General features: G+C 42.6%; 2 protein-coding genes across 4 annotated transcripts; both read right to left on the bottom strand.

Annotated features, from left to right (window-relative positions):
• Positions 1-8,176: 8,176 nt before the first annotated feature.
• zgc:194930 (uncharacterized protein LOC557813 homolog) lies at positions 8,177-36,698 on the bottom strand. Its single transcript, XM_031749346.2, has 3 exons — positions 36,402-36,698; positions 16,212-16,264; positions 8,177-10,061 (listed from the first exon to the last, which is right to left on the bottom strand). Exons 2-3 carry the CDS (start codon positions 16,241-16,243, stop codon positions 9,344-9,346), a joined length of 750 nt encoding a protein of 249 aa, XP_031605206.1. The 5' UTR covers positions 16,244-16,264; positions 36,402-36,698; the 3' UTR covers positions 8,177-9,343.
• A 5,442-nt stretch (positions 36,699-42,140) lies between these two features.
• LOC116327705 (NACHT and WD repeat domain-containing protein 2) lies at positions 42,141-104,418 on the bottom strand. Of its 3 annotated transcripts, XM_039601684.1 has the most exons (9): positions 104,134-104,418; positions 102,928-103,105; positions 101,367-101,538; positions 89,829-89,917; positions 75,725-75,841; positions 60,342-60,545; positions 58,513-58,663; positions 56,054-56,643; positions 42,141-49,686 (listed from the first exon to the last, which is right to left on the bottom strand). In XM_039601684.1, the coding sequence occupies exons 3-9, from the start codon at positions 101,515-101,517 to the stop codon at positions 45,790-45,792; spliced, it is 5,199 nt and encodes a 1,732-aa protein (XP_039457618.1). In that variant the 5' UTR covers positions 101,518-101,538; positions 102,928-103,105; positions 104,134-104,418; the 3' UTR covers positions 42,141-45,789. The 3 variants fall into 3 exon arrangements, with proteins under 3 accessions (XP_039457618.1, XP_039457613.1, XP_039457607.1); XM_039601679.1 differs by lacking the exon at positions 104,134-104,418 and having other exon boundaries at positions 102,928-103,280; XM_039601673.1 differs by lacking the exons at positions 102,928-103,105; positions 104,134-104,418 and adding an exon at positions 102,538-102,691.
• Positions 104,419-144,179: the final 39,761 nt, after the last annotated feature.

The raw sequence follows: 144,179 nt of genomic DNA on the forward strand, positions 1-144,179 counted from the left end.
AGATACAAATCTGTTAATTCAGGTTATAACTTCACCCCGAACAACAGCCGGGATGTGATTAAACGAGGCTTCTGGGTGACACGTTGTTGCCGCTGGATTGACGACTGACTTTCTGGCTGTTGACAGCAACCGCAGATGTTTACATTGTGGTGGTGGGAAGGAACGATACGAGACTACACTAGAGTCATGGCTCAAAGCTAACCCGCCCTTGATAAACGCAAAGAACAAAGATGCCTTCAGCGTGTTAAACCTGTCAGGAAGGTTGTGCATGACGGTGCAAAATGCGAGTAAGCGGCACAAGAGCACAAATATGGACTCCTGTTGCATGTGTGTTTACTTTGCTCTTAGAGGCCAGGTTCGGTCTCTGCGAGGTTTTCACTCCAACAAAACAAACAACAAAAAAAGAAATCTCCTAATTAGGTATTTAAATAAAGAGAGTAAAGGTACTCTGATGTGTCTCTTCTGCATGATTTCATGAGCAGTAAATTTATCTCAGGCGCTGAATTATTCAGGCCTCCAGGCGACAGGGCTCCCATGCTGATGCCAGGCTAAGTGCCCTACATCTTATCTTTGTCGCTGGCTATCAGCCAAGAGGACGGAGCTCAGGGGGGAGAAACTTTTTTTATTTTCTTTCCTTTTTTAAAAAATTGGGGGGGGAAACAAAGGGGACTAAAGGAAGGAAGTCACGTTGATGTTTAAAAGTGTTTGAACTGCATCAGGGCTTTAACTTTAAAAGGATGATTTGACTGTCTTCATCAGTGTGCGCTTAGATGGCAGAAATGACCATTTGAAGCTTCAGAGCTATTTAAATGCTCAGAAAGTGGAAATAAACATGAATGCAATAATATATCGTTCCAGTATCTGTATCATCAAATGTATCAGCGAGATGACAGCTGCTGATGTGAAGATCAAATCTTCAAAATATAGTTGGAAAAGCTGAAAGACGGTTTAGTTGTTTGGGTTTGTTATTATAAATACTCACCAGCCACTTTATTTAGATAACCAGCAGATATCTAATCAGCCAATGGCATGGCACATGGCAACAACTCATTTAGGCTTGTAGACATGATCAAGACAACCTGCTGAAGTTCAAGCCGAGAATCTCAACGAGGACTAAAGGTGATTTATGTCGGTCGCTGTTGGCAGACAGGCTGGTCTGCTGGGTTTTCCCCACAAACCATCTCAAAGGTTTTTTAAGAGAATGGTCTGAAAAAGAGAAAGTATCCAGTGAGCGGCAGGTGTGTGGGTGAAAATGTCTTCTTCATGTTAGAGTTTAGAGGAGGGAGAGTGGCTGATAGGAAGGCAACAGTAACTCAAATAACCACCCATTACATCCAAAGTATGCAGAAGAGCATCTTTGAATGGTGTACAGCAGCAGAAGACCACATTTAGTGCAACTCCTGTCTGCTAAGAACAGGAAACCGAAGCTACATTTAACACATAATCACCAAAATTCGACAACAGAACATTAGAAAAATGTTGCCTTAATTTCTGTTGTGACATTCGGATGGGAGGGCCAGAATCTGAAAGCATGGCTCCATCCTGCTGCTTGTGAACAGTTCAGGCTGCTGGTGGTGTGATGGTGTGGGGGATGTTTTCTTGGCACGCTTTGAGTGCCAACTGAGCATCATTCAAACACCACGGCCTACCTGGGTGTTGTTGATGACTTTTAATTTCCAACAATTTCTACAAGTAAAGCAGCTGCTTTTTAAGAAATAAAAACCTAAATCTGGAAAACCTTACATGGGATCTCTTTATGAAAACCTCCAGGTTGGTTTTCTAATGAAAGAGTTCATATTTAACTTTGGTGAAACATTAGCAGGTTTCCCAGGATGGGGGGAGGTGGAGTATTTTTGGGCTGTTTTCTCAGACGTTTAAAAGGTTAAAGATTACATTCAGTGTTGACACTAATTTAGCAGGTTTATAGTTTGTTCACTGGGTTTCCAAGAGCGTGGGAGGATAAATCAACAGACTCACAGCTGGATGACCGACGAAATCCCACCTTAACAAAAGCGAGACCAGGAAAGAGAAAATCCCTCTTTGTGCTGTTTAGTGCGGCTCCAGAAACACTCATTGTGCTTGTAGCTGCTGATAAGTAAAGCACATCTAACTTTTGTTCAAACTCTTATCTTAATTCATGTTCATACAAGCCTAAAGACATAAAGAATAAAACTCTCAAACCGTGAAACAAACATGTACGATGCTTTTATTTTGTCCTGTGCATTTTCCTTTAAGCTAAAGCTAAAGACAACAATAGCAACAGTTTTTTCTCTTTATTGTGAGGTGGATATTTTCTCTTTAAGTATAAATTTTCCTCTGAGATGAGGAAGTGTGTTTGTGTGCTGCAATAAAGGCTGACATCATTAACGCCAACAGAGCCTTGAGAAAAACAAACACGCTAACTGAGCACGCACACCTCAGGGACTCTACAGCCGGCTGCCTAATGGACCTGATAAAAACAACGCGGAGGAATCCGACACGCGAGTGCTCTTTATTTGTCCGCACTTGCTGTGTGGATGTACAGCACAAATTAACTCGTTGTGAAGCTACTTTTGAGCCATTATCTCGAGTTGCTCTGATGACAGGGAAGAGACGGTGATGCGAGCTTGGCTTACAGCGTGCAGGAGACTAGGTGATGTTCATTCATAGAAATTAACAACAATTATTTGTGGTTCTGGAGGAGAAGTTCAATAACAGGCTCCACGAAAAGACCTTTTTTCTTTCTGCTCCTGCTAAATGGGAGAAAAGACCTTCATCGGGATGAATGTTTGACTAAAGGAAAACCATTAAATGCACCTGCCTCTGCTTTACAGGCAGATGGGAAATGTTGTTCACAAAGTGTAAATGCACATGTGCAAAACAGGAGATATAAAAAAATGCATGTCTTGGCCCTGAGAGGTCAAACACGCCAGCAACTAGAAAAAACACTGCAGAAGCACACAAATCACAACTGAAGGAATTAAGAAAGGACAATAACAGTAAACTAATAGCAAACTTGTTTTTACTGTTATCTACAGCAGGAATCGTGTGACATGTTGTGTTTTCTAAGGTTTTTTTTCCAACTTAGGTAATGTTTTGCTCACTTTTGTGGCTTTTTTCTATTTGCTGACATTTAATTAAGTTGCAGTGCATTTGACCTCTCAGGGCCGCTGTGCTGTTTTGTTGAAAATAATCGTTTTAACTCCTAATAACAGACCAGACAGTATTGGAAAGGATCCTATGTAGTAACTATGTGGTTGACTTTCTATTTTGTGGACGTGGACGACTGGAGAAACATGAAGCCACTCCTGTTATACTTCTCTGAAGTCCAGTACGTGGGCTGCATGCATAGTTTGTGTGTTGTCGGTGTAAATTCGCCACCTTGACCTTTTGAAGCTGAACACGATGAGCAAAAAGGTGGATCTGACTGAAACTGAGGACACTGCACAGTCGCTGGCTAACAACTTGAAAATGAACCTTCGTTAGCAACGAGTGTACATCCCAGAAGGTTGATTCTGTTCATCTGGACGTAGCATTTTCAGTCAGAGAAACGTTTCGTCAGTGATCCAAGTGATGAACAGAATCAACCTTTTGGGATTTACTTACCTGGATGACTGAGCATGCATCAAGACAAATGAGTGTACACAAATTCATCCTCCTTTTTTGACTCGAGCAGGGCCAACTGACAGCATTTTATTCAGTTTTGAAACTGCTGATTGAGTCCATGAAATCCTCCGAGCAAGAGATGAACCAGGAAGTCATTTGTAGTCATTCACTGGCCATCCTTTACATACAGTCTGTAGCCCAGATATCCAGATAACCGGCTGCAGCTGTCTCGATCAGGACTTCCTGCTCCGCCCTCTGCTCGTAACTGTGGATACGCTTATTTAAAGCCTGTTAAACTGTGATGGGTCAGTAGCACTCGGACACAAACCGAAACCAGAAAGCTTCCTGAACCAAAGATCAACAGATTGTACGAGGAAATATATGCATACGCATACATATATGTCTGCATACAAATGTTGCTTTATTTTTAGTTTTTAATTTCTGCAAGAGAGCTTGATAAAAAAAAAAAGATTTAGAAGTCTAATAATTGCTAAAGACTGGAGAATTTTTTAAAAAGCTGATTTTAGTAGTTTTGAGGTGGTCACTACATTTAAAAAAGTAAAAGCATGGATGTGTAACCAAACAAGCAGTGCGTTAGAAGTTAATTTGGTCCATCGCTGATCCAAAGGATGATATAAGTACATATGAGTGACATATTCCTCTGTTATTAAGGAAATGAGTCAGAATTATGCCTCTCATAAAGTGCTGTTTATGTTTGCTTGTTTTTATCCTGATTATCTTTTGTATTTTTTGCTTATGCGAGTTCAATTTCAGTTGAACTTGGAAGTTTTGGGATATTATAAAATTGAAAAAGTTCATAGGATCCTAGGAGCTCTCACTAAAAACTGTTTCAATGAGAGAAGTGATCAGGTTGAAATTCACAAACTGCGCTCTTGACTTGTAGCTGGAGGTGATGTTAAACTTACTGAAAGGAGCATTTATTGTGAAGAGCTTGCTGGTCAACATAAATCTAAAGCCGTTCTCCTCCTCTGCTCAGATGTCATGTGATTTTTGTTTGCTTTCAAACACCTCAAAGGCTTCCACCCTCCTCTGCTCGTCGATGCCTCTTCTCAGCTGACAGCAGCTCACATGTTCCCTTTCTGCACAAACAATAACACGTAGCTTGTGCTGATGTTACGCTCGCCGATAAAAGTTGCTCACACCGACACGTGTCTCTTTTCAAACTTCGTGCTCTGCTGTTTGTGTGCAGGTAAAGCCTCAGCTGTTATTTATCTGCCTGTGCAGAGTGTATAATCTACCTTTCTGTGTATCCTTGAACCGAGTGAAAGGATCAAAGTGAGGCGGTGACGCACTAGGCGAGCTCAGCTCTGATGGAAAGATGAGTCACTGGTTTGATTAAGCAGATCCTGTTGTCATCACGCTGCACGGAAACATTTTTTGTCTTTAATGTCTTTGTTCGTAACGTTGACAAGCAGGGTGTACGTTCAGAAGTTCATAAAGAAAACTGCTCTTTTTGATTTCTTAAAAAAACAACAACAACAACAACACAAAAAACAGCCCGCCAACGAGCTTTTGTGCTCATTTGTGCTTTCGCTTGTGATTTCACCTGGTAGCTGAACCGCCGCCCACTGCAATGCACAAATTATGTTGTCCGTGGGGGGAAAAAGTAAAAATAAAAACATAACAGGCTGTACTGTTTGCTCGCTCCGAGGCATTTTTGGATCAAAGCTTTGGCTGAACTGTGAATGCATTCGCACACAGGCCTCAGTGTGGATTGGAGTCTGGTAGTCTATCCCGCTGTGGTGCAGCACGCCGTATGTGACATGAAACCGCCTCTGGTCTCGTGTGGTTTTTCTGCAACGTCTCAAACTCAGCGGTGAGTGGGACGTGCGAAGGGATTTTAGTGAAAAGTCAAAGAGGGAGAGATACAGTCTGAAAGACCCAGGAGATCGTGGTGAGCGGGTAAAAAACTAGCGACGTGCTAACATCAACTTCACCTGCTCGACAAAGGCGTATCTTAATAAACCAATGAATTTAAAAGTTGAACATCTCATGTAAAACCTATGAACAAGCCAAAAATCCAAAGGTTTAAATAAAGAGCCCACTATAGCACGAAGAGGAGCACAGAGGGATGAAGATGGAAAGGCGGCGGCTGAGAGGAGTAGATAAATCACCAAACAAAGGGCTATTTTGGGGGGCTCTGTTCCACCTCTTGTGCTCACACAGACACCGAGAGCCTCTCCGGCCACGAAGAGCCGAACTCAGTCAGCCAGTCGATCAGGATTATTGGCTGCCGTGGAAGTTTCTGAGGTGTGTACGTGAGCTGTGTGCGGTTCAACCAAACACCCACAGGTGTTCATTAGCCGAGGCCCCGAGGCCCTGGACGCTGCCCGCTGAGGCTCTAACTGCTGCGATGGCGAGGTTTAAACACCCGAGTCCCACGGTGATCACACTTATTATGAAGAAGGGAGCGAAGCAGCATTCATAAACAAACGCTTAGATGTTGTGGAGAATGACGAACGCCGAAAAGTGACTTTAAAAATGTGTTCGGTATGCCATCTGCTCGTCACTTAAATGAACTGGTATGCGTTTATTGGATATTTTAATTGTGTAACTGAATTGGTGCGGAGGAAGATCACAAGTAGTGACTGGAGCAGGTTTTTTCCATGCCCTTAGGTTGGCAAAAAACTGCCTCCTTAGGGAAACGACCACTTTCCCTTTGGCAACCAAGCGGTTATCTGACAAGTCTGCGGACATAAGGAGAGCTTCTGTGAGGATGATTTTATGTCTTATTTTGTGAGCATTAGGTGATGGAGAATATTTTGAAAGAACTGAGCAGTTTTTAACTTCATAGTTAGAAACCTGCTGGGTTACTTACAGGAATTACACTAAAACTCTACAGCCACTGGACTATTCTTTTACAACTTATGAATATTAGACCCTAAAAATGGAAAAACCAGTTCCTTCCAGTACAGTCAGGATCTGGAATTAAATAACTGTAGCTTATTTTTAGTCCTCTTTTCAGTCCGAATCATCACGGGGACAATAAGCTAGTGCTCATCACACATTTGCATAGATTTCTATGTAAAAGTTAGATCATGCTTCAGTCACACTAGACTAAAAATAGGACGGCAACTTCCTTGTGACTAGGACAGAAATGGTGGTTTCCCCGTGAGTGCATTTAATTTACAACAACAACAAAAAGTTTCAAGGGGTCAGTGTGCATCAGTCCTCTTTGCAACTGCTTTCGATTGCTAGACAATGACGCCGATCGGGAGGTGGGAGGCGACCTGTGTCCGAACAGTCGTGGTCCTGTCTGCAGGATGATGAGCACAACTTATATTCCTATATAAATGCACGGTTGACGAGTGCCTATGTCAGACTGACTCGGTTTTATTGCTGTCTCAGCATCATCTCCATACACCGAAATTGTTTTGAAGATGGTAGCCAACTGCAAGAGGATGCAAACCTGTTCACAGTCTTCAAAGGAAGTGTTGTTGATGGTTGTTCATGCAACACTCACAACTCGGAACCTGTGGACACCTTGATGCTGTGAACCACATACACAGCAGAGACATCCTGGACAGGGAGGAACGCTGGGTTGAGCGCGGAGTCAAGGAGGCCATTTACGTGAAAAGGGAAAGACCATCTCTGAATCGAGGAGGGGGCCTAAGGGTACATCTGTCACCATCTTACAATGCTGTGATTGCAGCTGTTCCCCAACTCTCTGTGAATGGTACTCATGGTCTTTGATCAGTGGTTGTTGATCAATGCTCATGAGATTTGTGCTCAAGGAACTGACCTCCCAGCCCATTGTTCCTTCAGTGGGCTGGTTTCAGTCATTATGCAAATGTACTGTTTATAAGATTGGGGAAACCTGCAGTCAGCTGAGACTGAGGAAGTCATTTAGATGAGTGACGAAACGTTTCTCCCACTGAAAACGCTGCGTCCAGATGAACAGGATCAACTTTTGGAGAACACAGCAGAGTCATTTTCAGACATTCATTCACTCAAAGTCCAAAAGTCTGCTTGCTGTTAATCTCAGTAGCGTTTGGCTCTTTCTCTGCCCAGAGATGTGCAGATGCGGGTCAAAGAGGGGCAGCCACTACAGATGAGGCCTCCACAGGAAAGCAGAGGCTTACTTTGACATGCAGGAATCTACTGTAGCGGAAAATGTATTCTTTATTAAACTGGCAGCACGCTGAGTGCGAGCGGGGGTTTAATTCAGGCACATTAAAGTAGCAGTTATTTGTTTGGATTCTTTAAAATGTATTGTCTGCAACAGGAAATTGTGAAACTTTAAATACTGTGAATATCCATTTTACATTGTTGTTAAGGTAGCGATTACAAGAAGTACTGAACTTGTTTAGTTTATAATTATTCTATAAACGTTCAATCAACACGCAGATCTCTCCAGGTCCAAAAACTCAGTGAGAGAAGGATAAAATCTTATGACTGTTATCTTTCAGCTAGCTGTCAAGTGTAGCATTAAATCCACAAGATACACAAATTAGACACAATTTTTCAAGTACTTTTATTTTAATTTACAATACAAACAAATAGAAATCATTTGGCAGCCAAAACATGACTGAAATGGGGGTAAATAGGGAAAAGAAAATTAAAACACAACTGATCAGAACAGCTTATTTATTACTTGTGATTAATCAACATTACTTGAGTGTGCTTCCAAAACCAAAGTACTGATAAAGATAGCTATAAGACCTTCGAGAGCTGGATTTGGCTTACATTTTTACGAGATTCAGTGAATAAAGACAGAAGCGTGTACTCGGTTAGGGAACTAATGTGAACACTGAGCAGCCATGGGGGAGGTTGGCGTTGATATCAATTGTTCACACTAACGTAAAGGTATCCTTCAATGCTTAAAAAACACTCTGTACTGCTGCCCAGCCTCGGTTAGGTCATCACTGAGCTGAGCTAACGTCACAGGCCGGACGAGAAGCGCAAAGCCTTAAAGTGGAATAAAAATTAAAAGTAAAAAGCTAAGAGGGTGAAGCGATGACCCCTCTGAGGTTCACTCAGCAGCAGTTTGACCTTAGCTGATCTTACATTCACATTCACTAGAATAAATGGTCTTATTTATGAAATGTTTTCACACAGTCATAACGTGCATAATAGCGATGATCAGCGAGTGAATGAGCCTTGATTAAAACACAGCTCCTCATCCTTCATTTACGGAATATTCAGTAGCTCAAATTTAGCAAGCAGTAAGATTTTATAAATAACAGCAGAACAAAATATAAGGAACAAAACCATGGGTGAGAAACTAAAGTGATGACCTCTCCTTATCCACGGGCTCGGTTCCTGTACAGGCTATGGCAGGGACTGTGTTTGCAAAGGAAACACTAAGCTCCAAACATGATAAAAGCAACATGTGGTGTGTTTGTGTGTGTGTGTGTGTGTGTGTGTGTGGACGAGGCAAAGCATGGAGCGAGCACATGCAGGCTTATCGGGACTGTGCGGAGTGTTGGGTGCACCGCAGGTCGTACTCAGCGTGCACTCTGACGTCTCTTTGGTTGTGGCTTCATGCAAAACTTGCAGCTTTGGAAATGTAGCCTCCTTCACAAGGCACACATTATCTTCTGTCAGTATAACCACAACTTAAAAAAAATATCCAAGGGTTCAAAAATATATCTTTGTTGTAAACAGAGTTTCCATTCATTCCCGTGTTCTTAGATATGAGCATTATTCTCCAGAAGCGTGGCAACGTCTCATCGTGGTTTTGATGCTCATTTGAGTCCTCAGAGTTTTTCATGTGATGGGTGAGCGCATTCGCCCTTCACTCATAGTCCTCTCCTGCCGTGGCGGCCTCCAAAGCAGCGAGAGCCTCTGCCACCATTGAGTCCGTGACGCTCTGCACCTCCTGCTCCTCGTCCTCGCTCTTCGACACAGAGATCCCGCTCTCCATCGTGGAGACGTCGGGAGTCTTTGTCAGCGTGAGGTCGTCCCTCGTGCCCCCTGAGGACAAGCTGGTGTTGCTGGTTTGGATGTCCACTGACGAGACGCTGCCCTCGTCCCCCGTGTCACACAGGTACTCCGGGGTCCCTCCCACACCCTCGTCTATCTCGTCTGCTGAAAGCTCTGTGCTGCTGAGCCGGTGCTCGGAGCTGGTCCACCCGTTACTCGTCGCTTGGCTCCTCGGGATCTCGTAATTCTCTACGCTGGGGTACACGGGCACCTGGCTCGGACCTTTTTCCTGCGTCATCCATTGCTGCCCCACCCCTTGTGGCTGGATGATGTACAGGCCTCCCTCTGTCGGTGGTATACTCCCCTGACGGTGCAGTCTTTGGTTGACATGGTTGTTGTCAACTTCTAGTTTTAGCGTGCTCTCATTGGACTTGCTGTAGGCCAGGTTATGAAAGCCATGCTTCTGCTTGGCCTCACCATATAGGTCCCTGTTTGGGGCCCCGCCCGGGCGGCGATGGGGCTGGTAGAGCGAGCTGCCTGTGGAGTCGCTCTTCCTCACGTCTGCTGGAGCTGAGGGGTCGTAGACGTAGCTGTGAGAGAGCAAGAACAGAAAAGTCACTGCTAGAGTTAAAATGATCATAGACTGCTCAAAAACATAAAGCTAAAACTTGATCATGAGGGTAAAGAACATGCTCAGTTAAAGTTCAGGGGTATCACTGAAACCACTTCACCTGTAAATCACTTTGCAGAGGAAACAAGACAACCCCCAAAAGGGAATGGCACATCTGTACGTATGACTGCAGGGAGGTTCGCTTTGTCTTAACGCTATGGAGGCTATCAGGCGAGGAGAGCTGGACATGACCGCAGAAGGGCATCAAACCCATCAGCAGGACCAGTGTCTGCTCCTTTGTGTAAACAGGAACAGGAGGAACACTGACAGAGCCTTTCTGACCAAACAGACTCCATGAGGGAGGCAAGAAGTCCCCTTTAATAGGACGTATGCTCAGATTAGCACGATACAGCTCAACTGGCATCCCCCAACTCAGTCATGCTGGGTTATGCTGCAGGCAGCATCACGTTCGCCATGGCATCTCCAGACTCTTTCACGTCTGTGCTCGATGTGAACCTGCCATCGTCTGTGAAGAGCACAGCAACCACACCTACCTGCTGTTCAAAGCCAATCAGTCAGTCGGAAGAAAGTTGGCCTTACAGGAGTGGTGAGGGCAGCAAAATGGCTTGTTTTGGACATGTCGGGGAATTAATAACACAACTTGAACCAGGCTAAACAGTACAGTATCTCACTCTGACATGCAGTGCTGTATAAGTATTAAATATAAATTTGTACTTAGGAACAGTACTTGCATGCGTGTACTTCAGTGAGTTACACTTTGCCGCTGGGTTTTAAATTGCTAATGTGACAAAGTTAGTGTTTTAAGGAGGTCACTCTGGGCTACAGACACATGTGAGAGACATCTCTTTTGTAAACCTTCAGTGACTAAATGTAGTGAAAACGCACCCTACTGTATTTAAAATGCAAGCTCACATTCAGTGTCATTTTAACTACTTAAGCACAGATAACTTCTGACTGCTACAAACTGAAGATGAATTTCGAACTTCTAGAAGAGCGCCTCCTCGGTTTTAGTCTGTGGATCACCATGGCGACAGACGAAGAGGTCTTTCCGTCAGTCTGACGGGGCTCCTCGGGTCAGATGCGCCAACGACCACATACTGTACACTGACAACGACAAGGGTACTTTATTGTGCAGCGGCCGCACATTTCTAAATGCAATGTGATGTCCGGGTTGTGCGTGCTCTCGATGTTTACAGAGGCTGCCTGGAGCCTCGGCGGCGGTAAGTTCTGCACTGCTCATGTAAATGTCAGATATATTATGCAGAGCGTTGTAGGAAGGAAATGTGCACAGGCCTGACTGCACTCTTCTTTTGGGTCTAAAATGTGAAATACCCCCATTTACTTCCAGATGTTGGTTTATGAGAGGTGAACAGTGGAAGACACACAGATGTTTAGTCCTTCTGTTTGACTCTAAGCTTAAAGCTAACCTTAGCATAAAAAGAAGTGTTTCTTATACAATTAGCTTCCATTAAAATAACACATCAGGCTGAAAAGTAAAATGAAGACACAATTTTAGGGGAAATAATGTTTGCTTTCTAAAGGTTAGCTGAGAGGGAGGATGCTACTTTAAGGTCTGTCTGTTCAGTACGAAGGTGAGGTCGCGAGGCAATTAGCCTAGCTTAGCTTAAAAAGCAAAAGCTAAGTTAAACAGTCAATTGGACCAACTTCAGAGAGCACAGTAAACAAATTCCCCACAAATCAAAGCTGTCGCTTTAAATTAAGTATAAAGTAAATTAAATTTAACTACAATCAAATGGTTTTTTTGCTAATGCTAGATTTTACAAGATGCTAACTGTTAGCTAACTTCTTATACTTCTTATATCCTCACCTTCTTCTATTATTATGAATTTTATTCAAAGTACATACCAATAAAGTCAATTATTTTATAAAAAGGTGCTCAACTGGCTCTTTGGGATGAGTGATACTGAGTAAAACAGTGGCATTGTGACCGGAAATCAATTTAACGAGCTTCTGTTTTCAATCAGAAGAAGAAAAGCCGTGAAAAGTAACACTGATGCATTACATCGCCCTCATGTGTTGCTGCCTCATTTGGTGTTTCTGCTGAACCTCTGCTCTCACCTGCTTTGTTATCCCTGCTGTGAAATGACTTTCACTGTGTACATCGCAGCGATACGCACGGCCAGAGATTCGTTGATGTCGTCCCAATTCCTCAAAGGATACTAGAGGTCGGCAAAGGTCTGAGACTAATTAAAGCTCATTTACGCTCGGCACAGTAAGTATCCCCTCGCGGAAACAATGACAATCTGATACCTCCACTTTGAAGGATGTTCTTACAAGGACACGAGATGAAGTAGTACAAGCAGTACAAGTACAAGACGGCTTGTTCTCACACGCTCACGCACACACCTCGACAGGTATTACAAGTGTTGGCGAGGGCGGGGGGTTTGCGGTGGGGATGGTGTAACAGTCTGTCAGACATCGCCTGCTGCGAGCAGCTCGTGTTTTTCACGCCCATATTTTCTTCATTTCATGTGTTTTTTCCTCCACCCTGCCAGCCTCCATCTTTCACCTCTCCAGGAGCTCCTGTTCCAAAACAACCTCCTCCTCCTCGCGTCTCCTTCAGCGTCACTGTTGTGTAGCTGCAGCTCACTAATCTTCTACAGCTTCGCACTTGACTTCTCCTTCATTTCAGCATCTGCCCTCAAGCTTTTCTCACCTCCCGCCTGCTTCGTCTTAAGTTGTCATGTTCACTTGTCTCTGTTTTTTTTTTATCTAACCCTCCTTTGGCTTCACTTTTCACTGTTCAGTATTCAACATGAGCTTGAGAAGTCCTTAGAATTAAGAAGATAACTTTCAAACGTGCAGATCGATTAAATTGCAGCTTTCTGTCTTCCCTCCCAGTACGCAGACACACAAACACAAAGCCACCTGCCTACGCGGTTACAGTCACACACACGTGCGCTCACCCACTGACTTAAGCACCGCTCTCTCACCCTGCATCCTTTCCTTCTGTCTCTCCTCGCAGTGGAAAGCTGAGAAAATGAATGTTTTCCATTTCTTTCGCTCCTGGGCAGCACCGCTGCAGCTTCCTGGCTGCCAAGGTGAAATTTGAGGTGTACTTTCAGAAAAGTGAGAGATGCACAGGGCGTTTTACTACAGAAAAAAATATAATTCATAAAGCTGGACAAAAAGAGTTGCTGGGGGGGACGACAGGACGCCTGAGAGCAAAACTAAATAAATGACACATTGCTCCAACTTTCTGGTTTTGGTCTTTTGCTGGAGTGGACGGACCAAAAAAAATAAGAGGCAAAATATTTTTTGCATACATGTTGCTCAAGTTGATTCTTCAGGGCGCTCGCTTTAGAGCTGATGGCGATCATTCACAGGCAGTTCAGTGATTAGACACATGTGCACAACCACAATACTACCTCCCCTCTTGTGCTACGGAGATTAAAGCTGATTGCATCTGTTCTGAAATACAATAGGTGCAGAGGTGCCTATAGATTTTATGCCAGTGAAACCATTAGAGCTGTGATGAACATCCTAATCTTTTCAATGTGAGGCACTTTGTCCTCTTAAGTGGATGAGAACTTCCACCTTGCAGTGTGAAGTTCAAAGGAAATACTCCAGCGAAGGGTTTGCAAAGCATGCACGCCCAAGATACCCCAATCAAAGATTTCTCCATTAATGCCGACTCCATCTACTACAATAAGTCAGACTTGTTTGTGATTGTTCCTCTTAAATTTGATGCATCACTCCTGATCTACTGCTGATCCAGTAATCTAAAGGCCCACCCATGCCAGCCCCCCTCCCCAATCCTGTTAATCCCAGAAATGTGACACTCCAGACAATTACAGAGGAATGCGTGCTTGTCACAAGCACTCACATATGTATCTTTTGACATGGGAAAGAAAAAAAAACAGCTGTGTAGTGGGATTATGACTCTGGTATGTGAATAGCTGTGTGCCCTTTCATTAATCTGCAATCAAGGCCTTGTTTCTCTGCCCTATTCTGTCTCCTCGATCACCTCAAAAAGCACGGTGATGTCAAGCCCTGACAACAATGCCGTGTAGGCTTTAATGACTAGGCAGCCCTGCAAAAAATTAATTAAAAAATACAGTAACATGGAGGTGAAGGCTATCGGCATATCGACTCACAGTTTGTACTAAGTATCCACATGGGGCTCGCAAAGCAGACGTATTATAAATGGACCTCTCACTATCTGCATGAAACAGACAAGAAATCATTAAGTGGCCAAGAAGACATTAGAAGTGGCAGTGACATTGGGAAATCAACAGTGAGAGGTTGTTATTGAGGAGAGGTATATGGAGACCCATTAGAGTGAGTAAAAAATTCTGTTAACATAAAAAGTTTACCATATTTTTCAGACCATGAGGCGCATTAAGCAAAAGAAAACAGTCAGATAAGTCAAACTTTACTCAACTCATTCTTCTTGCTTCCTCCACTTCCGTACCATTGATTCATTAATGGTGAATTCTGTTGTAGCTGCTCTATTCCCATGTTGTTTAAGTATATTAATGACTAACCTCGTATTGTGGATTATCTCAGTCGTTCTCCTGACTGAACTTTGGTCCATTTACAGCATCCTGCCATGCGATTGCATTTGTCCCTAACTATCGGGAACCCTCAAGTTAACTTCTATTGAGTGGAAAAAAGTTAGCGGCCATCGTTCATCCTCCAGCTTCACTGTGTTTATGTAATGCTAACATAGCTGTGTCGCTAGCGATCACGTAGCACATCATTATATACCAGCTAGTCCAACTTCAGTAACCCTACATACGTCACTGCTGTTTAGTTTTCTGTCTTCATTTATGTTTGAAGTGATAGCAGAGCTGTACGTTTTAATTTTTTCAGAAATCTCTCATTCAGAACATGGTATATCATGTTTAGGTGGAAACTAGCGAGCTAACTTTCTGCTAACTTATAAATCCATTAAATTTAATAAATTCTGTTTTCATGGATGCCTGGATGTTAAACTTAATTGTTACACCTGGCAAAGCAGCAGCGCTGATCATTTTATTAAAGATGAAAGAATTTAGACAGTTTTTAACTCTCAGTGATGCCGCAGTGTTTGTTTGACTTTGGGACGTGAAGCGGACGGAGTTTTGGACCCAGATTACTTCACAAGGCTCCTGACTACGGTAGCCGTAATGCTCCAACAATCCATCAAGCGGTGTGGCTTTGTAGCTTACCAAAGTCGTACTAAAACATTATTTGACAGATTTTCGAGTGCCGTGTACCACATAAAATCAGTTCAAGGTCATAAGCACAACCAGAATTCATACATAAGGCGCACTGTTGATTTTTGAGAAAATTAAAGGATTTTAGGTGCCCCTTATAGTGCGAAAAATATGGTATATCATATATGTGGGGGTTATTTTCTTAGCTGTTCTGCAAGAAAAGATCCCGTTCAGCTAGTAGTTGCACCAAGACAGAGTGAGAAAAAAAGTGGAAGACAATTATCTAAGTGAGCATTTTATATAGCTATAAATACAGCTAAAAATCACAGCGCAGGCATGATTAACTTGTATATAATAAGTAAATTTTTAAGTGATACTGCAGTTGTGAAACCTGACTTTATAACGCCTGATGAAAACCTTGAACATTTCCAAGAATCAATCCTTTTAATAAACAGAAACAATCAGCTGTAAGATGAAATGCACCCACTGGAAAACCCTGTGCCAACACCAAACTCTAAAATAACATTTTGGCCTATTCCAAAATCAAAACTCCTCTTTTTACTTTAGTCAAATCATCCTTTTGGGAAGTAAACAAATTCCTACTTGTTTGAAAGTCTTTTAGCTTTGTAGCTCCATGACACTACTAAAACCCTTTAGCAAACTCAAGGTGACCCAACAGGTAAATATAGAAGTGGTGTAACATCTTTATATAGTTTTCTTGTAATTCTTTACACACAGCCCTTCCTGGTAGAGCAACCCTTCCTCTTTCTCCTCCCTCCTCCTTTTCTCCGTAACAAGAGGTCTTGAGGGAGTTCTTCCTGATTACTGTGGGGTTTTACTGAGCATCAGTGTTGTGACAATATACAAAAAGGACGATGATTGCATAAGATGGAGAAGTGGCGCACAAAGAAAAGAACAGAAACACAACAAGAGGAAACACTTCTCACCTTTGAATCATCCGGCAGCACTGGCACCCCATTTGGCCAGCTGTGTCGTGGAGCTGCAGAGAGACATGAACAAAGTTATCAAAGTTTAATCACACAAACACCCTTCAACTAAACTGAGCACGCAAACTCTCAGGTGTCAAAACATGCACATATCGTTTTCACCGCAAGGAAAGGTTGCAGTTTACTGTACCGCGCACACACACACACACACACACACACACACAGATTCTCAGATTGCTGTGGATCGGACCGTTCGCCACCTCTAAAATACTGATGGGTTTAGGAGCCAGAGCTTTTTCAGGCTCTCCTGAAGACTTCACCCCATCACTCAAGTTTTGCTGCTCTGCCCTTGCTTTTGGACGCTGTTAGAACATCGGCATGAAAACTCTGTCTGCCTGAAGTGTCGATAGAGATGTTATTGCCATTCATCACTGCTGTGTGAGTGTGTTGAGAGTGTGTATCTATGTGCAGGATGAGAGTGACCTTTTCTCTCCTGGTGGTATGTTTCTTCGGGCTTTGGCATTTCATTGCCTGGGTAAATAATTAATCACCGAGTCTTGAACGGGCTTGTCTGAACGCGAAGGAGAGAGGCAGAGATCGAGGGAGGTAGAGGACACCCTGTCTCTTTGGCGAGGAAAAGGAAAGGCTGCGTGGCCACCTGAGAAAACAACTTCTCTTCCTAACCTTACCTCTCTGACCTTGCTGCGCTTTATTTTTGGTTCTAGCTGACTCCTTCGATCAGAATAAGCTCCACGAGTGTAATGTGGTGACAGAAATTACAGGGTGACACTGGCGCAGAGACACATTGTCAACAAGGAATTAATTATAGGGGATAATGTCTTTGTCATTGCTGAAGAGAAAATTGTACACCATATCATGATGTTAGGGAAGGAGTAGCATAAAAACACTGCTGGACTTCATTTAAACGATCTGTCTGGTGTTATAAATAGCACGCGACAGGCTGGAGACCTGTCCGGGGTCTACCCCGCCTCCCTATGATAGCTGGGAAAGGCTCCAGAACCATCCCGGAACCCTGAATTGGATAAGGGGAAGAGAATGGATGGATGGATGTTCATGTTCAGGTTGGAAACCTCTGAGTAATTTTTGTAAACAGAGAAAAAAAAGATAAATAGTTTAACACGTACAGCAGATGCGGTTAATATAATTGGACTTAGATGGAGGTAAACTTAAATGAGTTGGTGGGACTCACAGCTAAATAAGTTAGAAACAGGCCTCATTGAAGAAACCACTTTTACTGCTGTAATGGCAGCAATTCAAGGTTCCTGTTCTCAGCATTACTATGTGATAACGGCAATAAGGTGAGGTGGTTATTGACATCACGATTACTTAACATGATTACTCATCAACTCCAGAGATATCATTATTCATTATGTATTCAAGCTAAAACAATGCCAAAACATTCTGCTATTCTTAGAGGAAACTTCCCTGAACGGGAAACCATAAAAAAATTTGGCATGAGGTCACCTGGCTAGGAGTTAGGCCCAGATTGGTAATTGTTTCTGACCTCAAAGTCTATCGTTCAAGGGCAAATGGTGCCCTGCCACGAGCTGCAGACTCCTTTAAGGCTCTTCAAGAGACCCTAAGCCATAACTGTATTGAAATGTTTTCGCATTCGACGACTGAGTGGAAGTAGTTATGGCGACCAAAGGTTATTTGCAAACAAAGGTTTGCAAATAACTGCTTAATAATGAACGCAGAGACACCGCCAACACTTTGCAATCAGTCTGAGTCGGTCTGTGCCGATGAGCACAACTCATCTGCAACGCGTCTCTTTACAACAGGAGACTCGACTTAGCTGGTTGCCAACTGGTTATATCCTGGTTGCGGTTCCAGATGCTGACATCATTATGCTGTTCATTATAGCATCACAGATACCTTTGTGTAACTTTTACTTTCTCTATAAAGATTTTGCTGATCTAAGGCTCTTTTTCTATCATCTTTGCTCAGGTAAATCTAAAGTATGCGTGGGTGTTTGGGCTTTTAGTGATGGAGGAAAATGGGTGGTGCTGGATTTATAACCCAAGACAAAACCAGAGCATCGCTGTGAAATTAAATGCAGCCCAGTAGTTTTAGTTTTACCTCAGTTATCTTGTTTTTATACATTAAAAGAAAGCTGAAAATAAAATCTGACTATTCACTCAGCACTAGTAGAAGACCAACCTACAACAAGCGTCACACTGGGACCAATTTATTGTTGTGCTGCGGTCATTTTATGATTTGTTGACCACTAGAAACCAGCGCAACTTATGGAACACATGAACGTGCCACCGCTCGGGCAATCTGTACCCATTACTCCTGAGTATTTTTAAGCTGCAGTAAGACCAGGCTTGTATGATGTAAAAGGTCTCAGGTGCTGTGGGACTCGATACATCTTTGTTCGTAGTCCTAAAGGAAATGAGCCAAGACCTCAGGTGGACTCTGTGAAAAATGCTTGTGGGACCGGTAAATTTGCTTCTCGTGTTGGATCGATTGAAGAAAAGCAAACAAGGGTGTGCTGATTTATATAATGGTGCAAGCTGCCGTACAAGCAAGGCTATCACTCCATCACGGCTGGGTCACTCCTTTTTTTCATTCCCCCACCCCGTTTTTTAAGCATGCAAGCCGGCATTATTTGTGGAAAAGCAACAAAGCATGACTTAGCTCTCCCAAGACGTCTAATTATCCTCCTACAGGTCTGCTGCTGTGTGCAAAGACATATAAAGAATCCAGAGCCAGAGGTGGGTGTACACACTGAGCATGCGGGGGAAAAAAAAAACAACAAAAACCTCAGCATGCACACAGAATCAATCTCGGTAGCACGCTCTCGTCTCAGAGTGGCCTCTGTCCTCTTCTCTCACGATTTGAGGTGGGCTTGACTTTAACATGGCTGAAGCCATCTCCTCAGCAGCAATTCATCTACATTTTCATGGGCACCTCTGACACATTCGCAGCTACTTATGAGAAAGCCAAGGGGGTGCAAAACGCTGAGTGCAATTCAGAGCGGCAGAGAGGCCCAGCGGTTCGACAGGCTGTGCTTTAAATAGAGGACCCTGTTTCACACACTGTTGCTCTGGCGAGCACCCGCCCTGCCGAAGTGTCCCTTATCTTCCGGAAGGGGAGTGAGAGAAGAGGTAATTTCCCAGTGGGCTTCAGGAACTATCACATTAATGGAGAGCCGAAGTCACTAGGAGCCGACTTTTACAATTACCAGTCACATTCAGGCAGGTCAATAATCATCTGACAAGCTCCTGCTCTCAACCCTCCGATCGCTCAGGCTGCTGGATGTGCCTCCTCCTCCTCCTGTTTTCTTGTTGTGCCGTGGCATTTCTTTCCTTGTGCATTATGTATATTGCACATCTCAGAGACTTGTGTCTGCTGATTTCTGCTCTCTATGCCCTCGAGGGTGTTTTAATGTGCTGCAGTCTTGCAGGCTGCTGGGACTCTTTGGGGAGCATCCTCAAACTCGGGGCCTCCTCTGCCAAATACTGTATCTGTGCAATAAGTAGTCCTAAACCCTTTGGCATAATTGCCTCTGTCTGAATTGTTAGAAATTCATTATGTCTATGAATAACTTTAGCACATTCTTGGCACCTCGTTTTCACTCCAGATTAAAAACAACAAAAAAAACACAACAATGTGGGCGCGCATGGATTATAAAGTGTTGTGACAGTGAACTAATTAAGTTAATTACTAACTTCAAGTTGACTCACTCTGTGTTTTTCTCTATTCAAAAAAATAAAAGTCAAATGTGGTAAAATGAAAGTTTCAAACATATTTCAGTAAAAAGATCTTTTTTTAAAATTTAGCGAACAAGAAGTGTTACTGTCCCATGGCTCTGTGCCGTTTTGGAGTCTTGTTTGACATTACCGAGTCTTTGATTACTGTTTTACTTCATGGTTATTCTAGTGACGAAGGTGTGCTGTGGTTTAAACATTCACCTAGTAAGTAAAAAAAGTAAAACTAAATGCCAGATTCAATCCTGGGAGGAGACACTGATCCCTTCGGGGTTGTGTAAGGAGGGACCTGCTATGGTGACCCCACAGGTGGTTCAGTGACTAAAATGTAAAGTGTTTTTATATATATTTATATCATATATTTTATATATTCTTTATATACATGTGGTATATATTTTTCCATTAGATGTAAACAAATTTGCAATGATTTTATTGTTCTATCGACACATGGCGATAAAACAGAACACCTACTTCTGTACAAAATGACACATTTACACACAGGCTAAGCTTTAAGTTTTTATATTTACTCTTTGCTTCTTCTTAGACAGTCAAACAGCACTGAGCCTACAGCTGAAATCATAAAACTGTCATTTAACAATAAATTTCATTAAATACTAGATAGACAGTAATACTAGAACAGGTGAACGACTGTGTTAACTTTACATGCTGATGTTGGTATGACCCCCCGTATGCTAAACTTGCTTTACAATACCGGGCCTGGAGCTTTTTTTGGTTCCTGGTTGGAGTTTTTGCCTTTTGCTGTTTAATCACGTTGGTTAATAATGGCGTCTTGTTACATTGTGTTTTTATTGTGTATTCTGGCCCGCCTCTGTACAAACAGAAGGATAATTCAAGCAGATAATCACATTTGAGAAACTGAAATATGTATTTTTTTTCTTTACCTTTATCAGTCAGGATGTTTATGGTTTTGTTCCATGACTGTCCAAAAGAGAAACGTCACATATTATCTATTATATCTGACATTTCCCTACAACAGTGTTTATACACAGAGGGCTAATGGCTTATCACTAGACAAAATCTACTTATACCAAATATTTGAATATGAACAAGGTAAAGTCTCCAAACAGAGCATTACACTGCTAATACTGCTGATACTTACCTGCATGCTAAACTTTCTGTACAATTGCATAACTTAATTTTGCTTTTCTGATCTGCTGCTCAAAAGATCATAATTTCCATTAAGTGCAATATTAAACTCACTACAAAGTAACAATGTGCGCGTAGACCAAAGACAAGACGGCACAAGATCTCAAAAATATTTAGCCCTGCAGTCAATCTCATGACTTTCCCTCTCATGTGTCAAATCATGGGAATTGAAAAAGGTTAGGAAAACCTGAGAGCGTGATGCATGCCACACTATTTTTATGAGTATTATGTATGAACTTGTCGCCACGGTGAGTCCAAACATTTTTTTATACTCCTATAGTTTGGTAACCTATAATCAAATATCCCACAATTACTCTGGTTTTGAGATGAGTTTTATGAGAAGCCACACAAAACAAAAACATCCGAATCATTTAAAACAATACTCAAATTAAGGTTTCAGCTTGGTACAGTAGGTTACGTAAACGACTGAGGAAAGATGTTTAAATAAAAGTTCAAATAAACAGTAGAAATTATGGATATTTCTATTTATTCTCTCCAGAGGAAACATACACCTGAGGGCCAGGTGCCTGTATATTTTGCTGTGTTTTGGTTTACATCCAGGGAGGACACACCGTCAGGCGGGATGACCAATGGCTGGCTGCCTGGGTCGGAAAAAGCTGTTTTGCATCGGAATGGAGTTGGGTTGCAAATTTGCAAGGCAAAAACTGGTTCTAGGTTGTGTGAGTGCGGACAATGTGATTGTAGTGTTACCTGCCTCGGGCTACTCCTTCTGCTGCTGGTCAGCACAAACGGCTCGCAGTCAGAGGGGAACTAGTCCTGCCGGCCAGAGATGACACAAATGCTCCTTAAAGCGGCAAAGGGCCAATGAGTAACTCACCGGTTACGTCACAGCTCTAATAACTAAGAGACATTAGCATTAAAGTCCAAGACAACTCCCAAAACCTCGGCTTAAAGAAAACGACTAGACAAACACGATTAACAGGGCAGGCTCTTGTATGTTCAGGCTCCTCGGTGTCTAGTTGCCATGCTGTGTTTGCAGAGTAAATAGGCACTGATACGCAGGGAGAAGGGAACAAGTGCAGTGCACATCCGTGAGTTCCCATCACTATTATGTGTTATAAGATCAACCTTTGGTAAAGTAAATCGATTGTTTTTAACAAGAGACCAGAGCCCAACCCGTACCACATGACATGGGAGGGAGTCTCAAATATGGCTTCACTCATTAACTGAACAGACGTGGTGCACGTGATGGGCAGTCGTTTCGACTGTTTTTCTTTTTTATGCAAAGATCTTGTGTATGTAAAAGTTGTCACTCACAAAAGGATCGCCCGTCTCTTCTTCTCAACATTTAAGAAACTTTACGGCATCACTGAAGCCACACTTTGGCTTCAGGGTCAGCTGAGGGCACTGGATTCACTTGAGAAGTGTGGGAACGACCAGCAACGAACACCAGGTCATTAAAGACAGGAACAGAGGTCAGACTGATGACCCAGCAACTCAAAGATATGGCCTCTTACTACACAAGCAACCGCTACCACAGTCACCTGTTCACACGTCGTGTGACATGCAAAATGTCTTTAAAAATGTTGAGCTAGAAATGAAAAGTTGTGTTTCATTAGGTGATGATGCCCTCCCATAAACAACACAAAGGATTGCAAATGCAAAAAGAAGCAAGAGGTTGACTGATTTTACGATATAGTTCAGGAGGAGCTATAATCATGATCTCAGTCTTTTTGGCGTTTAAAAAAAGGTCAGTGCTAAAGAGCCAATCACTAACCTGAGTTAAACAGTGGAAAACACAGCAGGTTATTTAGCAGCTAGAGAGCTCAACAGTTGCTGTTTTAGACTATTTAATGTTAGAATAAGCTGGCAACATGTTGATTTCAATATTCACATCAATATGACCATGCTGTTTTAAAGCTCCTTGACGAGCTAGAGTATATAAATATATCTGTGTGGTTATTTACAGAAGAGATTCCTGAAGTGTCAATCTACTACATTTATTTTACAACTGTAGTTTCTAGAAAATTCTTCAAATATTTCATTTTATTCTCTGAAATAAAACTGTGGTTTGCGCTGTGACACCTTCATAGCAAGAAGGTTCCGGGTTTGAATACCTGGCTGGGGCCTCTCTGTGTGTAATTTGCATGTTCTTCATGCCTTTGTGGCTGCCTCCAGGCACTCTGGGCTTAGTCTCATAGTCCAAAGACATGCATGTTAGGTTAACTAAAATGTTAAAATGTGACTGGTGGTCAGCTGGCTCCAAAAGCAAGTCAATCCCCACAGACTCGCAGGTTAAAATGCCCAACTCTGTAGCAGAAAACATGTTTATGGCCTAGTAGAAAAGTTAGTTTTCCTCTGTATAGCTCGTTACACCCTTTATTAATATTCATACAACTCATTTGTTTAAATTTAAATATTAAGGCTCATAACTGATTAAGGGCGTGGATGCTTTGGCTCAATACGTGCAGCCACCGGTTGTTGTAGCCTTGAGTCATCCAAGTATGTGAGATGGGCCTCTAAATCTTGCTTTTTTTGTGCTTTTGCACCAATTTTCATGAATTTATGTGAAGAATAATCTGACTTGGTGTGCACTAAGAGTCCTTATGCTTTTTTAATAGTGAATGTTAGCTAACACTACTAAGCACGTGTCTTTGATTGTACAATCTTGACAAATGTTGTCACTGCTGGCTTCAAAAGAACCCCCGATGCTTAAAATGCAAGAGCCGAAGTTTCCAAGCAAGAGTTCAAAAAGTAATAGGGTGGCTCTGCTCGTCTTTTCTATACATGTCCAAAACACACGAGCAGCATGAGAAGTACAAGTGATGGAGCTGAGGTACAAGCCCATCGATAATGAGCCTTTAAACCCTCCACCAGGCTTTACAGTAAGTAACAGACTCATTTCAGAACATACAAATGACCAATCACGTTCCCCGGGAGACTTTCCAAACTCATAATGAGATTGACGATTCAATCTGTGCATCAAATGACTATCATTCATTCAGATATTTGCCATTGTTGGCTGGCAATAATAGTCCTTTATCTGCTCTCTGTGCCATTCAATAGATTATATATTGCTCCTGTTTTTTATGATAGGGAAGATCGTCCGACAATTACTGAAGGGGAGAGATATTTCAGCTCAGGCAGCTTGGCTGGGCTCCCATTTTTCTCGCTTTCTGGGTTTTCTTCAGGGGAAATTGAAACATTTCATCTTGGAGAAACAGGTGCAATAAAGGTGAGATTGCTGTAGAGTGTCCTCTAAATGTGGAATGGATTGAAATCCAGGGGATACCTGAAGAACTGGCAGGCAGAGCCATTTGTGAAGGGTTGCTGGAGGTGGAAAAATCTTATCTGGAAAGATGAGGCTTGAAATAATTCTCCCTACAGAAAGAGTCGGGTTAAAGGTTATTTGACCTGTTCAGAGTTTTGTTTGGAAGCAGGAGGTATTGTCTGTGGGTGGAGGAGTTATTTTTATAATAACACGAGATGAGTGGTTGATACAACAACTGAAAAGGTGACTCGTACTCTCTGTATATAGGTCAGCAATACAGAAGGAGAAAAATAATATGTATGAGGTCCTCTTTTAACCAGGTAATTTAATTACTCAGGGAAAAACAGCTAATACAATTTTAAACCAGTCAAGTCAGGAGTTAGGGATGAACTATAAATGTCTGTTTTCATTTCAGCATTTATAAAAGAATTAAATAATTACAACTCAAAAGGTTCATGGGGCAGAAACACTAATATTAAAAAGTTTACAAACAGCTGAGCAATAACATGAATGTTGATTTCACCTATCTGATAACCCATTGCTCTTGAGTCATACAGGCCTAAAGACCGTCTGATGACCGTTAGGCAGCCACTGGTCATGAAAGAAAGCTGCTTTCTGACCAGTTAGTGAGCGGTTGCTGGCAGTCCTTAGCTGAAACTGGTTGCATAGAGATCAGAGTGCTGCACTGAAAAACCCCTTGTGATTGCTTTGGTAGCATTTTGCCTGCAGTTTGCATTGAAGATGCCAACTTGTCTGCAAACACTGACCAACTGCTCATCAAGCAGGAAGGAGAAACCTGTAAAAGTGCAACACAAGCCGTAAACAGAGACCGTTTGCCTTCAAGAAAAAATGTTCGCCTTTTGAAACATGTTTGTTTCGAGTGTGTTCTCCATTTCCAGTTTGCACAAAACACATTTTTAGTGACCAGAGGTTGCCAAATGGTAACCAATTGACCGCCAGTTGATCGCTAAGGAGTAATTTTGTGCCTAAACCAATAAAATAGATGTGCATAATTACTTTTTGTAAAACAGCTCCAGTCTGAAACGACATCTCACTCATATGGTTGTTCAGGTTGGAGCACTTGTTGCGTTCTCCTTAATAAGCCTTTGTATTTTACAAACAAATAAAATGTCAATTAGTGACTAACAGAAGTATTAATAGGCGGTTATTTTAAGATTTGGATCAAGCCAGGTTAGCTGTTCCTGCTGCGTCTGGTTGTGCTGAGCTAAGATTGTGAGTGGCATCAGTGTATTTCTCAGAATCACCAGAAGCTATTTCTTTAACAAATTAGGATATTTTTAGAAACAGCTACCAGATCGAATCATTGTTTACGTCCTTTTAGTTTGAATTGCACTATGCTGTATAAGAGGCTCAATAAAAATTTCATTTGAATGCTATTTCCACGTGAAATCTGTTTAATTCTATAAGACACAAATACCATCAGTTTGTGTTGCTGTCTTGTAGGGCTGAAATCCATCCACAAATCATTTCTGTCTCAATGCGAGTTTCAGTTGCTGCTCCAAATATTACACATACCAACACTATAGCCCTAAATACTGGTAGACAAGGGTTGGATAGCAGAACAGGGAGCTGGAATAACAATAGGGGTTGGCTAATAGGCAAAGTAAACACCCTGTTTGCTTCTCTGCTGACAGTCTTTGAACAAAAATTGAGAGGTACTGCCTGAGGTGCACATATAAATATTTCTAAGGAAGGTTTCTAATGAACTCTCCAACAAAGAGGCCGAGTCTTGTACAGACAACATGCTGCTGTTGCTGTGTGAGTCCAGTCATCTGATAGATCTCTGAAAAGTTTGCCTTATGTAACCTATGTGTCACATTATAAAGTCATAATTTAATCTTGACACCTGCTCCGGGCTGGTTACAGTGTTTGTGTGCGTTTCGGCTCAGTGAGAAGGGCGATCGTGTTCATGCTGGTGACACTGGTAAGGTGTGGTGATGGGAAAAGTGGGCCAACTGGTCTGACATTCAGTTCTGTTGTTTCAGTTTTCTGTTGTTTATCCTTTTTTTTCAGTCTTCAATGGATGTTGTCATTGTCACATTTCCATCACTACGATCCATGTCTTGTATCTTAAAAGGTAGACGAGCTTTTCTCCTTTACTTTCACACATGTAATAAAATAAAACGATTATGTTATTATATAGTGGGTATATATATATATATATATATATATATATATATATATATATATATATATATATGAATATCTTTCTATTTGTACATGAAAAATTTCGGAAACATTCATCTAAACTCAGAAGACAACTGTGATGCTTTAATTCAGGGGTGTCATACATGGCAGCTTTTCCTATTGATTAGACCTCCTTCATGGCCAATTATACTACAAAGTAATTAAGTATAGATAAACAATAAAATGACTGAAAAAGTTCCTGTTTCTTCCCTATAAAAACAGTTTTTACACTGGTTCTCTTTAAATTTTCACCAAATCTGTTTTTAGGTTCTGTGATAGCTCACTTGGTTGAGCAGGTGGCCCATGTGCTGAAAAGCTGCAGGGCATCTGCATGTCATTCCCCTGTGCCCCGTCCTTGGTTTCCTGCCTAATAAAGGCTAAAAAAGCTGTTTTATTGGATTTGACTGATGATTTTTTATTTCATGGATCCCGAGGACCTTAAACACGGCATGTACAGTTACAGGTTTTTCAAAATAAAAGGCTGATATGAATCAAGACAGCAGCCCAGGTGTGAGTTGGCCTAAGGGGCATGGGGCATATATTCTTAGGTTTTACTCTCAAATATCAACAAACATATTGAAACAGAAATGTTTTCTCTTCTACACATATACAGGGTAACATTTATTAGGTTTTCATCTGACAAATCGCAACAGCTCGTTTCACATCAGCCAATTAAATCTGAGTATATGCGTCATTGTTCAGGTTGTTTAGCAGAGGAGGTTAACATTTTTCTAACCTTTACAACAGAGGTCTAAGTGTAAAATCCTCATTTATCATGGAAAAGTTAACTGACAGGTCACCTGGAATTCATGGATTTGGGTTTTTCTTTCTTTTATTTAGGCTTTCGCAGGTGCTCTTTTTTGCTTCACTACAGAAGTATTACAGTTTCTCAGTCAGTTTCTCACTGGCAGATCGTGAGTAAACAGACTGAGGTTATTGAATGCAGCAAATACATTTTCTGTTCAAAGTAGAAAAACCTAGAGGGCAACAACCAAAACTGGGAGCCAGAGCTGAGAATTTCTTCTTGTTTTATATATCTCCTTGAAAGCACAGGTGATTTCTACCTAGATTTCTTGACTAACCCATACAAAGATGTCGCATTCAAGAGCGTCTGTGGCCTTAGGAGCCAAAGTTGCTTGAGCTGATGTCATCAGATGGTGCCCAACTTTCACTGGGTGTTTTGACCCTTTACTGTGACACCCTCCAGTTGGCGACTCAGCAGTGGTGGCCAAATCACTGCCAACCACCCCCAGGCTTCCAGCACTCCTCCTTCCTTTTATGCCAAACCAACAAGAGGCTCTTTAAGCTGCTTCTCCACTCGTGCACATGGCTTTATTTTGCTTTTTTCCTGAAACTCCGAGTACAGTGAGCACCGCACTGTGGATGGTGCGGCCTGGGAAACCTGTACGGAAACAGCCATGGTTGCCACCTTTTCTCTACACAAACCGGGAGGAGGTCTTGAGAGTTTAGGCTCTGCCTTTCATAGGCTTCACAGCCTTCTTCCCATAAAGCCATTAGTCGCACAAGGGTGAGCTTCTTAGACAGCTCTGTCCAGACGACTATGTCAGACTTGTCTGGATGATCATGTTCCATCTTACCAAGTTAATGATAAGCTAATAAAATTACAGCTCACTCTGTTGATATAAGTCAATGTAGCACCTATATGACAGTAATCATTCAAATAAGATGTTTAATTACACTTTGGATCTCGTGTTTACGTGGAAACAACAATGATATATCGGTCACTGTTCCCTCAACTGACAGACATGCCCTGTAATAAACAGAAGCAGCAATATTAAAAGTTTTGTAATTATAAGGTCTAAATGTTCTCGATGGTCCAAAACAATCTTGGTTGTGCACCTGGTTGTGAGACTTAGTCCTATTAGGATTTTGAGTCAATCCAAGGAAAACTGAAACAAATATTAATAATAATAATTAATGGACGTTTATTAGGCTAAATTAAGGAGACAACTGTCTATGTTTGCGGCTCCTTAACTCTGAAATTTTACAGCTTTTCTCTCTTTTTTGTTTTGATGTCAATGCGCCGTGTGACAATGTCACAGTAGGCTAATCTGTGACAGCCGTCACTAAATCTAGTCACAAATCTCTAAGTTGCACTGTTTTTCTTGTGCTGGTATTCGGTTCTCAGTTTGGTGATTTTGATGTTTGAGTGTTTTAAACTCTGAAAATATATACTGCGTCAGCTTGTATGCATGAGTGCTGCTCTATTCATTCAGTGAGTGAGTGAGTGTGACACAGAGCAGCTGAAACCCACCAAAAATGATCCTGCCTGTAGACACTGAATGAATATCTGAGTATTCATATATTTGGGTATAGCTCTAAAGGAAAGGTGTGACAGTGTGGCTGTTTTAATCAGTACGCACGGGCACAGGTAGAGAAGCTCTGTGGACATGCTGATTCAGTGTGGACAGTGTGTCAAAACCAAAACACCAGCAGCCATTTGCTGCAACCGCTCGCCCCGAACACAAAAAGCAAGAGATCTCAGAGGGATCGAGACAGGAGGAGTGCGGTGCTGTCATAAGACCGGACTGCTCATGACAACTGTGACTGCAGTGTCACCCTCGCTTTGGCAGTTTGAGCAGGTGTGGGACAGTGAGATAAAAATGGCCATTTTATCACCTGAACTTTCAAGCTTCAGTCTTTAGGGAAGTCGCATAGAGGAGAAGAAGTCTGTGACATGAGATCATTTCCTTGCAGTGAAGCAGAATAATTTGTTAACTCAAATAGATGAATTTAAAATTTATACACAATATGGGTGCACCTGTTCAGCTGCTCATTAACATAATTATCTTATCAGCAAATCACATGGCAGCAACTCAGTGCATTTAGACAGGTAGACATGGCCGAGACGACCTCATGAAATTCAAACTGAGCATCAGAATGATGAAGAAAGGTTTGAGCTGACCTGAAGGCAACAATAACAAATAACCACTCGTTACATATAAAGACATGCAGAAGAGCATCTCTAAAGGAGGAGCAGCAGAAGACCACACCTAGTGCCACTCCTGTCAGCTAAGAATAGGAAACTAAGACTACAATTCTCTGAGGCTCAAAGCATGAAACAAACCTGTCCTGTATCAACAGTTCAGGCTGCTGCTGGTGTAATGGTGTGAGGGACAGTTTGTTTGCACACTTTGGACCCCTTATTGCCAACTGAGCATCGCACAGTGTATCACAGTGTACCCAACTTCTGATGGCTGCTTCCAGCAGGATAACACTTCATGTAAAAAAACTCAGATCATCTCAAACTGGTTTCTTCAACAAGACGATGAGATCACTGTGCTCAAAAGGCTGCGATGTCTTTGAAATGAACATTAAATAAAAAAATAATATCTATGATATATAATGAACTAGTTATAATGGCACTAAAGCTGTCATCCTGTCAGATACCTGTATTACATTTTATACACATTACAGATGTTTTAATGTGTTTTTAAATATTGATTGTAAATAAGGTTAGCACGTTGTTAAAGCAGGCCATAGAAAAGGCATCATACGTTTTGTTTAAAGAAAAATCTGTGAGATTTTTCTTTAAACCAAATTAAACCGGATCAAGAACCGATTCCATTTTGCTGAGCTGCGAACTGGCTTTTATCACACACATATGCGTGCACTCCTTAAAACAAACATATTCCCAAAGCAATACTGAAAACAAAGCAATTATTGACTGGATTTCCTCGTAATCACCAGCGACCGTTGTCACCCTCTGCATTTCCCCGCTGAAAGGAAACCGTAGCCTTCGATAAGGTGGTCAATTTAGGCCTCTTATCTGCTCGGAGGCTTTTAAAATCAAGCTGAAATGTCAATACGCTATTTTAAAGTCGGTGTAGTGACCCATGGCTTTATCCTGCTTTTCATAACTTGCTATATAACGAAGATGAGATAACCTTGCACACCTGATAATGCTTCCCACAGAACTTTTGAGCGTTTCATCAGTATTTTCTGCAGCTCGCACAAAGACAGGAGAAACTCTTGAACGTGTGTCACGAGACAGACAGAGAGTCTCTCCTTCAAAGTGACACTCTGGATTTTGTGTGTTTGACAAGTGAGCTCGGCTAGCTGACGCTGAGGTGGCTGATTTGAATGAGCCAGGTGTGATTAGGTGAGTGTATCCATGGTGAGTTGTCAGGGCAACCCATTTACGTGAAGTCATTCCTCATTAGCGGACAATCTCGGGCATTCTTTTCACTTTAAACTCCACGTACGGCCTGCTGTGTAAACAAGTGCGTGCACGATTACACAACGTGTTAGCGGTGTGTCATTGCAAAATATGAAAATATCTCCTCTAATTTTAGCTGCGAGTGCATGCGTGTGTGTTTGCGCATGTGTAATATGATGTGCTGTGTACAAACATCCTTTTTGTGATGGCCTTGGGCGGCAGTCTGATGAAAACAAGTCCTGTCTCCTCTCTAATACCCAGCAGCCCACACTTATCAATAGCTCTCCCTTTGCCTCGCTCTCTCATACTGCGCACAGACCTGCTGCTGTTTTTCCTCCCGTGGATCCTCCTGACCCAGGAGCCCTCCACAGCGCTTTAGCAAGTAAACAAGCCCACGAAGAGCCTGAGAAGAGTGCAGTTTTAAATAACGCACAGCCAGCCAGGCAGAACTGAATATAAAGAGGTTCAGCCAATAAAAAAGTGGACCGAGGCCTGCAGCTAATATGAAGTGTTTTCATTTTCCCCACGGTGATGTCTTCAGATGTTCTTCTTTTATCTGTAAACCACTACAAAACTCAAAGAGATTCAATTTACCATAAAGTCAAGTTTTCACACTTTTTATTTGCTCGGTTAAACCACAGTAATCATTTGCCTGCTGCCGAGACCGCTGCAGATAAATTTTTTAATCTGTTTTCATTAACTGTTTCCCTGTCTCCTGATCTCATTCCATGAATTTACAACCTCTCAACTTCAAGAGGGTTTTTACACCTATAGGCCATTTGCTTGGGTCCAAATCAGTTGATCAGCTTCAAGTGAACTAAAAGGCGTCACTGCAAACCACGTGAGAACATTCTGTCAGCTTACTGGCCAGATGTGTACGAGGTCAGAGCAGGAAGAGTTTATACTGGATTAAGGTGCTGTGTTCTGAACTATTGAACAATATGGAGGATGTACTACAGACATTCTCTGCTACATCCCAGAATGCAAAGCATACCTGGCTGCAGGAAGGTGTTAAGCTCAAACTTGTGTACACCTAGTAGTTGGTTTCCATCACGTTCACCCATAAAGAAACTCTTCTGGGGTTCGTTTGGACCCAGACTGCAACCACCTCCTCCAAAGACTCTCAGCTGTCACTCTCTACACCCGAGTGCGACTACAGTGTTCACATCTGCAACCACACCACAGTGCACAACAGGAACACTTGAAGTGTTCATTTTCCTTTTGACTGATTTTTAAGTTCTTTTGTGTAGAAAAGCGAGAATTTCCTGGTGCCCAAGGTGACCCACTGTGGGTCAAACAAAACAAGTTAATGATTAAAAAGCAGAGACTGGCACATGTGGGACTTGTGGAGCTCCTGCTGCTGCTCCGCTCCGGTCCTGTGCCGATGTTTTTGCCGTCTCCGTGCCTCGCAATCCCTGTTTGGCTCTTTCATTTGTGTTATCATCATTTGCTTTCCGCATGCACGTTATATCTCATATACTTGTGAGCTCATGCATGCACCCCTTTTAACCACTGATACGGACTTGGACATATTTAAAGGGACCAAACTGTTGATTAATTATTCAGTATAATGAAGTATAATGAATCGTGGTCTTTGCAGCAGCCCAAAGTATCATCTTGAAATTAATGAATCAAAGCAAAACAGATGATTTTTCTAATAAATTTAAATGAATGTAAAATGCACACAGGTCCATGTTTTCTTGATGATTGCTGCCCTTGAACATAAGTCAAATATCTTGATAAAAATAACCCTCTTCTATAAAGAAAATAAAGGCGAGATGCACATCCAGTGACAGGGCGTTCAAAGGAAAGTCAGATTTACACAATAAATGTTAATGATAAACCAAAAACAAACAGACCACAAAGTACACAAACACTGCACTGCCTGCTATGGAACAAAGTTTTGCTGTATAGCTACACTGACAATTAAGTCTTATCTCCTGAAGGCCAGATTTACATCAATGGTTTATTCATCAGAGGGCCACTATCATTACAGTAAAGGCTTCAGATGATCAGCTAGCAGGTAATAATAGATCGGCACGCTTTTATTCTGACTGTATGGTGGCAGAGCATGACAAACTGGTCTTACATAATCCTGATACTCCCAAAATGTTCTTTCACTCAACCTCAATCTTTCCATCAGGCTGTAGATTAATAAATGCTATCTAGCATCATGTAAACTTTAATGATCCGGATGATGGAGTCTCTAAGGGCGTTTTCACACCTACAGTTAATTTACTGTGGTCCGAATCCGAAAAGGAAAAACTCCAAATGAACAAAAACACATCACTACAAATCTCGTGAGGATAGGTAGTTAGCTCATTGGTCAGAAGTGCAAAAAAAGTAAAAACAGGAAGAAGGCGATGTGGCCTGGTGGATAACATGGAGATTTTACATTAATTTTACGGCTGTTATGCTAGACCATACTGATCCTCCATGTACATTTATGTTTATATAGGTCTGACATCATTAGCTATTTCCTGAGAGTTAAAAACAGATCAAAATCTTTCATCTTCAATAAAGAGTCAGTGTGGCTGCTTTCTCAGCTGTTACATTAAAGTTGAACATTGTGACACCATTGAAAAAGCAGATTTATGAGCTTTAATGGAAGTTAGCAGGGAGTTAGCTTGCTAGCTTCCATCTCACTGAGATATTTCTAAAACACGAAAACATACAGCTCCACTATCACTTCAGACATGAATAAAGACAGAAAACTGAACAGCAACAATCTTTGGAGGGTTACTAAAGTTAGGCTAGCTGACATATGATTGTGTGCTACTTGGTGGCTAGCTACAGAGCTATTGTTAGGATAATATAAACACATTCGCAGAATAAAGATGGAGGATGAATATTAATTTTTTCCCCTCAGTAAAAGTCACTTTGAAGATCCCTGACAGGCAGACATAAATTAAATCATATGGCAGGAAAAAGACGCCAAAAACGGAGCCAACTTCAATCAAAAGAACGGTCGAGATGATCCATCCACAACATGAAGTTAGTCATCAATATGCTACTGTGTGGTCTGGAAGACTCACTATGAAAAATTCCAGATCCCAAGCTTCATATATCCACTCAAAATCTTAGTTAGGCTCAGAGTGATTCTTTTCTAAAGGGTTCAAATATCTGGTGTCTGTCAAATCGTGAGCTGGGCTGTAGTTACATCGTGGGGTTTTAAAACATGACCTTAAAGATGTGCTGCGCATGAACAGATAAAGTTAAAAAAAAAGTCCAAGAACAACCACAGATTATTTTTAGGGGCTTATTTATATTAAATAAAACGCGATAAAAACCTCAATTAACGCAGTAGGAGTCTGGACACAGAAGCAGTGTTGACACCTGCTTCTTAAACTTGTACACCTCAGTGCACAGCTTAGTGTGACTCCCATGTTCACACGTGCACATATAAACCACACAGAGGGGGAAGAAAGTACCTGAATTTGATTTAAACAGACTAAACTTCACAGGTGTGAAAACACCCAAAGAAAGGGAAAAGTTTCACTGAACCTACACAGACTAAATTCCACTACTGCCACCATTAAAAACCTGCTTAGGTCAATCAGAAGATGACTAACACCATTCTAAGAAACCAAAATCAATGTTTTTTTTAAATGTACTGATTTCACAATCGGTGGATGTCGGGCATGCAGGTCGTCTATGACTCAGCAGCCCTACCTTCATTGCCCCGTACTGTATGTCAGTCTTTATACACGGAAGGCTTTTCGTGTTGGTTTAAGCCTTTTCCCCTTCTTATTCTGGTCATTTTAGTGCTACACCTCTTTGTTCTGTTATCTTATTGGCCTTTTAGTGATTTCGCTGCTAGTACACTTCAACACATCCAAGTAAAAGAGACACATTACCTGTGCCAGCTATTTTCTACACTGTAATGTAAACAGCAACAGTGAGTTGTTCTCATGTTTGTGTCCTGATCCTGCAGCACAAAGCAAACTAGACCTGGGGCAAATGGTATTTGCATGCACTTTAAATGTCTGGGTTTGTGTAATAAGCTGCCAGTGGGTGGAGTCAGCCACTAACGGCAAGCAAATGGGCTAATACAAACCACAGTTGAGTGTAAATCACCGGCCGAGGCGCGGTGACTCGCTCCTGCCTCACTCCACCAGGCTCCATGCTAATTTTTAGGGACATCATTTTACTCAACAAAGAAAATACTTTGAAATGTTTAAGGAGCTTTTAGAGGTGGAGCTCACACACCTGAACATTTCGCACCTTGTTTTAATGATCGGCTTTTCTTTATTAACGCATCAGTGGAATAATTTGCACAGACCTGCAAACTGAAGGAATCTTGAAAGTGACTTAAAGAGTCAGTCTTTAAAAAAAGATAAAAATCACCAGATGGGGGGGCGACTTGTCTGGTTCTGAGAAAGATTTATGGTTGTCTAGGGGGAAGAAAAATCCTTCGCTTTCCATTATTTGTGACTTTTATGATGGGTTTATGGTCTCAGTTGTGAGGTTTAGGTCATATTGAATCATTTATGGTCACTTTTAAAGTCAGAGAATGCTCATCGGAAAGCTACTTGTCAGTCACACGCCGTTAACCAATGAGCGTGCAGTGTTCCTGAGTTTCACATTCAGCCCCATCGTCGCCAAGATGGCGACAACTGGAGGCTTTCTGAAGTGACTTCTCTAACCACTGGGTGATGTCACAGAGGGCCCCATGCATCATTTATACTCTCTATAATAATCTAAACGCCATCACTGACATATAACAGCTGTACACGAGGGCACGGATCCACATACAAAGTCTCCACTGACCCTGGGTTCACTGAGCCTGCGTGTTAGATGTGCAAACACAGCCCAAGGCCATGTACACGAGTGTGGGGGGGTGGGTCACCAAATCGAGACCACTCCTCCTGCAACCTCCTCCTGCTCCTCTACCTGTATGCTCCAACTCAACAAACCTCAATAACAACAGCTTTCCACACTCTCATTCACTTCACCTGAACATGACCAAAGAGCTCAGGGTGTTATGGAAATTTTTAGCCTGGCTCACATCCACCGAAGCATGCTTTAAATTTGAATTACAAACACTGTAGTTAAACTTCTTACACCCACATGCCAGGAAAAGACAGACAGGGAGAACGATAAGAAGAACAAGAATAATAACTAACTATTTTTATTATTATAATTATAATTATTATAAATTATTTCAAACAGCAGGCTTCTTGTGAGGTTTTTCATAAATGATGAGGGCTACATTGGGAAAATATCTTATAAAAAATTATATAAGATACATATATTTATTTTAGTTGTTTTAGCGCAGTAGGTTAAAGAGTCATACGTGCAGCAGGTGCACTCACACCTCCACTGTCACTGTAAAAACTGCTTCAAGTTGTGGCTAAGCTAATCAAAATACTCTAAACTATGTGTGTGTGTGTTTTAAACTTTAAAGTTAGTTTTACTGTGGCACAGCACGACTGTAACACACTTACATGTTATTCTATCTGTGCCTGTGTTCTGCCTGCTGTGCTTTCTGATGTGGACACTTGCGCCATATGGCTGACATCACAGCACCGGTCCACCTGTTGACGGTGAATAACCGTCAAACAGCACTTTAATAACGTCTCAGCAACACTTTTCAAACTCAGCCTTTTCAAACTCACTGTAAGCAGCACACGAAGATTAGCAATAAAACAAACACTGTTTCAACCTACCTGTCTTGGTGAGCGAAGGTGTGGCACTTTGCCCCAGGTAATCAAAAATGCACGGATGTCATTTATCTAGCTTCTCTTCCGGTCCTTTTTTTTTAATGTCACTGAGTGAAAGTTGAAAACTCAGGTGAGAAAATAAAGAGTCCGGACGACATGGTGAGCCACAGCTGCTTTCCTTAGTTTGGTTTGTTGTGTTGAGTCGCTGAAGAGTTCCCCCCTCGGTGACTCCTCAGTCCCATGTCTCCGGTGAGGGCAGGAGCGAGCTGATGGGGAGTTACTCAGGGAAACTAGTGGAACCAAAACTTCCTGTTACACCCTTCAGAATAAAAGCCTCAAAGCAACGTTCACTTTTAGCTTCCTTCTTCTTTGCTAATTTGATTTTAATTTTATTTAATTTATTATAATAAAAAGACATAAAAGAGCTGCAACTATATGCATATATAATGTTGAGGTATTGTATCCCACCTCACTGTTTTATATTGGGCTTCTTATAGTGTCTTTTTTTTTTTTTTTTTTTTTTTTTTTTTTTTTACCTTTTATTCAGCTTTATTTTTAAAGGTAATTCGGCTCCTTATATTTTGTAGTTTTTACCTTAGAGAGGTGCGTATTGTATTTTATTTTATTGAGGTGTTAAATCTTGTAAAACCTAATTTCTTATTGGTCATTTTAGAGCACTTGTCATAATCGATGGATTGCAAGAAAATGACAAGAGATTTCCTAACATTTCGATTAAAAAAAATGTCTTGTTATATTTTTCTTTATATATATCTATAAATTGGCATAGTGATTTCTTTCAGTTTCTTTTTTTTAGCACTAATTTCCCTCCCTACCTTTGCATTTTTTAAACACTCTGACGTCCGTTTTTAAACATGCCCATAAAAGCGGTATTTGACCCCTGAAACTGTGTACCAAGAGAAAAACTTTTTAAATTAGAACACGTAAATAAAACAATTTTAGCAATGATATAATCACTATATACATGTATAGTGTTTTCTGGATTGTGAATCTGTTATCAAATAACATATTTTCAAAATTGGAAACGTCTTCTATTTTCCTTCTTCTTAATCTTCTCTTTTTTATCATTCTCATAAGTCTTATTCTTCTAGTTTTGACAGTTTATTAATTTACCTTTAAATAAAGACTCATAAAAGAACAAAAAAATTGTTTTAAGACATCACAATCATGAACATATTGTAGTGATAAAGATATGTACGTGTGTTTTCTTAAAAAGCACAGCATCACTATAATTCAGATTAGTGCCAAATAAAAGTCACCTCTGCTGAGATCATAACAGACATGTGGATATCTGGCACAGTGGCTTAAATTTGCATGAAGCTTTAATGAAGTGGGTCTAATCTGTGGGTGGATTTACGTTTAATGTGACTTCCTGTCTTGACCACCTAACCCACGTCCAGCTTGACAAGCCACCACCTGACCACAGTTGATCATATGACTTGGAAGTGATTAGAGTTGAGACTCCCTCTCCCCTTAAAGCAGCCTGGCATCCATCCAGAAAAGAAAGAAAAAGGAAGAAGTGCACTTCCTGGATGAGTTTGGCTTAAAACTAACTCTCACATCACTTTTTATTGTGCAAATAAATGAAATCTTAACTTTTTTAGAGGAAATTACAGGAAAATAACAACAAGAATGTGTTTAATGTGTTGGTCTGGACCCTTATGCGACACTCTTTAGAGGATAGGAAGTTATTAAATATTCATTTATTAGCAGGATGGACAAGCAACTTTTTACGGGACATAATAGACAAATTACTTCCCTGATAATGACACGCAGCTATAAAACCGGTTTGAGTGTTTACAGAAGTAAGTTCATCCTTGAAGGGATCAAAGGAAAAACTATTTTTTAAAAACTTCCATGGAGCTGTGTTACAAAAGACAGTAATGTAATAACAGGAACAAAGGGACTTTGGGGTGTTCTCCTTTAACTGTGAAACAAGACTTAAGTGGCAGCAGTCTAGTGTGTGTGTGTGTGTTTATGCATGTATGTGCTTTTGGAAAAGAAAAACTTAAACTACAGTGGAGGCGTTTTTCCACTCTGGCAGCTTTTGACAGGATGACATCTAACATTCCGGTAAAGAGACAAAACATGACAACAATGTGACGCACTGGATGCAAAGTAGTCCCCTCCTAGACATTTTCAAAGATACAGCCTGTGGTGCCGCATAAATACTTTCCGTCTGTTTTCACTCCACTGCTTCCTTCTTGTTTTTCTATGTTTAACTTTCATTCTTGAGCAGAATGAAGGTTTCATGCAGACGAAGGATGGACGGACCCTTAAAGTCGCTGAAGAAATACACGACAAGTCGATAGTTTAAAGAGTTTGGGGACATGAGTTCATTCATTATGTTGTTTGGATCAGATGTATCTGCTAAATATGAAGCTGAACCGTAAAGAACTTCTTGTCATGTTTACACTTTTTTAATTTCTCTAAAAAGTTTGTTATTTGTGTTGTTATTTTGTTACGGTTTCCCATATGATTCAATGAAGCAGACACAGGATATGTACTTTTTTATGACACAGGTTTCTGGGGGTTTCCTGAGATTACTCAATTGACACTTTGTTAGATAAACTTATTCAACTGCTTATTAATGCAAATGTCTAATCAGCCAAACACGTAGCAATAAGTCAGTGCTTTTAGGCATCTACACATGGTCAAGATGACGTGCTGAAGTTAAAACCGAGCATCAGAAGCGGTGATTTAAGTTCCTTTATCAGTGCTAGTGTTCCAAAAACTGCTCATCTTCTGGTATTTTCCCACCCAACCATCTCTGTTTATAGAGAATGGTCTGAGAAAGAGGAAATATCCAGTGAGGGGCAGTTCTCTGGGAAAAAATACCTCGTTGATGTCAGAGGTCAGAGCAGAACGACCAGACCGATTTGAGCTGGTAGGAATGAATCAGTAACTCGAATAACCACTCATATGCCGAAGGTATGCAGAAGAGCATCTGTGAATGCACAACATGTTGAACTTTGAAGCTGATTGGCTACAAAAAGCAGAAGACCACACGCTGCTGCTGTTAGCTAGGGAGAGAAAACTCGAAGCTACAGTTTGCACAGGCTCAGCAAAATTGGACAACAGAAGTTTAGAAAAATGTCGCCTGATTTGTTGAGTCTCAATTTCTGCTGCAACATCCAGGTAGAGTAAAGATTTGGCAACATGAAAGCATGGATCCATTCTGACTTGTATTAAAGGTTCAGGCTGCTGGTGGTGTAAGGGTGTAGCCATGTTGTAATGGCTACTACCAGCAGGATAGCAAGTCACAAAAGTCAAACTGGTTTCTTAAACAGGACAATGAGTTCTCTGTACTTAAGTAACCTTCACAGTCACCAGATCCAACAGAGCATGTTTGTGCTGGGCTCACTGTTTGCAGATGGGAAGACTGGCATTACAGATGTGTGACGCTATCATGTCAACGTGGACCAAAATCTCTGAACGTTTCCAGCATCTTGTTGAATCAATGCCACAAAGAATGAAGGTAGTCCTGAAGGAAAAAAGGTCCCAACCCTCTACTACCAAGGTACACCTAACAGATGTATTTCTCTCAACTTTTAAGTCATTTTAAGCAAAATAAATAACAACTACAAAATACTTTAAGGAGTCCTTTTACGTAACATTTAAATTCTTATTAACTGTAGCAGCTAAGAAAATAGCTCATGCTACGTTTTTAAAACTGTTCCACCACCTTTAGTATCTGCGTAAAAAGCTACCAAGCGTGATCCGATGTTTTTCTCCCTTGCTGTTTCCGAGGTCGAGGATTCAGCTTTGGGCTTTCTAAAGGCAATATTCATGGTTTCAGAAACCCCGACTTTGTGGTCTTGACCTTTTCTCCTGCCAAAACAACAACACTTATTAAAGCTTAGTCACTTCTGCAGTTTCAGAAAGCTTTGATCCCAAGTCAAACACTGTTGAATATCCTCATTGTAGGGCTTGAGGTGTGACGTGTCAGTCTGCAGAAATGTACATGGACTTTGACTTGAACTGAGTCACGGCCAGACCAGCGTTTGCCTCCTAAATTTTGTCTCTGATTCAATCGATATGAAGCAAGAAAACTGAAGAAAAATAAGAACAATTAGTAAATGAAGATCGCTGTCCACCCCATATAATGTCTGACTTTCTCTTCTGTGATCAGATCAACTCTCCCCTAAATGCTGCAGCACACGGCGGACACTCTAATCTCTTTAACCTGTCGCAAGCAAACAGCTCCTCGAACATCTCCCATTTCAAGCTGTTCACCTGGAATGGAAACAGAGGTGCAGACTGCGCCTTCCTCACACGTCTCTGCTCCCAGCGTGCTTCGGAGGAACTAGGTCAGGGCTTGTTGGTAGTTGTAACTGAGGTTTGGCGCTTCTGCAACCTTGCTGATGAGAGGAGAGAATACGAGATAACGAGAGATGAGACGAGCGGTCGTGCTCCATTGATGGGATTCATCGTAACTCTCCTCGCAGATACAATATTTGCCCGCCGGTGGCACAAAATTGATGCGATCTCCCTGTGCAAACACCCTGTATTTGGCGAAAAGCTTTTAGTTGGTCAAACACAGGCGGCTAAAGCATCTTACAACCATAGGATTCAGGGTTTTTTTCTCTCTTTTCTTTTGTTTTTAAGGCTCATACTGTGCAGAGTTTGCTTAAATTTCAGGTGCCCGTGGGGTTAAAGTGTTTAGTTGTGGCTGGTTTATCTGGTGTGCCACAGTGTACTTGTAGGGAGGGGGAGGGAGGAAGATATGGGTGAGTCACAGGCTTTCCCATCACAGGAAATACAGGTCACACTTGAAAAAACTACAAGGATGACAAAAAGGAGGGCTCAATGCTGCTGACAGTGAAGTGGCTATTTATAGGGCTGGGTAAATAAAAGGTAATGACATACTGTACCTACTGTAGGACACACATGCACGCACACACATCGGCGCACCATGTGACCTGCAGAGACCTCCCACTGAACAAACAAAGTGGTGTAATTATAAGCCCGTGTGGCTCTCCAGATGAAATGTGCTAGCGATAGTCAAGCCCTTGTTGTCCTAATGACTGGAAGCAGCCCCAACAGCCAACAGACATGAGCTCACCGTCGTTACAATGGGAGGCGTGGCCAAGCCTGTGACTGCTGTGGACCTGATGTTGCTGTGGAGACAGGACACACACACACACAGTCACACACACGGATCTGCTTAGAGTTAGACCACGGGGAAATTAAAATGGTAGCCCAAAGCAACAGGATTTTATTGGCTAATCACGGCTTGATCCTGGATGTGTTTACGGTGCAGGTTTGTGTGTCTCGGCGAGCATGTGCATGTGCAGGGCAGTGTACAGGTGCGCCGCGCACGCATCGCCTAATTACAATGACAACGTCAGCCGGCGTTGGAGAGATATTCACCACGCTTGTCTGGCATTGGGCATCTTGTGCAGAAGAGCAATTACTGGCCTATCAAATCATTTTACAGCTCGGTTCTGTGTGTGTGTGTGTTTAAGGCTGTCAGCTCTGTCAATGTTTTCTGGCTCTCCGGGGACAAAAAAAACAAACCTTCATGAATTTCCTGTTTCACAGCATGCTCTGCAACTTCATTTACAGCTACCGGTACTTCAGGAATGAGCTGAGCAGAGCTTCTCTTGACACACAAGAAGAACACTTTCATTTCTAAAAGAAGACACTCGATGACAATGTGGTCCAGCAACCTCTAGTTGCAGAACGAAAACAAAAGAAAAGGCCAGAGGCGGTGGCAGCGTGGAGGCAAAAAGTGAACCATTTTATTACATTAAAATGTTTCATACAAACAATGCATACACACTAGGTTCATATTGCTTCAGACATAAGTTTCTTTTTCTCTTTGAATTTCCAGTTAAACAACTCTGTAACAAAATGTAAGTACAACATTTATGAAAATATAAATCTCTAAACAGGTAAGTCAGTCCTGACGATACAAAGAATACCATAGAAACATTCATTACCAGTATGTCAACTATGAGTTGCAAACATGTAAGTTATTAAAAGTCATTCAAGTTACTTAACATACAATAATACCATTTTACTGGCTTCCATATGGACACATTCAAATATACTCTTAAACTGGCATTCCGATATATTTTATAAGAGGACTCTTTTTTTTAAACTTCTTTAGCAAAGATAGCAAGTTTTTCTCTATCATAAACATAATCACAGTCAAACACTGAAACGATTTGGTAACAATATAATTACAGTACAAGCCTCAGAAACAACTGTCGACAAAAGTAAATCACAAACTATAATCGGGACTTTGGCAAATTACTTGAAAGAACATCTTTTTTTAAACTCTTGAGTCGGAGGGAAATAAAGTGTTTTAAAGCTTGGTGCTGCTACTTAGTTTGAAATTATCCAAGGGCCTTTATCTTAACTCTTCAAAACTGGTAAACATAGAATAAGATGGAATAGCCCTTTAAAAAGTATATGTCAAAGTGAAAGTGTGTGTTTGTTGTTTCCGTCATGCCTCAGTAAAGTTTGGACTCACCACAGCTCAAAACTGCTTGAGATAAATTCAATTACAGTCATGCTTTGAAAAAAGAAAAGCCACCCATGGCACCTGCAAGGTACGAGCTCAAAGATGTTCCAATATTCCTTCAGACTGTCAGCTGATCTCAACAGTTTAACATGTCATAATGTTATCAGGGTCAGATTTATCAAGCAAGGGTCAAAAAGATCAGAGAGAGACACAAATGTTTAAAGATGGCCGTACTTCCCACCTCTCCAAAGAGCTGCAGCAGAAGATAGAAATACGCTACGTGGACGAAAGTACTGAGCCAGCAACACGCTACAGCTACAGGAGCTGCTCAGCCATGCAAACCCATGCGACGAAGCTCCCAGCACACAGTTTTTGTGCCGACGTTAATGCCAGAGGAGGTTTGGAGCTCAATCAACAACCGCGCTTTTTATTGTTAGGTAGTCTGCCACTTCCTGCCTGTGCTGCTGGGGTTCCTAAACTCCTCATTTCCACCCACACTTACAACTGATTGTGGAATAATCTAGGAATTTTTGCAGATTTGTTGAAACAGTGGAATCCTACTACAGCACTGTTGATCATATTGGCACTCAAGACTGAGCCATAAAGTTGTGCAAACTCAGTAAAAGTAAAGTCACTAAACTTTGTAACTGCTGTTGCAGGTGATCACTGAAAATGGGCACAATGTTACTTCTGGCACGGCACACAGTTAATCTCTGCCTGCACTTCATTTGATGGCTCAGTTGATTCTCTTCTGTCCATCCTATGTGCAAAATTCAATTAGTGGCTCCATAATATGGTACTTTACACTTTTTTCTAGAAAGAGAAAGACCCCTAGTTTGATCCTGGGAGGAGACACAAATGCCTCGGCAGTTGCCGGCATAAAAATCTGCCAAATCAAATATGTGGAACTACCCGCTGGGACCCCGTTTGAATAAAGGAGTGGCTGAAAGTAACCTTCAGTTAGGGTGCACTATTACATCTGCAAGATTCTTTGGAACCCACTATTGGCCAACTCTGTCTAATGCCACTGGTGCTCAGTCTGCTCTGTTAAGGAGGTGTTGCTGCTCCCCTCCCTGCTTTCAACATATGGACGGGTTGGAAGGTCCCAGGCACCTTGGACCACATAAAAGTTACTGAGGACAGGATACAAATCCAATTCTGACTGAAGTGGCCTCGACAGGATTAAAGTAATGGGTCTCTTCCCGCTGACTTAGATAAGGGGTTGGTCTTGTTAGCACTAGTTTTAAGGGCCCGGAGGTGTTAGCAAGATGGCTGCTGAGTGGTGAGATTTTCTCCTAGAATGACTTTAATAGAGTTCAGAAAGAATTTAGAAATCACCTTCTGAAAAGTTGTGAAAAAAAACAGCATGAAAACTAAAGTTGGTGAATGTGTAAGAAAAATGTAACAGTGTCAACGTGGCACGCAATTTGAAACAAAAGCAAAAAGTCCAACTTAAAAATGTACATTTAAAATGTAACTTCTGCTTTAGATCTGTGCTGAAATATCCACCACAAGATACATTTTTCCTCCACATTCACAATCTTCAGCGTCTTGTCCAAGGTGTTTTACACAGGGTGACAAACAATCTCAAGTACCGACCCATATTTAATACCACCGATTACCAAAGCTGTTCCACTATGACGTCAGCTGCTAAAACGACAGCATCGACATTTTTAATGATACCAGGCACATATGAAGAGACTCTAGCATTTCAAGTGAGCCCGCTGTAGCCTGCAAGTGCCTGAATAGCTTGTGTCTTTCTGTAGATAAATCTTAAGACAAACCTAGATCACTTTCAACAATTTATACGTCTCATATGAATAAATCTAATAATTTCTCACAAAAACCACTTATAAAGTGCTTCCACCTACAGCCTACACTTCTAAATATATTCACACGGCCGAGCTGTTTCAGAGAAACACTGGGCTAATCACTCTTTTCTTTAACACTGAAACACTTGAACAAACGCCACTAAACCTAAAGCAAATACACTGGTTAAGGCGTGAATGTGCATGGTGCTATGCTACACTTTTATGCTCAATAGTGGTGTTTCCCTTAAAAAACGAACAGCAGACAAACTGATGGAACTGCAGGCAAATTCACATCCAATTCACGTAAACTGTTCCAAGAAATTTCTACAACTATCGTTACAGCAATGCCTTCCATCTCCCGCGTTGTTGACCGGTACACTGATCGTTCACATCTGGCCTCAATGCAAGTATTATGCAACGGTGCGTAGACTGTGTGTACAAATTCCCTGCATTTTCATAAATCTTGTAATCTGCACATAAAGAACATTTTAAATTCCAGGCACTCACTTTGATTGCATTAAGCACAACATAACTTTTTTGTTTTGTTTTTTTAAGGACAAATTGCAGCAGCCAAAAAGAGATATGTACATATGTTCATAGTTCTTTCATTTTGTACAGTACAGCCTGATATTAATACAAACATGAATATACTCTTTTACGAACAACAGTATGGCTTAATGTGCACAATATAAATAAAGATATGGTAGGATGATAGTGGCTAAGATCACTGGAATGGCCTTGTAAATGTTTGAACGATACATCTGATTCATAACTTTGTTCTTCAAATGCAAAAGGACACATAATGGCAAACTAATACTTCACACGATTTACATTTGTTTTCTTTTGAAAAAACAGTATTTTCTAACAGTCTTAATGCGTAAAACAAAGTGTGTCGTAAGCTGGAAGTAATTCATACATAACTTGAGTGCAGCGATAAAAACCGGTCGGCCCATTAACTACCCATAGGGCTGACATCTGCAGCTGAATCACGTGGCTGTAAACAAGAATCAACTGCGACCCCAGAGATTCTAAGCTTTGTCGCCCGTCTCCGCCCTCCCACCTTAGCTCCTCCCGCTCCTCTGTTCTCAACCCGTCACTGCAGCAGTTCAGTCTTTTTCGTAGGTGTTGTCGACTCACCTTCTCCAGAGTCGGACACGTTGATGGGGCTGTCCCTGGAAAAGACCTCTGTCGACTCTCTCCAAATGCAGTCGGCAACAGTCTTAAAGGAATGATTGCTGCATTTGGGACGGACCTTCTGAGAGGCATTGTTGACAATCTGGCGGCTGTTGGAGGTGGCTATCTTTATCTTGAGGGCAGCATCCACACGATCCACTACTGTGTACGTGCCAATGCTGCCATCCTCAAAGCCGATGATGATGTTTAGCGCTCGCTGGGAGAGAGACAGGAAGGTGGGGGTCTTGTAAAGCGAGCATGTGCCAATGCTCTTGCCATCGGCAAGGCGCATCACGATCAGGTTGGACACAACGCCCGCGTCGTCGTCTTCGTCACAGTTCCGGAAACATATGTATACAAGGTAACGTCCATCTCTTGATAACTTCTGACGCCAAATTATACCCGCGGCATGAACAAGCCTGAGCTTCCCACTGTGAAGGTCCAAGACGTTAATATTCTCGTCACCTTTGGAGACAATTCCTAATTTCCCATTGGGTGAGATTTGGAAGTCCTCTAGATTTTTGAGGAAATTGGCTGGCAACTGGACTCTCCTACAAACAGACTCATCTGCAACGCTCCAGATGAAGACTGTCTCGGTGGATGTGATGAAGACTACACAGTCAGGACAGTCGGGAATGAGTTTGAAGTTGACAATGGTAATACCATCATCGCAGACAAACTTCTTTGATACGCTGCCTGACCACAGGCTGACAGCGAGAAGCTTGTTTTTTGACGTTCCCACAAGGAAAGTGTTCGCTGTGGTGATCAGTGCATTCTGGAGGGTAACTAAGATGTTGCAGACTTTGTGTCCCGTAGCAAGCCTCCACACTCTGGAGGCATTCTGCTCACAAAGGGACACCACAAACTGGTCATTGTGCGTAATTAACAATTGTGATATTCTCTGTCCATTGATGCGGAAGATGTTTTCTCCTGTGTTGGTTTGCCAGACATACTGACTGGACTTGTCATCCGAAGTCACCATGAGATCCCCTGAGGAGGTTAGGACACAGTTCTCTACTATGCCCTCGTGCTTAAAGACTGTCTCAATGAAGCCAGTGCTAAAGTTCCACTTGTGGACAGCTTCTGAGCCGTCCATGGTAAACACATAGTCCTCTCTGCCAGACAGCTGCAAGGTCTGGATCTTCTTCCCTGTTTTGTCAATGTTGGACATGGCGGTGATGATATCAATGTCCCAAACAGACAGAACTCCACTGCTGGCAACCGAAAGGAGCAAGTTGTGGTGGATTGATTTGATGAGTTTCACGATAGCCCCTGAGATCTCAATCAGGCTAGCCATGCACTGTCCACTGTCTCTCCTCCAGACAAAGATAGAGGAGGTATTTTCCATGGAGGCCACAATGCTTTGGCCATTCTTGGAGAGTACAGCAGCGACAAAGCGTTCACTACGTTTGGCTTTAAACTTTTCTACCATTTTCCATACTTTTGTGTCCAGCACCTCTATACTTCTAGCCTTGCAAATGAGAATGGAACGCTGGTCTTCCGCTAACTCAATGCCCACTACTTCGCTCTCATCCCCTCTACAATCATAATCCTCCATCAGCTTCGGGTTAGTGACCTCTTTGGTGTTCCACACGGACAAACTGCCTTCATTGTCAATCATCACCATTTGGTTGAGAGTGTCGAGTACAAGAATGGACTTGACAAACCCTCCAGAAAACTCAGACGTCACAGTGGCCAACTTGTCACCATTTCCAAGATGAAAGATGGAGACCGTGTTGAGGTACTGGCCACAGAAGGCATACATTCCATCTGGCGAGCACTGAACACAAGTCACCTCATACCAGCAGTGGAACTGGTACAAAGGCCAACCATAGAGGAGGTCAATGACGTTCACATCTTTACTAGCCTCAAGCCATGCCAAAGCATGATGGGTAGATAAAGTAAAACCATTAATGAAGGCAACGCCACCAGTGATGCCAGCATGCTTGGAGCCCTTGATTTCAACCTCAGATAAAAGGCAGGACTTGTGATTATCATAGATGAGCAGTGTGTTTTTAGTTGTGGCCACAACCAGATACTTCTCATCAGAGGTCAACCTGATTCCCAGCACAACAGATCTGGCTGTGTCGATCTGCCGTAGAAGTTGCCTGCTCTCTACATCCCAGGTGCTGACAGATCCATCTTCCAGTGCTACGAGGACTATGTTTGGGGCTAGAGTGGGCAAGATCTCCACAATCTGCATGTAGCTGGAGCAAAGAGGAAGCCTCTCTGGACTGTAAGTAACATCCATAGAGGAGTGGAGAGGCACAATAGAGCAGTACTTTGGGCCATCTTTGTCACACTCCAGAAGGAGGTGTCTGAGTTTAGGCAGGGAGGTGACAACTGGCAAAAGTCTTTGCTGCAGCTCTGCAGACAGCGACGCTGGATTCTTCAGCACTTTTACTTTGATGCTACGGAGAGTTGTGGCTAAAAACTTCAGCTCTTTCTCTTGGGTGTAAGTGTAAGCTAGGTCAATGTCTGTTAGAGCCTTTTCAAACTGGCCAATCTTGATCATTGTGTAGAGCCAGCTGAAGTTCATTATGACACCAAACATGAGGTCATCTGTACGCCCACTCCTGGTAAGGTGGTACACCAGCTCTGTCATTTTTCTGTGGTTGACAAAGAAAATGTCGGGCTCCAAAAGGTTGCACTGGAACACCCAAGGTTGTTCAGGAGTCTGTCTGTCATAGGAGTACTTATCAGAAGATGTCTTTTCATGGGACTGCTGATGGTGAGGGTTTTTGTGATGAGAAATGTTCAAGGAAGTGAAATGGTTGTTATCGTAGGTAAAGATCTTCTTTCTGCCCCCTGACCATGCCCCTAGAAAATACTCAGCTAAGAGGCTATGCATCTGATGCACGTCCTCCTCATTGCTAAGGTACAGCTTCTGGGCAATAAGGTGCAGGTGCCTGTTGGCCCAGACCATCAAAGTGACGTTCCGTACCTGACGTTCCACCAAATACCCCTCAAGCTCCTCTCTGAGCTTTGCAATCAAGTCATAGGCGATTCTCAATGGGTTTTTGAGATAAGTTGCCACAATGACATCACCGAGAACTATGTTATCAAGGGACAGGATATCTTCCAGCTCAACTTCAGTTAGCCCAGCCTTGGCCATGGTGATATACCCTAGTGCTCTGAAGACAAATCGTTGGCCTAACTTGTTTTCCACAGAGTAGAACAACTGCTCTATGCTTTCATGCACCGTCGAGCAGAGCGACCTATCGTCCACATCTTTATGTGACCTCCAGTGAACTACTTCCCTGTAGATGAGGTTAACAAACATTGGCAAAGTACACTTGGCAAGTGCCTCATTGACATAGATCTGTTGGCCTGAGGTGACCTTTCTCTTCACACCCAGCAGCTGCTGCTTTAATGTCTGACTGCAGACTTTGCGGTCTCTCTGGATCAATTCAACGTAATACCCCTCATCATGGATGAGGTGGCGAAGCTTCTGGAGGATGCCGTGTTTATTGGGCAACGTTGACACCACAATGCGGACCGTCCGAGGGAGGTGTATGGGGAGCCACCACAGCTTGCGAGCTTCATCGGCTTCAGAGAGCTGCTCCAGGGCATCTAGGACAATGACCAAGGGCCTGTGGAATGACGGTTCCCCTAAGAGGTTGATCAGGAGTTCCTTCATCTCCTGAATCTTGTTAGGCAAAAAGTGAATCAGGCAGCGGTAGTTTAATGCAATCTGTTCACAGATGCTCTGGAGGAGGGTTCGTAGGTCTGTGGAGAGCTGGCTGGAGCCGATATAACGAACAATGACCACTGGGTCGCTTTCAGGGCCCATCTCTTTCTGCAGCCACGTGTAGGCCTGAAAAACAGCATTGACAGATTATTACTGTGGATAATTCCAACATGGAAACTATTTTTAATCATTTTCTAGTTACTGGACATGTGTAATGTGTAACACTCAGTTAAAATATTCTGTGAATGACAACTACTCTAGTTTTGAGGCTATAGTGATGTTATAATTTCATTCATGAATTCATGAGATGGCCCAGCTGAGATTTCGTCTGACATTAAAAAAGTTAACTGACATATTCAGGGCAACACGAAGACACTCCACATTTGACTTTCAGTGAGTTTGAGAGAGAGGCAGAGAAAAAGACAGACACACACAGACAGATTCGCTCTATTGCGTATTTAAAATGTTATGTTTTACATGTGTTTGCGCCTCCATTTCTCATTCTGCGGGTAAGGAATGTGAGCAGACGCTGAATTTATAAAACTGTAAATATCAAAGACCAAACATATGTGTAGAAAAATCATTTAACATTTTTCCTCAAACAGTGTCTGGCACCTTTATTTAACTCAGCAGGCAGAAGATAACAGCCTTTATTTGAGGCAGGTTTACATTAGAGCACGGCTTTTGTTTCTAAGACCTTCTGTTTGAATAGTATGCTGTCAAATACAAAGTCTCAGTTTCCTGTGCTCAAAGATAAATATTTTTTAAAGTTACTGCATTACGCCAACTGTACTATAGCACATTACAATGACAGACATCATCACAACAGGCTGTCTTTGTGCACAATCGGTTTATTTTTGCAACACTGCATTCAAGGTGTCCAGGCTTTTATTACCAACATAGAAGTAAAAAATATGAGTTTAAAGGACTTTAAAAGCGATAAAACAACAAACTCATAACATTGTAGCAAATGTTTAAAAGCACTACTTTAAAAGCAAACTAGTGCTGGGGGTTTACATGGTAATGTAAAGAGCCTACAATAATACAGAGAAATTATAAATAATCACATGACTCCCTAAGTACTTGTTGACAGTGGGAAGAAAAAACTTCCTTTTAACAGGAAGAAACTTCCAGCAGGAAGGTATTAACTGTGCACACTTCTCACGCACAGCTGTAATCACATGACTGACTTACATCAATGTAAGACGACAGCTAACAGTAACATAGAAACTTTTCAGCAGAGCAAACAGTATAGCACACAATACAAAGGATTTCTAACACTAGGAACTGCACATTTACAAAATGTACGCAAGTTAATGTCAGTGAGCCAGGCAGCATAACAGCCTGTTAGCAGCTGTGAGGAGCTATGTTCACACAGCTGCAGGATGAACAAAAGAGAGCAGAGATGCTCCAAAAGAACTTCTGAACAGGCAGACAGCTCCTACACACACACACACATCACCTGGGCACCAGGTGAGGCAATGACAATGTGTTACTCAAGGCTAACAGGCATTTTTCGTGGTGGCAAAATAATCTGTGCTCCAACCTTATAGAAAGGAGTCCATTTTTAAAGCTTCACTTCACAGCTTTGCTGTGGGAACTTGAATGCCACGGAGCCAGATGCCACAAAAAAACAGCGTTACATCTATCCCTTTAAGGACTGATTTTCTAGCTGTGTAAAAAAGGTTTAATTTCTTTTAACAGAGCTTAAGTGTAGATTATTTATTGTTTTGGCTGTGTGGATCATTCTTTACATCTAACTAGAATGATTGTAGCGTGTGTGTGTGTGTGTGTGTGTGTGTGTGTGTGTGTGTGTGTGTGTGTGTATATATATGTATATTAGTGCTGTCAAAATTAACGCATTAACGCAGATTAAGCCTTTATCTTGATTAACGCTATTAAAAAAATTAACGCTATTAAAGCATCTGGAGTGCAGAATGATTCAAAATCCCTGAAATGTTTCTGTCAACACATTTCAGGCAGTTTGTGCAAGTAGAGTTATCTTCACACATGCGCAAATGGGCAGGTGATCTGGTAATGACGGGCAGCTGCACCAATCAAGTCAATATGGAAGATGATAAATGCACATTGGCCCTCTCGATGGGAAATTTGAGTATTAAAAAAATAACAAGACTGAACTGTTGACCGATATAAAGTATTATGCACATTGTGCAAGAAGGAATTTTCTTTTCAACGAAGCACTTCCAGCTTAAAATATCACATTAACGCGAAGCATACGTTAGTCGGGGATGCTGCTAGGATTTTAGCTAACGCGTCACCCAGCTTCCGACAAACCACTTACTGACACAACTGCCAAGTGGATTGCAAAACATCTGCAGACCTATTAATACCGCTGAGAACACGCGCTTTACATAGCTTTGATTACTCGTTTCAAGGACTTGAAGTGCCTCCACAAGAGTGACAGAGAGAGAGTGGATAAATGTTTACAGAGGTTTTTGTTAACATGAATGTTCAAGATGTTCAATAAACATGTTAAGTGTGTATATTTTCCCTTTTTTCTCGAGTCTGTTTGCTCATGAAAAAAAGGAAATGCGATTAATATAGAATAAAAATTAATGATATTTAATCGTGATTAATCAAAATTAATCCACACTAACCCTGTGATGAATCTGATTAAACATTTTAATTAAAATAAATATATATGACACTAATATATAACATATATTATATATTAGTGTATACTTGAGAGAACCCGTGCTAAAAGAAAACTATTCAAATTCTCTTTGAATTTAAGCATACATTCTTTGTGTTTATTCTCCATTTACTTCATTATATTCCATAAATGTCTGTTGCAAGCCTAAATATAACGTTTAAAAAATGTAATTGCAGCCAGGCCATTGATCAAGTCATTGCCATTAATCGCAATTAATTACAGAAAATTCTGAGATTAATTAGTTAATTTTTTTTTTATCTATTGACAGCACTAATATATACACACACCTCAAGATCTCCACCTTTACGGGTGTGGAAATCTGATCGAAACTCAATATGAACGTCATCACACATACAGTGTTTATTAATATCATCATTTTTCAAAAACATTTATTATAAATCTCAATCTAATATATATTATGTTCAGTTATAGTCTTCGTTGGTGTTTGTTTCACATGTTATGTTTCATAAGAGAATAACAACCGTGTCAAATTCCTGAAGGGAGCATTTCTGAAACGATCAAAAAAACAAAAAAAAAAAAGGGCGTATCCAAGAGGGAAAATTAATCTATGTCATAACTTAATGTAACCAGAAACCTCTTTTAACCCTTTGCCATAACTTTCAACATCATTCAGTCGTCCTGGCGTGCAGTGACCCAGCGTGTAGTTACATTTCCCGGGAAGTCCATGTCAGGTTACGTGGAAGGTTACGGCGTAGGGTTCAAAGGGGTTTCCAGCTCCATGTCCAACTGGAATGAGTCTAAATCGGCTGTTACGGGTTTGAAAAGTGACACCAATGAGGAAGTGCCTTTCAGCCTGCATTCTATTTAATGGTCACCAGGGGGCGACAGCTGTGGTAGAAAGACTTTGTTAAGAAGTCTATGGCAAAGCGGCCCTCTAAAGGCTTTCCTGCTGATTCAGGCGTTCCGAACACATCCAATCCAATCTTTGATTATCCAGGACATGCTCATTGGCCAACAAGGTGATTGATAAGTGATAGGCCAATGAGCATGCTGTTTCACTGTCATATCCACTCTTTGCTTTTAAAATACCAATCTGACAGCGGGGAAAATGTTGATCTCAAGGCTTCAAAACAGTACTTCTGAAACCACTGGACGTAGCTACATCCATCTTAATTACAACCAACTAACATACATAAAATACAACATAACCACAACAGAAACACCACACAACTATAAAACGCACATTCGTTTTGAAAGTGACTTGATTATAAATGTGCATAACTTTAATTAACCCGATCCTTAAGTAGACTAAATGCCGACGATTATCACGAGCCGCAAACTCAGCAGCCTCTAAAGACTCATTCCTGCACAGCCAATAATCTCTAACTGTGCCACAGCAGCCATTCCACCGTTAGGAACCCATTACCTATTGCTGTGTATTACGCTATTAAAGTCTCCTTAACAGCTAGTTTCATTTATCATCCGATATATTTATCTTTATTCTGCAATTGTGTGTGGTTTGGGTGATGATATGAAAATCTGTTTTATTTCCTCGCACATCTGTTATCATCATAAAACACGACCGAGGCCTAAAGCTACTCTGAGAACTGCAGTATTTAAGCTCCAAATAAAAAGTCCAGTCTTTGTCATTTCATTATTTTCAGCTACTTAAAGTGTGCAAAGAAAATCAGCATTACTAGAAATGAAACTTAATAAAACAGCTGAGAGTCCAAACTCTAACACCAGTGTAGGACATTTGGACTGGGACTCAGTGGACTGGCTAAATACTACATTATATTGTAGTATTTAACTGCATATAGTTAAATAGATATGCAGTACACCTCATCTTCAGATGAAAATGAAGATTGTGTGCTGGCTGTCCGGGTCTTCTCCATCACAGATGCTTTACAGAGAAGCAGGGTAATAAAATATGCTATTTAGAGGAAATAGCTGATGGTTATTAAATAATCATTTGTAGCGTTTACATTTACTCTTCTCTCTCCACAAACAAACCACAGCGTGGAGGAACACAGATCTATATTTTCCAGCAGACCCAGTTTGCCTAAGCTTGGATTCAAATGAAACAAGCCCAACAGGCCCAGTGTGAGTCGTGCCCACCGGACTCGAGTGGCTGCAAGCTTCTACACCTTATTAAGCCCCTTGAATCTAATAGCATCCCTTTCTCATCAACCCCCAGGCCCACCGAACACTTCAAATACATTTATTTTCTTACTAATTTGCTGTAAGTGGCTGGAGACTAATACACGGGTTAATGCTGAAGTTCAAACTGAGCATTGTTGTTGGTACCAGAGATGCTGGTGTGAGTATTCCATAAACTGCTGATCTGCTGGGATTTTTCCACTAACCGTCTCTAGATTTAGAGAGAACGGTCTGAAAGAGAGAAAGATCTCTGTGCAAAAAAACGCCTTGTTGACGTCAAAGGTCATCAGAGAAAGAGCAGACTGCTTCGAGCTGATAGGAAGGCAACAATAAGTCAAATAACCACTCGTTGCAGCTAAGATATGCAGAAAAACACCTGCGAATCCCTGAAGCAGATGAGCTGTGGCAGCAGAAAACCACATTGAGTGCCTCTCCTGTCAGCTAAGAACAGGAAACTGAGGGTAACATTTGGAAAAAGATTCTATCTCACCAAAACTGGAAAATAGAAGATTGCAAAAATGTTGCCTGATCTCATGAGTCTCAATTTCTGCTGCAACTTTCAGATGTTGGGTTAGAATTTGGTGTAAACAACGTGAAAGCAGGGATCAAACCTGCCTTCTATCAACAGTTCAGGCTTGCGGTGGTGTGATTGTGTACGGCACACTTTGGATCCCTTAGTACCAACTGAGCATCACTTACACACCGCAGCCTGCTTCAGTATTGTTGGTGACCATGTCCATTGCTTTATGACCACAGTGTACCATCTTCTGATGGTAACACAATCATCTCAAACTGGTTTCCTGAACACGACCGCGAGTTCACTGTACTCGGACGGCGTCCACAGTCACCAGATCGTAGAAAATAGATAAGCAGTCCTATAGCAGTTAATGCTAAAACTGCTAATGATTAAAACTGTAGTTAAATTATTTAGAACCATAAATCGTATTAATGTTGCTGTTTAAACTGCAGCTTCTTCTTACACCCTCCCACTCATCCTTTTACTTTTAAACCTCGCTTTAAAACTTTTCCTCTCGTCTCCCGGTAATCTTTAACGCCGAACTTTAGGCTTTCATCATCATTTTGTTGCACCTTGTAACATTTTTATACCACCTCTATAGCTCCGCTTTTGGGCAAATACTTGTATGAATGGTGCTTAAAATAAATGTGAGATTTATTACAAAGGTTGGACAGGAGGGGTGGATGTGTGGGTGTCTGCTGTGTGATCTTGGCTACAGTGTGATCTTAATGTAGCCGGGCGGCCAGATGGCACACAAAAGCCTGAGAGTGAACAGAGAGTAGGGTGCATGTGCACAGAGATAAGTCCACACACACACACGCTGGCTTCCACTGAACAATAAATGCACCCACTGCAACTGTTTTAATAAGCAAACTAAAGCGCATTTCCAGAAGTTCCACACAGATGTAGGCAAATGTGTACACACACACTTGCATGGCTTCGTGGGAAATTAGAGGCATGTGTATGGTGATGGACTGCCTCTTGGCAGACACACAGATGGTCAAGCAAGCGTTTGATGAGAAGAGATGAACAGTCGCACGCCCCCTCATACTCTGTTGTACAAAGATGGACACATGCTCGGATCAGACAGACAGACGAGCGCGAACGCACAGCGAGAGCCAAAATGAGAGGAAAACTGAGACGTGGGTGACACAAAAAAAGTTACCGCCTGCATGCCTCACCTGTTTTGCCACCTCGGACAGCAGCAGCGTCTTTCCGGTGCAGGGTCCCCCGTACACCACTAGAGGGCTCGTCCTGCTCCCCTTAGACGGCATCAGATACTCCTGCACATAATCCAGAGACTCGGTCTTGTACTCGTAGAGGGCCGCGTAGGACTTACAGAGGGACAGGTGCTGCAGGATCTCGTCGTACAGCGGGTCAGTCTCCGTGTCAAAGTTCTGCTGGACCGTGGCCTGGATGATGTCCACCATGTCCTCGTAGAACTGCTTGCACAGACCTTCTACATAGTGGCTTTCCACTTCTTGTGAGTAGCCTAACTTCATGTCGCAATGGGTGACAGAAGAATAGACGCGGAGATTGGAGGCGGCCACGACCGTGGGGATGAACTCATCCCGCACCTTCAGGAGGCGTTCGTAGGCCTCCTGGTTGCGCATGACCCGATCGCTGCTGACCACGATGTCCATGTAGCGAGCCATCTCAGGGAGTTTGGCGAAGCGGTCAAAGTTGGAGATCTTGCGAATGTAGCAGACACATTTCCTGAGAAAGGCAGGCGTTTGTTTCCCAAGGGCAAAGTCTAATTCATCCTCCAAGGCTGAAAGAAGAAAAAAGACATTTTTTAATTAATCATATTCGAGTAGCACAAAACCCACGGCCGGATTACACCGAGCAACCTGCAAAGGTAAAAAGTCTGACATGAGCACAGCCGAACAGGTTTAAGAAGCTTTTAGCTTTCCATTATATTTCTCTTGAATCTTATTCACAAGAAGGTTTGTAAAACTCATACAAGCCAGCTTTACTGAACTGTATCACAGGCTCGCCCACAAAGAGCCCACTGACTGAAACTCTGCTTTTAGCAGAGCTCACAGGGCAGTCTGCTAATGACGGAGGGGAAGAGACAAAGAGTGAAAGAAAAGCTGGGAATTCTGGGAGACGGCACAACTTCCTCCACAGACTCTTCAATTAAAGTGCATAAAAACTAGAAGCTTCCTTGTTATCTAAAATGATAAAACGCTAAGCGACACTCCTTAATTAGCTTGTATTCTTCCTGATTTTCACAATTTAAAAGACTAAACTGTGCCTGGTTGATAAGACTGTCATTAAAATGTCATTAGTAGTGTGTTGCTTGCACTGTGACAGCATTAGAAAAGAAAAGCAGATTTCTTGAAGGATTAGTTCCAAAAAATGGACAGCCTTTTATCGAGGTGACTTTTGCAGAGGGAGTCAGAAAATTAGATGCAACTTCAGCAAGTTGATATGATTTTATTTTTTTTATTTTATTTTATTAATTTTAAACATGCATTAAGGAATATGGCTGCCCTGAGAGTTCATTTAGAGTCATATTCTATTACTCATATTATATACTTGCAATGACACATTGTTCTGCAGTCACACTAGGAAAAACATAGTTGGAGACTGCAGCTGCAACTGACCAGAAGTGCTGTGGCAACTTTGTGCAATTAACTTGCAATCCTTGCCTTTGAAATAATTGCTTCTGAGACGGGGACCACGTCTGCACCACTTGCAGTCAGTTGCTGTCTTCAAAGCAACTTTGGTGCATCAAGGTGGCAATAAAAAAGAAACAAACAGTCTCTAGTATTCAGTTAGTTTGTGATTGAACGCAGTCACGTTATCAACTGTGTGAAATCTGCTTGTGATGAATGAAATGCAAAAATCTGTTGCCGTCTACTTACAACCAGGGCAAGTGCCACCACATACATCTCCATTTAGACACGCCCCTGCTGCTATGGGGCACAGACAACACAGAAAACCATCAGCTTCTTTCTGATTAAAAAAAAGGAAAAAAAAAAAGAAAAGGTCTGACACTGCAACACGCTGCTTGGATAAATAACTCGGAAGAGAAGCGACTATGTGATCGATCAATCACTGTCGTCCGCTGAGGTGACTCTGATAGATCCTGATTGCATCTCATCTCTTGTTATCAATTTAGTTACAAGGTGACAGGCTCACTTATTAAATATACGGCCTTTGCTGTGTGATTTTCTGTTCCCCACAAAGGTTAATGTTGTTTTTATTCCAGGCTGGATAACTCACAGTTGCAACCTTGGCATATAAGTGTTGTTTAATTGGGTATTTAATGTCGTGCGCTTATAACAACTTTAATTTAACTTATTTATTAGGAATAAACTCACTGTGTGTTTTTTTTACTGTAGCAACTGAGGCTGCGACTAACAAACTTTTTTCATTATTGAAGAATCAGCTGGCTTTTATTGTAACATCGTTGTAACAAACCCAAGCCGACTTTTTAAAACTCAAAAACATCCAGCGAGGTATCACAGAAGAAACTAATCAATTTTTTAAATCTAAAATTGCAATAATTCTCAAAAACCAAATGAAAAGCCAGAAAGATAAAAGTCCAGCAGACAGAGAGATGTGATCCTATTTGAAAAGAAAGTATCGAGAAAAGTATAACATGAAAAGAAAAAGCAGACGTGAAATTTACCAGAGCAAAGGAATTTCTTGGCCTGAGCGCTCTTCATGGTCCCTTTCTCTTGAAGCTGCAGCACCGCCGTTCGGAAGATCCTCTTGATCTCCTCTGACACGTTCCTCCAGGCCTTGTCGTTCTTGGTCTTGACTGCGCTGCTTGGCTCCATCTAAGCAGAAGAGGGGGCAGAGTGAGGACAGTCTGACTGCACAGCATGGACTCTTACCATGTACGGAGCAAGTGCTGTCACTCGCTTCTGTGCAGGAAGAGTGCAAATATGTGCAGCGACACAGGAAACATTCAAGTGTTTCATATGAAACAAGCTCATCATAAAGCTGACTTTAGCTCCTCTCCCTTTAGGTTCATTTTATTCTGATTGGTTGCCACATGCAAACAGAAGGTTTGAACAAAAGGGGGTGGGGCTTCTTTGCTCATAAAGATGAACCTATTAGAGCTATTCCTCTAACTGAGAGTCACTCAAAAACTGTCTACAAAGGAGCATGGATGGTCTGAAGAGATTACTTGTACTTATTATATATGCCTCACTAGTACCAGATTAGACCCTGTTTTGCCTTCAGGACTGCTTTAATTCTTCATGGCACAGATTCAACGAGGTCCTGGAGACATTCCTCAGAGATTTTTGTCCATACTGACACCTTTGGGATCACACAGCTCCCATTCATCCCAAAGGTGCTCTACTGCAGCGGTCCCCAACCCCAGGGCCATGGACCGGTACGGGTCCGTGAGTCGTTTGGTACTGGGCCGCGCGAGTTGAGGCTCGGGTGTGAAATTTATGGTTTTCGGGGTTTTTATTGTTATTTTTTATTGTTAACTCGGTTTCCCTTGGTCTTTTCCCATGTGTTATGGATAAATCCTCTTTTTTTTGGAGTCGGTACTGGTTTTATTTTGTATTTATGTTGTATTTATCCACGACACCTTAAAGGCCGATACGTGAAAATACTGTCGGACGTAAACTGGTCCGTGGCGCAAAAAAGGTTGGGGGCCGCTGCTCTACTGGACTGAGATCTGCTCACTTGAGTACAGTGAACTCATTGTCATGTTCAAAAAAACAGTGTGAGATGTTCTGAGCTTTGTGACATGGTGTGTTATCAGAAGATGGGTTCACTTTGGTCATAAATGGTTGGACATGGTCAGAAACAATACCTGGCTGTAGGCTGTGCTGTTTAAATGTTGCTCAGTTCGTACTAAGGGGACCAAAGTGTGCTAAGAACATATTGCAGCAGAAATCGAGACTCATCAGACCAGACAAGATTTTTCCATCGCCATGTTCGAAGTCCCTAAAATCATCTTTCTTCCTCATTCTGATGCTCAGGTTGAAGTTTTTGACCCTACAAATATCTGTGTTAAAAGATGTGTGAAGAAGTGTACCTAAAAAAGTGGCTGGTGTGTTTATATATGACAGCGAGTAAGGAAACGCAAAACGACTGGTTCCCTTTAATGCTTAAATCTTGAATTTTCTCTGTGATTATTTTTATCATCACAAAGTCTTTTTTTTTTTTTACTTCAGCGAGACTCAAGGGAACATCAACATGGTGTACTTAAGAAAACTGAGGCGTACTACCTCTTGAAAGTTAAAGGCAGACCTTGGACGTTTTATTTAAAATAAATGTTGCTAACAGATTCTTCAAGTGGCTTTTCAGGCTGATTTGCAAGGATGTGAAACATTTCAAAAGACAAAAATAAGTTCATTCATCGACCTCAAAGAAGAGCTGTTCTTCTTTTCCCTGCATGCTGAAATTTAATTCATTTCACACGAAACTCACAGGACACGAACGCCTCGAGCCTCCTGTTAGTGTGACTGAGTGCGATTGAAGCTCTGGACTCACAGAGTTCTGGTAGTTCTTGAGCATTTGGGCTTTGGGTTTGAGGTAGTATGCGGGTGGCACCGAGTTTTCATCCCTGCAGTACCACTCTTCTAGGATGTGTGTGTCCAGCCCCGCCTCCACAGCTGCATCCAAGATCATCTCAAACTCGGCCGATTCCACCTCCCCCGGCACTCGGATGCTGCCGTACTTTTCTCCCACCAGACCCTGATGGAAAGAAAAAGGAAGGAGAGAAAGGAAGAGGGCGTGAAAGGTGAGAAGGAGAGGCGGGAAATGCGTCTCGTCGCGACCGTTTCGGGGCTCTATTTTTTGGATCAGTGGCGCAGAGTGAATGGCGAAGTCAATGATGCGCACAGTGCGACTTATTTAAGGCAATTTCAGAGCCACGGGCGCACACGCGGTGCGGTGGGGACATCAAGCAGCCACTTTGTGACGGCAGGGATGTAACTGCCGCCGCAATCCCCACTCCCGTGTGCACCGTGCTGAGCGATGACAGCTTTATCGAGGATGGAAATTGCATCACGCGACAGTTACAGTAAGGAAACGATGCGCCTCTTTTCCCCACACAGAAATATTTATTCGGTGAGGGTTCAGAAATAATGCTCACCAAAAGTTAATCACTATCACACAAACATCACAACATACAGGGCTGTGAAAGAGAGACCTTTAGTTCACAGAAGGATAACATGAGGAGCTCATTACACAGTCTGGAGACACAAGCTTTCCACCAGTTAGTTATTTTATTAGTTACTGTTTGCTTAACCCTTCATACATGAGCCAGAAACACTCAAGACATTTAAAAAGCAGTTAGTCCTAACACTGTTTCACCTGTTCTGCTGACTTCTATACACTTATGTTCCCTAACAAGTCTGTCTTTTGTCCGGTCTTCCTTGCCTCATCCCCAACCAGTCGCAGCAGATGGGTTTGGTTCAGTCAGAGGTTTCTTCTGGTTAAAAGGGAGTTTTTCCTTCCCACTGTCGCCAAGCGCTTGCTCACAGGTGGCTGCCTGATTTTTTGGCTTTCTCTGTATTATTGTAGGATCTTTAACTTACAAAGCGCTTTGAGACTTCTGCTGTTGCGATTTGGCACTATTTTAATTTATGAATGGATCCAAAAGAGGGTAAATGGACTGGTTCTTATTTAGTGCCTTCTTACTATACATGAGCACCCAAAGCGATTAATACATCATGCCTCATTAACGAGAATTTTTTTTGCACAAGGAGCAATTTGGGCTTCGGTTTCTTGCCTATGGGTACTTCAGTATACAGACTAGAGCAAATCGTCAACCTTCTGATGAGTAGATGAGTTGCTTTACCTCCTGAGCATCGGTTGAGGCAGTGGCTTTGAGTTGACGTTCTCTCGTGTGTGTGTTCAGATGCTTGTTAATGCGCATATGAGCTAATTACGTGGCAGCAACTTGATGTTTTCAGACATGTGGACATGGTCCACATGTTCTATCTTGATGCTATATGCTAACCTGTCAGTATGGACTGATGATTACACCATGAGGTGGATAAGCAGTATACGCTTTTACCCACAGAGCTCAGAAACTTTTTTTCGTGACAACTCGATCAAATTTTTGTCTTTTTACTTGAACAGAAAGACTTTTTGACTTATTCCAACCAAGTGCTAGCAATATGTTACTAATGAAGTGGCCGGCAGGTATGCATTATTTTCTGTTCATGCTGTATGCAGAGGTGCAGACAGGCAACCCCTGGAAGTGATCTGTATTGCAGTGGGTGGGCAGTACACAATGAATACCGTTGTTGTATTTTTAATATTTCCTAAACCTATGCTAACACGATGACATGAGAAAACTACATTTCAAATTCTTTTGGTGCCTGTTAACCAGTATTGTACATGTCCACAGGCAGGTTTCTGCACGGAAGCATGAAAGCGAAAGTGCTCCGACTCTCCTGCCGGCACAAACACCGACCTGTCTGCATCCTACTTTCAAACTGAAACCAACCCAGTGGCTAACATGCAAACATTCCTATATATTATGGAAATATATACACCTGAATGTATGTCAATTGAAGAGGGAAAAAAGGCATGAAGCTGCCATATTACACGAACAATGGTCATTTTTCAGGAGTTTGCAGAGGCATCTGATTTGCATAAAGCAGGCTAGGCTTCAGTTTCATGCAAATAAGCAGCTGCCAACTCGAAACTCCGTGTATAAGGCATGATGAGGTAGATGTTTTTATTATAATACCTGTTCTGATTTTTCCTGAATCTTGCCTCTGACATGTGCTTTCAATACAGTAACAATTAAAATGACTTAAAAACTGAACATTTTCAGATGTTAGCGCTGTTGCCTTACAGCAGGGAACGTTCTGGGTTTGAATCCACCATCTGGCTGGACTGCGTTTGTGTGGTTTTACCACCTTAGGTATTCAGGTTTCCTTTCAGAATCCAAAGAGATGCAGTTAATGAGGACAAGTTATTCTAAATTGCCCGTATATGTGAATGGTTGTCTGTCTCTTTGTCTCTTTCTTCTAGTCCTGTCACAGGGTGTACCCCATCTCCTGCTGTCTCCATGCAGCTGGAATAGGCTCCAGCCCACCTGCAACCATGAGGGTGATCGAAGTCAAGCATATATACATATATAGATATAGATATATTCAAATAAAGCAGAGTACACCCTTAAACATAGGAGACAATCTGCTCTCTATTTTGCTCAAAAAACAGATTTGTTCTGCTGGTGCACAAAAACATTTGAATGACAAGCGGCTGTAAAAATGCACAGACATGAGCCAAATTTTCTAATTCTCAGTAATAAGCAGTATTAGGGAAAATAAGCAGATTTGCTTTTCATATAGAGCAGACGGGGCTGTTTTGAAGGAAAGGAACTGAATGCACTAATTAAAGGGAAGTGTGCGGATTTTGAAGTAGGACTGTGAAATTGAATTTGTGTGCTATAAGTAAAGGTTATTATCATCACCATCATATGCCAAGCCAATACCCACAATCTCATCCACAATCTTCTAAGTCAGATGCAAGAACACTGCAAAGAGTGGACGAATAATTAGGCAGCATCGAATCAAATCACGGCCTTTTCATCCCGCTATTATCTCGAACTCCGCGTGGCATATCTGCCAAGAGTTCCAGTGAGCCGTTGAGCTTCCCGTCAGCTTTGGAGTGACAGCACATTCAATACCACTAGAAATCATCAGGGACATTTTCTGGCGCCTTTCTCGCTGCTCTCTATCAGCCTCATCTGAGGACAATGAGAGCAAAAATAAATAAGATACTCGAAGACCTCCTTTGTAAAACCAGCTGATCTTTACTCCTCGTGTCATGACACAGACTGTGCGAGCTACAAGCCAAATGACGGCGAGCTCCGATAAGCGGGAAAGCCACGGCGACGGTACGCCCCCCTCGGCAATGACTTCTTGTTCTCTTGGCAGTCGCAGTGGGAGCAGATGCAGAGAACGATCAGATGACGGCATGTGGCGCGGTCCGTAGGACGGCCTACTGTCGCCTGTGTGAGACTCATTTACATTCAACCAGTTTTGTGTCCATGTAGCGAGCGTTCGGTTGAACGTACAAGATGGTTGTGTCAGTTGCTTCGTCGGGGGAGGTGTGCCGTGTTTGAGTGCAACAGCAGATTAAAGATGGTGCTCTGGCAACAAAAAGCAAAGCTAAGGGCTTCTATGAAACAACAGGCTTAGCGCTACTGTGACTTTATTTCCAATAAAGCAAGAAGCCCATTAAGACAAGAACGCCAGTGTAAGAGCAAAATAAGTGCCAGGCAAATTTAAAAGATATACAAGTAAGAAATGTCAGGAGAAGGCTGGGATTCCCCCCGTGTGTCCGACTCCCCGCCTGCTCTTCCTGCCAAAATAAAGAGTTTCACAGAAAAGTAGGGCAAGCTGCTCGCTATCTTCAGTTGTGTCATGAGCTGGATCCAAGCCCAAAATGTTTCAAGTAACGGATGAGCTATTTGGCTCAGAGTGCTCCAAATAAGAGAGAATGAATAAAACCATGTGGTTTCTTGTCTTTTTTAACATTTGCACTCCAAAAACAAAGACAAAAAGATCGCATTTCCTTTTGTTACTTAAACCAACAAACAACCTGAAACCCTGCTGAGATCAATGTGATAACACAGGTTTTGTGTTCTGTACAAGCAGCAAAATCTGAGACTGAGCTACTGGGACAGCATGAAGATAAATGTGCAGGAAATAAGTGTGCAAACTTTCAGCCACCACACTGGAACTGTGTTTCTAATGTTGATGCCTTTTGGAAAGATTTTCACTGCTCATTGACCTCTTTGTTAGGAACACTGGGTTGGACCCAAGTTTGAGCCTTCAGAGCTGTTTTAATTCTTTATGGTTTAATGAGGTGTTCCAAACATCCCAGATTTCAGGTTCATGTTGACATATGTTTCTTATCTGGATCGAAGCAGCCATCAGAAAACGGGTACACTCTGTCCATAAAAGCATGGACATGGTTAGCAACGATATTTAGGTGGGCTGTGGTGTTTAAATGATGCTCTGCTGGTACTAAGGGGCCCAAAGGGTGCCAAGAAATCACCTCCCGCACAATTACACCACAACACCTGTTATTTACACCAAATTCTGATCCTACAACTTGAATGTCGCAACACAAATCAAAACTCATCAGATCAAACAATGTCCTGAGAGCCCACCAAAGCTGTAGCCTTAGCGTCCTGTTTTTTAGCTGACAGCAGTCGCACTCGGAGCGGTCTTCTGCTTTAAGGTTCAATGTGTGTTCAGAGATGCTCTTCTGCATTTAGGTTACTCTTTCTTTCCTGTCAGTATGAAGCATTCTGGTCACTTTCAGACTATTCTCTTTAAACCATAGAGATGGTCGTGAGGGAAAATTTCAGCATATCAGGAGTTTATGAAATACAACAACCATACCACATTCAAAGTCACTTAAATCCCCTTTCTTGCTCATTCTGATGCTCAGTTTGAACTGCAGCAGGTCGTCTTGACCATGTCTACATTCACTGAGCTGCTGTCATGTGATTGGTTAATTAGATATTTATTCCAATGAGAAGTTGAACAGGTGTACCTAATCAGGTGGCTAAAGTTTTTCCTTTTTCTCAGGAGAAACTGTCCAGTGGGCTTGTATAGGACGAAAACAACACTCAAACCAACTGATGATCACCATTTTCCTTTTTAAAGTGCTCTTGTTGGGGGCCCTTGAAGATTTTATAAATTTAACTCTTTCTATGTGTCTGACTGACATAAGCTGTGAGAATCTGTGAGAATTTGTTTCTCTCATGCAGTGGATCTACGTGCTTTAATAACTGGACAATCTATTTAATTTGGAGGTTAAATTTGTATTTCAGGATTTGTATTTTCAAAGATATTTTAAAAATGTAAAAGTAATGCTATCTTGGATAGCACTGCCCATTCTTGTATATCAGATTGAGTTAAAAGTAGCCTGGCTCTATTGTAGCAGCAAGTACAACAGAGTAGAATACAGTGGATGTGCTCTAATGAACTATAATAATAACAATAATAATAATAATAAGTGCTCCCATTGATCTTAGAATGAATGGCCATTGGTTGTCTTTGTAGTTAAGCTAGCTGATGGCTTATTTCAAAGCCAAAAGAAATACAGATGTTCTTCCTCTCCTCTAAAAACTCTATATTGAACTCACCTCTTGCTACAGCACCATACACGCTGCTCAGGCACATTGAGAAAGCCACAGGGTTCAGCAGTTATCCACATTGGGGACACTCAGGTGGGCAGTGACCATTTTGATCCAGCCATTTTTTTTTACTTTACGTAAGATCAACCTATTTCAGAATCAAACAGCCTCCCGAGGAGCGACTGTTTAGATGCAGCTTAGATCTTCCAGGAACCTACGAACACTGAAATGCCCTGCAGGTCACCTCATCTACCTACCTCAGATGACCTTCTGTGACTCACGGTGCTGCAGTGATGTGTCGGAGAGGATGGAGGCGCTGGGCTGAGCTATAGTAATACTGAGAGTGTGTGTGTGTGTGTGTGTGTGTGTGTGTGTGTGTGTGAGAGAATGTGTGTGAGAGAGGTAGAGAGAGGAGAGAGAACAGTCACTCTCCAAGTTGCTGACAAAGTCTCTGTCAGCTTGCATCGCAGTGATGTAGGGCGAATGGAGTAGTTGTGTGCACGCACATGTGTGTGTGTAGAGATGGAGATTAGGATAAAACCAACTGATGTTTCCCATCAAAATTACAAAATCAGGTGTTCAGATGCCTACACAGACACAGACCCGTCTGTCACTTCTGTCACCCACTTAGTTTACTGAAGTCAAACTGTAAATAAAGAAACAAAAAAAATTGCAAATATTGGCCGGGTGGCTTTAACACCCGTGTCTTAGCCGGAGAGCAGGCGCGCAATGAGGCTATCTTAAGTGGATTACTGCTTGGAAGCTGACAACTTCCCTCTTGTGTGTGTGAGTGTGTCACTCCATACGCTAGTCTTTTGAGAGAAGTTACTTCTTATTACACTTTAGGACCAACAGGTGCAGGAAACACATGAAGCTAAAGTGGCAATAGCAAAGCACACAGTGGCCAAATGGCAGTGCCAACTCTGCCTCCCTCCCTCTTTCCCTACTCTGTTTTTTTATCCTTGAAAGGGGGGGTGACAGTGAGGGGCTATATACTCTGACTAAGTGCACTTTATCTGATGAGCCAGCTGAGAGAGGCAGCAAAGATATTGTGCACAGCTACAGTATGAATTAGCAAATCAATCACTCACACGGTCAATTAATCAATGAAACACACAGTCAACTGTTCGGGTATTTGCTGCATAAGCTTTGGCACAAGCAGAGGGAAATATGGCTCTGAACACAAGCAGATGATGTGAGAAAAAAACGTTTTTTTCTGACACTCAGAGAGCTGTGTTACATCTCACTATGTGCAAACTGGATCCTATCAGCATGTAGTATGTGCCAATCGTCACGGTAATTTTGCAAGAAATTAGTTTTGCACCATTATTTTGACTTCACTAGAACAGAACGGGTAAAAAACTGTTCAATTCTGAACTGATTTGTGTATTCCTTATCCATGTTATACTGTTATGCAGTCGCCTTCCCCCCTGATTCATCTACTGTCCATTTATGCCAACTTTTCTCTGACTGGCTATCCTAAATGACGCCAGTGCAGAAGTGCAAAAACATTTTAGGATCTACTTGAGTCTGGCTCCAAAAGGACTCGTGTGTTACAGCATGAAAAAGCATGTTTGGGGCCTAAAAATACAGTTTTGGCCTCGAGTGGGGTGAATTTTTTTTTTTTATAGCCCATCAATCCATTACTGAGTCTTCTAACACAGGCAGCTGGGACTCATCCATGACTTGGATTGGAATTCTTCAATGTGATTATGCTGTTTGTTACATTTGGAGCACAATTAACGTATTATCTAACGAATGTTATGATGTTGCATCCACCCAACATGTTTGTGCTTTATATGGGAGAGTGAAATTCTTGTATTTTATTAGTTAGTTGCTTAGCACTAATCTGATATGCATCTCTGTGCATTGCACATATGCAGTTTATAAATTCAGTTTGATAACCCAGCTAAACAGCACCAGCTGATTAGGGCACTCAACTCTCTCATTCATGTATGGCAACTTGTGGCTTCAAAAAAACGACACTGTTAAAAGTGAAACTTTTAAATGCAGATTTCGAAGTACATGTATGATACGCTAGTATATAATATGAAAGACCAACTTCCTTCCAGGTCTGGAAAGTGAATCCAAATGCATAAGTGCCTTAAACTTGCATTTTTTATTTTTTTAACTGGCCTTTTTTAATTCACTTAATTCACACACCTGCAGTACCTTTGCAGCCCACCAGGGGCCCGGACCCACACTTTGGGGTTCACTGATCTGGGAAAGCGGCCCGCTGACTCTGTGAATACTTTGCTGCAGAGTTTATGATCCATTTTGTAAATTTGGGTCATTCTGAGTGTCAGAAAGGAGGATTGTCTAGGATATGCTCATTGGCTAATGATTTGATTAACAAGTCATTAGCCAATGAGTGCGTGGGTTCACATTCAGATCCGCCCCCTCACTTCTTACAATTTTGATACGCCAAGAAGAAAGAACTAATCTCATCTAATGAGGCTTCAAAATTATGACTTCGTTAATGGCCTGGTGACGTCATGGTGGCTACGTCCATCTTTGTTTTACAGTCTATAGTATGAGCAATAGGAGGGCGGAGCTTCTTTGCAACCTGTGTGTCTCTGTGTATTTAGGGTATTTACTTCCTTTGACATCAAACAGAGCTACGAGTAGAGAAAACTGTCTCAAACTGAGCATTTAAAGCCGTCTGAAGGCTGAGCTTTGCACATGGGGGCTTCTTTAAATGAACACTGGAACAATATTTTAGTCCCACATGTGTTTTCCTACTGCTTTAAGAAGCCCCTAAAATATATCCTAATTACTCCTGCATGAGTAATGCATTGTATAAAAAAACTGCAGCACCCATTTGAAATTTATGAGCCTTTTATAAAAATGAAACTCCATATCTGTGGCATGATTTTTTTAAGATTTACAGCTGAGTGGGAACAAATGCGTTCAGGAGAGTAAGAAAATATAGCCAGACGGACTAAAATAACATTTGATGATCTGGATTATGAGTTGAAGGTTAAGATAAAGAAATAAAAGGTCGAAAAATGTTCGCACCACTTGAAAAACATTTGATTTTCTGAAGCTGTGAGGAGCAGCTTATCAGTGCAGTCAAGAGTCGGGCAGATTTAATACTAGTATGTATCCTGACCCCCAGTACAAACACTCTGTGGCCAAAACTTGCTTAGAATAAGCACGTCGGATGGATTTGCATAAACACTTCACACTGTCCAAGAAGCTACGCTTGAATCAGAGCAATCTTTCCACAAGCATGAAGACACAATTTCCAGTATCATTGAAGAAGTCTGGGCTATCGTATTAGCGCTTACATCATGTTAACTGAATGGGGGAGAAGCAGTGGGAAACAAACACGAGCTACAGTATCCTCAACTATCCTCTTACATCCAGTAAAGCTGCCGTGCGGGCAGCAGAGCCGGAACAGTTTGCTGATACGTGTCCTTGAGGCGATCGTCAAGTTTTAGTTTTAGTTTAGTTTTTTTTAAAGGGGGGAAATCTGAGACCACTGCAGAGCGGAGGACAAGAAAAGAAAAAAGAAAAGAAAAAGAAAAGAAGTCATGGCTCATTGTCATGCTTAATCTCCGGGTCAGTGACACCATCACCATGCCAACCCCTACCATCGCCATGGAGACCAGCTTTATTGCATCGACAGGTTAGAGAAAAGCCCCTGGTAGCCAGGTGTGTGCGTGTTTCACAGCCCTGCACTGCCACCTGTCTTGTGTTGAGTTGTGCCTTTTGAGTGACACTCGCTGCAAGTGACTGTTACTCATAAAGAAAGACTGACGCGTCCAATAACAAAGCTGGTTATATAACAGTCGTGTCTGTCTTATGAAGTGAGGCGCCTCTAAATCTAGATGGCCACGCATTCTCGCCGTGCCTCCGGTGTTTCTCTCTGGCTTACGTTACGATAACATGTGAAAAACGTATTTGTCACACTGACATGTTTCAGATCATCAAACACATTTTAAATACAAAATGCAGTTTTTTAAATCATGTCTTCATTTCTTAAGGGGAAAAAGATATCCAAGCGTACCTGGCCCTGTGTGGAAGTAACTACCCGCCCTTGTTAAATCATGAATTAACTGTGATTAGCTGTATTTTTTTGGACAGATGAGCTCAGTTTCACCAGACACACACAGGCCTGATTACTGCAGACCTGCCAAATCACTTAAACAGAACCTGTGTGATGAAGTGAAGCAGGCTAAAAGATCCCAAAAAGCAACATCATGCCCCGATCTAAAGAAGCAGTTGAGAAACAAAGTCACTGACATCTATCAGCCTGTGTTATAAATCTTTGTGTGTGACAGGTGATGCACCTTTACTTAAAGCTGATAGTGGGAGGGGCTAAGATGATAGAAAGGCAGGAAATGAGGAGGCTTGTCATCCTAATGAAAAACAGCCTGCATGTGTGTGCTGCAGCTGGGACACCTGCACCTCATCATCTCACCAGTGAAAGCTGTGATGCCAGACTGAAGCTCTCAGCCCACCTTCACTTTGCTTCTTTCCTTTCCATCCACAGTTACACGTCTGCCTGTTCGGCTCGTTCTTCAGCCACGCGCTCCTGCCAGGTTCACCGCCATTCCCCACTCCCGTTCCCACCTGCTTCAGTCTCCAGCCATCATCAGTCTCTCCATACCAGCCACATCTCCAAGAGTCTTTTACAGTAAACATCCTAAAAGGTTTCTGCTTCTGGGTCCAATTACTGCCAAAAAACCCCCAAAACTAACACCTGGGATGACTGCATAAACTGAAATCTTATTTAATAGCAATTCCTCTCAAGAGCTATCTTTTCTAAATCTGAAATGGTGGGATTCTACACCTTAAATCCCTTTAACAAGGTTGAACTGAAGAGTCTTCATAAATCTGAGAAATTAAATGGAAATTAAACTCCCGTTATGAAAGAGAAGGATTCCTGTAGAAGGAAAGCTCACATTCCCGTCGTAGTTTCTCTTTGTTTTCTTTATTTGCTTTGCAATTTTTTTTATATAAGCAACATTATTGTTAGTCTGTTGAATTTTGATGTGTTTTGTTTTGTGTGAGTGTTCTCTAGTTCTTTACTTTCCTTATAGTGGGACAAGATTGTTTTATTAACAAATGTATTTAATTTTCCAATTTTATTTTGATAATTTAGAGACTTCTATTCAATTCAAACAGTTGCCTCAAGGCGCTTTATAATATAAACTAAAGACCCTACGATAATACAGAGAAAACCTCAACAATCAGACGACCCTCTTTGAGCAAGCGCTTTGGTACGGAGCCCTGCAAGGGACATTGGAGAAAAAAACATGAAGATGAACTTTTGCAAGATAGTTTTAAGATTAGTCTTTCTTACTATAAGTAGCTGCTGCCATTGTTGGAAACTGGAATTGGCTGGGCCGCGCTATGAATTATGGGATAGGTTGGAGAACGAAGGATACACCCAACCCATCCATGAAATTCAGGGAAATGAGGGACGCATTTTGAGCAGCCTTCGAATTGGACGAGCCTTTGTCGCCTGGCTGTGACGTAATCGGCCTTCAAATGCGACCTGCGAAGGATTCGGCCTATTTTGCGAGATCTCGCAAAAGTAACTCAGGATCTCGCAAAACTTTTGCGAGATCTCACAAAAGTTCATCTTTTATTTTTTTTCTCCAATGTCCCTTGTGGGGCTCCGTACTTTGGCGACAGTGGGAAGGAAAACCTCCCTTTTAACAGGAAGAAACCTCCAGCAGAACCAGGCTCAGGGAGGTTGGGGTTGTTCTACTTGGTTAATAATTAACTTGTAACCCCCACCTCCAACCATTTCTGTATTACTGTAGGGTCTTCACCTTACAATGTAAAATGCCTTGAGCCAATTATTGTTGTGTTTCACTGCAGCACTAAAATTGAACTAAACTGAAACTTGACTGGAGAACAACCCTGTAAGGTTGTGGCTTGTTCTGCTGAAAACTTCACATATTGCCCAACCATGATCTATAACTCAGGTTGTCATGCTCTTATTGGATGCTAGGAACAAAAACGTGTTAAACTTATGTAGCTCGAGAGAGAAACGGCTCGAGGCATCTGCACAGGAAACAATTCACTCATCGCTTTATTGCTGATGGTTGGTTGCTAACATAAGTTCCAAGCTCTGATCGCCATTACTGTGTTTACCAAGGTGTCATATGTCAACCAAACGTCTCATCTGTAATCACTTCAACTTTGCCAAGAAGTGGAGAAACGCTTAACTTGGGATTGTCTGATTATCGAATGCACACGTGCTTGCAGGTAACTTTAGAGACGAGAGAAGTAAGAGAACAAACGTGGATCTTTACCTTACAATATAAAGCACCTTGAGGCAACCGTTGTTGTGATTTGAATGCGAACATGTCGCCATCTCAGTAGCACAATATTGCAGTAGTTTAGTTAGTGCATGCAATAGTATCGTGGTTACCGCATTCAATGGGCACAGATCAGTCAGGAATGGCTTTAAAGCTGCCAAACAAACCATGCAGCGCTACCCGCTGTGGCGACCCCTTGTGGCAAGGGAGAAAATGAACGTTTTTGTTTCAGTTACTAGAAGCGAGATATGTTAGACAAGGTGTCAAAGCTGTTAGTTTGAATCTGAGTGCATCACAGCATGGAAGCATTTGTAGCGAGCACTGTACGTACCAAACAAAGTGTAAAAGGTTTCCTGTGGTTTCACAGATCCTCTGCAGCAGCAAGAAACACACCTACACTACAAACGTCAATCCTTTTCCTCTGTTCCCTCTCTAGTGTCTGCATGCAGGAAAAAAAAGTAGCTTTTCATAGTTTATTCCTTCATCTCTTTCCTTTCTTCTGGCCATCCCTCCTCTCTGGTCGATGCACTGGGCTCTGTGACAGTTATTGTGGGCTGCATACCCGGCAGACCTGCCTGTCTTTGAAGTCTCCTCTTGCTGCCATGTGTTTGTGTATGTGTATGTTAGCTGGGGTGACACTTGGACAGCCCCTGAGAAGGTCTGAAGATAACTGTGTCTGGAAACCACCAGAGACTGCGGCTGAGTTTGCAAGGACGTAAAACACAAAAACAAATAAGATAAGTAAACGTAAAGGATGCAAAATGAGAAAACAGAATCCACACACAGCCTCACATCCTTAAAACCTACTACCTACCTTGTTGTTGAAACAACAAGACCTTAAATTCTGTTGACATGCTCCCCATCCTCGCATATATATCTAGGTCTACCGCCCTGTAAAAATAAACAACGGGACTCCGGAGACAGCTCAGACAACCCAGAACTGTCATAAACGAGGATCCAAGTCCCTGATCAAAGGGCCCGCCACCGCCGCTTTGAGCTCCCCAGTCCTGGAAACGGGGCCGCCATCCCGCCCGAACGGCCTGTGTGGCGACGACAGGGAGCCACGCTGCAGGGAGCGCAGCAGCTGGCTTTGACAAGTCTGAATGGGACTTAATCCTGTGGAGGTATTGCGGACTCCTCGGCATAAATACATTCACCACAGGGAGCGCAGGACTAGAATATTCTATTAAAGATTTAAGCAGCCAGATGGGGGAGGATGTGCGCATGCTTGTGTACGGGTGTGTAGAACAGTCTCTATCACCCAAAGTTAGAAAACACCCGAGGTGATTCTCAATCTCCCTCAGGTCACTGTGCTCTGTTTGCACGTTCCTGTGGGGGTGTTTGTTTGTACGCTTGAAAGTGGGATAGAAGAAGAAAGGTGGATCGGAGATAGAACAAAGAGGTGTGTGTGTGTGTGTGTGCACCTGTGTCTACTTTCCCTGAGTGTGCAGTGTGGTGTTGCTCGGAGGTCAGTCAGGGTTAAATTGGTGAAATTGCAGCAGGAAGAGAGAGCGGAGAGGCCGACGGGAATGAATGAAATCAGTGCGGCGTATTCAACACTACAACCAACCAGTTTAGCCTGATGCTACATCACAGAAACATTAGGAAACGCTGCGACAGAGTGCCGGGAGAAAAGATGTCGCAAGAAGTGCACTTGCATAGAAATCTTTGAGCTCGCAAACTGTTGCATGTCCACTCAAAAAGCTTACAGTGGTTACAGCAGCTTCACTCATGCTTCAAGGTGCTACTCTCTGCAACCACTGCTAATACAGCATTTCATCCAAAAAATCGTGGCGGAGTAAATGCTGTGACATGGGCATGCACCATTACCAGAGGAACTAGGTGACTAGTATTTATTGATGGTATATTTGGTATATAAGGTATATTTGTGGATGTTCTTCAATTATCTCAACCCAACTTTGCAGTTATAGGAGACAAAACTGAAGGCAGAGACCTCCAGACAAGCAGCAACTGCAGATGTCTGCAGTAAAGGCCTAGCAGAGCATCTCAAGGGAGGAAAGACAGCATTTAGTGATGTCCACAGCTTCTAGACTTAAGCCAATCACTGACTGGAAAACGTTTTCAACCAGTCCTCATATTTAAAATGGACCTAATCTGTCCAGTTACTTTTGAGCATCTGAAAAAGGGCTGCTACGTATAAAAATGGCTGCAATTTTAACATTTTAACATGGTAGTCTGTGGGGGCTGACGTGCACTTAGTGGACATTTGAGGAACTGCAACCTTCAACAAAGGCTTCATTTTTCAGCTCCAAACAAAAGCTCGACTCTGGTTTCTCACTTACTTCCCCAGTTGGGCCGAGGTCGGTTTACGTTAAAGAAAAGCGATGAGTTAGGAGTCTCAATGAAGCTTTATAATATGAACTATTAAATATACTGTATCCGTCCAGCGAAAGAAATTTGCCCATGCGGCATTAGGTGTCTTGTTTTAATCAGCTGGAGGAAGTGCTCGAAATAAGTAGCATCACTCCGCTGGATACGAGCTACGATGAATCTGAGATGTAGTGAAATGTGTTTGTGACAGACGGCGATGACAACAGCTGAATTAGAATGGCAGTAGGCAGCAGTGCATGGACGATAGGAGAAGAAGGAGATACAAAAGTCGTTCCGAGGATGGGGATTATTCCCTCTAGAGACCAGCGCTCCTGCTACACCCATAATGCATTATGTCTCCCTGTGATCTCTCACCTCAATTTCAACCTCTAGAAACGGATCTGTTCCATTTGAATAATTCACCATCAATTTCTCTTCCTGTCGTCTTCCTCGGTGCAGTCCTGTCTCCATCCTTTCCTCCTTGGGCCTGGGCTTTTTTTTTTCTTTTCATGTGACCTAAAATTATCTAAAAAAGATCACTGAACTGTCAAGCGTAAAGATGTATCACGCCATTCTCTCTCCTTCCAGAGGTCTTCACATCTTGCGCTCACGCAAGCACATCTTTAAGTTTGCATTGAGCTTTCAGCGCTAATACAATTGTGGGGAATACTTTCATATCATTCTCGCTGACAGGTGACAGAGCATTTTTGTCACTTTGGTGAGGTAGTGTTATTTTTGTTACCGTTCAAATGCTATTCTCTGAAAGGAGGATGGGCCCTTTAACAACTGTACACGTTGAAAAACAGAAAAAAGGCGGACCGCGTATTGTCTTCTTGTCCGCTGTCAAACAGAATAAACACACACATTGCTTGCACACACACTGCACACAAAAGCTACAACAAAAGGATTTCGAAGGTTCGTCAAAGTCTTTGTTTCAGCACAAAGACAGGTCTAAAAGTAAAATGTGACTTCACTCAAAGGCACGTGAGCCCAAAAACAGCCCAGTTTTAATCCCACATCAGAGGCAAGTAATGAAATCGAATAACAGTTGCAGAAGGAAACGCTTTCTTCACAGAGTTTTGTACTTATCGTGTAAACACAAAGTCAACAGATCATTAAAAAGGATAACCTACGCAGTCCGCGATACTCACGACAAAGCACGGTCCAGCCGAGGTCTTCAGACATTCCTCCAGGAGTTTCATTCGGAGTCGCTGCAGCTCTGGACTGTCCCACTCCTCTGGATCGACACCCCAGTACAGATCCACCACCTGAACACGCAAACAAGCAAGAGTGTCTCAGTTTTAATAAGAACAAAGACAAATTAGAGACATGCAGAATCATTATCTTTTTCTGGAAATTGTGCCTTGCAGCATCTGAATACTTTTTAATTCATTACCAGTTTAGGCAAAAGATATTATTATTCCCATCTGCACTCATTTAAATTCGGTGCTACTTTTGGAGCTACAGTTAGTATGGCTCATGACTCAATAGCTTGTAGAACCACCTTCAGCAGCAGCAACTTGCGGTAACAATTTACTGTATGATTTTATCAGTGTGTCACATGGTTGTGGAGGATTTTTAGCCCACTTTACAGCGCTGCTGCCTCAGTTCATTGAAGTTGCATTTCAGTCATGCTGAGGTCTGGACTTTGACAGCAGTTTGATTCTTTTCTTTTGCAGCCATTCTGTTGCCGATTCGCTGTTGTGTTTGGGCTCGTGGTCCTGTTGCATGACCCAATTTCAGCTCTAGCTGCGGGAAAGATGACCTCACATTTGACTCTAGAAAACATTGGTGTACAGAGGAGTAAATGGTCAACTCAAAGACTGCAAAGTGCCGAGATCCTGTGGCTGCAGAACAAGCCCACTTCCACCACCGTGCTGACAGTCGATATGAGGTGTTTATTCTGATATGCTGTTCCTGGCTTTCGACAAATATGGCGCTGTGCATTATGGCCAAACGTCCTCGCTTTGGTCTCATCCGTTCCAAAGGACGTTGTTTCAGACGTCTTGTTGTCTGTTCAGATGCAAATGTGCAAACCTAAAATGTGCTGCCAAGTTCTTTTCAGGTTGTTTTTACACCTGCCGAGTTTAGTCAGTTTGAATCAAAGTCAGGTTTGATTTCCCCTTTGTGAACACAGTAATTACACTTGGGTGTGGACCAAAACAATCACACGAAGACTCTGTAGAGGGGATGGTAGTGGCCCGGTACTGAGCTCTAGAGCGGTCTGTTTATGGTGTGAATCTGATTTGAGCCAACTACCAGGTGTATGCTGAAAATTTAAGCTAAACGCCTACCGTACCCAGGTATGCTTCACTTTCTGGGATGCAGCAGAGTACTATAATGTGCAGAGTATACAAATCGTCAGTACGGGCTAGCAACTAACCATAAAATTAATGTAAATTCTCCACGTTCACTATTCCAGAATGCAGCACCTTCTCCCTGTATTTATTCTGTTGCCCACAAAGCTACAACTTTACAAACGCATCAACATCATGAGTTCGACCAAAGTAAACCAACTACAGGTGTTAAGACCATCCAACTGCCAAAATGTAAATGGCCTGTATTTGCATGCTTTAATGTTCACACTTACTGATGATCAGTTAAGTGTATTTCTTAATTCCTATGGAAGCAGTAAGGGTGGAGTTTTTACAGAAGACCTTTCAGAAGAGAGCAGGATACAACAGCAACGATTATGATACCACATCAAACAGAGTGGGTTGCAAAGCAGCTTGCAGTGGTAAACGAGCCATCAGCTGAGGTGGGCTGGCATTAAGCTCAGTCATCATTATCTAACATCCTATAGCTTACTTAAACTAATCTCATAATCAGTCTCCATAAGAAATGGTAAATGGCCTGTATTTGTATAGCGCTTTACTTAGTCCCTAAGAACCCCAAAGCGCTTTACACTACATTCAGTCATTCACCCATTCACACACACACACACACTGGTGATGGCAAGCTACATTGTAGCCACAGCCGCCCTGGGGCGCACTGACAGAGGCGAGGCTGCCGGACACTGGCGCCACCGGGCCCTCTGACCACCACCAGTAGGCAACGGGTGAAGTGTCATGCCCAAGGACACAACGACCGGGACTGTCAGAGCCGGGGCTCGAACCGGCAACCTTCCAATTATACAAGACGAACTGCCAACTCTTGAGCCACGATCGCCCCACAGAACAAATAAGACAAGAAAAGATAAAATAAGAAAAGAATAAAGAATTCAATGAAGCTTTCTCCTTTTCTTTTAAAAAAATAAAACTATGGATTTCGTGCTGTAGCTGGAGAATATTTGTAGTTCCTAGAAAACTCTCTGTTTGGCAATAATTTAAAAACTTGCAAACATACAGAATGGCCAGTTTCTGTGGATACACTGAAGTATTATAAGCTTAGCCGTATAAAACGGAGGAAATCATTTAACCAAAGTAGTAATGTATTCACAGAAATTTAAGGAAAACTGATGCCAAGTTTTGTCATTTCACAAAAGGGACCGCGTATAATTAAACAAAAGCAAAACGGCTCAAAAGGGGATCAGCGGGCTTAAAGTCTGCAAATCAGTTGAACCAAAGCCAGTACTTTCTTTAAACACCGACTCAAACACACATACACACACCTGCTTGCTGTCAATGAAACCCACTACACCAGTCACACAAACACACACTCATCCTCCCTCAACACATTTGTCACAAGTTTTGGCAGTTGAGACAAATCCAACTATAAACACGCCGCAGGGAGGATTTCTCAGTAGATGAGGGAAGGCTGAGGGAACGCCTGTATAAATGTGAGTGTGTGTCTCCACCACGATGCTGCTGGTTCAGGGCTCACCAACTACCATCTTCCTGAACATCAGCCCGCTGGATTGGGCCTGACTTGTGGCTGATCGCCATGGAAGGCTCAAGAATAAGGAATAGATGGATGGCTACGCATGATGGCCTTTTACTACTTGGAGCTCACGTTTCAGCAGCCTTAATGTATGAGCATCATCCCGTGATTCTTTCCTCTTCTGCTGCAAGTAACTAGCTGTTTTTCCAGACTGACTGCATGCTTGCTGAGCGTGAGGAGCAAAAAGGAGGTTTTTCAGAGGGTTGAGATGAAGCCAAAGTGATACAGCATCGCTGCTGTCTTCCTTCATGCTCTGCTGCTCACCACACTTGCTAGTTCAAATGAGTTTAGCCTGGCACAATGACTGACACATCCGCAGTTTGGCAGAGAACAGCAGTGACTGGCAGGCCTATATAACTGGACAGCACGGAAATTGAGAGTGTGGGACAGTCTGGGAGATATTCGCTTCTCCCATTATTGGTAAGAGCAGCAGGAGGGCTGGAACTACGCCTCAGCTCATCTGCTTGATTGTTGTGCACCTGTGAGCAGCTGTATTACTGTGAAAGGGGACAGCTGTCAACAGCATATTTATTTCTTCCACAGCCTCAGGCAGGCAAATATTATCATTGGAAAACAAGCCAGTTGCTCCAACCACTCAAGTGTAAGGTGCTAGAACCAGAGAATATCTTCTTTTTTTGTTTTAGCTAGATGGTAAATAAACAGACTGTACATGAAAGATGGAAACCGCTTCCCATGTTGAAGCTAGTAGCCTTGAATATGCTTTCTATCTAATGGCCAGCAGGGGGCACATCTTCTGCTTAAAAAGAGAAATGTTTGCAAAGAAGTCTATAAATGCCTGACCTGCCTTCATCTCATCTATGACCTCAGTAAATACTATTGAGATGAGTTTATAGGCTCAATTGCTAGTTTCAACTCCAACGCTCTATTTTGTAAGTGATGGTCTTATTTAAATTAACAGACATAATAAAGGGGGTTTAAAAGTTAGCTCTTTTACTGTTTGGCAAGTTTCCCCCTATGATTGTGCAATGTCTGTTTGGTTTGTAAGGGCTGCCCATTAATCATACGGTTTATATAGCTCTCCCACAAGTCAATGCAACCAATCGGTGATCTAGAGGGTATAAAACAGCGGTCCCCAACCTTTTTTGCGCCATGGACCGGTTTAATGTCAGACAATATTTTCATGGACCGGCCTTTAAGGTGTCGCGGATAAATACAACAAAATAAAATGATACGACCAAGACAAAAAATGTGGTATTTTGTAAATATAATAATAAAAGCGAATTCACTGTGTAATTGTGTAACTTTATTAGCAGCGTCCTCCTGAAATGTGCCAACAAGATTGAAAGTAACATCCTCCTCTCTGCTCCTTAATGCTCTCTGGTCGCTATGGTAACGCGTAAATATTTCTTTCAAAATAAGACACACAACACCCGAGCTTCAACTCTCGCAGCCCAGTACCGAACGACTCGGTATAAAACAAGGATGTAGAATTTGGGTTGGAAAACTGAAGCCAACAAGGAAGTACCTTAAACCTGCATTATATGAGAGACCACCAGACTGCGATTGAGACCCGCCCCTCTTCATCACAATACAATTCCTTAAAACGCTAACCACGAATGTCAAGTCCATCTTTTAAAAAGAGTTTATGACAAAAAGACAAATTAATTGGGCGCCACTTGCATAAAAATAAATAACTGTGGCTTTGATTAGATAAAGACCCTTTACCTTTTCCTCAACTACCAGAAGACTATAAGTTGAAAGAAAAAAAACGGGAAAAAAACCTATCCCACTCCTTAGAGCGCACGTATGATTAGCATCCGTCGAGTTGGCCTGTTGTGTAAAACTCATCACTTGGCATCATCAGTCAATGCGTATCAGCGCCACTAATCTACTTCCCATGGCCGTGTGTGGGGGACGGCAATCGTCCGCGTGTTGACAAAGACCGGAGGGAAGAGGAATGAAGTGAGATGAGCGCCCCTGATTACGACAGGTTTCTACTGGGTTTCAGCAGGTGATTGGGGAGGATGCACTGTAATTAAAAGCTAAATGAAGACATTAGTCATATCTGTTCACTGCGTGCATGTGCGTGGGGGAGGATATACTGATTAAATTTGCCCTGTCACCTGCCGCGCTTCACCGGAGTACAGAGGGATGGGGAGAAACAACAAAAACAGTCGGGGAATGTTGATCCAAAACAGGCAAGGGCACGTAAATGAAGTTAAGAGCAGGAAGCTGTTGGCCGGGGGAATAGTTAAGAAGGCTTTTAACGATTATTCGGTTAGATGAAGAAAGCTTCCAGTGGGACTGGATTTGGCTGGAACCGTTTCACAGTTTCCTTGTGTCTTTTCGCCCTCCTTCTCGCTTTTTCTTTTATGCCAACTTTGTCTTTGCCGTTCCTCTCTCTGATAGCTTTCCCTCTCCCCACGCTTTCCCTAAACTAGAGTGGTGGGGGTGCCGTTGCTTACGTAAGAGATGGAGCAGCTTCTGCTAAGCAGCTTTCTAATGCCCTTGGAAGGCATTTGCCCGTGGCGGGTCAAGAGCAGGAGAAGCCTTTTTTTTTCTCTTTTTTAATGTATTGAATGTCGGACTATTAGACTTTGGGATTATGCCCGAAGATGAGCAGGAAAAAAGGGCATGTAATCAAAAAACCCCACCAACAGAAGCACTCTCGGGCTAAAAAAAACACAAGGGTAAAAATAGATATAGTTCTAACATGAATATATGTTAAGCTCTGTGCTGCAGGCAGTTTTATTAAGAATATGTAGTAAATCTCTAAGAATGTTTGATGAATACTGGCCCATTTTGGAAAGCTCAGGTTTAGCACCCAATGCATACCCAAATATACATTTCTCGCAGTGATTTAAACACAAAGTGGCCACCTAAGGGGCGATGGGGTTAAGCAGAGATTTTGACTTTTATGCTAGCTCTCTTAATGCCGTGGTTACTTTCTTATTTTAGCAATGATAAGAGGTTAAACTCTCGACTCTAAAGGCTAAAGCTGTCAATAATGAAGGCAGAGAGAAGATGACTTTGAGGAAAACCTGTCAAGCACTGACACACCGGGGTAATTTGGGCACAGTGTTTCAGATGTTGCAGCTCAGCCACCAAGAGCTGTCAAAAGCGTGAGGTAATAAGATCGGCAGCAGAAGAGGGAGTGGGCTTTTAGCAAAAATGGCTGGGGAAGATGTATATTTTATGGCAGAGGGTTCTGCACGGTGCACTCCGAGGATGCCGGTTTCCTCAAACAAAATCACATTTCTTCTTATTAAGAGGCTGTCGAACTCTGCGCTGGGACCAGCGTTCCTAATGCGAGATGAGGTTTGTTTGCTTAATGGCGTCCGCAACAGATGGAAGTGCTTGAGAGCTAAATGAGAGCGGGCGCAGCTTGGGAAGCTCCTCAAACCAATAAGCAAAACCCAAAAGAAGGCCTGTTGACCAACGTGGGTGTACTGTGGAGTCGTAAACAAAGGATCCATTTATGCCAGCTGGCCTGCGCGCGCTGCTCTGAATGAGAATAAGTCTGCTTCTTGTAAACTAAATACATTTCCATCAGATCACCTATCATGAAAAGCTATTTATATTCGGAAGCGGCCTCCCTGCCCGAAGGCGGGGGGAGAGGAGAAGCAACGGATATGACAGGATGAAACGCAGGAGGAACAGGATGAAACCCAGGAGCTGGGTTGCAAAGCTGCTTGCAGAGGTGCAGCAATCGTGGGCCAGCTGAATGCACCGATGTGCCTCAGCTTCTAAAACTTGTCTGAAAGTGTGCATTTGCCTCTTCTGGGAGGTTCAAACTTGAACCACAAAGCAAAACATCTGAAATTAAATTATTATTCCTGCAGCTAATCTCGCCTGTGGGATTCCTCAGTCTTTATCCTTTTGATTGTGGAGTCAGGATACCTGGCTTGGGAACTCGTATGCTACGAGTGATGACAAAGAATATGCTTCTCATGCATATTTCTCGTCTTTTTTAGACGCCCCATGGCCCAATCAATGTGGAAATTTCTACAGACGGCAAAGAAACAGTTATGCAAAACATAAGCAGTTTGAGATGAATTAAAGTGTTTCAGAGACTGTATATCCCGGGGCATACAAGCTGTTTTGCATTTTAACCACTCATAAACCTGACAGCACAGACTCGGCGAGTCAACTCTAATGGTGTAAACACACCGCTTGCGCTTGTGGGAACCAGTTGCTCTGAGTCTATTCATTTCTCTAATCGAGGAAACATTGCCCAAAGAACATCATCTGGGTAACATCGCTCTTTTAATTTATTTATTTTTCGCGCCTCTTAGTCAGGCTGGCCACCGGGTATAAGAAGGCTGAGGTGAGCTCAAACCTCCGACGGTTAGGAGTGCAGGAGATTAAGCGTAGGTGTTGCTGGATGGCATTTGGAAAGCAAATGTGAGCAGCTTATATTTAGTCATTCGTGTAAATATGCAACGTCTTAATCATCGTCACGCAAATATTAGAATAAGGTCTGTGCTTTTGTGATTACAGCCCACCCTCACTTATTTTTCTGTCCATCAAATTTCACACAAACACGCTCCTCTGAAGCATCTGACAGCAGCGAAAATACAACCGTCGTGGCGGAGGTAATGAGGGGTCCTCTGTTTGCGGAGTGAATAGTTCTCTATGTGACTGGAGCTGTGTTTTATATTTGATTCTGATTATCTTTGTCGGTTGTCGGTATCGGTCCTGTGGGGGCTGTTTGTTGGTATGCTGACATGTTTTCGTTAGAGATTAAAGAGATGTGAACGGAGATGGCGGCCTGCTGCCCACGTGTGAAGGCACAAAATCTGGAAATATTGGCATCCAGGTAAACAGATGGAGAGTGATAAATAAACCAGAAGTCCTGCTATACTTATAGGCTTTTTGAATTGCTTTTTATTACCAGAGTTTCCGTGGGAAGACACGGAAGGAACGTGATGAAATGTCTCCCGGGAAATCGCTTCTGTCCAATTTTACCTGCGTTTTCCCGCAAACTCGTGCATGAAAGCAGATTAAAAAAAACTTTTAAGCGTGTGACATATTTTGAGAGCACTACATCTTTTCCGAAGAAGCCAAATTGACAGTCCCACCCCCCCTTTTAGCATAATAGGATGCATGAATAGGCTTTTTAATCATCGCCGAACGTCGTCTCACCCCTCATCTCGTCTCACCCCTCATCTCATCTCTCGTCGTGCCGCTTGTGTTGGGAGATGTAAAAGCCGTCAGAGTGACAGCCGCTGAGCAGATTTGCGCAGCTGTGGCCAGAAAACTTTTATTGGAATTGCACTGAGTGAGTGTCTGTCTCTGTGTGTGTGTGTTTGTGTGTGAGAGAGACGGCCAGTAAGTTTGGCAACCACATTATTAACAGAACCGCTTCCACTGGCCTCGAGATTCAGTTTGACTTCAGTCTGTGGGAGGAAGCGATTGTATTGTTAGATGATTTATGAGACTAACAAATGCAAGATGGGTTGGAAGTAAGGGGGCTGGGTATTTTAGAGCAGCACGAGATGAGAAACTGACAATAAAAACTGGACTAAGGAGCAAATCTATAGGCTAATCAATGTGGTAGGAGGAACCGGTCGATAACAGCGAGGAGGACTCTCGCTTATGACCCCCAACAATAACAGTGAGGAGTTTTCCCTTTTTCTTAAAATGGCTTTTGTGGAGATTTTGTAATTCATCGGCACCAAGAACGGTAGCCTCTAACATCAGAGCCCCACTGAACCAATCCGAAAGCAGAACACCGTAACCTTATGGAGGCAGGCCTGGATTGCACAGCATTAATTTTGATTATGTGTCTAATAAGCTGGAAAGTGTGTGCAGTGTAGCCATCAACGCCGGTTTGTTCACCAGAAAAGCTTATTATCGTCAAGTGCTGCAAATGACCCGTCTTTTAAAACCAACTCTCTTAATATGTTAGAGTACTAAGTATATAGAAGTATATTTGTTAGCAGCAGATAACATATAAGCATGAGCAGCTTCACTAAAACTCACTAAAATCTTAAACAAGGGGACATAAGAACTCTATTAAAATGCAAGAAGTCAGAGCTACCAATATATTTATAATCCATCTATTTTGCTCGTGGACAGTATAAAGGATGGGTGTAGCACCGTGATGTCATCCATTGGTTTGGGAGTGAAAAGTTTCCTCATATGGATGAAATGGTGGAAAACTCATTTATCAGCTAGTTTGGTTAAAAAGCTGCATTTATAAACTGCATGAATGCAAAGCTAAGGCTACATCCACATGTACACGGGTATTTTTGTAAACAGAGATTTTCCGTTTTAGCTTTTTTTAAAAATCCCGTCCACACGTGCAGTTTTGAAAAAATCTCTCCATCCACATGTAAAGGCGAAAAATGAAATGTTGGCCAATCAGAAGTCTAGAAGCCTGGTAGGGAAAGAGTAAACAGGGTTTTGTACCCTCACAAAACCTTAAGTATTTCTGAAAAGTGTTTGTTTTTCTGGAAAGACAGATAATTTTGTGTTACTTTTCAGGTGCCTTCATCATTTCAAATGTTATTAACTAAAGACAGTATTTTAGTTTGGAATGAACAAAATGCATACAGCATACATAAATTTTCAAAAAAAGTCAATTTTGTTCAAAACCGACGTCGGGATTTGGGTTGTGACGGCGTCTGTTAATGTCGAAGCCACGTCCGAAGTTCACTCTGACGCCTCTGTCTTTCTAAATGGAGGGACAGTAACTGCGTAAGTGTGTAAAAACTGCAGATAGTCAGATTAACAGATTAACCGCCATTGTAGAAATTTAACCCCTGTAAACAATAACATCGCGTGTAGCATAAAAAACCGCACACACCTTTCACGTTGCGTGAGTAAATCTCCATTTTCCTCGTCCATACCTAAACGCAAAAACTGAGTTTTCGAAAATCTCCACCCTGCAAGGAGTCTTTAAAAATCTCCGTGACCCAAAACGCCGTTTACATGTGGACGGAAGGCCCAAGCGCATAGAAAAATCTGCGTTTTCAAAAATACCCGTGTATGTGTGGACGTAGCCTCAGACACATATAGGCTAATTAGTGCACAGTGAGAGACTGTAAAAACTAAAGCTAACATTCACACACTCTGATGAACGCATGGGGCAACTTGGGGTTCAATATCCTGTCATAGGATACTTCAGCAGTCAGTTGACAGACCGACCTTCCAATTAGCCACACACATACCTGCTAACTGGTCAAAATAACAGAGACGTTAAGCACTAAAACTTCATTTATCAAAACTGAAGCACTAACTTGGATAAGATTTTAGTACATTATTTGTTAGAGCACTGCTAGGGTTCACTTCAGCTATATAACTCGACTGATGCAGATATTTAGTGACCAAGTCAGCTAAAGGGATTTAAGAGACCAAAACAGTTTTTGCCAGTCTTGGTAGCCGGGGATCGGTTCGCCAGGACCTCCGCTCCTGGCCGCCGCCCGACTCACATTGCACCCAACCCCTACGGTGCCTCCTGCGGTTGGTGGGCCTGCAGGAAGATGGGCCCATGTCCCTTTTTTGGGCTGTGCCCGGCCGGGCCCCATGGACTAAGGCCCGGCCACCAGACGCTCGACTTCGGGCACCCACCCCGGGCCTGGCTCCACGGCGGGGCCCCGGTAACCCTATCCCGGGCAGGGTGAACTGTTCCCTCGATGGTCTTTTCATAGGGGTCTTCTGAATCGCTCTTTGTCTGGTCCCTCACCCAGGACCAATTTGCCATGGGAGACCCTACCAGGGGGTTCGGACATCTGACAAGGATGCCCCCTGGGCGCCTCCTGGGCGAGGTTTTCTGGGCATGTCCCACCGGGAGGAGGCCCCGAGGCAGACGCAGGACACGCTGGAGAGATTATATCTCTCAGCTGGCCTGGGAACGCCTTGGTCTTCCCCCGGATAAGCTGGAGGAGGTGGCTGGGGAGAGGGAGGCCTGGGCTTCTCTGCTTGGGCTGCTGCCCCCGCGACCCGGCCCCGGATAAGCGAAAGAAAATGGATGAATGGATGGATGGAAAACAGTTTTTGTACCAGACTGTACAAGAGTTTATTTCCCTTCTAAATTTGAGCATTTTAATATCTATGGGAGTCTATGGGATGACTTTTTTTATAGCCAGCCTCAAGTGGCCATTGAAGGAACTGCAGTTTTTGCTACTTCTTTGTTTCTTTGCTTGCAAGCACAAGTCGTGCTCTGTTGTTGCTCCGGCAGGTCATGCATCTCTCAGTTTTTGTAACCTTGCTTGTTTGCTACTGTAGCTATTTTTTAAAATGGACAAGCTTGAGGCAAGACTGTGAACGAGTCCACCTGTACAGGCATTTATACGATGCCCATATGGCACCGAACTCCTGGTGGAAGATCTGCAATGGTGCTGGGAAAGATTTGAAAACGGACCAAAATGTTGCAACAGTGAGTATAAATGGACGCGGCTGCGTGATGATGTCACATCGGCGCCCACAGCAACCAATGTGATGACCATAAATGGACCACAACCCTGGCAATTTATGTAAAAAAGTGATCACACACACATACACATGGGAGATGAAAGAGAGAGAAAGAGCAGGAAACACATAATAAAAATGGTTAAAAAGGGATCATGGCGCCTGATCCCCCCGCTGCTGCTGAGCGTTGACTGAATGAGGACGCGGCCCTCGGCCCCTGGGCTGGATTTTCGTGCCCTATCCCCCTCCCCTCGCTGCATCTCCTCAAATCCTTCTCCATCCTCCATCAGGTTCTGGATAGAAACTGAGTCAAGTGCTGAGGGACCTGGGAGACCTGGGTTTCGCCAACCTGGCATAGTGCATGTGTGTCAGTGTGCGCCAGCAGAGAAACGAGGCGTGTGTGAAAGGGGAGGCGGGATTATGCATAAATTACAAATCAAAGCAAAAGAAAAGAGAAATGGAAAAAATGTCTTCGTCCTACAAGATACTGTGTGTGGAAATCATGCATGGTTTCACACGTGAAAGACTTCCTCGCCACAACATCGTATCTACTAGTAAAAATCATGATCAGGCTCCAGTTTTATCCAAGGTGCCAGTTCTCACATGGTGTGGGTGAAGTTGGGGTGTGGGTGAAGTTGGGGTGTGGGGGGTTTGGTTGAGGAGGAGGAGGAGGAGGAGGAGGATGAGCAGCGTAAGTGAGTCATAGTATTAACTCCCAGGCCTTCTGCTTAATCATTTCGGCTCATGCTGCATCACAGTGAGCTGAATCACCAGACAGGCACGTGGCCACGGATACCGGAGCCAAAACGACTCTGCAAGACTTTGCTTCTTTTATCTCATAATTCTCCGTCACGTACAGTCATCTCAGAGATGCTTGTAATACTGGAAACTTGTGTTAATTCATGTAAGGTTACTCAGCTCGCCGTAGGGCTAATTATAATGTATATTCAATGTAGGTTTTTCTCCCAATACTGTGCTGTGTACTTTGCTACAACAGTGTAATGAATTTGTCTGTGGTTGAGCACATATAACACAAAATTTGGGAGAAAAAGTGCTCTGATGAATTCAGTAATCACCGAAGACTGTGAGCTAAATAACAGCTGATGTTTAAAACATGCACATTTCTTAAAGGCAAGGAGTCGTCATTCCATGTTTGGAAGAGGCTTGCTTCTAATTTAGCAGTCACGCATCGCACCTGTGAGGCTTGTCTATGGTTCACTACAAACTGTGACATGGTCAAATGCCGTCTTTGCAAATAAATAAAATCAAGTTGAACAAACGTAGTGTAAATCAAGTAAATGCTGTAGTGCCATTTTTAGAGCATTTCAACATGCTATACATCACTACAACCTTTATATCCCGAATTATATTAACATGTATATAATAAGTCCATAGTAAATAAACAACTTAAAAGGACAATAAACCATAAAAATATTAAAAATCTTTTTTTTTTAAGTTGACATGCATCCAGCAGTTTTAGCTAACAAGCTAATATGCAACTAGCACATTTCGCTAACAATTAAATGTTTTTTTTATCGATACTTGTAGCTAACATTTTTAATTACTGGCCATTTTAACAAATAGTTCCCAATGTTGTGTTCATACTGTTAGCTAGTTATTTTACCTGTCAGAATATTTAGCTAATGTTTTCACTTTTTCCATACTGTTAGACAAAATCCTTATCAACAGCTTACATGCTACTAGCTAACAATGTTGAACATTAATCCCGCTTTAAGCTTGCTATTTCAGCTATTTCAATCATGTATGCGTTCCTCTCTACTTCATATTACTTTCTTTTAGTTAAAATTCATGTGCAAACTTGTTCAGGGCCCCTGAATTCTTTATGTACTGTGGTCCACTCTGCTGCTCCCTTATTTCCCAAGGGTTCGCCACAGTGGATGGATCCACATATTTGATTTGGCACAGATTTTACACCAGATGCCCTCCCTGACGCATCCATCCCATTTATCCAGGCTCGGGACCGGCACCAGGAGTACACCAGCTTGCAAACCCCTGAGGCTGGGATTGTGCCTTCTCTTTCGCTTGCAAGGCGAATGTTTTAACCATTACACCATGGAGCCACTGAATTCTTAATGTACTATGGGTTTTTAATCGTAGGCCACATTTAATATCCATTTCTCTGGGGTGGTCATTTTAAGTTTTATGATTAGAAATGATAAAATTTAAAACAAAATAAATGATAATTCATTATGGCGCCACATGGTAGTTTGCCTCCATAACCCCTCTGACAATGAGAACATTAAAAGAGGATCTGGAAGTACCACAATCACTGAAATATGAACAATACCCAACTGTCTGGGCAACTCTTGTGCATACAGGGGGAGATAACCTAAACATGTATGTACCAAGTCTTTCAGATGGTATGTGCTTGGAGCTGTTTGGATCCAAACATTCCTGGCGTGAAATGAGAATTAGCTGCCGAAACCCCGCTGATTACCGTTCTATAAAACAATTCATGGGTCATAAGCCCCCTCATCGGAAACAAATCTCCACAAATATCCTTCCAGGAACAATCTGAGGCAGCCATCTCCCTCTGACTTGAGGGCTCACCTGGATTTGTTAAGCAAACAAAACTCTGATAGGGATCTTTCTGTGAACACTGATGCTAATTTGCAATGCAAATGATCTCGATCAGTGGACACCGCAGGGAGAATGCAGCCGTCCTCTGACAACAACAAAGGGAAAGCCCTTGCGTCATGCTGCCTTATCCATAGCTAGATTTGTGCCAGCCTTCACCGATGGAAACCTTATCTCTGCTGGCCTTCTGTCCGCTTAAAGGGACGGGCGCCTCTGCTAGCAGCTCCGGGGTTCCCTACAGGCACCTTAAAGCTGTGTAAGCTATGATGTAAATATGAAAGCACTTAACAGTCACTACTGGCAAACTGATGCTCTGGAAGTCTCTGCAGCTGTTAGAAGGTGAAACGTAAAAAGAATAAATCAACGTTAGAAAGAAAGAGAAAGGAGAAAGCAGCCATTTACCTGGAATTCAATTCCATAGTTCTCCCTGCAGAAGTCTCGTAGTTTGGGATAGACGTGCTCCTTCAGCGCGTTTCTCTCCGCCTCTGTGTCTAAAAATAAAAAAATGGATAAAATATTAAGAGGTGCACATTAAACCATTTAATGAGCTCCACACCAGCGCTTCTGACTGCAAAAAGAAAAGTGAAAATAATAATTTATTGTTGCCACATTACACGTCGGGAATGAGAATGCTCTGTTAAACTGCCACTCTTTCCTATGGCCAGCAGGGGGCGACTGCTCTTACAAAAACAAGTCAGTCAATATAAGTCTGTGACAAAAAAAAGTTTTCATTTGATGTCTGAGCTGAGTAAACATTTCCTGACGAGTTTGAAGTCTTCAAACATGATGTTCATGCTGTCCACTATGTTCACATTTAGAGGAAACAGAAAGAGGTTTTTCTGGGGCGTGGTCACCTAGTCAACAAGAAGCAGCTAACGTACACGGGTTCATCGTATCCTTAAAATCAGCCAGATTCCCTCCAACCAATGGATGAATGGATGATGTCATGATCTTATATTCACCTTTTATATACAGTCTATGCAACACCCAAATACAGGCCTTAACAAATTTATTAGATCAACTGTCATAATCTCTCATAAACTAACCCCCCCAAAAAAAACAAACATTTATTCAGCAAATAAGCCGTATTCATGTTCTTACACTCAAATTTGAGCCGGCACACTCGACTTCTCTGAGAAGTCAGAAATTAATCAAGCACAACATTCAACCACCGAAACCAATTTTCCTGTTCAAGAACACGAGTAAATAGCTGTGTTTTGACATCTTGATCAAAAAGTAATAACGTGTTTTACTACTTTTTCTGCTTCTTTGTAAAGCAGATTTTAAATTGATAAGAAGGGTTGCATTTTAGCATTAAAGACATCATTGAATTTACAGAGCTTGTGCATACTGCTGGATTAATCATTACAGAAACAACAGATGATTTCAGTTATTTCCAATACTGTTAATTTCAGGCAGCTGTGGCATAAACCTAACACTGGGACTGATAGTTTCACCTGTCAGGTCAAATTCAGCCAGTGTGTCAATGTGTATGCAACTCTCAAATGTGTACCCCACCTTTTTTTTTTTGTTTTTACACCTATAAAAAGATGATTAGCTAGACGAGCCAGCAGTGTTCACACTCTTGAAGAACGTGGGATTATCCAGAATTACACAGGCAGTGATCATATTGGACAGTCAGTGTCACAGAGCGAGTGCCCAACGGCTTGTTTTTGTGTCCCACTTTCTTTCCTCCACTCCCCTCTTTTTCACTATCTACCAAATGGTTACTGTAATTCATTTGGACAGGCCCGGCCTCTTTCTCCCTCTCTTTATCTGAAGGGTGTGGACGGATAGTTAAAAACAGAATATGCCCAACAGAGAGGCCCTGTGTGACCGAGTAGCCGGCTCGAACACGCGCGCATATGCAGGCACGCGCGCACACACGGCGGGTAAACAGCCCTTCAGCTGCTCACTGTGTCATATGCGGCATGAGTAGAGGAGCCCACAAATTTAGTCTGACGTATCTATCTCTCATCTATCTTTAGTAAGGCTTCGGGCCGTGACCGTACATGTATCTGCCCACAGCTAACCCAGCAAAATGTCAGCTCGAAAAACCGAACGGCTGTAATCGTATGCAAATTAAATAAATGGCAGTTGCTGCATCAAAGGAGCGCTCATCTCATTCCATCAGCGATACGTTAGACTACAATAAACATGTAATAGTTTACAGTGACACGGATTGGGGGGGGTGGGGGGCACAGCAGAGGGAAAACAGCTGAATTTGTGGATTTTGGCCTGTTGGTGTGCTCGGGACGACACGGAAGTCCAATCCAAATCTGCATCTCGCTCGACTCTGTCTCGATGTGACCTGACAGACTAAACTGTGTTGTTGTTTGTTTTTGTGCTGATAACAGTGAGATGCCTCCCTCTCCCCCTCCTCCTCTCTCCCTCTTTCTTTCTTTTTATTTATTTTTTTGTGGGACGATGATGAGTTATGGCAGCCTGATGTATGTGTGTGTCTGCGCTCCCACATGCAAAGGGACAAAGACTAGATCCTTCACTCGCCCGCGTTCTCGCTCCGTGTGTGTTTGTGTGTGTCCCTCCCTACAATTTTCCAATCTGCTCATTTCAATAGCACCGACCAATCTATCTTTCCTTTCACATATGTCCTGTCAACTTGCTTTATTTTCCTTTCTAGCTTCCCTTTCTCCCCTCTCCTCCTCCCTCTCCCTTGTCCTTTTGGGTAACGAATGGGCAGTCAGTTGAACAGAGAAAAGCAGCCAAATGTCCCCGACGCTTTCCCTGCTCCTTTTTTTTCATTTCTTTCATCCTGACTTATTTTAAGCATTTTAAAAAAATAGAAAATGACAGGAATATCCATCAGAAGTCCAAGATGATGGCGTCAAATTGCTTGTTTTGTCCAAACAACCGTCAAACGCCTAACTGGCTTGATTGAAAAATGATACAAAAGCCACACTTTGGAAAGCTGCAACGCTCGGTATTAAAATCTCCACGCTTCCCTCTATAGTTGGTTATACTTGACATTGTTTCTGCTGGTCATTGATTCCTCCAGATGGCGGTCGCTCTACAGCTGCCCTCTTTGAGTCTCATCAACAAGGCTCTGACAAAGCAATCACTCTGCTCTCATCAAGCTTCACTCCAGAGGCACTCGGTATACACAACTGCTTTGGGGATCTTTGATTAAAAGAGAGAGAGCGTTGTCCACAAGACGGGTGTCTCAGCAAACAGTAGAGTGACGGGACAGAGCGGTCATCCTCACTGTCGTGACGGTGTATGTGTGTGTGTGTGTGTGCGTTTCTGATGTGATTTAAGGGTTTAAGGGCCAGGTTTAATCTGTCGCTCAGATTTCTGCCGGATACCACAGAGGTCAGTGGAATTTAATATATTCAGGAGAAACTCAGACTGGCTGCTGCTCTGGAGGATCTACAATGCATCAGTGCTTCCATTCACCTCCACTGCACTGGAGCAGAGCAAGAAAGTCTGACAGACACAGTCCAGACAATTACAGTCCTTTTTTGTCATATTTGGTTCTGCAGGCTGATCTAATATGCTCATTTCCAGCTCCATTTGTATATATTTTAAACTACACTAGTTTTTAAAAAGTAGTGATAATAAGTATCCTTTGTTTGGAGATGCTGCCAGGTGAAAGCCTCTTCTCTCTAAAAAGAGCATGGCAGCACGGCTTAGCTTTGCAAAGTTGCATCTCAACAAAGCTCAAGACTTGTGGAACAATGTCCTTTAGACAGATGAGACCACAGTGGAAATGTTTGACCCTAATGCACAGGGTTTGGTGAAAACAAGGTACAGCATATCAGCACAAAGACCTCGTACCAACTGTGGAGCACGGTGGTGGAGGGGTCATGATTTGGGCTCGTTTTACCTCCACAGGCTTTGAGTCGACCATGAATTCGTCTGATTACCAAAGTACTCCAGTCTTCTGCCATCTGTGCGGCAGGTAAAGTTTGTCCAAAACTGGGTCATACAACAGAAAAATGACCCAAAGCACAGTTGCAAGGTGCTGCCATGCTCCAATCAAAGTCCTCAAGGCGACTGAAATGCTTAACCACAAACTTCAATGGTCTGAAGAACACAGTAAAGAAGAGTGAGCTAGAATTCCTCTGCAATGGTGAAAGAGACTGATAAAAGTCATACAGAACTCTTAATTCAAATTATTGCTGCTAAAGGTGGTTTTACAAGTTACTGAATCTTATAATGTAAATAAATAATGACATGGCACGAAACAGAATGGTGACCTAACCAGGGCGTACCCAGCACCCCCGTGACCCCGAGTGGTTAAGCGGAAGAAAATGGATGGATCTGGTGTTTTTTTTATTATCTTCTAATATGTAAAACCTTAGAATTTTATGGAATTTACGTTTTCACAAAGCAATTCAAAAACGCCCTTAAAGATAACTGGTCAATTTAAAAGGTCACTGATTGGGCTGATCAGTATCTGTTCTCTGATGACATCATGAGCTTCTGAAAAGTCAATTTATGACGTTTTTAGTTGGACAGTTTGACTGTATGTTGTGAATAACGACCAAACGTTGGAGACGGATAAAAACTGAAGCACAGATGTTTTCTAGGATGATACTGTGCGTTGTGTCTATTTGGACGTAATGAAACGAACACAGACAACAAACTACAGTTTAGGGTTTAGACTTAGACTTCGACTGGATGGTGATGCATCGGGCTAAAAAATGAAAGCATTTCCTTCTCAGGCTGTTCACTGTACCACACAAGTGTCAACTGCGGAAAAGTAAACGCATAGTCAGTGAGCAAATCAATACCGAGTGACCTGGAAGATACTGAAGGCAAATTGTGGCTGTGTAAATCGGCCATCCATAAAGGCCAGATGTTCCTGCATTCCCTGAGCACAAGGAGACCCCGTATGTTACGTGAATTCCACCGAATCAGGATGTAGGAAATCCGCCAGAGGTTACCGCGGCCCCTCCACCCGCGCTTGATGACGCACATCCAGGGAAAACAGCAATGTACAGTAATGGATGGTACCTCGGTGTTGGATGTAACCGTGACTGGAGGACTCCCCACGGTCTCTCTGCCAGCAACTTAATTTGCATTTGATTTAATATCCACAACAGTGGCCGCACGCACAACCGGTCTACCCAACATGAAAATGTTCGTTTTGTAACATCTGTGCTTGCAGCTGTTCACTCAAAAGCCACTCGTGTGGGGCAGTTAGGGCTTGACATGTTCGCATTCGTGCCTTAAATGCACAACCTTTCACAGCTATGTTGCAGCGAGCTGCAATGAGCGGAGAATTTCAACATCTCACAGGCTCTCCTCGGTGTAGAAGATGGCAGTAACCATGGACACGGCATGCTACCTTGTAATTCATGGAAGTTTCAGACTAGTATCTTGCCTCCTCGCTGAGACTCACGCAGCTCTCTGGTTAACCCCTTAAGCCCCAGGCCTGAAAAATACCCAGAAATTCAGCCGAAAGACTGAAAAGCTGTCAGATCAGCCGGCCCAGAGTTACATTCGCATGTGAATTAAAGAGCAAATAAACACATTTTATACCAATGAGTCAGATGTTTCTAATGTTAGTGCACCTGTTTCCATCTCATCTGAAAAATTACCAATTTAGACAACGAAAATGAAGCACAACAAATGCTCCAAACATTTTAGTCACAGTAATATCAGGCGGAAACCCTCTGTGACCCTCTAAAAATAGAGCCAGGTTGCATTATTATGCATTTTATCCATGGCGGACGGGGTAAGGTTTCCTGAGTTATTGTGGCGCTCCACATGTTAGTAGGTGGAGATGACTTCCTGAATGTTTTTGCTTGTTTTGTAACATCAGCAGATGTGGAGGATGTCGACGCTCCTTTTATATAATGTGCAATCAGACGCCTATTGGGCTCGTTTACATTTGCTTTTGATTTTTAAAGTACTGTTTATTCAGACTCATTTATGTTCCGGCTTACAGTGTTTACATCTACTTTATTCCAACATTTTCTAATCTTAGCATTCATTTGAATCCTGAAAGTATCCGTTTTAGGCAACTTGCATGCAGTGTGACCTTTCTGAAGACAACTGCAGTATATTTACTGAGTGCTTGAAGGAACTATAGAGGAAGACCAACAACTAGGTTTGCTATTCTATGCAGAATGTAAGCTTTGTATGTGCAGATGGACTATGACCTCATGGACTGACGATGGTCACGGGATCGCCAGCAGCTTCCCAAACAAGGTGATGTTTTTCTATCAGTTCCATTAAAGCTATATTAAAATAATTATAAGAGTCATATTAAAAGCAATCTACCTCATGTCAGCGTCTCTGCATATAACTCCAAATAAAACCAGAGAAATCATAGAAAGAATGTCTCCATCTCTTTATTTGACTTTCAGTTAGAACTTAATGTAACCGTGTGCGTGTGCGGAGACGCTGGTGTATCTCCTCTCATCAACTGTTTTTCTACCAGGTGTTTGTATTTGTTGGTGAAAGACTCGGCTGTGTCTGAGGAGTAAAGGCGTAAAGGAGAGAGGGGTCAAGCATCTCCGTGTTGAGTCATCTTAAGCTGCAGGCTCCACTCCTGGTGGATTGATTTTACCGATTTTCACATATAAAAACAGACCGAACAAGTCAGCAGAACTACAGGCTTACAGAAAAAAAACAAGTATAAAGGAGCAAAAAGGCAAATATTATGTCTATATGATAACCCGCCATTGATCATTACTAATTTTGGCACACTAAATTGTTCAACCGTGTCTGAGACTGAGGCTCATCATCATGGAACAAATTAAACTCCCAGGTGTGCACCTCCTCTTGCTCCTGCTGCGCGGAGAGTCTGCCTTATGGTGGGTGCGCAGTGCCAATTAAACCCTCCCCAGACCTGCCCCAGTGTATCAGTTATTGGCAATCTAACACGGGATGATAGGACAACGTAACTATGGAAACGATCCCCTAACTTTACCTTACAGTGTAATGCTGCCACCTGTTTGGCTGTCATTATCTTGCTGTTTTAGTGTTCTTTCTTTAATAATATCCATTTCGTTATCCAACTCAGAGTCACGGTGGTTGGGGCGTGGGAGGGGGGTACACCCTGGACAGGTCGCCAATCTGTTACAGGACTAACAAAGAGACAGACGCTCATATTCACGCCTGCTGTACATTTAGACTGACCAATTAAAATATCCCATAAAGGATACTTTAAATTACTGTAAATGAACTTAAAGTAATGTAGATGCTAAATAAGTGTTGAAGCTGCAGGCTTTTCTCCATTTCTGCTTTGTAGTTTATGTATGTGACTCCAGCCCCCTTTGCATGCATCGATGCTACTGTGACAGCTATCCTGAGGATGAACGCTGGCTGCAGGTGATTAATCATTTCAGGATTGTCTGTCATGTTGCTGAACTTTAACACTGTTGTCAGCCACATAAACCTGGAAACCAAGCACACTATATAGACAAAAAATACTGTGTTACCTACACTTTACACCAAAGGGAGGTGCTCGGCCATGTAAACCTGTGCCATGAGGCTCCTGGTGGCTCCTGATGGTGATTTAATTACAGCACAACACTTGAACTCAGTGAGCTGTTTAGGACGACCCGCTCTTTCCTAAATGTTTGTAAAGGCACAGTGCTTGGCTAGGAGCTGGATTTTATACAGCTGCAGCAAAGGGACCGAAAACACCCGAATTCAAAGTTTAAAATTAAGAGCTGTGTAGTGTAAAGGCCTTTACGCTCTGGACTAAAATCTGTCCCAATGTTTTGTTTGTTAAAAATATTTTTTGGACTCAGCTCAGACGCAGGCGTTGACATCGACCGCATAATATTGCAGGATGAATTTGCCGCCTTTATTTTGTAGGATCAAGCTCGATTTTTCAGATTTTTCATATGCGAGTAAACAGCTCTGACCAATCAGAGCGCTGCGTTTGGTAATAAGTGGGCTGTAGCCCAAATTATTTCTCTGCCTCCATTCTGCCAATAAGAGCTCAAACAGCTCCGCTGACATCCTGAAATATGTACAAAAGCGGCCGTGATACAGCTTCAACTCCTGGATCAAACCATGAAATTCTCCCTGCTGCTGCCTTCTCCTGATAACTGGATGAACCCAGAATCTCAGTTTTTTCCTTTTCTTGCTTAGAAACATCAGGACCTGCTCGTCATCACTTGACGTCGACTCCGTTTTTTGGCCCTGCACGTGTTTTGAGGAGGAATTTTTTTGCAAAATCATAAAATTCGAAATTGAAAAATTTAGATTTTTTTTTCACGATGTATTCGATGCCTTGAATTCAAATGTTACAGAACTGAGTCTTTACACACGGCAGAATGGAACTGTCCAAAATCTGATCAGCGCCCTCATTCAGGTCGCAGCAGTATTTAAGGCCTGCTTCACTAAGTTAACTGTGAGGTTAATGAGGTAGCGGGACGTGATCCATCCTGATTTTGCGAGTCGAGTCGGCCTTCAATCAAAAAAAAGAAAAAAAAAGAAAAGTGTAACAAGGCACCAGCATTTACGGTTTTCAACTGTATTCACAAATAACGGTAAATTACTGTAAAAAAAATTTTCCCCGTCTTTTAAAGTGTCTTCTTTCCCTTCTTCCTTTTACTTTGATCAGTTTGGAAAGTTGCCTTTCTCTTCTTAGTCCATCAGTAAGTTTGAATAACTGAAGGTCAATCTGACTCAGAAACCATTAGCAAATTTAAAATATCTCTCAAGACGCACAAGAAACCATTTACTGGCGCGAGCTAGTTTCAATATGAGATTGAAAAGCGCCCCGTCTCTGTCTCTGAAGTGCAGTTTATGTGCACATTCACACACAAACACAAAGATTCGCTTATTTAATATAAACCGATTACAAGTCGCATCTGTTTTCCAGGAATTACAGGAGCACGCTGCTTCCTTTCATCGCCATCACTCCTGACAAAATATTTTACAGTATGTTCCATGAAATGGCTCCAACACCCAGGGAGTTAGACGGGCATGACAGGGCAGCTGCAGAATTTGTCAGAACAACGCTCCCGGAGGGAGGGTGCCGAACTGCTCCGCAGCACTCTGGAAAATTTGGAGAAGAGGTCACTGAAAGCTGCTGCCAAACTAGTCAGTGTGAGCTTCCTCTCTACCCTCAGGAGGAAAGCAGACGCCACAAGAGGGTAAAAACCGCCTCGGCGGCGGCACGTGTCATAAGCTCGCCCCGTAATGGGGTTGGGCTCGTCCCGAAACTCCGGCCGGGCCCGGGAGGAGCAGTTCACTGAACAAAAGCCACCCTCTCCACCTGCCATCTCCCTGCAGGTCCTCCCTGCCGATCCCTCCCACTCTCTCTCTTTGTTTTCTTTCACCAGACTCAATCCCAAAAAAGTGGATAATTAGGGAGAGTTTTTTTTAAAGGAAATCTGTGCTCAGAAGCCACAAAACAAGCTGAAAAGAAAGTGAAATAGAGCCAGCTGGAACACTGGGAATAATTGCAAGGTGAAATGTAATATAATTAGTGGTCTCTGTGGTGACATGCTATAGCCTTGATGGCGGCGCGTTGGAGGGTTAGGTGATTTCATGCATCGTATCCCTAAAGGCCCGGTGCCTTTTATCAACTTTAAACAGCTTAAGTGATGTGATAGCTTGCATACAAATACCTCTCTACAGTGCATACGCAGTAACAGAGCCCCTGGGGTGACTAGAGCAAGGTAATGGAGTTGTATTGACATGTTCATATGAATCGAGACACACAAAGATGGGCCGGTGAGACGGGCTGCGTAATGGATCACATTAAGATTTCTCTTTGGTTTGTTGCCACCGTCTGACTACTGGCAAGAACAGATAGTGGGGGTTTTAATTGATCGGCTCTACCCACACACACAGATCCACCTGAGCCAAGATTCATTAAAATCCAGGGAGGAGGGATTTCTTTGCTGTACACTGTGGCAAGGACGCGAATACCTCTATAGAGTCTGTACCACCGCACTGGCGAGTAAACTTTCTGCAGTGATCTCGCGCTCTTTTTCTAAATTACTGCTCAAATTGAGTGTCGTGCCCCTTTTTAGGCGATGTAAACAAACACAGCAGAGGTCTGCGAGGGCGAACGCAGCGGAGACCATGCTCTGTGGTCATCTGTGGCTTTCTGATTAAGGTGCATCAGGGTCATTGTATTCAGCAGAGCCTACACCGTAACACACGTTTGCAAGAAACTATATGTGTGTGTCTGTGTATATATAAGTCAAAGCAGAGATTCCCAGATCATCAGGCGCAATAAAACCAAGCAGTTACACTTTTACGACGGCGAGGTGATCACTTCCAACAGCGCTGTTCCCCTTTCTAGTGTCTGACATTACAAATAGTAAATCTATTGCGTTATGTGCAGCATATATTTCGCTAACTGTTACCAAGGGAAAGATTGAGTGAGTCCACCTGACCATCAGCTCCTGCATGTGGAAGCAGAGCTCATCTTCCCATTTCTAAATGCAGCTCAGACAAAAGGCTGCAAAGTTGACCTTTGTCTGAGTTTCCAGCCTCAAGCCCGACTTGCTTTTTCACTACATGATGAGTTGCAGAAAAATGACATAAAAGTGTGATGTCGACGTGCAATAATGCACAACAGCTGTCTGAATGCACGTACAGTCGTGTGAAGTGCAGTAAATAAATGCATGGATAGCCCCCTCTAGTGAACATGCAGAAGGAAGCTCTGCAGTCAGGCTGTGGGCTGACCTGGGTCACATCCACTAACAACAGCCTTTGTTTTATGCTTTCCTTGCATGCAGCGCCTGCAGACATAAACAAGAAAGTTTGAAAGTATGAGAAAGTACCTGAGAACAGTACGAGCGTGTTATGTAAGTGATAATGTGGCTAATTGCCTGACCTCTGACCAAAGAAACCAAAAGAAACGCACAGAACTGCTGTTTTATTTGACCGAGGTGAGGCTGAGGGAGAATCGGCTGTGCCTCTGCACCTCTATGGCTTCATTACTAGTATAAGAAGCTGGATACCAGGCATGTGAAAACAGCAACTCATAATTAGCTGTCTTCATGCCTCAGGCTGAGATGCGTGTCTTTCCATTAGTGCGATCGGTGTGAAAAGAACTCCTCGGAACGGCTCCCTCATCCTTATTTTCAATCCACGTGTAGACTGGAGCGTTAAATTTGTGCTGAGGCGGGACGGTTTAAACGTCTGACTCAGCTACAGGTGGCTCAACAATGCCAGACTTTTCAGCGGCGACCGAGAGGCCATTACAGTGCAATAATCCAGGGTCAGCTCATTCAGGTTTTTCTGGGCTCCAGAGCAATTTTGCTCAGTGAGGGAATGCAAATGACAGTGACGTATCGACAAAGGCAAACTCTCTTTTTAAATCCTTGGCATGCCCTGCTTCTCTCCTCCTCCTCCACTCTCCCTCCATCCCTTTCTCTCGTAGCCTACTCTACTTCCCTTGCCTTGTTTACTCCAGTTTTACCGAGCCTATTTTTACCCCCGTACCCAAAGGGCATATTCAAATACAGAGCTGCAACTGGGTGCCTCCCTCACGACCCGACTGTCTTGCACTCTGCTAGGTTGAAAGCAGTCTGCTCTATATTGCATCAGTGACATACACAATTTCACTTGAGTCAAAGTTGTCACATGGCCTAATGTAACCCCATCCAAGACGTCGCCAGCCGCTAAAGTAAGCCGGGCTTTAAATGTCGCAGCTTGTGGCTCAATCTGAGAGTCCTGACCTGTCTTTCCAAAGGAGACCTGAATCAATAGTGGATCACAGGACCGCGAGCTTCAAAGCGGCGGAGCTGCACGAGCCTCTTGCTGCACTTTTGAGACGCAGTCTTGAAATGAGCGTGGCTGATTTCACCCAGAAATTCTTTTTAAGCCAGAGTACAGCTCCAGACGTGAAGAATATGGTGAAATACCCGAGAGTATTGTGTCACTGTGAGGGTGCACGGGCTTCAAAAGAGGGAGACGTAGAGGAGGAAGAGGTAGGGGTGGTGGGTAGGAAGAGGGGGGGGGGGGGGGGGGGTGTCACGCTGACACTCTTACCGTCGGGGTTGGCACAGATGAAGACCCGGACGCTGCGGCCGGTGGGGACATGGTGCGGCGGCAGGGCGTTGATGTTGCCGCTGATGGCCGCCCTGCGCAGCGCAGACTCCCGCGGGCAGGGCTGCCTGCTCCCCACTCCCGACGGCCACATAGGAGGCGACTTCCAGCGTGGCTGTACACACACACAGAAAGGAGGGAGGGAGGGAGGAGGGCATGTTAGCACAGCCAGGAACCCACAGGCAAGCACATGGAAAAGACATGCATGTTTGCGCGCAGATTCACCTGATCCATCCACACACACACACACGCACACATGCAGGGAGCGTTAATTATGGCAAAGGCATGGCGCTGTGTCTACTAGTTGTTTGCTATTATTTTATCATTATAATTTGCTACTAAGTTTGACCACCTTTACAGGCACTGGTATGGCATGAACCCTAATTAGTCCTAAGGTGGTTTTGCTTACTTAAAATACACTAAAATCTATTTATAAAACATGATCTAGTAGTCTACCTTGCCATAGTCATAACGTCCATGCTACACACACACACACACACACACACACACACACACACACACACACACACAATCAAGTTAGGATGGATCTGTCAAATCTTCTCCAAACACAGGTATGAGACTGAATGTGTTTGTTATTGCATTCATGTAGTAGGGGTATAATAATAGGATATTACGCACAGACTACTACCGTCATGGTGCATGCGTAATTTGTATACATGTCCTTGGACGCATTCATGAATTTTCATGCCACTGTGGGACAAACAGACAAACAAGAACGAGACGATACAAAACTCGTATGGACGAACAAGGCAAGCATCAGTCGTGTTCCCACCCCAGAGAAGATGCTTGTGAAAGGCGAATAACCGCTAACAATGGTTATTCCGCCGGGCGCAGATGTGAAGTCGCTGGTTTTCCGGAGTTGGTCTATCCTGAAATCTTTGTTTCAAAGACGGAAAACCTCAAAAAGAAAAAAATAGACAACAAAAAGGCGGGAGGGGAAAAAAAGTTGGGTAGTCCACTACTGATCACTACATCAAATCCTCTTAAGAATCAGACAACTACAATCACTTAGAGGCACCGCATCCACAGAGAGTACTTGACTACTAGTGATGCTGGAGACAGGCACAACAACAGGATACTTCTTGTTGCTCACATTCATTCGCTTCATTTCGTGGCTTCCGAAAATATCCAAGCGTCGAGGGCGGTAAAGGCGAGATAAAAACGCCCATCAGAGTTGCCGTGACTGAGAGACGACGTCGGGAGACGGTAAAACGGACGCCGTGTGCCGGAGTGCTCCCCTTGGCATCCTGCTGTCTCTGCGAGCCGACCGAGCTCTGAGAGGCACAGGGAGCGCGAAGCCGGACAAAATAAGAGCGCGGCTACCGGTGGATATTTTCAAAATAAAGCAACAGTCTTTGATTATGTCGCTTTTCAAGGGTCTACCAAGAAGTTTAGAAAACGTTAAATTAAACGTTATAATTATGTCCCATATCATATGTTTGTTAAGCAAAGAAATATGCACAGTCTTCAGCTCCGTACTCACCTAGCCTTCGTTCCGTGAAGTTGCGCTTTTATGTTGAAAGTGAGAACTTCAATTCCGGTGGTGCCCCAGCTTTTAACGTCTGACTTGACGGCGGTGACAGAAGAGAGAAGCTCTGCTGGATGCTCTTTTTCCACTGTCTCCCTCCACTCCAGTGGACGGACTGGTGCTCCCTCAGTCTCTATTAAGATTGCAGTGGACCGCGAAGTCAGCAGTGTGCTGCCGTAAATGACGTTACAAGTCTTTAAAGCAGTCACGACGCAAATAAAGTAACGAGCAGCGACGTTACAGTTACAAAGAAGCCCTTAGTGGTAGGCTTTTATTTTTTTAACCCAATAGACGTCAAGTAAAGTTTAAGTGCCTATTAAAATTAATTCTATCGTAACATCTCGTCATTGTATTTGACTTTTTTTCACCATATCTTATAACTTAGCCCAACTTTATGTCCTTAAATGTAAAAAAAAACCCTCGAAATGACACGTTATCACACGCTGCTGCTTTTACATTAACCTTTTAATTAAATACTATATTACATTTTTTTTTTTGAGTAACAGGTACCTGAAAGCCCCCTTTCCAAGCATGGGGGAGGCAGCAGCCAGAGGAGGAGGAGAAAAAGGAGGAGCGGTTTGAATTAATTGCTTTATCGATAAATGTACCTCTGCTCTGCAGCCTCTGGTTATTCGTGCTGGAAGTTTAAGTGCATTGGATTTGTACTAAACGGAATTGATTACTGTGCTGTTCTTGTGAGGTGGGTGGATTGGGGGGTGGGGGGAGACGCTGAACCATATATTTTTCTCTCCCTTCTCATTCTCGGTGTTGAAGCATTTCTCTGAACCTGTATGATGAAGAGTGTGTCTGTTGCTCGGAGCTGCACAAATGCTTTTGAATTATGGTCCCACACAAGAAAAAAAGGCCTACGGATGTATAATATCCATGGCTACAATTTTATATAGGAGTTTAAGCATATTACTAACCTTTAAGATGTCTACATGGATCCATATCATAAGTAATGGAAACAAAGGAAAGATTAAATCTTTTAGCAGCCAGTTATACAGACAAATTCGTAATGAGATTAAACAAAACAGCTCCTCTACCTTATGCTTGGCTGATTTCTAAGGTGAGCAGAGCAGGTTAAAATGAATGCAAACACCAAATTAAATACATTATCCTCATACAATAAAATAATCAGCTTCTATGTGAGTTACTTACTGCTGCAGGTCTCGAGGATGATTCAGGCTCTGAAGGCTCGTGCCGACCCATTTAAGGCAGCCTGCAGGGCATCCAGCTCACACCAGAACAAAACTGAGACTCCGGAAAAGCACAAGTGGAGCACCGGAGACCGGAGCCTTGTTCCCAACAGCGGTGTGACCTTTCTTTACTTGGTTGTTCCGCTTCCTCTTATAATACCCAGTCAGTTAATCATGAGTGCACCTGCGCTGGATTAACGTACCACAGTCTTTCCAAAAGACTTCACACAGCCGGTTGGGCGAAATGTGATGTGGCAGGCCAAAAACAGGGTTTCTGCACATGCACAGAAGTTAAGCGCCATTTGAAAGTAGCTCTAAGAGTGACAAAACAACAGTATAATGTGCGGTATGTTCCAGGGCTGCTGTCCAGCTCTGTCTCCTTAAATCATTTAGTATCGCTCCCTGGTTTGGTGCCCCTGAGAGTGAGCAAACACCTTTGGGTGTGTTCGAGCATGTTAGTGCATTCATGCGCAGACACAGTAACTGCAAGTTGCTGGGTTTGTAGCCATGTGCTTCTCCTCGCGTTCCCGCTCCTCAAACCTTGGACCACTCTGAGCGAATGTGAGTCACCGTTGTGACGAGATGCGATGTGTCACCTGGGAGACACACGCAGGCGAACAAGACAGACACTAGCTGTTCACTTGGCGCAGGTCCACACGCACACTCGCAGATACACACCAGCTTTTAAAATGGCTGGTGATGGATGGTTGTTTCTTTAAAACAGCTGGAAAGAAGCAAGGGGAGTGGGAGTCAGGGAGGCAGTTGGGAATGTCTATTTCTGTATGCTACCCACTGGCACCACTACATTAACTCCTTAATTGAAATCCTCACTCTGGATTTATTTTCTTTTTTTAGGTAGCTGACTCAGAGATCAAGGGTGTAAGTGAGTAAGAGGAAATTGTAACTTCATATATTCATGTATAGATTAAGAAGAGCAAATTGCCTCTCAAAATCCAATACTCCCTGTGAACTGTGCAAATAAAATCTTAAAGGAAAAAAATAGAATCAATGTACAAATGACCAATTCATCTCCATTTCTTTTTAAAAAGGAAAAAAATAAAACACCAAGGTCTCAAAACAGTAGAAAGTTATGCTGGCTCCACATGCTGGACCACATCCACGGAAGGTAAGTGATGCTTGGTGACTTGAAGCGACTACGACCACTGGCCACGTGAAATTGGCAGGACCCAAATATGCTTTTCTCAACTTCCAGGCGAGTGTTTAAAGCGACTACGAATCAGAGCACAGGTTAGCATTGACTAACATATGACCTCGCTGTCAATACTTAGCGTTACCAAGGTAACCGGAGCTTGGAATGTCCACAGGTGACCAGCGGCCAACTTCAAAGTGAAAACAAGGAGTTGCTGCAACCTACCACCTCAGCTAGTCTGTGGCATTTTGTCCACATAGGTCGACAGTGTTTATATTCTGCAGCTTTCTGTTATACTTGTACTGGAAATGGTACCAAACCAGCCTTAATGCCATTATAATTTACCAGCACTTGTTCAACAACAAAAAGGATCAAAGTGTCGGTACGAAATCTTGTGGCAATTTGTCCATAGTTGCTGAATTATGTCAGTGTGAGTGGCATGCTTTTCCTTTCAGATAAACAGAATATACAGTAGCCAATATGGGAACTCACTCCAATAAATACATAATCAAAAAGCCAGAAGTCTAAATTAAATATGGAATATCAAAAGATGTTCATGGATCCATTGAAATGTTGTGAAAACTGTTCCTGTGATTTTCCCTTGACAAGTCCTTGAATCCCCCAGTCTGCTTCTGGGAAAGCATTCTCATGTTACCATGCACTGTGACCCCACCTCATTTCATTGCTTAGTGTTCATTTCCATAAAGTGTTGAATGAATTTGTATGAGCAGAGATAGTGCCTGTGTGATCACGGTTCCCTTTAAACTAGCGCTTTCATGAAAGCCTCCCTTCCGCCACCCCTTGCAGAATTTGCATAGAAAGAAAGCTCATTTCTGTAATTTTATTTACATGTTCAGGTGTTTCTGTAGTGTATAAATAATGGGGTAATTTCCTGACTTCCATTTCAAGCTTGTCGAAGGAACAGATGCGGCTTAACAATTTATTTATGCAAAGCAGATTAACTTTGGCACCTTCCGAATCACTGGGTTTATTCATGAGTGAAAAAATCTCCACAATCGATAAACAAGAGCTGCTATTCCAGCTTTGATTGTGATGCATTAAATGATTTGGCCTCTCTGAGCATTTGATTTTTTTTTTTTCTGTGAGAGGATCTGTCCACCAGCCTTTATATTCAGACATGCAATGGGTCTTTTCTCGTGATAAAAACGAGGCAGATTCGCAGGATGTAGCTGAATGAAAATGCAACAGTGCTGCCTTAGAGCGACTCAGTCATAATCCTGCTTTTAGCCAAGACAGGATCCCAATTAGAGCTCGACAGCAACATCCCTCACTGTTCCACTATTTAACCTGAAAAACACTGAGGTGACAGGCAACCCCACCACCACCTACCCGCATCAATATATGGGATCAGTAAAACACTTTGAGTTTTAAAAAGTTGACCTTATTCAGTCGCAACCAGTTCAAATGCCAAGAAAAACACTGATCTCTATCATGGTGCTGAATAAAAGACGTCTTTTATAGGCTGCAATAATCCAGAAAGATGAAGCTGGGAGTTTGCTCCAGGGCTTTGTGTCAGGCTGGCCTTCTTAGATGTAGTTAACATTTCTTATAGAATATATTTTAACTCAAACCATGTAGTTTTGTTTCCTAAACTGAAAAATTAATAATAATACTAGCATTAGAGAAAAGATGCTTTCTGCCCTAAAGCCTTTCTGTTGCTAGCATTAGCTAACGACATGGTGAGCATTTAAGCCGTTTAACAAATTGTATATACCATAAGCACTTTATTATTTTAAATGACAAATGTATCACTAATAGATGCATTATCTTGAGTAATTGCTTGTACTTCATTTTTTAGGAATCTCAGAAAAAATATAAGTATATACACAGTCTGTGTACATATGAGCAGTTTTAAAGCTAGCAGATTTAAAAGTATGAAGAAAGGTGCTTTGACCTTAGGGTCAGTGTGGTAACAAGGTTGCAATTATGTGGCTAATATGCTAATACTTGGATAGTTTATAGATATAATGTTTACTGTGTTTATAATTTTGCTTTTGCTAGTTTAGCATGCTAATGCTCGCTAATAAGCACAAACTGATCAAGAGCAGACTTGCAGTTTCTTTAAAAAAACAAACATAATACAAGAAGATGCTCTTCAAAGTAAGTCACTTTAACTGCAGGATGTTGCACACAGTAGCCGTGGTGCATCACTGCAATTCAACAAGTTAGAATAAGGAAGTGCAGATCTCACCTTTGATGGGAATCCCGGTATCAACAATCAGGCCTGTGTTTGACACAGAAGAGGAATATTTCAAGGAGTTTTGGGGATTCTGCTGTAAAGCTTGATGCTCTGAATCCCTTTCTTTTCTCTTTTAGTTAGTTAACGGTAGTTTTCACTGTGAATCGGTGATGCATAGGGGTTTAAAAAAGTTTAATGCCCCCCCCACAGTGTTATCTCTGCTGTCAAGAGCATGTCAAACGCTAAAGGTGGAAGTCACTTTCTGATTTTACTGGTGTTTGCACTATAGATTAGATATTTTGAAATTCAGGGCTAAAGATTAGAGGGAGAAAAGATGTATCTCTGGTGGGGATGAAAACACTATAGCAGAGGTGGGACATGTAAACCACAGAGGGTGGGATCCCCACCATGTACTCTATTCCTGACAAAGATGCTAAAACCCCGGCAACTCAGTTATCTCAGTTTATTCTGCAAAGATTAGCAGCCAGATTTTTTTGGAGCCAAACTAGCGAATCTTGAAGACTTGTAGCCAAATTCAAACAGACTTTTGCACAACATGTACATATCTCCTCCTACTCCTCCTGCTAACTTCCCTTGGAGTGTGAATCCTCCACCACAACAAGCATCAGCCAAGGCACTGTAGTTATATTTGGTCACCGGGAGGGTGAGATGCAATTTGGCTATGTTTGCAAAACCTCAATGCCAAACTACAGTTATTCATCAGTATTTATAGCCATATCAACTGAGCCACCTTTCATCGCTCACCAATTAGCAGGTGTTTGTGCTCCCGCTCTGACCTTTGGTATCATTTGGACCTATTTTTGTTTTTTTGGTTCTTTTAAGTGGGTGTGACTGAAGGTGTAATGACTTAAATGGAGTCTTAAACACACAAACACACCGTACACGACACATAGATGCATATGCTTGCTTCCGTTGCGTAATGCTCATGCTCACAGGAATACAGTGCTTGCAAATATGGACACATAGATTCACAAATGTGCGTATATCCGTGCACAGACGCGCATAAGCAGGAATACCCACACAGAGGAAAGGTTCAGCAGCCATGTTTAGCTGCGGAGCCTTTAGATGGAAATTAACACTTTAGAATTAGATGAAGGCGGATCAACATGGAAATTAGCTTCCTCCTGTTTTGCAGCGAAAGCTTGGCCATGATTTGATTGCTTTAAAATATTCCTCTTTACTCCATCTGCTGTTCATGAACTCACCAGTAATACAATTGCACAGCGCTGGATATGACTGCAAGTTTATATATACACATATACACAGTGAGATTTATTGGTTGGAGAACATTTTATTCTGGTCTCCTGAATGTGCAAACTTAAATCCACTAATAAACATATTCTTGCTCTTAAAAAAATCTGATGTTATTATTTAAAATTGTAGTTCATTGGAAAATCCTAGTTTATATTTGCTTGTGGCTATACACAATATAATCTAAGTTTAGTGAAAGATAAAGCTCACCTTTTTTAAGCTGATTCGGCTTCTTTTCACAGGAGGAAGAGCAGAGGTTTAAATTAATAAATTAATAACGGCCGACCCTCGTTAAGATGCGCCGTTGTCAGGAAGTGAAGTCTCACTTCTCACTGAAAGACCAGCCGGAAGTGGAAATGCTTGGAGGCTGGGGATCGGTGTATGGGAGGAGAATAGTTCAGAGCGAATTATTAAAAAAATAGGTAATTAGCTTGAGCTATCTCATAACGTGCGTGCAGTGAACTTCTTGTGAAGTGTATTGACGTCCCTCTAAACTGGGATTAGTTGGAACAGAGCCTCTGCTTATGTCAGAGTATCTCCTGTGAAAAGACCAGTGATCACTGCCTGCTGCAGTCATTCAGACCCAATTATGTGCATGATATTGACGCTGCTTTGCTCCAAGTTTTGCAACTTTTCAGTCTCATATTTCTGTGTGTGTGATACTACGTCTGCACTCGTTGCCCGAATCACAAAGAAATTTCATATTTGCCAGCAATTTTTAACTAATTAACTGTTTCCTGTGTGTCCTTGTGCACTTTACTGGAAAACAGATGATTTGCCAGCAAGTCTATAGCTTCAAATAGATGCAGCAAATTATGCAATCAATCTTGTGTTCAGCACATGCTGAGACGGCTCTGGCACTGGAAGCTGCACTGGGTCCTGCTGCGGAGATGCCAAAACAAGTCCTTGGCATTCACAATCTTGTATTTTTCTAAGATACAACATTTTTGTGCATTGCGGTGATTTGCTCGCTTTGAATGGAGGTTTTATTGATGCAGAATCAACATCAGCAGAGCAGACTGGCCCCAGTACCTCTGCTGGATGAGTGAGTATGGGTCGTGCGATGGTTTCCTCTTTAGATCAGACCTCACGGAGATCTTTTTTTATTTTCTTTGCTTCCTTAAATTACTGAATAGAGGAGTTTGGAGTAAAACCTGTGAGGAGGTGGCAAAAACAAAGTGTGTGAGGCAACCACTGGGCAATCTAGCTTGAGTAATGTTAAATGAAGTTGCTCTTGCTCTCTCCACAATTTAAACTGTCAGGCTGCCAAGCGCAGGGACGGCTGTAATGGCTACATATCGGCTAATGCGGAAAGAACACAGCCCTCTGCTCTGTCTGTCATTAAGCCGCTTTCTTTAACTAACAGCGGGTGGGGGGCAAATAAAAGACCAAAAAAAACCCCTTGAAACTCCAAATGGGAGATCAACCACTAAACAGATGATTCTCAGGTTTCCCGTCACGCACAACAATACTTGTGTCGCATGTTTGCATTATTTATGTGCAAAGCAGGAGCAGAAACACAGCTGCTTTAACATGTCACGTCCAATAAGGGATCAGACTTGCATGCATTTGCTTTAGGAGATGCAGTCAAGCAGGAGGTATGCATTGTGTGCAAAAATCAGCATCGAGAAACATGAAAGGATGTTCCCCCCAAAAATAAATAAATTAGAGCAATAAGGAGCAACACATGTGGGTGAAATGAACAGGGAGACAGTGACAGATAAAAAGTGACAGATCAAACAGCGATCCATAATACAGAGAGATCCTTTTGTTGTGATCGGCGAGCGAACACATTCTGCCACATGCCTCATGATTTCAAAGAAATAAGCTTATGGAAGCAGATTCCCCGACGCTCCCGTCGTCCTGCTGATAGAAAACAAAAAGAGTAAACAGCCTGTCAAACTTGAGAAGAGGAAACAATAGCTGGAGTAATAACAGCGACTCTTCAGCGCTTTGTTTGGCATGCTTGGTGAAGGCAAAACCGTGACAGCAGCATGGACGTAACCTATTGTCACATTAATCTAAGGATGATGGGTAGCCTGCGACCTCTGCTTCCTTGTCACATGGGATTAATATGATGTCAGGACAGGAAATATGAACCTCCATCCGGTGGTAATTAGTTGTGTCAGCTGCTTCCTGAAGAAGTACTTCAGGAAGAAAAGCGTGGGGACTGTTGCAGATTTGTAAGGTGCACATCCATGATGCAAGTCTCCTGTTCCACCACTTCCCAAAGGTGCTTTACTGGTTGTGGTAAAGAAACCAGTGTGAGATGATTTGAGGTTTCCTAAAGTCATTCTTCAGGAATCAGCTGACAAGGCAGGATGGATCCTTGCTTTCAAGTTTACACCGAATTCTGACCTTACCATCCTGGTATCACACGGCACCCGAGACTCATCAGACCAGACAACATCTTTGCAATCTTCTAGTGTCCGATTTTGGTCAGCCTGTTTGAATTGTAGCCTCAGTAGATGTATCTAGTGTGGTCTTCTGCTGCTTCAAGGTTAGACCTGCTGTATGTTCAGACTGCAACAAGTGGTTATTCGAGTTATCGTTGCCTCAAAGCAGTCCGACCGTTCTCCTCTGACCTCTGCTTTAGCAGCTTGTCTCGACCATATCTAATTGCCTAAATGCATTGAGTTGCTGCCATGTGATTGGCTGATTTGGTATTCGTGTTAATGAGCAGTTGAACCTAATAATGTGGCTGGTGATTGAATAACTATGAGTTTAACATTAATGCTAATATCCATCTGATAGTTAGGCCAAATATTTCCAATTTAAACATGTTTATTTTCTCTATGTGAAGAGAGGTGTCGTGTATCTGGAAATGAAAATGATGAGTGTGTAAAGCCAAAGCAATTAGACGAAAGACGCTAAAATGCCTCATAACTCTCTTTTCTACTTAACAATGTCATCAATGTTTGTTTCCTTGATATTATCGATATTTACCAGTGCAGCTGATCCCGTGGGTTGCGTGATCATGTGGGAAAACCTGAAGCATCTTTCAGTCGTGCCTGGTGGCTGATTCATTCAGATTCACATCATGCGCAGCGCTCTGTGGTGCAATTAAGGTTAAAGATTTACAGTTTCTCTCTTACATCAGTGCTTTAAATTGGTAGAAATAAAATGCTACTGTTTTCTTAGAAGTCAGAGCGAGTTGTTTAAATTGTGACATCTGTGGGTGTATTTCTGCTAAGATGAGTCTCCACCATATGCGTGTCTTGGTGCCGACAGAGAGAGGATAACCCTCCCCCGCTTTGAACCTATTCTGTGTATGCGCTTTGAAACTGTGTTAGCGCACAGGTGAACGCGGCTTTCCACCAAAAAACAAGAAAAATAAAGACAAATTTGAGTCTATTGTTTGAAATCCCTCATCGTTTCTCATCTAACCGTTTCTTTGTCTTTCAAGTCAAAGCAGTGTTTACAGCTGCAGTGTGGTTTTCTTTGAGTTTAATTAATAATGGTGTTAAAGACAGCCTCTGTAAAAACTGTTACATGCAAGTACATTTAAAGTTTCCATTATTACACCTGCCATAACTTAGTGTTTAAACAGAAGGGTTGATTCAGGTTGACAGAGATGCTGCTGTGTGAACAAGATCATGAGAGGGCTGCAAGAGGCGATCGGCTGATATGAATTCATCTCATGGTCGTCCCCCACGCTGGTTCAATAAATGAGCTCGCACGTGTGATTGTGTGCGCGTCGCTCTCTGTCGCATATGATTTCATCCCTATTCATGTCGCAGCTTTGCTGTCCGCTGGGTGGAAGAGCCCCACGAGACCTGCAGGGATTCAATTGAGTGTCAGAGGTCGCGGTAACAGAAATAACAATGTGCATTGATTCCAGCTGCAGACAAGCAACGAGCTTCACACCACTTCCCTGCAAATTAAACAAAACATTTGAATTGCTGCCATTTACTTCTGTTTCTCTGATAATGTAATAACATAGTAATAAGACAAATCTAATTTAAATTTGCCACATTTAATTCAATTCAGTACAGCAATATTTTGCATCTATATCAAAATATTCTCGAGGTGGTTTGCATTGTAAGGTAAAGACACCCCGATATAAGGGGGAAAACATCAGCGATCAGAAGATCCACTATAAGCAAGCTCTTGGCAGTTGGGGGCGGGGTGTCAGCTTCTTCCCTTTTAACAGGAAGAAGCTGACATCTGCTGTGGATGACAAAAAAGAGCACTGGTTAAGGTTAGGGAAAGGTGAAGGTTTGGGTAAAAACACAACAGTATCCTGGTTTTAAAACGCCGCATGAAATAAAAATGAGAACAGGCCAGCTTTTATTACCTGCATTCTTTGCAATGCCCACCAGGGGGCGACTCCTCTGGCTACTAAACCAAGCTCGATTTTATTGTTGATGGTCAATGGTAACATCATTGTCCCCTATGGGAATTTGCAGCTTGTTCACCCATCAAACAACACAACTTGTGCCAAACTTGTTCAGCACTTTAACACGTAACATGCTAACTGAGTTCTGTAGAGTCTGAGATGTACCTCATGATTTTCTCTGAGCATTGCAGGCTCAGACCTAGGGGGTAAATTTGCTGGGATGTTCACTACAGACTTGAATGCTCCAGACCTGCAAACTGACGGAACTTCTGCTTTAACACAGGTGCTCACGCCCGCTGATAATCTGATAATCTGTTCTTTTTTTGGAGTCAAAGTAACCTTACAATCCCAAATGAAATTTCAGAAAAGTTTCATGGTATGTGTTTGCATGTTTCAGACATCCTTTTACCTTTTTCATGCATAAAAGTACTTTTCTACTAAGGTGAAGCTCTGTACGTATGACATATGCAGCAGATTTCTCTGCGAGCCCATGAAGCTTCAAACTCAGGTGTGTCCATTCAGGTAGACAAAGCCTTCAGTCTGTTAAACACTCACTTTATCCACTGAGGGGAAAAACAGTAAGCAGAGAATTCCGATGACCGGCAGGGAAGCGCTGATTAAAAAATGAATACGAGTAAGTAAATGGGCTTTGATGTCGCTGCTCTTCAAAGATAGTCTTCCCTCTAGGGTGCGCGACCTTCCACTGTAACTCAGCTCTGCTCAAAAATGACAGGAAGTCTTCGCCATATTTTCTTTCCTCTTTTCTTCATTCGTTCTTTTTACCAACATAAATCTTTGAAACATTTTCTTCTTCTTCCCAGTGTTTGTGTGTATGTACAGCAGCTTGAGTGGGAGTGAAAGAAATGCATGTGAAATATGTCGTAGAGGATTGGGCTCTGATCCCCAGCCTTCCCCTGCTGATCCTGACTGGTTCTGTTCATCGGATTTAGTCTCCTCTGTACCATTCTGTAATGATTACAACCTTCTCCCTGGTTAAACTTGAAACCTTAGCGATAGAAGAGCTTTAAGTGCGAATTTAGTCTTAACCTTCTTGCAGTGTAACAAAGTTTGAGTCATTTTTATTCAGTTTTCTTGTTGTTGTTGTGTGTAGATGCAGTTTGCGTTGGGATCTGGGTGATTTCGAACAAATCGCTCAGCCATTTCCTCTCAGCGAACGTTAAAGTGACTCACAAATGGCAGATCTCTTGATTAATAATCCAGCTGCCTGTCGTGTTGCAGATGATGTGTGAGCGGTGCAGAATAATGCATGCCATCCTGTGATTGTAAATGATCAAAAGCTTTTTTTTTCTGATGCAAGCAGGGCAGTGACAAGTTTCCTTCCTGAAACTCTAAAAATTCCCTACAGTGGAGGCGTGAGGGCTTTGATATTCTGCTCTTCAAGAACTGCTGAATAATGGACGTACGCTTTCACGGAGCTCATGGGCCGATATTTTCACACGCAGTTTCAGTTTTGTGGCTCTGGCGCTTCTTTGTTTTCCAGCGGTGCCATCTGAATGACAGGTAAGGAAGGCTTTGCATCTTCTACAATATTTAAGTGCACTTTAACGTGGAATATTTTAAACCTGGCACGCTCTTTAAAGAAGTTGTGTGGCAAAGGCAGCACATCCTGCGAGAAGTGGCCTGACTGGCTCTAGACCTGGGAGCAAAGTTTGATTTTCACAGAGGTTCCAGCTTGGGAATTCCCTCTTTAATAACCTGCTAACACAGCTGACATCTCAGTTAAAAAGCCTCTAATTAAAGTCCCTATATCAGGATCCACTCATTCATTGCTGTCAAAGAGCACTACTCAGATGAGACGTCTTTTTTCCAGTGAGAATCTGACTTTTTGCCTCTGCAAGTCTATTAACAGGACTCACCTGTCTTTTGTAGCTCGGGCCTCGAAATAGTGCAGCTCCACTGCTGCACGGCGTAGATGTAAACATCTTTCTGGCTGTCAGACAGAGTGGGCTAATTGTAAGGGAGAAACAGATGGTGCACCAAAGCTCCGACAAAAAGGAGAAAATTGTTAAACCTGAGAAAAACGCTTTATTTTTCTGTTTGAGCTGCCATTAAAGTGGAAGGAAAACAGCGAGCAAGCCGAGTGAAGCGGCTTCAGTCGGAGAGATGTTTGAAAGGGCCGTTTGGCTCATCGGCGGGCATTTTTGGAGTGAAATAGATTGAGAGCGAGATGAAATAAAGGCATCACTGCAAACGAGGAAGGAGATAGGGAAGTGGGGTGGGAGGCGGGGCCACGAGTGCCTGTTTCTGTCTTTGCGCTTCCTTCATTCATGTCGGCACCACTGAGGCAGAATGCTAAGCTAATGAGCTCCCGCAGGATAGCGCCAGTTTGGCACACTGACAGATTACCCTGTATCCCGGCCTAGCTTTAGCTTTAGCTTAGCTTGGCAAACACCACAGCTGCACAGACCCTCCTCAGTTCTCTGAATTTCACATAAAGATGCCTCTGCTTCATATATAAACATATATATAGATATATTTCTCGCTTGCATGTTCATTCCTATCTCTGGTAGCAGTTGCCCAAAAGAAAAACACAGGTACATCTCTGACAAATTTAATTGTCTTTCTAATCTAATTTAGCTTTTCTGCTCGGTCGTCTGCCAAAGTATTAATCACGCTCAGCACACCTGGCTGTGTGCGCTCAGACAGACGCAGGCAAACATGCTCCCAGTCACACACTGAGCTGTGCCGAACAAAGACCAGAATTAACTGTAATTTGCTTCCAAAGACCAGCGACAACCGCGCGGAAGCATATTCATCTGAGAGCGCCGGCTGCTTGAAGAAATTTCTTTAACCTGTAGCAAAGACCTGATTGCTTTAAACCACCTCGGTCATTTTCTGCTAACAAGTGATCAGGCTTTGTTATTGGCTGACTTACTGCATCTATATTATCAGCTGAATGCTGTCCAGGAGCTAATGCCCATCAGGGTGCACTCTTTCTTTACTTTTGGTTTCCTGAGAGATTTTTGTACCCAGCGGCTGTGAAGCTGAGTCCGATGGGGAACAAATCTTAACGCTGATGGTGCCATTTTTCTGTGTGCACTACTCCATGATTGTTAGTTATTCCCACGGCTCTGGTGCCAGCCTGCCTTTCTCTGTGTCTCTAGCTGTTCCTTTAATAGACAGTATAAACAGTGGTTGTAGCTACATGTAATGTAAGCCACTGATTTGTGGCTTTCCCCTGCTGATCCTGGCTGGTTCTGTTCATCGGATTTTCTCCACTGTCGTTAGCAACCGACGGGTCAGTCACAAGCGAGCCGATAAGGAGATCCTGGAAAATCCTGCTGTAAAATGGACTTCATATTTTATTCAAGGTGGCCTGAAATGCATGTCTGACAAAAGTGCTTACTGAGTTCAGGCCTGAGGGTTGTTTTGCAATAGTTCCACTGGCACTTTGCACCCACCAGGTATCGCTCCCTGATGGCCATTAAAAAGAATGCAGCTTTACGAAGTTACTGTCTTGTCATTATTTTTCAGATGTGAAAGCTACGTCGATTTTTTTCCACTGTTGATGTCCCCCTGTTGAAATAATAGGTTATGTTTTATGAATCGCACCGTGCCGCGATCAGCTGCAGCTGACCACGTCATAGCAAATGCCCACCTGTCTACCCTCCACTCGTCACAGGTGTAGCAACTCTGGGACAGACATTTTTGGGCCCTGACTGCCACGTTGTACCCATCTCACACTTTTTGTCTGTCTCTCACACACAGTTCAGTGCATATAACGCATATAACCTCAGCATATAGCAATGAGCAGCAATATCAACATCATCCTTCCAGTTTTTAATATCAGCACCCTGGACAGCACCTGCAGTCAGAGGTTGGGAAATAGAAACATTTATCTAAGCTTTTGCTACGAGCACCATCTTTTTCAATTTGACTACCAAAAGCCTCAAAAACAGATTCGGCTTTGCTCAGGTAACATAAACACAGCTGTAGAGAGAGGCCCATTAAGCACAGGTCACCACAGACCGACTGGATGGGTCACCGTATAACAAGCACACTCATTTATTAAATTCCTGCTTTATAAACATTTCTAGTGAGCCAGCTTCTGTATATACCACATGCACATATAAATTACAGTATGAGTGCATAGTTTCAACATCTAAGTGCTAATAATGTTTCAGTGTTTTTTACAAAAACACAAAATAAACTACTCACCCTTCATCTTTTGAGCTTTTCCTTCAGAAAAGTAATTGACAGCACTGCTCAAATGCAAAGGGACTTGAAACATTTGAACATACTTACATTTACTTTCAATTAAATGTAGTGCAAATATGCTGTGATAATCTGATAATTGTGTTGACTGAGCCCCTTGTCCTAGATTAGCAGTCATGCATCTTTTTTATTTAGAAAAAAGTTGATTTCTGCAACCTAACAAACTTGTTTAAATAAATTCCAGTTTAAATTATAATAAAAATGATTATTATCTCAAATAACAAATGTCTGGGATGATCATATTTTTGCTTTTGAATGTCATGGAAAGCCTGGATTTTACACATTCACATTCCCAGATTGACCTCTGCTCAGTCACGCTGCTAACTCGTGTTGTTTTAGCCAGTAACTCGGATAAGGTAGTATTTTTTCCTCAGTGTTTTGTTATAAATCAGGACTTTGTAATTTAATCTGTAGGGAGATAATTGAGAGAGAGGAGTATGCCCTTGCCTTTGGTTTGGGTGATACACCGCTGCTCTGATTAGACAGCAGAGAAGACCATGGAGGAGCGTCTGGAGACAAAAGGCTGACGTATGGAGGAGAAGGGCGCTGGATCTCAGGGCTGCTCTCAAACTTAGCAAATGAAGATGGATTCCACAGGGATGTGGCTGCGTATATGTGTGTGTGCCTGAAAGTGTGTGTGTGTCCAGAAGAGAGTGAGATGAAAGTGAAATCTACTTATAAAGCTGTCAACATGATGGAGTGTGTTTGTGCATTTGTATAAGCAGAGAAAGCATACAGTATAAAGATGTTTACAGTGAATTTGTGGATACTCAACATTAATTTTGAATTTTTATTTGCTCTGTGTACGTGTAGGTGTGTGTGTGTTTGCACAAAATGCATTTGTGGAGCGCGGAGCTTGCGTTTGCCAGCGTCGTACAGCAGGTTGAGGAGTCGTCGTTGTTTTGCCGGAGAGTCATTTGGATTGAATTGATAAGAAGGCCATTAGCTGCCGCTTCAGCTGGTTGCCATGCCGACGTGTCTTCCGCGGAGAAAGGCACGGTGCCTCAGGTAGCTCTCCTAAGAGAAGCCGTTGTGTGCATGTGTGCGTTTCATGTGCTGCTCTGTGTGCGTCGGATCCCTGAAATGTTTGCGATCGATTTTAAACCAATGCTCTCGTCTGTTTATTTCAGTGACATCACAAGTGATATAAAAATAAACTCCCCGGCACCCCGCATGCGCGCATCTACACCCAATCAATTTTTAAGGTGTTGGAACATCTGGACCTGCCACTCAAACGATCTCCTGAGCGCAGGTAACATCTGCACATGCCACTAGCCATCCCATTGGCCCAGTGCACATCTGTCTGTAGTAATGCGCCATATGATTGGCAGGAGGTGTGAGGGGAGGGAAGTCAGGAGTTGCATTTAAACAAAAAAAAAAATGGCTGTAGTAGAAGCTTAAAGGTCAGAGGCGCTTCGTGACTGGAATGTAGGAAATGCAGAAATGTAGGAAACTCGTGTGGGAGGAAATGAATAACCAACAAGCTGTAGATGTGCCCTTGAGCAATGCAAAGGCGGTCGCTTTTACATGGAAGCTTTAGGCTGCTGGTGAGTGCAGGGTGGAAATAATGAGGAATATTGTATTCAGTCATAACCTTGGATAAAAGCACTTGTTTGTTGTTTCTTTTTTTTGCATTTGAAAGCCACAGATACAGATACGAGGAACCAGAAGGTCAAACTACATGGTCTCCTTGCTGCTCCATACTGAGAATGAAAATACGTCTAACCGTGGGGGTCAGAGTGCTACTGCATCAAGCTTTTCTTTGGAATTAAAAAGGTTTTCAACATTAGTCAATCATGGTGTTGGAATTAAGTCTGTTTTTATTTAACTGAGCTACTTTTGCATCTTTTTGGTCTTTCACCCTTTCCCCCGTCTGTCCTCTGCTCTGCTGTCTGTCCCTCTCTGACAGTATATATTAATCTACATGAGCGTTTAAATTCATCATGTCATTTTCACCCGCAGTCCCTGGCAGGTTTACGGCATACAGAGACATACTGAACATACAGTATATACAACATACTGCTAATAACTATCAACCAAAAATACAGAAAAAAACACATAAAACGTATAAAAGTTATAAATGTATTTGCATGTCACTGTGTGAAATAAGTATTGGAAACCAAAGCAAAACATGAGTTAGCACTGAATGAAGGTCAGCACAGTGGTCGGATGTTTTTTTCTAGATTTTTGGTTAATAATGTGTCTCTCTCAAATAAAATCGCACTACCATAAAAATCTGAGACTTTTCATTTCGTTGTAAGTGACCAAACTTACAAATTCAGGGGATCAAATAATTATTTCCCCCACTGGAGTCAGCAACTATGAGCCTGGCCATGTGGGCCTTTTTAAACCCAGCAATAAAATCTTCAAATTGATTCTAAAACTAACAGGAAGCCGGTGAAAGGCTGCAAGGATTGATGTTAAAAGCCTCGTGGTGGCATTTTGAATTAATTGTAGCCTGTGTGTGTTACGATGACTGATGACTGTACGGTGTACGGTCTACAATAGTCAAGTATGGAAAAAGCATGAGTGACCTTTTCTAAGTCCGAATGAGGCAGGAATGAGTGGATTTTAGATCGCTGTCTAAGCTGAATGAAAAAGGCCTGCATAGCTTTAGACTGCATAAGCTTTTGAAACCCAACCTAAAGCAAAGATCAATATTGTTGTTAGTGCTGGGTGAGAAGTGTGTAACAACAGTTATTTCAGGTTTACAGTCAGATATTCAGTTCCTAACACCAGTAGATGAGACCTGACGTGTGAGACAAACATGTGACAAGTTTGCAGGTTGACTAAGTCTAGGCTTGAATTGTGTTTTTATATTTATTCTCTACTTCCTCTCTGACCTTTAAACCATCCTCTTTGAGGATGCAGCTGAAGGGACAAAAACTTTAGCTGTGCTAATTTAATATAACAATTATAATTCATCAGATTCCCACATGTCTTAATGATAGATGAGAAGTTTCTTAACTTGTCCAGCCGGCATGTTTGCCTTCTTGCTTTTGTGGCTTCAAATAGGTGTTTTCCACTCTTACTGATGAAAATACTTAAGCAAGCACATTCTGTATATACATATACTCACACACACAGTGCTGATTTATCCACAGCAGGGGTTATTTTCATCTACTCTTACATGTTTTTAAACCTCTTTACTAATATTATAGAAACTGCGCTGCTGTCGGGATATTTATCCAGTCAAAGGAGCTTGGAAAGTTTCCTTGAAGATGTTTCACCTCTCATCCGAGAACCTTCTTCAGTTCTAAGAGCAATTGTTGGCGAGTCCCAGATTTTAAGCCCTATGGGAGTATCCCCCCAAGAGGGTCATGGACCCCCTATTGATCCTCTACCTAATCACACGAGCCAAGGTGTGAAAATGGGTGTGGGTGACAATCAGCCAAGGTTTCGGGTGAGCTCACCTAGCCTCACTCTATCATGTGATTGACCAGCCAGAGAGGCTAGGTGCCAGGCTACGCCAGGCTCCACCACCAGCTAACGAGGCTAGCTGCCAGGCCTCGCCGGGCTCCACCAACAGCCAGAGAGGCTAGCTGCCAGGCCACACCAGGCTCCACCACCAGCTAACGAGGCTAGCTGCCAGGCCACGCCGGGTACCAACACTAGCCAGCAAGGCTAGCTGCCAGGCCACGCTGGGCTCCCCCACCAGCTAACGAGGCTAGCTGCCAGGCCACGCTGGTCTCCACCACCAGCTAACGAGGCTAGCTGCCAAACCACGCCGGGCTCCCCCACCAGCTAACGAGGCTAGCTGCCAGGCCACGCTGGTATCCACCACCAGCTAACGAGGCTAGCTGCCAGACCACGCTGGGCTCCCCCACCAGCTAACGAGGCTAGCTGCCAGGCCACGCTGGTCTCCACCACCAGCCAGAGAGGCTAGCTGCCAGGCCACACCAGCTTGGTGTGTGTCCATTTAGCTCATTCTGATGCCATTTAACCTGATTACTAATGTTAGGGTAACTGAATCCAGATAAGATAGGAAATTTTCTGTGTATGTTACAGTTACTTCATAGTGCAGGTCCCAAATTTGAACACAAATGATTAAAACCAAAGCGTCAAAACTTTGGACACCTGTGCATCACCTTGCATGCACGTTTGTCAGATTAATATAATACACTGGAACAAGTTTTATGAGCAGACGAGCAGACACTAACAAGTCAGATACAGATGGAGTCTTCAACCACTCTTTGAACTAACATGGCTAACTTCTTTAATTAATTACCCAGCATCTGCTCAGGCTTCTTATTCTTAAGACTGTTTCTTACTGGGTTTTTTAAAACAACCTCAAATCCACGTTCATCATTAAAAACTACATATGCTGTGTGAAAACAGAGCGGCTAAGGAGGAGCAGCTGATAGAGACGGCAATTATTCCTGATTTTATAATTCACCATCATCATAATTCAGGATGGCTTTTGTCTGCGTTTGAATCCTTTCACGAGCACATGTGTGTGCACACGAACACACACGCACACGTCTTTCTGTGTCCATGGTCCCTCCTTCCTAATTTTGTCTTTCATGCTCTAGCAACTTCTGGAGCGCCCTCAAATTAATCAGTGTTTTAATTGAAGCTCGTTAAATATTCACATTTGATAGCAAGTCTCCTAACACATCTTCAGCTGGCCACTTTCTTCTTGGCTACGAGCGGTGCAGCTGCATCTCACTATACATTTGGTAATGCAGTTTAACACACACACACACACAGCAGTTTATCATGCATCACAGCGTGTGTTATTAGATTAACAGTGAACCTTAAAACATTTTCATGAGGTCAACTCAGATGCTGTCACACATTTCAGTTATTTTTTCAAAATACAGTCACGGTAAAAAGAAAGTATTCACTCTGTCGATGCCGATTTTATGTAAGAAGACGTGAAAATTTAAATTAAAATTTTAAAAATAGATGAGCTACAACACTGCGTCATTAATTATTTAACAAAACCTAAACTAAAATGCAACAACCTGAAGTCATCATTTTCTGCGTGATTTTATCAGTGTGTCACATTATTGTGGGGAAATTTTGGCCCACTGTTTGTTTATTCGCAGCCCTCTTAAGGTCCTACCACAGCGTTTCATGCAAGGCTGAGGTCTGGACACTTTGTTTCCTTTTTCAGTCATTCTGCTGTAGATTTGCTGCTGTGCTTGGCATCATTGGCCTGTTGTATGACCCAAGTTCAGACAATTATCCTCACATTTGACTCTATAATATTTTGGTATACAGAAGAGCTACCCAGGTCCTGTGGCTGCAAAACAAGCCCAAACCATCACCCCTCCACCACCCTGCTTTTTTGGTTTTCTTGGAACTATTATAGCCAACCACTTCACTTTTGTCTCATCTGTCCAAAGGACGTTGCTCCAGAGGTCTTGAGGTTTGTTCAGATGCAGCTTTGCAAACCTGAGTTGTTCTCCCGTGCTCTTTTTAAAGAGAAGAGGCTTTCTCCTGGTAACCCTGGTAACTCTGCTCTGTGTGCCAAGTGTCAAGTCATAATATTCACTGCTATCACAGGTTTGGCATTAACTGATCGGTTTAATTTCGATATCAGTAGGTCAGCCACAGAGCAGTGCTGTGATGAGAGTTTTGCTTTTGCACAGCAGATCTACATTTACATTTACACACAAGCGCTAAGTGATGGCTTCACGCTATTCCAGTAATTGACAGCTCGGTGGTGCAGACAGTGGTATGAGCAGCTACTGTCACACTCTCTGTGCCTCAGATGGAGAGACAGTGAGTTGGATGAAGTTTTGACAGTCACTGGAAGCCCTTTCAAATCCCTCAGAGAGAGCTGCTGTGTGGGTACCTGTGCTGTAGCTGAGCAGCTCTCCCAGGAGGGGCTGTGTTTGCGTGTCTGTGCACAATCACAGCCATGCTGTTTACCGTTCATCAGCCCTAAATGTCTTTTTAACTCTGAATACACTGTTGGCAGGCCCATGGGGTTCATTTACTGTAACTCATGTGCTGTCATTTTTCCATCAGTGCTAATCAGGCATGCTAATTCTGATGCTAACAGTACAGTATGTGTGCTAAGTACAAACAGAGTTGCCCCTCTAGTGCAGCTGCTGAAATCGATTAACCCCCTCTGCTAAAGTTTAACTCTAATTAAAAAATGTGTCTGTTTCACCTCAGTTTGCTTGTCTTTGTCAACCACGTTGCCGTCTTCTTTCATGTATTTTCTTCTTGGACAGAAATGCTACCCCCTTCTGTTGACTTTTCTTGTTTTGAAGAGCAATCTCACATATTGCACCTTTATTTTCCCTTTTCTCCTCTTTGCTCTTGTCTTGTGAGACATCGAGTGAGATATTTATCTTTAAAGTCCAGAAGATCCATGTTTGATCCCTGTGGATGTCAACTCATGCCACTGTTCAACACGTTGAGCTTAAACAGCATCAGCTTCCTTTTAGCTGCATTTACTGACAGGGACACAGAGTATCAGCAGGTGCACATCAGCCCAAACAGAAATGCAATTTTTCAACAATGCTCCATGTGACACACGTGCTACAGAAGAACACAAACCTAACGCATCCCGGATGAAAGATAGCATCTCCTGCACGAATGAGGAGGTATGCCTCTTCACCGATCACAGGCTCAGCTGACCGCGCTGCCGTACCGAAACCTCCAGAAATGGCAGAGACGCTGAGTTGTTCTTTTAGAAGTTTCTATGGCCGTCATTCTCCGCATTCGGTGGTTTGACAGTGTTGTGGGGGAGACCGCCTGTCAAATAAACCATGACCGCTGCAACCTGTCACGAGCCCTCCCCGCTTTTCCTGTTAAATGTTGTGCCATGTTGAAAACCCTGTCACTCTGACACTAATGCACACACACAGTCACACACACAGTGGAGTGAAAGTACAGGCTCTGCTAACAGCAGTCTGCCTCTTCTGATTGATGGGACAAACAGAAAATTCGGTGGTTACAGACCGCGGTTGCGTCATGATATCTGAGTGATAATAAAAAGCCTGGAATAAAATCTAACATTTTAAAGATGTATTTGCACTTACAAATGTGGCGCTACATAAATAAAATTGAATTAAATTGGATTAGAAATAGAAACTGTAGGTAATAAACTAAAATTAGAAAGTGATCTGTGTCGTGCTTCAGACTGATATATTTGCTTCGTGCTTAGAAATCAACTTTGTGGGGAAAAACAGGACAAAAATAAAAACAGCCTCTTCCTTGAGACTCACATGAGCTCATGGCTGCTGCTAAATGAAGATCTGTGAGCTCCTAAAAATAGCCTTCTAAGTGTGTGTGTGTGTGTGTGTGCAGTGGGGTTTCCGGTATCTGATAAAAGACAGTACATGTAGCTCAGGACCTGGAAAGTAGGTCTGTGGAGTGAGCAAACACTAGTGCACATGACAGTGTTTGTGTGCGTGTAAGCCTGCTTGTTTTTAATAGTGGAGGAACCTAAAACTGTACAAGACAGTACTCATTTGTTTAGAACAGGGAAATTAATTAATACAAATCTTACACATTAATGAATGTAAATATAAAATAAATGCATTTAGGAACCAATCAGTATTAATCTTAATGTGACATCTTTGTTATAATTTCAGCTAATATTCTTATAATGGAATTATAATCAGTTTTATTGGCCAGGTGTGAGCATGAGCATTTTTTTTGCTCTCAATGTAAACAGAATAGACAAAGAGACTGTACAGATGGTGAAAAGATGTGTAACATTTACCTGTGTGCAGTGATGCAGAGTGAAAAGATGTTCCCATAAATTACGGAATAAATGAGAGATTGATAACCGGTTACTACACCGATCGGTCATGATATTATGATCGCCTACAGGTAAAGTGAATAACACTGATTATCATCGTGGGAGCATGTGAATATTTTGTTTTAGAAGCAGGAAAAAGGAGGAAGCATAAGGGTTTGAGCCAGTTTGAAGAGGACCAAGTTGTGATGGCTAGACGACTGGGTCAGCTCATGTCCAAAACTGCGGCTCTTTTGGGGTGTTCCTGGTTTGCAGTGGTCAGTATCTATCAAAAATGGTCCAAGGAAGGAAGGAAGGAAGGAACCGTGGTGAAGCAGTGAACCCTGTCCACGGCTGAAAGTGTTGACAATGGACACATGAGTCTCAGAACTGGACCATGGAGCAATGGAAGAAAGTGTCCTGGTCTGATGAGTCATGTTTTCCTCATGGATGGTTGCCTGTGGGTGCATCACTTACCCGAGGAACACCTGCCACCAGGATGCATTATAGTAGAGAGGCAAACAGACAGTAGGAAATTGCTTTGGACAATGTTGTGCTGGGAAACCTTGGGTCCCGTCATCCATGTGGATGTTACTTTGACCCCACCTAAGCACCGTTGCAGACCATGTACACCCTTTCAAGGAAACAGTACTTCCTGATGGCTGGATTTCAGCAGGATAATGGTCCCTGCCACAAAACAGAAATGGTGGAGGAGCGCAACAATGAGTTTGAAGTGTTGACTTGCCCCACCTCACAGTTGACCGGGCTTAAAGGATCTGTCGCTAACAGCTTGGTGACAGATACCACAGACCACACACCTTCAGGGATCTCGTGGAGTCCATGCCTTGATGGGTTAGGACTGTTTTGGCAGCAAAAGGGGGACCAACACAATATCAGGCAGGTGGTCATGATGTTGATTGGGGTATATACTCCTGTATTCTGCACATACTGCATGTAAGAGTATCCAGGATTCTCTGGTTCACAGCAGGCATGGTTGATGTTTTAGTAGAGACAGTATGCGAATGATCTAAGTGTTCATCAGTGTGACGACCGTAGGATTATGGTCATGGTTGCTATGGGCTACTGCATCATGTTGCTGTTAACCCGCAATAGAAAATGTAGTCAGATATGTGAGAAATATTAAAAGTGAAAATACTTTTACTTTTCAGTCAGGTGGTAATGTCACAATGTTTGCAAGTAAATGTCACTGGAGCTCTGGAGATTATGCCTTTCATTTATTTTTTAGCAATCTAATCCACTGTTGAGACATTTTCACTCTTCCAGCGTTGACTCATGTGGAGTTATCGTCTGGAGATTATGAATATCTTCTATTTCAGTCCGGGTTGCAGTGGAGGTCTGTGATTGCTGTCCCTAGAGTGATGCTGTAAGTATGGCTAATAAAAACACATCACACCGTTATTTAGATGTGACAAGATGCACGGTCCCCCCCGAACAGTAATCCTGAGTCCAGCAGTGCTGCAATTATGGCCTTTCAGGTTCATAAATTCTGACCTTTAATTGTTGTTTCCCCAATGGACTGATTCCTAATCCCCAAACAAGTCAAAATGAATCCTAGTGCTTTTTATGTTTTTGTAACACCAACACTAGATTAAAGTCAACTCACGGGTTAGATCCGGTTTTATAAAACTAATTGTGAAAAAAGAAGTAGATGCAGTTTTGTCACCAGCCATCCAAAAGTCATCCGGTCCTGTTGTGGAGTTACATTCAAGGGCTCTGGGATAATCAGTGACAATAGACTTTGCATGAAAAGTGCACACGAGTACGCACACAGTCACATATGACCACTGTGTGTCTCATGGATAATATCTGGATGCATGCCCTTTATTTCCCAGAGGTATTTTTCTGCAATTTGTCTTCCTGACCGGCACACCCGAACCAATTAAATCTTTTCCCCCGTGGCCTTTCAGAGAAGAGTGCCCATACAATAAATATGCCCTTGTCATCTCTGGGGTAAAACCATCAGATGGTGTGGAAATGCCAGGTTCAGGGTGACCGTGTAGCGTCTTGGGATTGTGTGGAAAAGAAAAATAAAAGCGAGGTGTTAAAACTGTCTGCGTACCTTTGTTCATTTCAGTTATTGGATTTCTGTCTTTTGGTAGTACCCCCTTTTTTATTTTGGGGGCAAAAAGATGGAAACATAACCAAACATGAGAAATGAAAAGACATGCACATAACATAAAGAATGTTTTCTTTCCCCCTTTTTTATTGATCTTGAGGATTATTAAGCACATTTTTGCCACTGTCAGGGGACTGCGCAGTGTTAACCCGCTGCGCCACAGCACTGCCTTCTAATGATCGCCAAGCCTACTACAAATAGCACCAGGCTGTCCTGATATTGATTGGTATTGATGTTTACTTGGAATGGATTGCACCTAGCTATTGTGCATGCGAGTCGGAGAAAGACACTGGTCGTTGTGCGCTGTCGATGTCTTTTTCCCTGAAAAGCAAAACTGTGAAAGACTCTGTGGCTAAAAGAAAAGATGTTTGTGCTGAAATAATGATTTATGTGGTGTGTTAACCAGAGTGTCAAAGCCTCTCGTGTTTTACACAAGCTTGTAAGACACAGAAACTTGTAAATGACCTTTTCGTTTCACACCCAAACACGCTGGATAGGTGTCCTTTTTTCTGCCTGCAGAGTTTCATTCAGTGTGTAAAGTGGGTTTGTGTTTTCATAAGAAGGCTCTTCAGCAGATGTCGATCAAAGCCTTTAATGAAAAGAGCTGGTCACAAGGTGGGAGTGTAGTGACCAGAGAGCGAGCAGGCAGGTATCTACAGGAGGTTAAACAAGTAGAAGCCTCTGAGGTTATCCATAGGAGGACAAGGACACATCAGGCGAGGTTAAATGTCAAAGAATCAAAACCACAAGGGCTCCAGTAGATCTTAACTTCTCATAGTTAGCCAGGCGATACTGTTCATTTACAACAACAGCTGCCTCAAGGTACTTTATATTGTAAGGTAAAGATCCTACAATATTAGTGAGCATTCAAGTGCTTTTTTCTATACCTTAACCCGGACACAATATTAAACAAACAAAAAAAGGAAAACAACAATCAGATGACCCCCTGTGAGGAACAGCGGGAAGGAAAAACTCCCTTTTAACAGGAAGAAGCCTCCAGCAGAACCAGGACAAAGTACGCACTGTGTAAGTGGAAATGTTTAAAGCCTAAATTTAAAAGCAGACAGGGTGTCTGTTTCCTGAAAACAAACTGGGAGGTGAAGGCTCTGCCTCCCATTTTACTTTTAGAAACTCGAGGAATCACAAGTAAGCCAGCAGTCTGAGAGCAAAGTGGTCTTTTGGGGTGATATGGTACAAAACTACTACTGTACATCTCAGTGTAGACGAGTGATGAATGCACAGACCGTTATATTGCAGAGAGTGGATGGTGAAAACTTGTGCACCAGTAAAACTGCCATGCGCCCAGTGAAACACAAAAGGCACACTCACAGAGAGACGAAAGATGGAAAAACAAGTAGAAATGATAGATCAACACAGGAGGCACTGATGCCAAGAGCTTGCAAGTACCTCTGCAGCACATTGTGACAGAACGGCAGTTTTTGACACCCCGGAGTGAGATCGCATTGGAGCTGCAGCTCCAGATACAGTCAGCAAAAGTGTGCGAGTCAGTTTAGTTCTTCTTACAACCCGATATCTTCTTCATTACTAATTTTATAATATCCGTGAAGAATCAGGTGACACTGATAATATGATTTCCCCGTCTGCTCTAATGGAAGTAAACCTCTACCGCGATGGCTATTACACCATACAAACCAAGCTGAAAATTACTGGGAGGCAATCACGTCTGGCATGGCGCCGAACGACACGCATGACAATAAAAAGCCTAATAATCCACAGGATCTCAATGATCACCACATAATTACATCACGTTACACGCTGCATGTCACAGAGTCGCACGTTGATTTCGTTCTCACTTCATCCAGCCGAACGGGGAAGAAGGAAACTGCGAGACATACTTTTCACAGCAGACAGCGATATTCTCAGTCTCATCTAAAATTTAGCCGGAGCTGCGTTAGGGCTTTCACCTCACATCTAATGTCAGCGGATTTTCCCGCTGCCGCTGGACGGAGTCATTTTGAAAGTCTTGAGGCTGACAGCTGTGGCCTTTGCAGGGCTGGAAAATCAACCACCAGCACTCAGTTTCTCTAAAGTGTGCCCGTTTTAGATTGTTTTTTTCTTTTTCAGTGCTGGATTTATTTATTTGTTTATTTTTTTTGTCACAGTAATGTTTCTTCGTTTGATTCCAGCTCTACACGGGACAGAGTCGACCTTTTTATTTAAATGGTAAATTTAGATCTTTGGTCATAAATAATAAGAAAACAGATAAAAACACCCCAAAACAGTATATTACATATATTTATGATAAGAACACATGGATAAAATACTGTATATGTATAAAACAAGTATAAATACAAATATACTGCATGGCCACTTTGTTAGGTACATCTGTTGAACTGGTCATTAATGTAAATATCTAGTTAGCCAATCACATGGCAGCAAGCTAATGAAATTCAAGCTGAACATTTGAGTATAGTCCATTTGAGGACTGAAAAAGAGGAAATATCCAGTCTGGGAGGAAATGCCGTGCTGATGTCAGAGGAAACAGCCAGACTGCCTCAAGCTTACAGTCGCTCGTTACTACAAACGTATTTTCTTGGCACACTTTGGATCCATTCATCCATCTCATGCAGAGCTAATCTCTGAATGCACAACATCACAAAAACTTTAAGCAGATGCAGCAGCAGAAGACCACACTGGATGACATTCCTATCAGTTAAGAACAGGAAACTGAGGATACAGCTCATAATTATATCTAGTATCTAGTCTAATGAGTCTCGGTTTCTGCTCCAGCGTTCAGATGGTAGGGTCAGAATTTGACGTAGACAAAATGAAAGCATGATCTCTCCTCGCCTCCAACCCTTTGCGCCAGATGGCCGCCCGTCCCTGTGCTTGGTGACGCTGGAGGTTTCTTCCTGTTAAAAGAGAGTTTTTCCTTCCCGCTGTCGCCAAACAGCTTGCTCATACGGGGTCTTTGAGTTTGGGGGTTTTCTCTGAATTATTGTAGGGTTATGTTAAAGCCCCTTGAGGCAACTGTTATTGGGAGTTTGCACTATATAAATGTAGGATAAATTGAAAGCACAGATCAAACTGCCTTGTATAAACAGTTCAGGCTGGTGGTGTAATGGTGTACAGGACATTTTCTTGGCACACTTTTGGCTCCTTAGTACCAACTGAGCATCATTTAAACCCCACAGCCTAAATAAGTGTTGTTGCTGACCACGTCCTTCCCTTTCTGACCGCAGTGTACCCACCTTGTGATGGCTTGGTTTCTTGAACATGACAGTAAGTTTACTGGCCTCCACAGTCACCTGATCTCAGACCAACAGAGCACCTTTTGGATATTTAAAGCATTTACTGTGTAATCCTGTCATGTCAACATGGACCAACATCTCTGAGGAATGTTTCCAGCACCTTGGTGAATCTGTGCCATTAAGACTTGAAGCAGCTCTGAAGGCAAAAAAAGCGGTCCAACCCAGTAATAGCAGGGTGTACCTAACAGAATGGCTGGTGAGTGTATATGGCAGCTCATAACAACCCTGCAATCATGCTGATGTTGCTACCACCCCACCCCAAAACACTACCGCAGAACCTTCCATCCACCACCTTCTTTTATCTCAGCATAGTTTTTAGACACTTTAAACAAACAAAGCTCTCTGGTTGGTTTTTAACCTTTAGACAGCGTGATGCTAGCTGTTTTACCTCTTAATGCTAATGCTAATGCTAAGTTAAGCATCTCCTGGCTGTAGCTCCGAATAAAGAGAGATATTAAGCTTCTCATCATCATATTTCCCAGAATGCTAACTAATCCTAAGAAAGTGACACGGATCCTAACAGGCTTAAGCATGATTAATATGGCAGAGATTCCTAATAGTGCTATTAAAGCACGAGAGTGTTTCTGTTTGTTTTGATTTTTAATGGTACACAACATTTAGTCCAATCACACAATATCACTACATGGGCGTAGAGCATAATGGAGTCACATGCATATTGCAAGGATTAAAGATTGACAGTGTGAGATAGAGGCACACTGCTACACCATAGCGAAAGGTGGATGTGCTGAAACTGCATGTGCGTGCGTGTATCTGGCTCCGGCTCAATTTAAGTCGAGGGACTCCCCTAGGTCATCAACAATTTATAAAAATCTTCCCCTGTCCCCTCTGGACCCTAACCTACACACTAATTCCAATACAGAGATGGATCCCTGTTCTCCCAAAATGAACCTTTCTGGACACTATGGCATGAAGGCACAATAAACACACAACTCCTTCACACATAGACTCACACACACACATCTATCTCTGCGCTCCGACATGCTCGCACTCTGTCAGCAGCGGGAAAGTGTCCAGCTGCGAGGCTCCCTGCAAATTGCCAGTGATTACAGCGGTTTTGCAAAAATTCAGTGGAGGGAAGAGAGAGAGAGGAGGGAAAAGAAAAGGGGCAGACGAGTGAAAAAAAAAGAAGGCAATCAATAAATTCTGAGCAACGCGTCAAAGACTTTGACTTTCTAATCCATTTCTCTTCATCCGTCTGTGGTTTGTGTTTTGATGAGGCAGGGCTCTGTTGTGCATGGGCAGAATCAAAGATGTTTGTTGATGGATGAAATTTCTGAGCTGTCTTTTCATGTCTTTGGGGCCTGTGAATATTCTAGATGGGGGAGGAGAGAGGAGAATCCGATCGATAATCATTTAAACCTCAGATTTTATTCCTCACAGAAGAATGGCTTGTCAAGGTTGTGTGCTTTGGTTACACGGGGAAATGTCATGTCGATTACCATAAAAATGGGGAACGAAATGGTTATACTTTCACTTTTCCTTACAAATTTTGATTGTAACCTGCAGAATGGTGGACAGCTTTTCATTCGCTTTGCTAGCTCGTTTACTTCCCCTATACAAGGAGCAGCATCTGGAGCTAAAAAATGGAGCCAAAGCAGAAGTTGTGAAAACTGCAGTTCCCCTAGCTGCCACTTGAGGCTGGCTCAGGAGGGAGTCGATCCCTGTGGTCAATTTCATGTTAAAATCTCAAACTTTACAGCATTAACACTAAAACTGACCTGTACTGTATGTGTGATGAATTGAACATATTAATAAACAGAATCAATCAAGTTATTTATTGGCCTCTGAGGGCCCATCACGGATTCCCATCGGTGACAGGTATTAGACAGAACCCCCTGGAGTCTATGGCGTTATTTTTGTGCCACTATTCTGAGCGCACGTAAAAAAAATTTGAGCGCTCGTAAAAAAAAGTTTGCAGGTGCAAGTGTTGTATTTTGAGGAGAAATTTATTTTGAGCAAAGAAAAGCTGAATTTGAGTGAACAAAATTCATTCCTGCGTGCAAAAAATGTATTTCAGTGTTTGCTATTATCCACACACACACAATAGCAGCCCCTCTCGCTCAGTTTTTGCATTTGCGCTCACTCGCAATGTGTTGCTCGCGCTCTCAACATTTCTGCCCGTGCACGCTCAACTCTTTCTGTACACCGTTATATTTGTGCCACAAAACCAGCCAATCACAGACTTGAATGTGAAAAAATCTGATTGGCTGTTCTGGTCTCCAGTCAGCTCGAAATGACGAAATGCAATATCCCAGAATGCATTTCGTCCAAAACTCAAACAAGGCAGTGGCGGAGGAACACAGAGTGGCGGAGTTTGAAATATTACTCTTTCTGGGTCACAAAATAAACTTTTGAGATATTTTCATGCGAGAATGATGCTGTGTAAACTTCAAATATTTGCTCGATTCATCAAGACATCACATATTTGCATAGCTGCTCTAACGTTTTCGGAGAAAAACGGCTGCTTTCAGATTTCAGGATTTCAGTGCTGAAATCTTGCAGGTAGAGTTGGGACTGTATCTGAGGAGGCTGAGAGATCATTTCAGAGAGCCGACTGATCCAGAGCAACTTCTAGCTGGGTGTCTACTATTTTCATACCATTGTGTTTGCAACAGAGGTGCACACTTTGAGTTCAGAGCTTGGGGCCAAATGCAGTGATCCGATTGGTCAGATCTGTTTATTTGCATGTGAAAAATCTGGAAAAAGGAAGCTTGATCCTGAAGCTGCTTAAAGGCTGAGTCCAAAAATGTTTTTAATTCACGATATAATCATACGAATTTTACACCTCTGATGTGTAAAGACCTTTAGTAGTTTACACAGTCCCCAAACAAGTTAAAGATCTCTACGAGAGACCAAACATGTGGAGCTGCCCGCCCTGACGACTCCTCGTGAAGAAGGGACCAGGCGAAAATTGGTCATCCTGAGCTCATCAGCAACTGGCTCCAGCTGTACAGTTCCTGGGATTAAAGTGATAACGGTGTTAATCTGCATCGATTAACAAAAAAACCCTCTTTTAACTAAAAAGTCTAAATACAAAAAGAAATACGAGGCTTCATAAAAGTTTTCTGTGGGAGACGACGAGGCTGAGCAGGCAAAGGTGGAAGATGTGGGGATATAAAAGTTTTTAATCAAACTCACATCCCATTTTCATTTCAATTTACACCTTTCCGAGGCGAGTGGAGCGCAGCGGACGCCTGAAGGAACCTCCTCTCTCCTTTTTCCTCTTGTCTCTTGATCTCACATAACTCCACTCCTTCAGTCACTCATAAAAGAGCCTCATAGAAACGCAGAATGAGAGAATACAAAAACGCTTTGAATACAGGAAGACTCCTACAGCTCACCTCCACGTGCTTTCACATCCATTTGGCAACTCGCAGCTGGCCTTTTTACGGCACGTTGTCATTTACGCTAAAGCGGGAAAAAAGACGTTAAAACAAAACTCAAAGGTCATCAATTTACTTTTTTTCTTTTTCTGCTACAGTAGGTCCTTATTTATGCCACAGTCTGCATTTCTCTTGTATTTATGCCCGCTTTCCCTCCGTCTCTTTGTCCTTGTCACATTCCTTATCTGTCATTTCTAATCTCCCGCTCACTGCCCACACCCACCCCGCTGTGCACACGAATCGCATGATTTAACCAGTTTCTCCTGAGCCGTGCTGTCCTCTGCCTCCCCACCTCTCTTTCTCTCTGTCCTCGCTTTATTTCTGTTTTCTGTTTTGCGCCAGAAGCAACGACAGACTCATACTCGGTGGTTAAAAGCTCCAGCTCTGTCAGACCTTTTGCTTCTTTCTTTTCTCTGTATGCATGTGCTCCCTGGAGCCCGGACCTGAGGCAGGGTGGGGCTGAGCTGTCTGTATCTGGGTATCGATCTCACACAGACACACACACATGAAACACACATACTATGAGCAATGCTTTGCTGATGGGAGGCTGGCTGACCCGAGATCAGATCAGACACTGATTCAGCCTCCTTCGGAGATGAACACACCTTTGATTTTCTGCGTGTCTCTCTGATTGTGTGTGTGTTTGTTTGCTGCGATGTGCGCATGGGTCAGAGGAATCGAGACGGACAATGATGGCTGCTGGCTTTGTGTCCCCCCAAAAAAGTGAGCTCAAACACGCAGGACGCCAGCAGTGGACGAATATCAATCCACCGACTATAGCAGCCTATAGTAACAGCGGACATAGCGGGCCAGTCTAGACGCGCCACATGGTCAATAAATTGCCTCGGTTCAATGTACGTGCAGTCTCTGTTTATTGAAAGTGTTTCAAGCGGGTGTAAAGCTTAATAACAGTTTGTCCATTCAAGGTGACATTTGGTAATTTATGATTTGGTTCAATACCGCTCTCACATCTGCGTGGCGCCCAGCTGGAGCCCAGTTTAACGTGAACACCCGGCCATGCTCTGTCAAAGCAGAAAAGAAAAATACACCTTTCTCTGCAAAGCTCACTAATTATTGTGTTGTTCCCCATTTAATTTGTACACAAACAGAAATGCGAGAGCGGTCTCATGAAAATTAATCTTCATTTTCTACCCTTGGTCCCCATTTTCTCGGCATTAGCCGTTTAATGATTTACTTTGTGTAAATTAGCTCTGTGTAACAGCATTCATTGTAGGCGAAAGCCAGTGCAGTTTCTGTGCTGGAATCAAATTACCTACATATTAAGGAGCGGTTCACAGTAAATCGTGTAGTGTGTAATTCACAGCTCTTTTTTTTTTGTCTGTAATTCGCTCTTAATGGCATCAAGCTGAGAACACGCTGCAGCTGAGGGGACGTGGCACTTCATATGATGTACGCCGGGCAATAATAAGCCCCAAAAACATTTAACATTGATCATCCGACCTAAAATAAAAGTGTGCACACTATATTACTCATTGGCCTTTCAGGTACAAAAGGTTTGTGACGTGGCCACTCCCAGCTATTGAAGGCAGGATGGATCCATACTTTCATGGAAGAATATCACAGGAGAAATCAGACCACCGGGTCACGTTTCTCCAATCTTTTATTGTCCAGTGTCGTTGAGCTTGTGCAAACTGTAGCCTCAGTTTCTTGTTGTTAGCTGACAGGAACAGAACAGAATAGAACAGCCCTTTATTGACATTGTACATTTACAAAGAAATTATGGAAAGCATTGGCACTCAGTGTGGTCTGCTGCTGTTGTAGCCCATCTGCTTCAAGGTTCAATGTACATTCAGAGATGCTCTTCTGCATATGTTGGTTGTAAGCACAGAACGTTGCACGTTGTTACTGTAGAAGGTCGTTATCTAAATTCTGCCCAGTTTTATTCTAAAATTTGCCTCTTATGAGGATCAGAATATATAAAATGCAGGTCATCTGCTATCTGGCAGGTTGGTGTTTTGATCCAAAAGCATTTTGTGACATGTATGCTTAGGTAGAGTAGAAAAGAATAGAAAAACACCATATAAGAACCAGAACCACTAAAGTGGATGTCATGTTGTAGTCAGTGAAGCTTGAAGATAGCGATTAAAGCTATTAGCTAATCAGGAAGTACATAGAAGAAGGGGGCCAAGGAATGTTAAATGTGACTGCTTTTTCGAACTGGAGGATTTTGTTCCCTGCTGGTCATGGAAAAGAATTCCGGTTTTAGGTACTTCTTCCTCCTTCATTTCATTTTTCCCATCTTGAAGTCACGGCCATGTCTGTGGAGGCATCTTGCAGATGACGTTAGCTAGCGTTAGCTGATAACTTAACAGCCTCTTGTAAAAATATCACTTCTGGCTCCAATAAATGAAAAAGAAAACAAAAAAACAAAACACTGATGAGAAGAAACTCAAGCCTTTAAATCTAAAGTCCACAGATTGGTGGGTGACATAATGGCTAGATCCAGTTGTCCGACGTCCAACTCGTCAGCTAGGTAGCAGAGTCGAACATCGTGCTATTGCTATGCTAATGGTAGGATAAGGAAATGACCGTTACTGGTTGATTCTGGCCACACTGTAAAAGCATTCGTCTGATTTCTGGAGACAGAACATAAAACACAAGTCATAATATAAACTTTTTGGTGCCATATATTTTTCATATGTGGTTGGGAACCATGGCTGCGTTTGGGCTGCAATTTTGCAACACTGTGCTAACATTAGCGTTTTATGGAAGACCAGTGAGGATTATAACCACACGTTTTGTTTCCCTGTGAGCACAAAATAATTATCTTGATCTCAACATAAGCCTTGAAACAATAACATTTGTTTGATTATGAAAAAAAAAAAAATATCTATATATATATATATATATATATATATATATATATATATATATATATATATATATATATATATATATATATATATATATATATATATATATATATATATATATATATATATATATATATATATATATATATATATATATATATATATATATATATATATATATATATATATATTTGTGCTAAATATGTATTCTCTAGTTCATTATGTTGACATCATGAAACAAGCTGAGTGTTTGTCCATGATTATAAAGTAATCTCGCTGGGATTTTAAGAAAACAAGCTTTTTATGCCCATGTTGTGAGCATTTCCCCACTCCTTGCAGGATTTCTTTCTTCCATCTAAAGGCAGTTTTATCAGCTAATTATGTTCTCTTCACCATGCGAATGCTAAATGTATCTGCACTGGTTGCTTTGGGTCTTCCCTGCTTCTTTTCCTTCACTTCTTGGCCTGTCTTAACCTCGGACCATGCTCTCCGCCACGCATTTTCCCGCTCCACTTGCAAAGCCATCATAAACAACCCTCAACTGCTAATTATGCACTGACAACAGTGCGCTATAAATCAGCGGCTGGCTAATGAATTCCAGCAGATTCAGAGCGTGTGTGTGAGTTTGGAGGAGAGAGTAGGGTGGTATGAATGGAAATAGCACTCTTGTTTTTGCTTAAGTCTCCAAGAATTTTTTGCATTTTCATTCATTGTGCTGCCCCCCATATGGAGAATGGCAGGAGGACTGAGCGATCGTTGCAGACACTGTGTGCAGGCATTAGTGTCTGCAAATATGAGAATGAGCAAACAGCATGGATACAGCAGTCAATGAAATAGAGATTCTTACCCAGAGAGTCCATTTTAAAAGGTGATCATTTAACATCAATGTTCATTTACCCAGACAACAGAAATGTTTGACACCTGTATAAAACTAGCAGCTCAGGTTGTGAAGCTGTACAGTACAGTGCTGCACTGACAAACCCGCTGATGACGCTATGATGTGATCAAATGTAAATAAAAGTGCTGTGTTGCGATTTGGTGAGACCTGCAGTGATGTATGGTTTAGAAACAGTGGCTCTGACAGAAAGACAGCAGGCAGAGCTGGAGATGCTCAGATTTTCATTGACAGTGACCAAAAAGACATGAGTACATCAGAGGGACGGCTCAGGCAGAGCGGTTTGGAGACAAAGTTAGAGAGACAAGGCTGGGATGGTTTGGACATGTGCAGATGAGAGAAAGAGGATATATTGGACAAAGGATGTTGAAGATGGAGCTGCCAAGGAGGAGAGGAAGATCTCAGAGGAGGTTTGTCAGTGTAGTGAAGGAGGACATGAGGGGAAGGAGGGTTGGTGTGACAGAGAAAGATGGTGGAGATGAAGGTAGATGATCCACTGTAGCAGACCATAAAGGGGGTAGTCAAAAGAAGAAGAAGAAGGAGAGACAAGTCGGACATGAGCTGGCGTCTCTCTTTAGAGGGTGGTACAGAAGAAGAAGAAGGACAGAGGACATGTATTTAACACCATCATTAATTTAGGAAAATACAGGCGAGCTTAAAGTCTAAATATTCTCCCTGTTACTGCTTTTATTAACCTAATTTCTTCGAGTGAATGATTGTGGGGGATGCAGTGATCTGTGATCTAAAAATAGCTCGGGACAGGGCACCACTACTTCCAGTGCCCTTGATTAGCATGTTAGCGTAGCATGGGAACATGCTCACTAATCAGCTTTAAACACATTTGTCATTAGCTGTGCACATCTGTAGCCCTAAACAGAAGTATTGAACACACAGAAGTGTTTACTGGATGATGGCAGCGGAAGAAACCTGAAGATCACCTTCTTCTTATTATTAATCATCCTAAAAATAATAATGCTGGTCCACTGCTCCTCCAGAGCAACACATCCCCAACCTCATCCAGAATCACCCTGAAAAGTCATTCGATCCGCCCGTATAAGCAGCATTCATGATCTGGGGGGCAGTGAGTGATCGCACAGAAAATAATGACGATGCACTTAGAGTTATGCCAATTTGTTTTAAGTTAATTTAGTGAGAATAATAAGAAACTCCTTCACATGCCTCCTCAGCGTTTTTGGCTCCATCTAATCCACTGTGGTGACATCCTTGATGCTTTCCAGCAGGCCACCGCTTTGGCCTGATGCGTATTGTATCGTGCAAAAAGAGGGTGGATGGGTATTGTGCGTCTATGCTAATGGCAGGGAGGCCATAAAAATAGCTGCTAAAGTGCAAAGCCTGTCTCGTACAATGATTTATTCACATTAGATTCGACTGCATACGCAGGAGCCATATGGGCGCTCGCTCCGTGTTTACGCCGGGCGCTTTTACACAGCTACTGTATTAATGTGTTTTCCCCAGGCAGCACGGGAGCGCTTTAGGACGGTATTCATCAAAAGTGCACTGGAGCCCCGTTGTGAGTCAAACTGCGCGTTGTTGTGTTTTGGCAGCTGAATGATTTTCACAAAGGGCACTCGTTACTTTCAATTGTCTGGACGTGTCCACGACAATCGAGTTGCTTCCAGGTTGCACATCTTTTTTTTTTTCTTCTCCCCGTGAACGAGCTACAGTCCGCTGACATTTCAGCAAATGTCACTGATTAGATGTAGCGATGTTTTGTCAGTGCAACAGCAATATTTTTACAGCGCTGCCTTTTCAAATACCGCTCATTTACATCTTAAAAGCTGAGAACAGTCCTTAAGAAGTGCAACTGTTTAAACCCTGAAGCTCTTGTGCCTTTTCTCTCTTTGTCTCCGTCTCCCTTTTCTACTTTTTTTTGTCTGTGTGTTTTGGATTTTACTTCGAAACCGTCTCCCTCTTGCGCCGTTACTCTTTTGTCTTCATTAACTGATCCTTCTTTCTTTAATTTGCCCAACTTTTTCCCCCTCAACTCTCCGACCAACCACTGCCTCCATCTCGCTCCCTCTCCTCCTCTCGCTTTTCTCCCTTCCCGTCTCTCCAGCTCCTGACATGAGTGAAGAGGCCCGCTGAGATAAAACACAATGTCAGAGCATGCCTCAGCTCTCTTCGCTGAGTGGGAAAATTGACTGGGATTGTCTGTGGCAGTCCCCACTCGCAGCAGTCTGTGGCCCGTGATCCTTAAAGTGCTGTGCTAATTAGTTTTCTCTGTCCCTGCCTTCGTCCTAACACACACATATATTCCCTCTCTGCACACACACACACCAAAATAATCTTTTCTTTTGTGCTGCGTTGCTTCTTTGCCTATCTATGATGTAACAGTGTACGGAAAGCACAGACTTATCTCCTCGGGGGTTTTTGTTGTGTGACGCACAAGCAGCACATGAAGGTAGCGATAGGGGCAGAGGTTAGCACGGCCGAACGGCTAAAGTCGAGATTAGGTGGATACAGTATTTCTTAAATGACTCTTTAGAAGAGGCAAACACTAAATTAGCAGCATAGCAACAAAAATCTCGTACAAAAAAGATACGTTGTGATGTATTTTGACCAGTTGCCTGCAGCTGAGCTAGCTAACCCCAATCTGTTTAGTTTTGCTTTTGGTCTCAGATACTAGAGACATTCCTACAGGCTGGTTGTGAAGTTAAAAAATGACTGATTGCTGATTGGTTGTCAAGGGTTGCTGGGTGTTTCGTTGTGAAATTGCTTGCATATGCTACACCAAACACTTACTTGTGATTGCTTTGGTTGCTAGCAGATGGTCACGGTTGACCACACACGGACATTGCTACAAATACTTCATCCTGCACATTTCAAAAGATGCAAAATTTACTTTGAATATTTTTGCTGGATTTTTTGCTATTACTTTTGTGTTTGCAGACACGTCAGCGTGGCAAACTATGGACAAATTACAGCAATCTACGAGAAGCCAAAGCAATTGCAAGGAGGTTTTCGATGCAGCACAGTATACCTCTTTGCAATCAACTCCAGGAACTGTTCACCCAGCTGTCAGGGAACGAGGCCTTAATGGCTCACAGCTGAGTGAAACCTCTGTTGCTGAGTGACAGGTTTAAAGGTTTCTTGTTCCCATCTTCACCTGGTCTCCATCAGTGTTACCAGTTTGGTCAAATGGGTATGTTTTTATATAAAGGCACACTGTTAACACTGTTAACACAGTTTAGTCTGCAAAAAGCATGGTTATAATGAAATTCACAGTTTAAAATATCCAAGACAAAAAAAATCCATCAGCAAAATGAGTCTGGGCTCTGAAGCGGCTCACTAAATGAATAGCATTGTTAATGTGCTTGCATTGGGAGCTTTTAGTTGGAAGCAGCTTTGTTAGCAAATAGGCGACGCAGAGCTTCACTGAAATCATCAGCTGTTATGGAAACGGAAATGTGCTGTTTCAGGACCTCCATCAGCTTTTCAGTGACAGCTTCAGCCTCACTTTTGACACTGTGCGAGCTGCCACTCACAGGCTGCAAAGCAAACATTGGAGGCAGAGACGCAGTTTGCTGCTGCAGCTGTTGGCACGGTCAGAACTGACTCAGTGGGGTGTAGCGACCTATGAGACACCTGTGGAAACCATCTCAGCTGCCCAACAGTACTCTGAATCCATGCTGGCAGGGATAGATGAAGAATGCAGTTTGCATTGTTTAGCCTGCATTTACCTTTCAGCACTGATGGTGCCTTTCCACATGGAAAAGCTGACAATTATTATAGGCACTGCTGCCAACTGAGATGCATGAACTGAGGTTGTACAAAGTAAGAGTTTTTTTTAATGACAGTTGGCTTCAACTCAAAATCCAGCTGTCACGGGGTGGAAATGGACAAGTTAACTGGGTTTTTTTCATCTTGCATGAGTTGCTGTTTTACTATTTTTAATATTTTAATATTGTACAGTGTTTTATTCTTGTTTTATTGCATGTTTTTTGACCGTGTTTATCGCTGACTTGTCCTGGAGAGACTCTGCCCCTCCCTGATTACTAACTTGGTACACCTGGGAGGTCACAGAGGCCCAATAAGAGGGCCTGGCAGGTCAGGAGAAAGGGAGCAGCAGAGATGGCGGAGTAGCTGGTGGCAGGCGGCGGCGGCCGCAAGCGCCGGCGGCGGCACTGGTGCGGTTTGGTGCAGCAGTACGTGGCGACGGCATACGATGGCCAGCACGTGGAGAGGCAGAGCTAAAAAGTGATATTCATTATTTTTGCATTACAGCCCTAAAATTAAAAATAAGAGTTAGGAGCTGTGTTAGCTGTTAGCTAGCTAAGTGTTAGCTGCAATCACTGCCTGTCTTGTGTGAACGTGCTCATAGCTACATTAGGAAACTTGAGTTAAATTTAAAAAAACAAAACAAATACTCATTTGCTTCTTCATATTTTCCTCACCAACTTCAGTTTTCTCCTGACAACATGTGCAAAACTCTTTGGGCCCTTTGACACCAAGCATCAGGTAACCCTCTGGCAAAGTGTTGGCACTGAAAAGGTGCTTAGATTCTCAAAGGGAAACAGTGACAAAGCCGATTTTATCAGGGCAGAAATGTTGTTCTCACTGTGTGGCTTCAACTCACCAGAGCCGATCTGATCACTGAGGAGGAGGCAGAGATGCAGAGAGTACCGAATAAGCTTGAGAGACATAATCACACTGTTTGCAAACAGCGGTAAACACAAGCAACTAATGAATATTACATCAACAACACACTGTGCCAAAACAGGTACTGTATGCTTGAGAAATTACCGGTACAGCATAGATACAAAGCAATCTAGCATTAGCTGATTCACTTGCATTGAAAAGTGAAGCGTTTGGGATCGATATAAGAATAATGTCTGGAGCTCATTATGGGGCTATAATAGTTCTTACATTCCATGCAGGGCACAAACCCTGTTTTCCAAGGAAAGAGGAACTCTCCGGATACACGTAAGGTGATTTTTTTCCTCCCAAAGTTTGAACTTTCATGTGTTGTTGATTGATCCTACTGTTGAACTTTCGTGGATGAAAGTGCTGAGAGAGAATCCATGAAGATAGCACCAGTTATACCCAGTTGTGAGTCGGGAGGTTATATAATTGTTAACTGCTCCCTAAAACCCTCCAGATCAGTGGTCCCCAACCCCCGGGCCATGGACCGGTAATGGGCCGTGAGTTGTTTGGTACCGGGCTGCGAGAGTTGAGGTTCGGGTGTGAAATTTATTGTTTTCAGGGTTTTTTATTGTTAACTCTGTTTCCCTGGGTCTTTTCCCGTGTTGTAGTTGTGTGTCTTATTTTGAAAGGAATATTTACGCGTTACCATAGCGACCAGAGAGCATTAAGGGGCAGAGAGGAGGATGTTACTCTCAATGTTGTTGGTGCATTTCAGGAGGACGCTGCTAATAAAGTTGCACAATTACACAGTGAAATCGCATTTATTATGATATTTACACAAATACACAGTTTCTGTCTTGGTCGTATCATTTTATTTTGCTGGATTTATCCGCGACACCTTAAAGGCCAGTGCGTGAAAATATTGTCTGGCATTAAACTGGTCCGTGGTGCAAAAATGGTTGTGGACCGCTGTTCCAGATCCATCGTATGTCAGTCAGCGGTATCATTTGCACCTGCTGGGAGTCATTTCAGTTGTTTACTTCAAATCTGACAGTAGTTTAAGTCATTACCTGCCCGCTTGGCTTCATTATACAGTCACCTGCCATCATCACAAGTTAGCAGGCATCTCAACACCTTGGGGAATTTATATAGAGTAATCATCTATTTAATGCTGCACGTATCATGATTGGCTGGACTTTTGTGGGTAGGGTCAGTTTAACTGATAAACAATCGCCTTCTTTGGCAAGATGGAATTCCCATATTTGATTTTAAAGCATTGTTAACTCATCACTGTTGGCTAACGGTAAATATTTACATGGCAACCGTAGATGATGACTTTATTTTACAATCTTTCAGCCAGGAAGACCACGGAGAGCCGGCATACATTTAGGAATTAAAGACAGACATTTCATACTTTGTATATCATACTGAAAGCCACTCCTCAGTGCACCAGTTTGAGAAGTAAAAACATTTAAAAAAACAAACTTGGTTATTAATAAGAAGCAAATACAGCCCGTAGTGAGGTAACAGAATGGGTCATACTGCAATTAGCCACTGTTAACCTCTGTGTACATGCTGCTCTGTCCTTTGAAAGCATTTTCCTCCTGTAATCACATCCAAACCTCTAAAGAGCAAGCTGACACATTTTCCTGACACCCCCTCTTTGCTGCACACACACACATGCACACACACTTGCCGCTTCGCCGAAGCACTCTGCGTGAACAGGCAGATTGCTGCGAGAACTAATGAATTGTGCTGTCAGGGAAGTAACAGATTTATTTACATCTAGAAATGGATATCTCTTCCTCCCAATCCCGGAGAGCTGAGCCGGTAGAGCTTTACGCCATAGGGGCCCTAATGGATCAGGGAAAAGTAATGAGAGAAAAAAATGGAGAAGTATCCAGGAAACAGCATGGGGCCCGGATAGCGTGCTGTTACACTGCAATGCTGAAAATTTGAGTG

The sequence above is a fragment of the Oreochromis aureus genome, linkage group 3 (genome assembly GCF_013358895.1).
Source record: "Oreochromis aureus strain Israel breed Guangdong linkage group 3, ZZ_aureus, whole genome shotgun sequence".
Lineage (NCBI taxonomy): Eukaryota > Metazoa > Chordata > Actinopteri > Cichliformes > Cichlidae > Oreochromis > Oreochromis aureus.

Bases quoted from the DNA above. Each gene is read 5' to 3' on its own strand.
- zgc:194930 (XM_031749346.2), bottom strand. From the start codon at position 16,243: ATGGGGTGCCAGTGCTGCCGGATGATTCAAAG. The intron at 10,062-16,211 runs GTGAGAAGTGTT...GCTCTCTCACAG, and splicing joins TGCTGCCGGATGATTCAAAG to CTACGTCTACGACCCCTCAG.
- LOC116327705 (XM_039601673.1), bottom strand. The intron at 89,918-101,366 runs GTAAGAGTGTCA...TTTTATTTTTAG, and splicing joins CATCTGTGCCAACCCCGACG to ACACAGAGGCGGAGAGAAAC. The intron at 49,687-56,053 runs GTGAGGCATGCA...GCTGTTTTTCAG, and splicing joins TGTCCGAGGTGGCAAAACAG to GCCTACACGTGGCTGCAGAA.